The 144179-nt window shown below is 39.1% G+C and overlaps 2 protein-coding genes across 2 annotated transcripts in view; one reads left to right on the top strand and one right to left on the bottom strand.

Annotated features, from left to right (window-relative positions):
* The first annotated feature begins 30105 nt into the window (after positions 1 to 30105).
* On the top strand, positions 30106 to 87377 carry LOC135717139 (uncharacterized). Its single transcript, XM_065239089.1, has 2 exons — positions 30106 to 30143; positions 86174 to 87377. Exons 1-2 carry the CDS (start codon positions 30106 to 30108, stop codon positions 87291 to 87293), a joined length of 1158 nt encoding a protein of 385 aa, XP_065095161.1. The 3' UTR covers positions 87294 to 87377.
* Positions 87378 to 138815: 51438 nt separating this feature from the next.
* The window catches only part of LOC135717138 (uncharacterized), a 5424-nt gene continuing 60 nt past the window's right edge, over positions 138816 to 144179 (bottom strand). The window contains exon 1 of the mRNA XM_065239088.1: positions 138816 to 144179. This exon is cut by the window's right edge and continues 60 nt beyond it. Coding sequence (XP_065095160.1) covers positions 138816 to 144179 — 5364 coding nt within the window.

The raw sequence follows: 144179 nt of genomic DNA, 5'->3' as shown, positions 1-144179 counted from the left end.
CTGGCCCTGTGAAGACACCGACCGGAGGCCGCGAAACTGCACGACCCGTGCTGTGCTGTACCGGCTTTATCTAATAAAAATTCGTTCAATTAAATGAGGGTCTGCCAACGCGGCGGTGATGGTGGCTGATGGGTTGTAGCGTGAAAGATGATTTCACTTTTCATCATGGGGCTGAGCGAAAATAAGAAAACGAGATAATAAAAAAGCAACGGTGATGGTGTGATCAGCCATGAGGCACCGAGTTGTTCACGGGCGAATATTGAGGGAAAACATTGATGATAGGTTGACCTGAATCTGAAAGTACCAATTTACCTACTGCTGAGGTCAACGGCCAGAGGGTGAATCAAATGCGACGAACCAGTGCAGAAGAATTTCATAAAGATTGTTACAAATAATTATTGCCTTGGCAACATCATTCTAACACTCCATTTACTTACATACTTAACGATCCTGCGCACCTCCAGGGGTTCAAAGGGCCTTTGTGAAATATTTCCATCCTGGGCGATTACTAGCTTTGGCCTTGACCTGTGCCCAAGGCAAATTTCGGACAACGTTCTTAAATTCACTGTTTAGGCTCCACCGCCACGAGCCTCTGGGTCTGCCTCTGCTGCGATGTCCTGCTGGATTCCAGTCCAGTGCTTGCTTGCAGATTTCGTTCCCGCTCCGTCGTAGTTTGTGGCCGACCCACCTCCACTTCCGTTCACGAATTTCTGTCTCTATCGGCTTCTGATGGCACAAACGATGAAGCTCGGAATTTGAGATCCAATGGTGGGGCCACCAGGCACGAATTATGTACCGCAGGCATCGGTTGATAAACACCTGCAGCTTCTGAGTGTTCTCCGATGATACACATCATGTTTCACCTGGCGTATAACAGCACAGACTTCACGTTCGAGTTAAAAATTCAGATTTTGGTGCGTCGACTGATCTGATTCGCTCTCCATACATTTCACAAACTGGCAAAAGCAGCCCTCGCCTTCTTAATCCGTGCACCTATGTCGCTCTTGATGCCGCCGTCCGACGCTATCTGGCTGCCAAGATATTGGAAGCTTTCGACTTTCTCCACTGCCTGCCCAGCTACCGTGAAATTGGAACGGTTTTCCGTATTGACATCCAACGATTTGGTCTTGTTGACGTTGATGGTTAGACCTGCTACAGAGGAGCGTTCCACAAGGTCGTCGAGCTTACTCTGCATGTCAGAGCGCCGTTGTGCTAATAACGCAACATCATCAGCCAAATCGAAGTCGTTGAGATGCTCCATAGTAATTGGCTGCCACAGCAACCCACGGTTCGGTACACGGTCAACGGCTCCAACCATGATGTCGTTGATTACGATGAGGAACAGTAGCGTTGATAATATACATCCTTGCCTCACACCCGCGGTTACCCGCATTGGGTCAGACAAAGCTTCGTTGTGCAACACTCTGCATGAGAAAGCCTCGTACTGCGCTTCGATGAGGTTGACCATCTTATCAGGGACTCCCTTGCATCTCAAAGCACCCCACAAGTTTTCGTGGTTTAGTCGGTCGAAAGCTTTTTCTTAGTCAATGAATACCAAGTACAGGGACTCTTGGAACTCATTGACCTGCTCCAAGATGATGCGGAGCCTGACAATATGGTCCACACAGGATCTTCCAACACGGAATCCTGCCTACTGTCGATCTTCATCTGTATCCGATTGAGGATAACTTTATCCAGAACTTTGAGAGCAATACACAGTAACATGATCCCTCGCCAGTTATCGCATACAGTTGGATCCCCCTTCTTGGGGACTTTAACCAAGACGCCCTGCATCCAGTCTGCCGGAAAAGTCGCGGTGTCCCAGATATTGACGGTAGCATGGGGTCAGCTTTGAGCATCTCTGCTGATATGCGATCGACCACAGGGGCTTTGTTGGACTTCAAACTTCGGATGGCTGCTTCACTTCATTTACCCCTTTAGTTAGTTTAGTTTAGTTAATCAACTCGGAGAGCAGTTGAAATGAAATAATTTTGCATTAATTGAATGGCCTTACCTTTTTGTAACATTCTGGTCTATTAAATCAATATCACAGATTTCACTGTACTTGTGAATTTAGAAGATTCGACGCTATTTCTATATGTTCTTAATTATGACCTATGAACTTTATTATTTATTTTGAATTCGTTTCATGAAGCTATTCGCATTGACGACGACTCTTAGTAGAAAATATGGGAATTTCATAGAACTACAGCAAATTTCGTAGAAACAAGGAACTTGGAAAAGTTTTGAAAACTGCGTAGAAATGGAAAATGGAAACTTTATTTCAGTTTGAGGAGCTTCGAAGAAGTTAAGGAAACATTATTTTATTTGAGGGAAACTCTTTATTGATCGGGAACCTCTATATAATTTCAGGGAACTTTTTTGAAGCCCCATGAACTTGGATTAGTTTTGAAAATTACGTAGAAATTCAAGATATTTCGTTCGTGGAATTTCGCGGAAAATCAACGAGAAACGTAAAAGTACAGCTAACTTTGTAGAAGTTTTGTGAATTTCGTAGCATTTTGAGGAGCTGCGTAAAACTATGTAAATGTAAGGAATTTTGAAAAAAGTTCAGGGAATTTTGTAGAAGACCTAAAGATAGTTCAATAAACTTCTAGCAACTTCAGGGATCCTCATTTCAGTATAGAGAACTTCGTTCCATTTTGTCAGACATCTTAATTCGAAAAAGCTCCATGAACTTCGTCGAGGTTTTGGGAACTTCGTTAAAATTCAAGCAACTTTTCAGATGTTCAAGAATATTTGTAGATGATAGGTGCCTTCCAGAAGTGCAAAGATATTCAGAGATCTTCGTAGAATTAAGATATATTAACAAAATATGGAATTTAAATTAAATCAGCAAATTTAGTAAAACTTAAGGAAACGTTGCATAAGTTAAAGAATATTCTTTCAAACATCCTTCTTAGACAGCAGGAAATATTTAAAAGATCTCCATATAGACGAAGATATTAGTAAAGCTCTCTGGATATTTTTTCCAATACTTCAGGTTGATCAAGTTCTGATGATCTCCAACTGTTTAAAAATTAAAAATTTCTTTCAAAACTGTAGGTTTTGCAGGAAGTACTGTAATCCAATTGTAATTGATCATAATGCGTTGCACTTTCAACTGTCACGTATAACATGGTCGGTGATAGATGTAAAGAGAAATGTTAAAAGTATATCATCATGAGACTCCAATGATGTGTTTTTCTTAACAACAACAAATTTTCAATTTTATAGAGCTGACGTTAAGAAGCATATAATATCAACGTCCATAGAAACGATCATATGATTGCAACAATTAATGTCATTACCATCAAAGTAGCATTTTTTACTAAACTAAGTGTCAATGAATTCGAATTATTTAATAAATTTTAATAAACAAAATGTTTCAAATATCAAGAAATCCAGGGTTTTCTCAAACTTACAAGAGAAGTTGATTGAAATTGCCTACATTTAGGCGCAACTGAGCATTTAAGGTTCTACAAAGGGTCATTATTTTGTTTACTTCTTCTTTTTGAAATATTCTTCGATCATCATTTTCTAAATGTATTGGTAAAATTCATTGGAAGTGCATGTCCCCACGCCAAAACTGCCCATTTTTCATAAATATCAACTGGTATGGTGAGGAAAACTTAACCATCTCTTTTCTTCCTTCATTTAAATACAACAGCAAATGTGATGTCACACTATCTAGTGGATAAGAATGTAACAGACAAAACATAAGCACTGCCAGACTGCGCTGTATGCAAGTTTGTTTACACCCCTGAGCGGGAAAGTGTACAACAGGCTACGTGCACTGCTGCCATCAACCCTGTTAGTGTTGAATTCAATCTTCTGTGACTTTTTGAATTGGACCGGTAAAATGTTTAAAATGGTCATTTATGTTTTATTTAATCAGTTTTTGATATTTATCCACCATTAAATACATCCACTCATCTATGTTAATAAGGCAGACTTCGCAATTAATTGTTTTAATAAACTTAAATTCATTGCTAGAGGCAATACATCTGGCACCGCTGTTTCAATGATACTTTCACGATTGCTAGCAAAGCAGTAAAGTAGAAATGGTTTTCTTTGTGATAAATTTTGTTCACCAAGAGTTTTGTGAAGCAGTTGTTTTGAGTTTCGTGTATTCGATTGCGTTTAATTGTGCTATACTTCGAAGAACACAAGTAAGTAAATACAGTGAATGTGTTTTCCCCAGGAAATTTTCGTGTTTTACCCACGAAATACATGTTTTAAATTTTCGTATTCATAATACATCAATGTATGTGTAAACTAATGATGATGATTTTATGATATTTAAAAAAGAAGAAGAACACAAAATTACTTACCCTTTGTAGAACCTTAAGGTGTTTCATTGTAGAGCCCATTTTTCCATCACACCGCTCTTGAAAAACACACAACTCAAGATCTACGAGGTTTAAAAATCTGCAGATTTCATACATTACATGCTTCCCCGCAGAAAACAACTAGAAGTAGTTTCAGCTACGTGCATTCACAGGAACCTTATAATTTTTACATGTGAAATTGCGAAGTGTAACACGAAAAAGAACGCTACAGGGAATCACCTTAAGACATATTTTTTGGCATTTCTGCTGAAAATACTTTTCACACAAGGGTTTTAGCATGTGCATCGGATTCAGGAAACCCACATTTAATAAGAACAATGTCTAAAAATGCACTGGGAAGCCATTTGAGGGGTTTATCAATTTCACTCATATCGATATTTTCAAATTTAAGATTTCAAAAGTCCATACTTTTTGTGTTTAGTTTTTTTTTTATTAGATAAATCAAAAACACTACAAAACCTTGTAAATAATTAATTGGTTCCGAATGGGTTTAACCAAAACTAATTTCAATTAATATCTAAAAAATCCCAATGCTTTTGTTCAATAATATCAATTATTATCTAGTTAAAAACAGGGACACAATCATTCAAGTTTCGAGTTCATTCCTTTTGATTAGAATACAAGTTAAATCTTGATTGACTCCAAATGTTAGTTAGGCCGATGCATCGAATAAAAAAATGTACTGGATAAATGCTTTATTACTTTCTTTTATCTTCAAATATAATGATCACTTAACAAAAATATCACCAGATGTATCGGAGGCAGACACACTTGCCAAAGATTGTTTGAATATGGATGAAGTTGTTGCCAAATCCCTGAAACCCAGAGGACGGTCTTTGTCAGCACTGTCCTTCGTTTCATTCAAGGTTGGAGTCAATCTCGAAATGAAGACAAAAGCGATGAATCCTTCGTCTTGGCCACAAAGTATCGAATTTCGGGAGTTCGTTGAAGATGAAAGGAGAACGCAGAATTTTTGGAAACCGGTACTGCACATAGATTCTGGTCCAATGAGCAACGCCTAGAGTCAACTGAACCAAGCACCTCGCCTAACCTAGCGTCTTGTGACCCTGCCAACATTCGCACAGATTGGACCGTATATTATCAAAACGTCCGAGACTTGAGGACAAAAACTAACGCTCTACTCCATTCGCTGCTTTCTTGTGATTTCGACATGGTGGTATTCACTGAAACCTGGCTTCATACCGACATTACGAGTGCTGAACTCGCAAGCAACTACACAATCTACCGCTGTGACCGGAATTCTCGCACCAGCGCACTGCGAGGTGGCGGTGGCGTCTTAATTGCCGTGAAATCCGAGCTAAAGTGTAAGGCTGTGCATCTTGGGGGCGTTGAGAGCCTCGAACAAATTGCTGTTCAAGTCGATTTACAACATCAATCGATCTTCCTGTGCTGGATCTATATTCGACCAAACAGTCAGCCCGACATATACACCAAACACGCTGAGTCCGTACAACAACTCCTTGGTATGGCGAACCCTCACGATAGAACCATAGTTGTTGGCGATTACAATCTGCCAAATCTAGCTTGGGATTTCGATGAGGACGTCGGAGGATTTCTGCCTCTCAATGCTTCATCAGAACAGGAACTCGCTGTAGTGGAGTCCGACAGACAGTATTGAAGCAAATCAACGATCTGGTGAACACGAATGGTAAACTTCTTGACCTGGTTCTCTTCAGTGACTCCGATTGCATCGAGCTGTTTGAACCACCCTCTGCAATTATGAAAGTTGATTGTCACCACAAGCCGTTGGTTCTAAAAGTTGACTCCCGTTCGAGAGATCATCCGCTCCCGTACCCAGCAGCCCGCAGTGAGTATAATTTTGCACAATCTGATTTCGATGTTGTTAACACGAGGATTGCCGCCTTGGATTGGGTACAAATGCTTGACCAACCCACCATTGATGCCGCCGTCTCCGTATTCTACGACAACATCTATAAAGTAATCCAAGATACTGTTCTTTTGAAGACACGAAAATCTTGTTTGCAATTCCAACAACGTTGGTGGAATCCGCAATTGCATAATCTGCGTAACCGTCTGCGTAAAGCTCGAAAACGTTACCTTCGTTCCTGGACCGCAGCAAACAAGTATACGGTGCAGCTAGTAGAAGCAGAGTCTAATAGTTTGCAGGAAGCTCGCTTTCGTGAGTACGTTTCGAGGAAAATCCATCGTCGTTCTGGTCTTTTATCAACTCTCGGAAAAGATCAGCTGGTATTCCCGTGGACGTCACCTACGGTAGTAGAAGCTCCACCACCGACACCGCTTCTACTGACCTTTTCGCTGACTTTTCCGAAGTGTTTTCGAACCCGATCAAACTCCTCCACCGCAGCAATACATTGATCAGCTACCAAGATACGACGACAAGCTGATATAGAGCGATTGTCATCCTGGTGTCAGATGAATGGAATGCAAGCCAATGCTGCCAAATGGAAAGTGATTACCCTTACCCGCTCTCACTCTCCGATCATTTTTGATTACTCTATGAATCAATCGCCGCTGGAAAGGGTTAATGCCATTAAGGATCTTGGGCTCATCTTGGACAGCAAACTACGGTTTAACGAGCACATATCCATGACAGTTGCAAGGCCAACTCCATGCTAGGATTTTTGCGCCGCAATGCTGCACAATTCAACGACGTGTACGCCCTGAAAGCGCTGTACTGCTCTATGGTCCGCAGTGTTCTTGAATATTGAGTACAAATTTGGGCTCCATATCATGCAGTTCATGTACTGCGCATCGAGAGAATTCAGATACAGTTTATAAAGTTTGCATAACGACGTCTGCCATGGACAAATCCAGATAGCTTACTTCCGTACGAGCATAGATGTGCGCTTATTGGACTGCAAACACTAACAAGGGGGGGCTCCCTTAGCTCAGTCGGTAAAGGCGCAGCTACAAAGCAAGACCATGCTGGAGGTTACTGGGTTCGATTCCCGGTCCTGTCTAGGAATTTTTCGGGTTGGAAAATTTCTCGACTCCCTGGGCATAGAGTATGATTGTACTTGCCATACAATTATACTGATGCAAAAATGGTAGCAGGCATCGAAAGCTCTCAATTAATAACTAAGGAAGTGCATCTAGAACACTAAGTTGAGAGCTCGCAATAAGCTAATATGCCATAAGCAATAAGCTTGAAATGCGAAGAAGAAGAAGAAGAAGAAGAAGACACTAACAAATCGCCGAGTCTTTCTCCAGAGGATGTTCATATTTGACATGATCAGTAATCATATTGACTGCAGTTGTTTGCTCGGGAACATCAATTTCCTCACTCCAGCTCGCCGTCTCCGCAACTATTACTTTCTGTGGACTCCCAGACATCGTACTGCTTACGGTTATAACAATCCTCTCGATAGATGTCGCAGACTGTTTAATGATGTGTGTGATGTTTTTGATTTTAATATAAGTAGACCAGTTTTTAAGAATACGATTAAGTCACTTTAAACAGTCTGTATGGCTAAAATGTCAAAGATGGTGCTTAAATAAGTAACTCATGCCAAATTAAAACTTGACTTTTCATAGTTTTTGCCAGAAGTTTCAAATTCAAACTCCTAGAATTTAACTTTGCACAGCTAAAAAAAGTAGTGTAAATTTCCGTTACTATGATGCACATAAATGGAGCGTCATATATCATACAATTTTAGATTATAGATCATGTAAATTTATGAGACACGTCTTGCAATATCCCATATATTGTATGCAACTGTCCACTTTTAGATTTCTAGGACACAAATCTTGGACGGTTGTGACATCACTCATGAAATTGAAACTCCTTCCCAAGTAACACAAATTCATAGAATTATGTTGAGTAAACTGCTATACAACCAAAACCAGTCATATAAAGGTTATATAAACTGTTACAGAACATGTGTGTTGCTTGGGTTGTGTACTGGACTGCAACAAACGTGAAGTTCCAGTTTCTTTGTTATAAGTTTTGTGAGAGCTGATATCTCCACTCTTGAAATTTTTCTATGGTAATGAGGTTGATCCTCAGCGATTCAACTTCAAAACGCTAAAAATAAATGCACACACAAAAACGGAGTGCACAATTTTGCATCAATTTTATGCAACATTTCATAGTTGATCGAGATGATATAAATTAGCCATGAATCCCTCCAATAAGTTCTCGGTACATCTTTTATCTACCGATTGAACAAATAAAAAAAATACGAAGGCTGGCGTTTGGAAAATTTTCACTTAGATTTGACGCTTCGAAAATAAGTTAAGATGTTGGAAAATCCCTCTGTTGTACATCGGCCGATTTTCGAGAAAGCGTGTGTCAAATTAATTCCTTGTCTGTCAGAAATAAGTCTGCTGGAATAGCAGGTTAATTTGAAAATTTTCCATCTGTCAAATTTAAGTAAAAATTCACTAAATGGAACACAACCTTAATAACTTGAGCAGAGAATCGTTTCTTGTTGTGTTTGTCGTATTAAATGCTAGATAAAAACTTCTTTTATCGATATGTGTGCTGAAAATACCTGGGCCGAGTGGATTCCAGAAGAGAAAGTCGACGAAGAGATTCTTGTCAGTGTTACTTAGGACCTAATGCAATGTTCAGCTTGAATTGTTTCGCTTAGCTGTAGCAATGTTAACAGAAAATCGATGAAGAGAATCGAACATTACAAGTAGGCCCCTTTTGAAAGCTCACTGTCAAATTTCAGAACCTAGCACTGAAAAAAAACCCGACGGTACCTCTATTTATGCTAAGGAGATAAGCATTGCAAGTCCCTCCTAGTTGAAGAATTATGCAAAAAAAACTGGGGTTGTATAAACCGTTTTATAGCATAATTTTCCAAGTATGAGGGACTTTCATAGCTAATCTAAAAGCATAAATAGAGGTACCGTCTGATAATTTCAGTGCTTTGTACAGAAAACTGTAATCTGTGTAGGGAAATCCTTTTTATCACCATAGAAACACCCCGTTCCCGGTTTCTTATGCAAAATAATGAATGTGCGTTCACAAAACGCACGAGATCTTAAAAAAGCATATTAAGATTTTTTGACGTAGGACTACGTCTTTGATTTCTATATGGGAGTACACTTTGTGAAAACCAAAAATGGAACATGTAACAAATTAAGAAAGATTTTGAACGATAATAACTCAGCTGGCTCTGGTCCAATTTCAATAATTTTATTGCCAATCGATCAGAAATATGGCTACGCATCGATAACAATGCTTCCGAATGTTGATTTTCAACAAGAAACTATTGGAAAACTGGTAAATGTCCAGCATTGTCCAAAAGCATCGAATTAACTTACAAATTCACCAAATACCTACATGCATATGCTGCTTCCCCAGCACAGTCGTCAGAGAGTAGTAAGTAGACGAAACAAGTCGAAGTGGCATTCGCCTCCGATCCTCGGGCGCGTGCGAATAGGGAGGATGGAATTGCGCAATATTTTGCACACTCATCGCCATATTCAGAACCAAACGCAAATTCTTCGAGATAACTACCATCCGTCGTCTGGCTCGCCGTGGCGGTGTCTGACGTATCTCCGGTTTGATTTACGAGGTGCGCTGAAGGTGTTCCTGAAAAATGAGATCCGTGATGCTGTCACCTGCACTCAACACGCCAAGCGTAAGAGGCCATGGATGTCATCTTCGTTTTGAAGTGACAGAGACGCACTCTGTTTGGTTTCGGAGGTTAAATCATCACCAACTTTTCAGGGCCACCAAGCTTATTACAGTAAAGAGTACGAATAGAATTCATCTGCCTGTTTGTCCACATTCATCACAAACAACGCTCATGTAATCAAACTGGAAGCAGGGGTACAAATTATTTTGATCACCCTTGATCAACTTTGAATCGCCACGGCCGGATATTTTCGATGGAAGAAGCAACAATCTAGCATCTAATTCGACGAAGACGACAGGAAGCATTTGTGAAGCCGAGTTATTTACGAAAGAGAGTGTTGATGAAGAGAATCGATCAATGTAGATAGGACCTATTGAAAAGTGACGCGAGATTTGTTTTCCGTACTGAGCTCCAATGCTACCGACGCCAGGGAGGCAGCTCTCACACCTGGACCCTACCAATCGACCCATCAACTCAACCGGGGACCAACGGCTTTACTTCCCGAAGGAAGGCGTGATCAGAGATGTTTTGCCTTAGAACATGCGGGTGGCGCTGACTGAGATTGGACCCAGGCCTGCTGGGGTGAGAGGTAATCACGCTAACCACCGGCGCCGATATCTTTCAAGGTGATATCACGGCGAATGAGATCGACCCAAATTTGAGTTTAGTTATCTCAGAAATAAGAAATAAAGTGCAGGAACTCAGCGATGAGTAAATTTGCCTCATGTTCATGCCTCATGAAAAAATCCCGAATTTGAGAAAAGTAAAGATTTGATTCACTCCGTCTATTGGTACTACTCCGAGGCTGAATAAAATTTTCGTCAATTTCCTCATTTTCTGGCAGATTTTTTAGGTTTTCCACAGGAAACCATGAGACAAATTTACTCATCGCTGAGTTCCTGCACTTTTAGCGATTATGAGTGAACTAACCTCAAATTTGGGTCGTCATCATATGCCGTGTACGCAAAAGGAAAAGAGCCAGTGTCGCTACTTGATAGCAAACTATTCATAATGGGAGGAGTCTTTGTAGCTTTTATACCACTTGGTTGCACATCATTCTGCTTTAACCTGAAAAGGTTTAAAAGAGCGCTGCTGTATGGTATTAGCTCATTTTCGCTTCGGACGGCGTGGTGAACAGCAATAGCAGCAGTAGGAAGGTGGTGGCTAGTCCACTCCTTCACACCTAACAAGCAAAAATTGACTGGTCGTGGCAAAGGTCTGGTAAAGGAGGCGCCAAGCGTCATCGCAAAGTTCTTCGAGATAACCGCCATCGGTCGTCTTACTCGCCGTGGTGGTGTCAAACGTATCTCCGGTCTGATCTACGATGTGTGCTGAAAGTGTTCCTGGAAAATAAGGTCCGTGATGCTGTCACCTACACTAAACACGCCAAGCGTAAGTGTCCATGGATGTCCTCTTCAATAAAACGGCCCTTTTTAGGGCCATCGAGCTTACATCAGTAAAGAGTTGGAATAGAATTTATCTGTGCTTGTTTGTCCATATTCAGAACCACAAGCCCCCAACGACCACACAAAATGCTCTCCAAAGTTGTAATTTTGTAGCCAAACTTGGAAGCAGGGGTGCAAGTGATTTTTATTGATTCTCGTAATTAACTTTCTCTTTGAAAAAATTACTACAAATTTGGTACGCCTACAATTCAAAAACGGAAAGAGTTGAGATAATAGATAATTGATTAATTAAAATAACTAAATGCTCTTCACATTTATTCCGTCCACTAGCGCCTACGTCAAGCTTCCGTTCGTGCCCCTAGGCACAGACCCTTCTACTTTTTTTTTAATTTAATCAATAGATTAAAGATGTACCGAGAATTAAATGGAGGGATTCCAAGCTTAAATGTTCTGATCACGAAATATTGACTATCAATACCGAAATTTCACATAAATGTCCAACCCATTTTGTGTGGTGTGTGCTGCTGTCTTTCAGTGTTGCCCAATGATTAGGGATCTTTCATAAATAATGTAGTAGTTGATGGAGGAGAGGGGTTTCAGAAGTTGGGGCTGGCCATATATTAGATGTATTGCAAAACACGCTCCAATGGGGAAGGGGGGTTAATTGGTCAAAAATTTACGTAAATTATGGATGGCCCTAATTTTACTTCCAAAGCTGTGTCGCAATGGGCGAATTAAATACGTGGTAAAAAGTGACAGATGAGTTATCAAATAACCCTGCTATACGAGCGTGGTTATTTCGGACCGACTAGAAGTTGAATTTTGGTGACCGTGGCTGAATTCTGTTTGAAAACTGATCTATTCCCTGCATTTTCGAACAATGAAAATAACTTACGAAATGTCACGTTTAACCACTAGTTAAATTTAACTCGGCAATTGGTACACAGCCCAAGAAGTATTTCTCGATTACTTTTTCGAAGGAACGTATCGTATACGTAAACGTATTTTATGAAGAATTGAAAAAAAAAAAAGTTCATTGCAACAGCTTACGAAATGTATTTCCTATCGATTGGTGTATTCGGATTTTAATTTCCTCTATAAATGACAAGGCTTTTAGCGTTCAAAAAAATACACCTTTTCGTGACGGTCGCAATTTTAGACTTTCGATTTACCCCCAGTACCTTCCCGTAAGACGTAGTCTACGTCAAAAAATGCAACAGGCCCCCCCTAGGCCCCTCCACACAAACTTTTAGCTACGCCAAAAAAAAAATCATGTGATTATGACCAAAAGTACGTGATAACTGACAATAATACTCATAACAAGCAATGGCTGGCAAATACTGATCTTTTCGCTCATCCTCTTCAGAGGTGTTTTTGGATAAACAAAAACGATCACATACCGAGAACAAAACGTAACAATACATAATGCATCAAAAGATAAACATTTTTCCAAAAACAAAAACGATCCGAAAATCCGCTTAGAGACCATTCAGCACACAATCCTAACAGCAGCTACCTACTTAACGACTTTAATGCACTGTCATCGTTCAATGAAGTGCAATGTCTCCTGCAAAAAGATTTCAGGACAAACGAACCCAAGAAAGGATGAATCAAGTAGTGAAAGAGTTGAGCGAAAGTACCTAAGCAAAGTCCCTATAAACACTTCGAAACCGAAAGCATCGGGACAAGAAGCATAAGAAAACACAAAATTACCCAGCTGAATACACAGTTTATCTAAGGCTGCTGCGGCACCTATCGTCTTCGGGAGCGGTTCCTTCTAAGCCGTTCATCTTCGGCTGCTTCTTGCTGTTTCTTTCCGCTTCCTTCTGGTGTGCATCAGTCTCCTATTTGCGCTGCTGCAACCGGCAGCCTCAACTACTTGCAGCACATGTTCGGTGGTTGTTTGAACAGTTCCTCCGGGCCCTCGCCATTTCCCCTCCTTTCGGTGGACCTTCTCTACCGCTCACATTTTGCTGATTTCGAAATTGCTGTTAATTTCTCGTACAACAGCTCCCGTCTCCTGCTTTCCCAGGCCTTCCCACTTAAATATGTTGTGTAAACATGGTATAAAAAATGTCGAGAGGCACAGCGAAAAAAAAAAAATCCATGATAATAACACATAATTTCCCTAACCCCGCTCCCGACCCTCTGCTCCCAGCTGCCAGCATACTTCGCCGAAGAGACCTACCCAACCAGCAACCACTGCTGCTGGCTGACTCTGGGTGACTCTCGCGGCGCACTCACGTTCGGTGTGAATTATACAAATTAAATTTTATTTCGTATTTACATTTCTTATCACTCTGCCACTGAGCCGGCAGGGCAGCCGTGCCGTGCTGGTGGCTGTCTACGGTGGCAGACTACGCGCCATCAGACGACGACGACGACGGCAGAGTTCGCGGTATCAACAGGAACAAGCGGGATGACAGTGCGATGGCTTGACATGGTGTCGCCGACGGTCGGCCAGACGGTTACTATATTGGTGAGGACGAGGTGCCACATTTGGGTGATATGGTGCCGCGTACCTGCATGCCATGCTTATGGGCCCTTGCTATTGGGGGGTTCACGTGTTGGAGTTTATCCCGCAGCTGGTGGCGTGAAAGTGATAACAAAACCTCGCGGTCCAATCTTGTGAGGGGAAATCGATGGAATCTTTAATTTTTTTTATATCGTGATCGTTATGTTAACTCAATGGAAACATTCTCATATTACTTGCACAATACTTCAGTCTGCTTATATTAGAACGAAAGTTCAACAGTTGAAGTGATGTTTCACCACATTATGGCATTCCTCCCAGCCAATCATAATGCATCTTTATTGGAACAAGCACCGATCCATATCCAATAAATTGAACATTCCTGCTACAACATGCACTTACTGGTAACGCACCTTTGCCCCATCCCGCACTAGTAGTAGGATCTAGCTTGACCAGCGCAAATTTCAATCAACCTCGAAACCCGGTTTCAAAATTGCTAATAAACTTCCTATTTGCCAACTTTTTAATAAACTGCCTTTGCATTTACCCGATGAAGGTAAACCTCGGTTCGACAACGACGATGAGCCACAACTCCGTTTTCACAGCCCGACCAAACAAAGTTCAAGTTTTAGGCGATTCACTTCCTGTTCCCGACTGCCTACCTGTCTGACCGGGAATCTGACATGCCATTTTTCCAGGGCCACCAGCATCCTCACCACCAGGCACCAGCATGCAAGTTCTTCAACTGAGCAAACTTTGAATAAGTGAAACAGGGTGCAGTCCGTTCCCCTACCACCCATATTCACGATGTTGCATCAAATGCAATTTTGATGTTTGGTTCGGAAAGATTCAACGCTCCAAGGCGGAGTGAGGCCTCTTCTGCTCTGAATCTTGCGAGCTTGTCAGCTGCGCGCGATTACATGCAGCTATAACGTATTTGCAATGCGAGAGGCACAGGGACGGGGGAACGGGTGTGTACGTATACATCCGGCAGTCTAGGATACAGCGAATTAATGTTCGGACAAGAAATGGGTCGAACCGAGAATTTCGTGGGTGCAGCGGCGGTGCTCTGTTCCGGCAGAATAGCAGGCCCGTGCATTCTTCTCTCGATGCAGACAGCTAGGGCTTTGTGGTATATGTGTTCAGTTTTCCCGGATACTCATTTAAGGTTCATAAGGTAGGTGTTCCAGTTATGGCTATACGTTCCTATCGGGAATTTCCATACACAGTTCGAAAAATTAGTGTAAATTTCCGTTACTATGATGCACATAAATGGAGCGTCATATATCATACAAGTTCACATTATAGATCATGTAAATTAATGAGACATGTCATGAAATATTCGATATATTGTATGCAATTGTCCATATTTGTAAGCAACATTACTTGCAAGTCGCTAGTTTACGTGAAAATGAAATGTTTGCATGCAGATTTGTTTTTTCTGCGATACACTGAGGCAAATGGACGTAAGAATTCCATAAGATCCATATATGAATTTTAGTCACGAGAACTCATAATGGATTTCACTGATTTGCCTTATGAAAAATAATCTTTACAAAAAAATAATAAAACTAAGCAGACTGTAACCGAAACAATGGACGTTGAGATTACAAGGCTATGTGTTGACCACTCGTTTTTCAACTCTTTTGAAGATTAAATGGTTATAGGCGTATAAGAGCTACCTCATGATAGTCGAAAATCATTCACTAGTCAAGCTTTTGAAATTCATATGTGTCGTTTATAAGGCTCGTCTTATATTCTTGAAATTCTTAAGTTTATTTGCCTCAGCGAGGTCATAATTGGAATACACCATAATAGAAACGTAAAGCCTTAACTGGAACACCTACCCTACTCACACGGTAGCCAACGAGTGCATAGAACTATAATGAAGACGCTTCGGTTGGGTTTGTTATGCTTTTGGCGGTTGCCAGGAAATTCGGTTGTATGACCAAAGATGCGATCAGATGAGTTGCTGAGATAGATATTTTACAACATGAAATTCAATTTTACGCCTTGCTGTGTAGAAGGGTAAAATAACTTATACGATGATCCATTTGGCCGAACAAACTGAATTTAACAAAATTCAAAAAATGTATCACACATTGAGACTTTTACCAGTGTCAGTTACATCGCATACGTTGCTCTTTATAGCTAACCTTATTCTTCCATAAAAACAAAAAAATGTTAAAAATTTCTACAGTTCTCATCAAATGTTGATGAAACAAATTCAAATTCGATTTTGTTTCAGAGCATACACAGCGAATGAGAACGACCCAAATTTGAGTTAAGTCAACTCATAAATCACATAATGTGCAGGAGCTCAGCAATGAGTAAATTTGCCTCATGTTTTCCCAGGTTTTGCAGGATTTTCCAGGGGAAAAATCCCGAATTTGAGAACAGTAAAGATTGGATTTACTCAATGTATTGGTACTCCTCTAAGACTGAATAAAATTTTCGTCAATTTCCTCATTTTCCGGCAGATTTTTTAGGTTTTCCACAGGAAACCATGAGACAAATTTACTCATCGCTGAGTTCCTGCACTTTTGGCGATTATGAGTGAACTAAACTCAAATTTGAGTCGTTGTATTTCTATTAAAAATGCATTTAAAAACCTGAAATGCTGCATTTGAGAGTTGAGTGTATATACAATGGTTGATATGATGAGTTTTCACCGTTTGCTCTCCAGTTTTCAAAATGACGTCCAAGCAAGAGGAGCAGCGTGTCAAAATTTTGCTCGCGCAGCAAGAGACGTTCTCACACACAAATTTGGTAAAATTTCTGGATGTGGCCAAATCGACCGTGACAAATGTTTCAAAGTGTTCGGGGAGCGTCTGTCGACCGCCAGGAAGCCTGGAAGCGGCGGTAATCGTAATCCGGACGTGGCAGCGACTACGAAGAAGGTGGCGGTGAAATATAAGCAGAATCCTAACCTCTCCATCCGGGACGTCGCTGGCAAGCTACTGTGCAGCGGGCCAAGAAACGAGCCGGGTTGTCGACGTTTAAGAAGGTGAAGGTGGTGAACCGAGATTATGAACAAAACACGTCGGAAAAGCAGCGGTCCCGAAAGCTGTATACGAATCTGCTCACAAAGTTCGACAGTGTCGTCATGGACGACGAAACTTATGTGAAGGCGGATTTCAAGTAGCTTCTGGGACAGGATTTTTAAACCGGATCAGGAAAAGGGAAGGTGGCTGAAATTTTCAAAACAATCAAACTATGGAAGTTCCCGAAAAATATCTCGTCTGGCATGCCATATGCACGTGTGGTCTAAAGAGCGGCATTTTCATTACTACGGGACCCATCAATCAAGAGATCTACGTCCAGGAGAGCCTGGAAAAGCGGCTGCTACCATTCCTAACGCAACATAATAGACCTGTGCTGTTCTGACCGGACTTGGCGAGCTGCCACTATGGGAAAAAGGCAATCGAGTGGTACAATGCGAAAAACGTGGTTGTGGTACCCAAAGACCACAACCCTCCCAACAGCCCAGAACTCCGCCTTATCGAACGGTATTGGGCCTTGGTCAAACGAAATCTAAAAAAACTAATAAATCCATAGAAAACGAGCAGTAGTTTAAATCTAACTGGCGTTCGGCGGCAAATAAGGTCGATAAGATTTGGCAAACCAAAAGAAGAAACGAACATTTTTTCCTTTAAATATATGAGATGAACTACCAAAAGAAAAATAAGAAGATTTTTGTGATATGAATTATGACTGAAAGAAACGATTTTTTTTTTGTCGACCAATTTTTGCGCGTTCCAGCCTTTAAGTTTTGATTCCCATTTTTTTATATTTACATCAGCTGTTGAGTCAAGACATATTTTTAAATCATTTTGATCATACGACATTTTTGACGTTGAATAACTTATATGAGTTCTGATGAAGTGTTGAGATACGCTGTAGTGCTTGTGGTTGTGGTTGTGTTGGTGCATTATAGTACCGGTCATCGCAAGTCGATCCCATTTGCGTTTCAACCAAAACTGAGTATTTCAATGAAACTGGTAAATAATCACCTCAACTTTGTTCTGGTTTGGAAAAACAGTCAAACGGGTTGTCCCATTGCATAATAAACAATAGTACGAAGCGACCTTATAACGCGTTTTTCCCGGTTTGCTAATTTTTACTATGGGACTGACTTGCCATCATCGGCAGTACAGCTGGGTGACTCTTTGTATCGCTCCTGGTTTAAGCTTAGTAAGCTTAGCTTGAGTGCGGAAAAAATGAAGGGAACGACGTACATTTACGTTCAAACAGAAAGGAAATAACAGATGACATTGGATTGACATGAAATTCATAAAAAAAAACACACGTTTGATTCCAAAACAAATATCTCAAATAGGTCTCAATATACCTCTGAGATATTTTGAGGAACTAAAGTCTATTTGATGTAAATTTTGAATAATTTATGACATTTTTTTTCGTTCACTTGTGCATTTTTTAGCAAATACATTAAAAAAATCATGAATTTATGTCAAATTTCGTGTGATATACATACTTTTTAGTACTTTAAAAATAATAACATTGATATGGAAAAGATTTGGTTGATCAGAACCTATCGAAGAAAAATGATAAGAGCACAGACAAACAGACGTAACTCTTCATTCTGGATCTTCGATCACGCATTTAACGATTTATTTAAATATTATCTTTTCCGCGAACAACTCACCGCAGCGCTGACATCGGCTCACTTTGACGTTTCTATATATCATGATTATCTTTCATCCAATATTATTTGCGACTTAGTGAGCAAGCTTGTTTTCCACGAGAAGCCCGGGAGATGACGTAACTGAGGTCCTATGTTCAAAGCTACTGTTTTTTCAAGAAAAACTTATTCAATGAGTTACGTCTGTTTGTCTGTGATAAAAGCATTCTTTTTAACGATTTTTCAAAATGTAATACTAAAAACGTGAATGTTAGTCATATTTTATAAAACTTCATATACTTCAGTTGTTTGAAGATGATATAAAGTCTACGACAGCTTTTCATAAAATGTTACGTTCTACAGATTTCAAAAACAGCTGAGAGCAATTTGAAATCTAATTGATCTGAGATGTTATAAAATTACTGCAACGAATCAAAAGATAACAGATAAGATACTACAGATGAAAATCCCAATTCGAACCCAATCTAAGCAATTCAAAAACTTCAATGTCAATACTGATTTTGAAATTGTTGAGATTGACTACAAAAAACCTTACAAACCTGTGAATCCTTTTAATTTTTGTTTTTATGATACACTGAAACCTCCATTTACGAACCAAAACGGGGGTTCGTAAATCGAATTAGTGCGTAAAAAAAAACCTCGTTATTTGGGATTTACTTCGTAAAAAGAGGTTTTTGAAAATATTGTCAAATACCCCACAATATGGGTAATTTTGGAATCAGGGTGACGTTTAGGGACCGGAAATCGATGTCTGACGCCATTTTGAAATCCAAGATGGCGGCTTCCAGTTACAGAAAAACTTGGAAATTTTGCCAAATACCCCACAATATGGGTATTTTTGGAATCAGGGTGACATTTAGGGGCCGGAAATCGATATCTGACCCCATTTTGAAATCCAAGATGGTGGTTTCCGGTAACAGAAAAACTTCGAAATTCTGTCAAATACCCCACAATATGGGTATTTTTGGAATCGGAGTGACGTATAAGAACCGGAAATCGATGTCTGACGCCATTTTTAAATCCAATATGTTGGCTTCCGGTTACAGGAAAACAGAAAAATACCGTTAAATACACAACAGTATGGATATTTTTGGAAGCGGAGTGACCTGTGAGAACCGAGAATCCATGTCTGACGCCATTTAGAAATCCAAGATGTTGACATCCGGTTAAAGAAACACTTTGTATTTATTAAAGACATTTTACATCCATAGATGCATTCATGTCTGTTTCAGTTTAGTGTAATGATGTGTGGGTGTGAGTGTTAGTGTTTATGGTTAATTGCACTTAGCTTTGTTTCGTCTCCTTATGGTTCATAGTTGATCATAACATAGCATCCAAAATGGCGGCTTCCGGTAGCATAATAACTTCGAAATACTGCCAAATACCCCACAATATGGGTTTTTTGGAATCGGGGTGATTTATTAGGACTGAAAACCCATGTCTGACACCATTTTGAAATTCAATATGGCGACTTCCGCTTACATATAGACATAAAAATAATGTTAAATAGTCTGCAATATGGGTATCTTAAGAATCGGGGTTACGTGGTGGTATTTGCCAATTTTTCTGTAATTGGAAGGTGCCATCTTGGATTTCTAAATGGCGTCAGACATCGATATCCGGTCCCTACACGTCACTCCGATTCCAAAAATACCTATAGCGTGAGGAATTTGGCAGAATTTTGAAGTTATTATGTTACTGGAAGCCGCCATCTTGGAATTCATAATGGCGTCAGACATCGATTTCCGGTCCCTACACGTCACCCTGATTCCAAAAATACCCATATTGTGGGTTATTTAACATTATTTTTCTGTTTTAATGTAGCCGGAAGCCGCCATCTTGGATTTCAAAATGGCATCAGACATCGATTTCCGGTCCCTAAACGTCACTCCGATTCCAAAAATACTCATATTGTGGGGTATTTGGCAGAATGTCCAAGTTTTTCTGTAACCGGAAGCCGCCATCTTAGATTTCAAAATGGCGACAGACATCGATTTCCGGTCCCTACACGTCACTCCGGTTCCAACAATACCCATATTGTGGGGTATTTCACAGTATATCCCAGATTCCCAAAATCACAAAAAAAAACTCGTTATTTGGAACTTACTTCGTAAAAAGGAAACTCGTTATTTGGGATTTACTTCGTAAAAAAAACCTCGTTATTTGGGATTTACTTCGTAAAAAGAGGGACGTAAATTGAATACTGCGTTAAAAAAGACTTCGTAAACGGAGGTTTCAGTGTAAAAGAAAATAGATTTTATTTTAAGTTGGGATGGATAAGTACCGTATGCGTGATAATGTTTGCACCATCGAACAAATAACCCAACAAACATTGAAAGCGGAATAAGAGTTTATTCCGGCAAAAATATGCTTGTTCCGCTAAAAAATTGCTTATTCAGCCCTTAATCAGCACAAATTGTTTGTTGGGAAGGTTCCCGCTTCACCTGTGCATACAATGCATTGGTTTTCTTTGCATGCACGTAACCTATAGCGTGCATGCACGTAACCTATGGCGTAGTAGGCTGTGTATAAAAGAAAACGATTTACGTAGTTTGACAGTTGCACCATGACGAAGTGGCAGCGAATTCGTGATTTGAACCCACGCGCAAATTTCGCAAAAAGACATTTCAATCGCCGTGGGAGTGTCCCGGTGGACCGTCAAAAGGGTTTTAGAGCGAGAAAATAAAGGACAACTATCCGCGAAGGTGGCCACAGGGCGTCCGAGATCAGCTCGGGTTCCGAGGGTTATCGCTGCTATCAAAAAGAAGATTCGGGTGAATCCGGTGCGTTCAATAAGGACAATGGCAAAGGAACACGGGATCAGTAACTTTACGGCACGGAAGATTGCGAGGCGAAGTCGAGGGCACGGAAAAAAAACTCACATGATTACCAACCGCATCCGGGAGCTACGAGTCGAACAATGCTAGAAAATCTTGAACTTCTTTAAGCAAAAAAATCCGGTAATCCTGTTCACCGACGAGAGCATGTTTACCGTCGATCCCGTATCAAATTCCAGCACTGACCGGTATATTAGTTCTCTTCCGGTAAAAAACGTGGCACAAGAACGTGCATCTGACCAAGCATCCTGCTAGCGTTATGGTGTTTGGATTGGTGGCTTCCGATGGCAAAAAATGGACCCGGTGTTCATTCCAGAAGGCGACAAGGTCAACACGGAGGTCTACATCGGGATTTTAAGTAAGTATGTTCTTCCGTGGATCAAACAACAGTACGGTTCGAAGCCAAATGTTGTATTTTAACAAGATGAGGCTCCGTGCCACACCTCGAACCGCACTCAGAACTGGTTGCAGGAACATCTTCCGTTCTGGGCGAAGGATATGTGGCCGCCATCCAGCCCCAATCTTAATCGCGTCATGAAGGCCAAGGCCTGTTCTAAATGCCACCCGAGTACAGCAAGCCTCAGACAAACATTAACCCGTACCTGGAGAGAAATGGATCCAAACTACACTATTAGAACCTGCCATGCATTCCGGAAGCGTGTGGAGGCCGTAATTGCAGCAAGTGGAAACTCAATCGATGATTAACATAGTTTAAGACTCTGAGAAACATCTCCTTTGAATAAATAAAAAAAAACTCGAAAACGAATTTTTTGAGAATTTTTTAAATTTTGACATTGCTTAATGGTGCAAACATTATCACGCATACGGTATTCATGCCTGTCACGCTGAAAGTCACACGAAGTCAGATATCTTCCCTGAACAAGCTTCGAAATATAAAATGTATTCAGATGATTGGGTTTTAACCTATAGAGGTATCTCGCTTTTGTCTCTTGCGACCCTTTCTTTAAAAACTCTATACGGTTGTGATTCATCAATAGCTGTAATCAATATTCGTGGGTGTCGGTCGTATGAAATTTTAAATTTTGGTTGTAAAGCCAAAATGACCTTAATATCTCAAAAAAAAATTCAAATTACTAATTATGCCAGGGAATAACATAGAAAAGGCAAAACCAGTAAACATATTTGTTTACACGGTCTAAATGTTCGAAAATTATGTGAAAGTTCATCGAAAAAGAAGATTCAAAATGATTGTAAGTTGTAAAATACAGAGTAGAAAATCAGCTCAAAACGAATAGCTTTTAAATACCAAAATTACCTTAAAATCACTAAAATAGCAGACACAAATGCATCAGCAGATGTAAACTGTCGATTATAAACAACAACAACAACTAAAATAGAATTTTTTTAACGCCAAAAATTTGCTCAAAGAAAAAATGGCCCAGACTTTTCAAACCGGATTTGAAATTCCAAAATATGCCTGAAATTGAATTATATACCTTTCTTGAAATCATCAATACAATCAAAAAAAATGGTAATGAAAATCTATATAGGACAACCTGTTTCAAGGTTGTTAATGAAACTCAGTTTGGATTATCTCAGCATAATTTCAAAAATCAGATAAATTTTGTATAAAATTTTAAAATCATATAAACCGGTCGCGATCCATAAAAACTTGAGGTGTCTAAACCAAATCATTTGTTGCCTGTGCCAATGAAGACGAACTCTTAATTGACTTAAAATATTATCTTTATTCGATTCTGTGCCTCACCGCCACTCACATCACTCATCGGAGAAATGCACCGCTTCACAGTAAGCCATTCAAAGCGATTCCCTCGCGGAGAGCAGTCCTCCCAAAAAGTGAATCTACACGACTATCTGCTATAATTCAAGGCAAGAGTTGTACCGCACAAATACTTCTTCTTTCCAAACCCTCTCACACCCCCGCTCCTACGAGAGTTCACACATGAACAAGACTCGTCGAGTGGAAAAATGGCTTGAGGCTTCAAACTTCAAAATTATTTAATTAAAATTTCAAACTGTAAATGAGAAACTAGACTCCTTCCTGGTTTTCTCCCACTGGATCTTGCAACCGTGCATCCTCCTCCGCTCATACAATTACCATCACCCTCACTAATCCTTCCGCACCGGCATACATCTTGCTGCTGCTCGCTGGTTCATATCAGTTAAAAGACGGGCCACAGGCAGCGGCGAATCGTTTGCTAAATGAACTGAGCGCAAAACACGAACTCATTCGCCCGTCCCTTCGTTCGAGTGTTTCTGTTTTCCCGAGTTTTCCTAGCAAGCAAACCGTCCTCCCAACACCGGAATGAGATGAAGCACTGAAATATGTACACCCGAAAAAGCCCGCTCTGGCCGATGTTTCCCTACATGCATACGGATGCAGCAGCGCAACAACGGCGGCAGCGGTGGCAGCGGCGTCGGTCGTCTTCTCATCAGCAAGGAACAACGGCACTAGAATCGAGTCGTAGTTCGTAGCGCAGCAGCCAGCACCGGCGATGAATGAATGAACGTGGTGTTGCAGACCAAGTTTTTTAGCCATCCGGACCCTCCACCATGGCCGGAATCGACGCACGTGAAGGATCTCATTCCCATCGCAATAGTAGCAGAAGCAGCAGCATCCCGAGCCACCGACCACCGCAAACTTGTGTTTGTATGTTAAATGGATGAGAAAAACACAAGAGCAGTGTGTTTCGCAGGAAGCAACCCAAACGAAGCTCCATACCTACCTACCTAGGGTTAAGATCTGATTTCCGTCATACTCTCGTTTTCGAACGGACCTAAAGATGACTTCTAAATTTATTTGTCTTTCCATGGTTAGATTTGATAAAAAGTAAAAAATGTCACAAATTGTTAAGATATTGATAACAATCTCACACTTCTTCTTGATTTCAATTCGGTCAAACGAGTTTCAAATCCGTTCAAACACATTGAAACTTCAACATAAATGAAAAAATGGATTCACTAGGAGCGTTCGTTGTGTCATGTCGAGATCATTGATAAATTTGATGTTTCTGCTCGATATGACGGAAATGGGCGCTTATGCCGAAGTAGTGCTCTACCCTACAAGAACCCAAACATGCTGCTCTACTACTTCTAGTGGGTAGAGAGCGGAACAACAACAAAAAAACATGAAAACTTGAAGCTTTCCTGATGGCTCCGGCACCTCGCTCAAGGACTAACAACCACCTTCCCGGCTTGTCCCTGTCTGTCCTGGTGTGTGTCTCTCAGTAAATATTTTAATTAAATTAAGCAATTTTTTAATTTGTGCTTTTTCTTGCTCTCTGCCTCTCGGGCCGCACGCCACCGAGGTTGGCAGCCGTGAATTTTTGATTGAGCAGAAAAGTTCGGGGCGGTTTGCGCGATTACGGCAGATGTCCCAAATTGGAACTGTTTTTGAATTGAATACTAACTGAATGCTTTCAATGGGCTAGCAAATCATTGCTAGTATATGGAGTTGGATGATGAAAAATACCAACAGAAGCAATGTTTTATTTAAATTTGATACCAATATTTAGGGAAACCGTGATTCTTTCAAATTGTTCGAACCTCTAAGCGGTATTCCATAAACAGCATTTGTAGTGCAGTGGAGTTGTTTAAATTTATGTTAATTCTTCAGTACCAAGTAAGCGCTGTTTGACTACTTGGCCCTGAAGAAGTCTACAAGTAGTGAACTAAATTCGCACATCTGACAGAGAAAAGCAATTATAACGAACTGAAATACAGGCAACTTAAAGTTTGCTTGACTAATCAAATTATTTGAATAATATCATGCTTATGAGCAGTTCCAGGCGAAATAGTAAAAATGTTAACAAAGTATTGGTTTTGCCGTTCAGAATTTCATGAATTGAATTTTGAGTTCATCATGTTTTTTTTTTCGCTCATTAATTTATTTGATAAGGCTCAATCGAATTAACTTTACAGAGCCGAGAATTATTGTTCACTATACAAAACATCTTATAACTATAGTCAAAATGTACAACACAATAAACACTTTATCTTCTGCTATCCAAAAAGCCTCCTTTATCAGAACTGGAAACGTTTGCAGTGGTTTCATTGTATCCCGAGCAAAGGATTATACCAAATTGATAACAAGTTCTGATACCCGGTTATCAAGATTTGATAACTGAACATTAGAGTGATGCAAAATTTGAAAATTTCGCTCCACAATACTTAAACGATTCCAAATCGAATCCTGACTAACCTCTTAAAATTTGAACCCATTTGGTGCGCTGATGTCTTATGTTAATGCTCATTCAACTGCTCAGCAGGCAACATTGGTGTTTCTGGGGCGTTGAATAGGACACAAAAATCATGGCTACTATGTCACACTGCAAAATACAGTATGGCCTACAGAGCAGCTGCTTGATCATGTCATAAGTTTACCAATCTCTTAAATAATTAATAACTTTTTCCTGTCTCGTTTTACATAGAAACGATCTTGAGCACAGTTGTAGCTGAGAAAATTTTCTATAAGAATGGCTATCGAACTGTTTCGCAGCTCAATATGGAAAAATACTAGGAGGCAAAGAACAAAAATTTGCGATTTCCCATAGTAATTTACATGTAAACTTCAAATAGCTTGTGTTTCTAACCAAATGAGTTGTAGCTTTGGGAGGCTAATCAGAACCCGATTTGAAACCATTTAAGCACTGTGGAGCGAAAAAGTCAAATTTTGCATCAGTCTACTGAACATGTTATTGATGTGGTTGAATAAACAGCCAACATAACACAAATTATAACAAAAGAATACTCCTTGGGTATCACAAATAAACAGATTTAGTTATCATTGGAAACATCTTGATAACAAATTCTGTGATCCATGCAAATTTTGTCAACAAATTTCAAATAATTTTATCGATGTTGGCTGGCGATGATGGCTGGCGATGTTTTTTATTTCCTACCATGCGGATAATATTGGAAGTTTTAAACTAACCTTGCATCATTTCATATGCTTTCATGATAACAACTGATAAAAAATTAGACGAGGTTAAAAACTAAATTAGTTATGCGATAACAGCTGAAAACAAAATGATATCTGGAATAACAAGATCTCTAGATAAACATTTCAAAAGGTCCTATCTGCATTGATCGATTCTCTTCATCGACTTTCCCTTTCGTCAATAACTCAGCTGCAAAAACTTTCCCTGTTGTATTTAACGTTTTGGACGCTAGATAAGAACATCCTTTATCAAACTATGTGGTAGAATTAGCGTGAAATCTGTTTGCATAGCAGTGGTTATGAAAAGAGAAAGTCGATGAAGAGAATCGATCAAAGTAGATAGGACCATTTGAAATGTTCATGGAGTTTTGTTTTCAAGATGATATCAGGTTGTTATTTTACTTTGCTCGGGATGGCAGTATCGTCAACGGGAGGCAGAGCGCTACCATTGGAGCAATGGACGCTATAGTCAGCACTCACACACTCATCCAGCGTTGCCAAATATACCGATTGATGTATTTATACCGATTTCCGAACTAGATACCGATATACAGATAAGGTTCCTCAGAGTACCGATTTTTGAGTTTCGAAACCAATTTATACCGATTATTTAAAATAATCAACATGATTATTGCCTGCCGCGCTCGAATTTCGGAGAAAATTATTATGAGAGACTTGTATCTTTTTGAATATCTCAAATTTTTTGAACCTTTAAAATTAAAAAAAAAAAAACATCTTTAAAAAATGTCTTATGGATACTTTTTCGATTAATGTTTCAATGTCCTGACCGTTTTAGGCTACCCATGAATCGATAAACAGTCGATGGCTCTTTCTGGTAATTCCGGGGGAATCGGAAAATACTTTTTAAACATTATTAAAGCTCCTGAATTTTCTTCCAACTTTCCCCTGGAATTTTGTTCCACCTTGCATCGTAAATTATTTTTCAATTCCTCAGGGATTTTTTATTTCGACTTCCCTTGGAAGCTTCTTCAGCCTTCGCTCGAATGTTTCTTTCTTCTTCTTCCGCCAATTTTTTTTTCAACTTCCCTGGAACTTCAGAGATGCTTCCAGATTTTGATTGCAGATCCACACTAGCTGCAGGAACTTTTAAGAAGTTTTGAAACTTCAGAAAAGTCCAGACTTTTGAGTAAGTTTCGATTAATTAAAAAATGTTTCAATAACTTTTGTTAAAATTCCAAAACCTGGAAATTTTAGGAAAGTCCAGCGAACTCCAGTGAACTTAAGGAAACATCATAAATATATTGGATACTTCACAAGTCCAAAAAACTTCTGGAAATTTTAATGGTTTTCAGGACATTTTCCATTAGTTTCAGGAGAATTGAGAGAACTTTAGGAAGCTCCGAGACAGATATATAAATTTCAAGGACCTCGCTGAAATTTTAAAGGAGTTCCAAGAAACTCAGGCAATTTCCGAAAACTTCAGCAATGTTCCGAGGGGCTCATGCAAATTTAAGAAACGTAAGGGAAGTTACACGAACATTAGCACATTGTGAGAACATTTTATGGGAAGTTCCGTGCTTATTAATGGCAGTGTCGATAACTTTTAAAATTTAGAAAAATCGGGAAGATCAGAGAACCTCAATGCTGATGTAACAATAAATTTAAGAAAATCGTGCGCTTTAGAAATTTCGCAATTTTCCTAGTTACTTAATCAGCGCTATTAACTTTAGGAAAATTACAAGAACTTTTAAGGAATTCCGAGCAAATATGGAATATTCCTAAGTACATTTCAGGAATGTTCCAAAAACTTCAGGGGCATTGCGGGGTCGTTAGGGACCATTTAGAAAATTTTCTGGATCATTAGAACATCCCCCAAGAGCTCTTTCTTCTGGAATTATGTCCTAGTTTCTTTCGACGGTTCCGTTAGCGCTCTGGCTTCCGACTTTCTCCAGAATTTTTATTTTCCTAATCTACCTGCCTGCGTCTCCAGAAAATTCAATTAAACTTCTCGCAGAAATTTCTTTAGTCTAGTTCTGGAATTTTTCCCAGTTGTTTTTTTACTTCTATTGGAAGGTTTTTCCGAGCTTCTTCTGGCTTCCTCTGGAAATGGCTACCTATGGAATTTACTTCCGATTTCCGAAACTTTTCTGCCTTCCTTTAAATGTGAAATCCGATTTTTTTCTGAAAGTTTCTTTAATTTCTTTTCTCAATTTATGTCTTGGAAGTTCCGCGGATGTTTTTCCGACTTCTCTCAGAACTTTCCTCAAATTTCCTCCAGGAGAGCTTCTTTCTCTGTATGTTGTTTTCAGCTTCCTCCAGAAGCTAATTCAAACATTCCCCGGAGTTTTCTTCTGGAATTTTCCGATCATAGTCCAAATGTTAAAATTTTCGCTTTCAAAAACGGTAAAATATAGAATTAATTAAAATAGTAAATACCGATAAATACCGATTTTTTAAAACCTTTGATAGCGATAAGCTTTAAAAAATTCTGGCACTCATCACTAAACGGTTGCTTTCCAAAGTCGACGACGCATAGACCGTAAGAACTGCTGATGAAGAACAATGAAAAGGGCCACACAATGGTTTCTACCGAGTTAACAGACGATCGTGGGACACACATCGAAAGTGGTCTGCTTCTGTCGACAGCCGAGTGAACACTCTAGTTCATCATGTGTCTTCCAAATATAGAAGATCCAGCCGCCTTCTTCAGAAAACTCAACTCAAAATGAGCCTGCAACATCACGAGAACCTGACAAAGATGCAATCCAATCTGAAGATTGACTCTTCTGTTATCTTCAATGTTTGCCTTGAGATGAAGGTCACCAGTTCAAAGCTCAACCCCGGACAAGTCATGAAAGATCAGCAAAGTGTTAAAGTGACAATAATAAAACAAAACGAAAATATGGAATTTCCACAAAAAATTACCATCGAGTAATGCAAAAGACGTCACTATTCAACTTGTTAATTTCGTCAATGAAACAGATTTCCTCTGCACAGCATTCACCTTCACTTAGACTACTACTTCGGAAACTCCACTGTTGACATTCTCTCTGTTACCAAAAATCTACCTTAACGTTTCTAACAGATTAAAGGCTCGCTTCCGAAATTGGCACACGTTAACTAAACTTACGGACTCTATCGTAGACAAACAATTACGCAGTATGAACATCCAGGTGCTAATCCCCAGAGCAAATAAATTCCACCAATTGAAATCCATTTTGGCACATTCTTCCAGTCAGGTATCTCCAAGACGACGACTCATTACACACTCTCCGCTGTCAAGCAACAAACAGAACCCCTAGCAAAAAAAAAAAAGACAACCGAACACCGAGTACAAGGGGTACGTGGAATGTGTTTGACAGTTTTTCCCAATTAGGCGTATCAGCAGTGATTAAATTTCTCCGCAATCCGTTCTCTATACGGTCGTCCTAGCATCCCAGCATCCCAGCAGCAGTAGCAGCTTACATCAACAAATCTCCCGACTGCGTCCCAACCCACCACCCACTCGACTCACAAGCGAAAGAGAGCCCTCCGGGATCGATTTAATAAGGAAACAGAAATTTTCCACACCCGACCACCATCTGGAATCGGCTGTCTGCCTGCCTTGCTCCCCCTTTCCTTTCAGTCAACCCTTGTTTTTCTTTATCCCACACGACGAACGGGTGGCCGACATGACCAGTGGAAAAAAGAGCAAAAGGGTTCAAACCAATTTTTCACGTGAGTTATTGATTTTACTTCCACCCTTCTTCGCTTCCGTGTTCCTCGTTCTCGCACATAGATCCTGTCCTTGTCAATAGCGCGGTCGGTCGGTCGGTCGGTCCGGTTGGCCAAGCGAGAGAGTTACGACCAGTCAAAGGTGGCAGCAGTAGTGGTAGTAGTAGTAGCAGCGTCTAACCGAATGGCGATGGTGCAGGCAGAGCCCACAGATGAGCTTAGGTGAGTAGAGAAATGAGACCATCCCAGGTATGCTCCTCCGACAAACAACGTTCCAAGGGTGATCCACCGGACCCGACTCAGACCAGCCCGGATTCAACCAATAAAGCGCGTCTGGACTGAAGTACCGGGTCAAAGCGAGGAAAGTAATGAAAAAATACCTTTCTATCAAATATTTATCCCCTCTTTTTTATTTTATTTTATGATGATTTATTTAATAGATATTAATGCTCCCTTTTCCCCTGCTGCTGGAAAATCCCTCCAATTCCAGCGAAATTTCGCGCAAATCTCTAAACAGCGGACAGAGCGGCGATGACTCGCCAGAGTTGGTCCACAGCAAGGAGGGTGCAATTTCATCAAGCCAGGCCAGACAAACAGACTACCGAAAATAAAAATAAAAATAGCGCCAGCAATACTCAGTCAATTGACGATGACACAGTAAAACGAGATTGGGCCACGTACCAACGCAGGACCGAACCGAACCGGAGGTGTCCGGTGATGGAATGCGATAGAACCCATTTAGCAAAACAGGGGCACGTTATGGTCCCGTCCCGTCGTCGTCGCACATGTACGGTCTATGTGCGATGCTCAGCTGTTGCCAGGGGTTGCGCAGTTTGAGGTTAGGTTATGAACGGCGAGGAGGTGTAAAAAGGGAAAAAATGGGGGTCGGAGAGGAAATGAGTTCAGGGTGAATGGTACACTAGAAAAGAGGGAATTGAATTCTATCGTCATTTTAGTGCACAAACTACTGCCGTGTAATAGGGTGGAATTTTTGTAAATTTTGGATTGATATTAGGGAGTTTTACGTCTTCGTCAACCCCATAACCTATTTTTGTCAGGAGAGTAATTAAATCCAGCAGGCTTAACTTTGAATTATACAAAAAAAAAAATATGCTCTCAAACCCTTAAAGCTCGATTCAAAGTAAATCTGGACGCACGCTTTAATACATCACTGCGCCCCTGGTGGTTGGAACAAAAAACGTTTGACAGGCATTTGTTGATGTTTCATTGACGAAGAATTTGGTGAAAAGATTTTCTCGATTGATCGACGCATCCCGAAATTACGGATCATGGAATTTGAGAAAAGAAAATTAATTTTGAGCAAACATCTAGAGAACGTGGTCTGCCTCAAATATAGCAAAAGTGTTGAAATTCCCAAAGTCAACGGTGAGTCTTGTACTCAAACGTTACAAGGATACTCTGAGTTTGGATAAAGAACAGCGCATCTATCATAAAAGTGGCACTAGGGACAAAGTGCTGAGGAGAAAGGTGTTGAGGATCGTGAAAAGCAACCCAGGTGTCTCCATACATGATTTGGCAAAGAAATGCGATTCCAACTTTTCCACCATGCATAACATGGTTTCAAGAGAAGGATATAAGTCTTTTTGTGCCAGTAAACATCTGAATCGCTCCCCGAAACAAAATTTAGTGTCCAAAAAGCGAGCACGATTCCTATACGAACGAGTTTTGACGAAATTTGATGGCTGTATTTTAATTGATGACGAATATGTCAAAATGGCTTATTAACAAATCCCCGGACGCAAATTTTACCTGGCAACTGGTCGAGGGGATATCCCTTCCAGGTATAAATTTGTTTTTGCTGATAAGTTTGCTCGGAAACTAATTGTTTGGCAAGGAATCTGCAGTTGAAGCCTTAAAACCAAGATTTTCATCACATCTCACACAATGACGTCGAAGTGTCTGAAAAAGCGGATTTTACCCTTCATTCGGCAACACAAGACCAACGTTATGTTTTGGCCGGATCTAGCCAGCTGCCACTACTCTAAGGAGGCACTAGAATGGTATGCTGCAAACAATGTTAATTTCGTCGCCGAAGAGATTAATCCTCCGAATTGCCCTGAGTTCAGACCGATCGAAAAATATTGGGCAATTGTCAAGCGAAAACTTCGAGGATGCGGTAAAGAAGTGACAAATGCACAACAAATGCGTTTAAAGTGGAATAAGTTCGCCGGTACAGTGTCACCAGCGACTGTGTAGATCATTATGGCATCGATCACAAGTAAAGTGCGACAGTTCGTTCTAAACGGTGAAATGTAATAACTTGTTACATATCGTTTGAAAGCTGAATAAATACCCTTTTGTTTGACGTTTTGATCAACCGTGTATATTGTTTAATTCTTGAGTTATGATCACTTGAATGCGTCCAAATTTACTTTGAATCGGGCTTTAGTTCATCCTCCAGTATTACCGAAGCCGTTATTTCCCCTATTAAGATTCAATCATTTGAACAGTATCAGACAGTGAACTTGACTTCAAACCAACAGCTAGGTTTGTCTGTTCAACCAGTTTGTACGGTTAGTTGTTAATAATAATTTATTTATTGTTCGTCTCGAATTTGTCACAGGCTGGATACACAGTGATACAAATTAAAAAAGGACTTTTAAAGTAACCTATTGTAGGTTGTTAGTAAAGTTGAGTACATCATGATTGTTCGAACACCCCCAAAATTTAAAGTTATTGTTTAAAACACAATGTTGGGATAGTGATCGCATACTGTCAAGAGTTATTTAATAATTAATCAACCAATTGTTGAGTTTTAAACGGTTTTGGAAAGCAAAATTTGATTTTTACAAAATTGAGACATCGCATTTTTCTAACTTTAGACGCTATTAATGTGACTAAAACATAATCCTCCCCCTCGCTTTAATATCACGTATTTTCTATGTAATCTTGAGGCTCTGTTCAAAATTTGAGATAAATCGGTCAACATTTAACGATTTGAAGCTATTTTTTTTCCAAGTTGAAGCTTAAAATGTATAAACAAATACCATTTTCAAAGTGTTGTCACTAGATGGCGTTTCAAACGGCGCAAACATCACAAATCATACCTATTATCATAATAGAAAATTATATGCTTAACAACTTTGACTGGAAGACGATCCCAGTTGATCCTGAAAAACTATAAGCTTTGTATTGAAGCATCGTCTGACTGATTTTAACTTTTATTCTATCTATTCCTTTTATTTTTTTTTTCGTTTACATTTTTTTTAAAACCAGCCAAAAATTTACAGCACTCAAATATCGATAAGTCTGTGGCACACAAACTGCGACAGAAAAGCTGGCTATTCTGATCGTAGCTTAAGTTGAAAGCCCGCGATAAGCTAATATGCTATAAGCTACAGTGTTGGGAAAATATCAAAAAATCAAATCTCATTAAATAACAAGATCACATTTGATTTCCGTAGACGAAACAAACAACTGTGGTTGATACTGCAAGCTGTGATATCGCAACTCGAAATATCAATCTAACAAAACTCACCAACTGCAAATCTCACCAAACTGTGGTGAGATTCAATTTCATGATTTTTGCTTTACACCCGAACGCAACCGAAACTGCCATTACGGCTAGCAGCGGTCACTTCGTGTCTGCCATCGATGAAAAGTAAAAAGAGATAGCAAACTATACTTTCTCTTTCTAGGAAAACGATGTGGAACGGAATCATTTGTGTGTCGAGTCAACTCTCTGCTTGATTTTTGCACGTTGTGCGTAGTCTCGCAATATCAAAGGAGCTTCCCAACAAACAATTTTAGCTGCAGATTAGCTTATACAGCCAAAATTTGCCTTATGCAGCTAATTTTTGCCTGTATAAGCTAAGCTGCAGCTAAAATTGTTTATTGGGTTGTAAACTCAATATCAAGCATGATATTTTGTTTCAATATCACGCGTTATATTGAGAGCGTATGAGGGCGGAAAAATATCAATTCAAGAGCAAATTGTCATTATGTCGTAAGTAACATTCACACCGATCCGAGAAAAATAAAGTTTTGTTTTGATGACCGAAAAGTTATTCCTATTTCCAATTAAACACATATAATCTCATAGTGATAATATATTTAGCAGGGTTTTAGTCCTACAAATGCAAATTGCTAGCTTTCATGCTAAAAATACTGGTTTTTGAGTCAAAAGTTATTATACATCGTTTGGTGGTCACTATTGTTACTTAAGTCAAAGTGTATTTACCAGGATATTCGGGAGAATTATCAATTACGTCTCCTTACATGCAGCCCATTCATCATTTTAGGACCACCGAAATCATCTTCGCAACAAACAGTTCGATTTATTCACTTTAATAATGAGAAAGCTAAACGACGAACGTACACTTTCCACGGGTTTCTCAGCGCTGTTACTTAAGGCAAACGGCATATCCATAGAAATCGGTCGACTTAAGTAACACCGAAAACTATTTTGATCGCAAGGTGAACAGTTTGAAAAAGTAGTGTAAATTTCTGTTAAGTATGATGCACATAAATGGAGCGTCACATATCATATAAGTTTACATTGTATATCATGTAAAGTTCTGATACATTCCATTCAATGTAGCAAATATTGTATACAAAAGCCCATTGTTGTAAACAACATTGTTCACAAGTTTATCGGTTGCATGAAATGAAACACAAGTTTACGTGAATGAATGTTTACATCACTATTAAAATTCAGAATTTTTATCTGTGTGGTTACGTCAGAAAGCAATTTGACTGGTAAATAAATTTAAAAATGAGATGTGATCCTATATTCAGACAGTATATAATGTAATAGCTGGAGCAATGATTGACACTGATAGCTCGACTTTGTTTACCTTTGTTACTTTCGACGTAATGAAAATTTGCTCTTGAATTGATTGATGATTTTGCCAACACTGATAAGCAATAAGCTTGAAATGCAACGATGAAGAACAATAAGTAACCACCAAGCCAGATATAGCACGCTTATCGCCCTTTATGCAATATAAAGTTAATATGAGAGCGTTTATGATTAAAGGCTCTCAATAAATGATTAATTTTCAATGAATAATATTCGACAGTCTATGATTAACGAATAAGACTAATGAATAAATCTCTATTAGAATGATTAATGATTGTGATTATTGAATGAATCTAAATTAATGATTATGATTAATAATTAAAAACTATTTTACAATGTTTGGGTTTATTGTAAGTCGAAAAGGCAAAAGGCCAAAATGACAAATGGTTGAAATGACAAAAGAAGAAAAGGAATAAAATCCCCACAGAGAAATGGTTGAAAGAAGAAACGATCAAAAGGACAAAAGGTCGAAAGGACGAAAGGTCGGATTACAAAAGATTGACAAGTAAAAGGTAGAAAGAACAAATTGTTGATACATCAAAAGTTTAAAGAGACATAAGGTCGAAAGGGACAAAAGTTTGAATGGCGATAAGATCGAAACGATGAATGTTTGAAAAGCCAAAATCGGATGTATATGTATATTCTTTAATATTTGGCTTTCAGATAACTTTTGTTCACTAACTAAGTAGACAGGTTTGAGGGGGGATGTTTGGCAACTATTCACGGTCCATACAAATTTTTAAAACTGTGCATTTACAATCGTCTACGTAGGGGGATGGGGCGAGAATTAAAAAAAAATTGTCTACGTAGTTAACGAACAGCCTCTAAGGCTCAGTTGACTTAACTTTACAGAGCCGAGGATTCTTTTTCACGATACAAAATATCGTTAACTATAGTCAATATAAACACTTTATTTTGTGCTATCCAATAAGCCCCCTCCATTAGAACGGGATCCACTTTCAGTGGTTTCATTGCATGGCAGTATCGTCGACGGGGGCAGACCACCTCCATTACAGCAATGGACGCAAAACGTGGTCATCACTTTCACACTTGTCACGAAACGGTTGCTTTCCAAATTCGACAACGCATCTACCGACAGAACTGTCGATGAAAAACAATGAGGAAGACCCCACAATGGTTGCTGCCTAGTAAACAGAGTGGTCTGCTTATGTTGACAGCCGAGTGAACACTGTCGGAATATTAAGTTTACTTATTATTGAATAAAATAATACGAGCTACTATCTATTCAATATTAAATTCTTAGAAAAAGATGTCCATTCTAACAAATGGATGAAGTTTTGGATTTAGACTTTTAACCATTGTCCCTTTTAAGCTTTCGTCTTGTTGTCTGTTCTGTTAATGGATTCCATAATAAACTTGAAAAAATATGTTACAAGCAGAACTGGTAAATATCAAGTTTGACATGTGACAATGAGAAAACAGGTCCTCTCACTATCACGAGACGAAACTACCTATCAGCTTTCTTGTCATGTTCCAATGATCAAGCACTCATTGGCGTAGCAAATGGGGGTGCCAAGGGGGCCAAGTCCTCTCCAGAATGATCTAGCCCCCCCCCCTCCCCCAGGAATTTTGGGTATTATTTTTAAACACTGGTAAGCAGTATTGAGGTTGCTTTTTATTTGTATTGATTTTTATGAATGTCTACTTATTTTGCAAAAGTTCAGAAAATTGAGTAGAAGTGGGAACTCTAATTTCGATTTGGAATCTTCTTAGAAGCTCTTATCCGTATAAGCTACGAGTGAATAATAAATTGGTACCGAATGGGTTCAACCAAAACTAGCTCCATTTCAAATTAAAAATTAAAAATAACCCAATAAGCTTTTGTAGAATGAATTTAAAATAGTATCTTGTCAGCAACAAGGGCACAATCATAGAAGTTTGGAGTTCAGTTCTCAGAATAGAATTAAAGATAGATTTGGGACTTAAATCTTGATTTTTTTTTTTTGAACTCCGTGATCAGGAAAGTTAGTTAGTCCGATGTATCGAAAACAATTTTGGATAAATGCTTTATAATTTTATTTTTTTTTTCTTCAAACATTGGAATCTGGACATTCGAAAACCAGTAGGTATATTTAAAGTCTGAAGAAAATTAAATTATAACCTGATTTTCATGATTTTTCTATGACTGAGATTCGAAATAACAAAATCCAAATGTTGTTTTCGATTCTTATCTCGAAGAATTTTCCTCTTGAAATTAACCTAGGTAAATTTTCCAAGGTCCTTGATTACGATTTTATTTCGAAGTCCAAAAGATTAAAAGCTGGTCCGAGCTCGAAACTCTCCCTTAGGGCCTCCCTTAGCTCCGTCGATAAAGGCGCAGCTACAAAGCAAGACCATGCTGGGGGTGGCTGGGTTCAATTCCCGGTCCGGTCTAGGAATATTTCGGGTTGGAAAATTTCTCGACTTCCCTGGGCATAGAAGTATGATTGGACTTGCCACACAATTATACTAATGCAAAAATGGTACAGGCATCGAAAGCTCTCAATTAATAACTGTGGAAGTGCATCTAGAACACTAAGTTGAGAGCACGCAATAAGCTTATATGCGACATGCAATAAGCTTGAAATGTGAAATGCGAAGAAGAAGAAGAGCTCGAAACTTTTGGTTATTTGGTATTTTTCTATATTGAATAACATTTGGTCGATTTTTTCTGGAGTTTTTTATGAAACTTTAATGTTCGATTAGGTGGAACATACGAAATTATTAAAATTCTCAATTCATTTTTTTTATATTCATATAGGTACTAGAATTTTTAAGATGTTACAATCTTGGGAGGAGCTTGCAATTTCACATTAGTCTTTAATTTATGATGAAAATGATAATAAATTATGATTATTATGATCTTATTGCACGAACTTTTATTAACATTTGAATCCGAAGAAATCAAACTAAATCTGTATCAGAGATATTTATTTTGTAATTACAAAATATTTAAAACATATGGGATCGAGATCACAAACAATTTTCGTTTAAACTTTCAGAATTTTAAGAATTGTTCATTGACATATATTTTGAACAATAGCCAGATATTTTTAAAATTATAAATTCGAAGATCTTGAAATTAATGTTGGTGTTTATGTCTGTGATTTAATTAATGATTGAATATGGAAGATCTTTAAAAAAATTACAAAATTTATGGAATTATGTAACTATTAGAATTATCTAATATGAGAATTTTCATAAGTTTGAGATCCTTAAAATCCTTATGAGTTTGTTTTGAAATAAATATAATTAAATGTAATGTTTCACCATTAAAATGATAGCAAGCCTCGCCATAATAGGTCATATTATTTGACGAAATGGAAATGTATCCAACAGGAAAATCAAATAACAAATAGCTTTGACGACTTTTGATTGAATAGCAGTTCAAGAATGTCTATTTAACCGTAGTTTAACAGAACAAAAAAACGCCACAGGCCCCCCTAGGCCTCCTCTAGTAAAATTTTCTAGCTATGCCAATGCAAGCGCTCATGAGAATAATTCTTATGCGGTTTTGACATCCACATTTCCAACTGATATAGATTGATGTAACAAGCAACCGTATGTAATCGGTTGATTGAATAAATTATTAAGATTTCTTCGGTACAAGTAAGTTTAATAGCAATAAATGAGCATGTAAATACGATGATCACAACACTGTCACGTTCTGCCATGACAAAGAAGAACATCTCTATCATCGTTTCTCATCCGATGATAGTGACAGAAGTAGGGGAAATGGCTCTAATGTTGGCCTATGGATCTAAGATTGGGCCCATCGCAAAAAATCTACTATTTATCAATTTTATCTTGATTAACGCGTCATTGGCACGGTACTAATGGATATTTTTGGCCGCTATTGGAAAGTTAGTCGATTGCAGCATTTATGTATGGGCCCATATTAGGGACATTTAGGCCGACATTACGTTCATTTCCCCTATCTCTGTAACTATCGCGTGAGATATTTCATTGAAAATGACATTTGCCTGACCTGGTTTCAAATACTCAGGATATCTCATATTTAAGATGAACATACTTAATAAAAAATCTTCGACTTTATAAAAATATATATTACCTGAAAACCCGTTAATTTCGATGTCTCATAGGTGTAAAATATTCTTCGCCGTCTTTCTGAAAACAAATCTGGACCTTAGAATTATCCAAGAAATTTGGACTGCAATGGATTTTAAAGTTTCAGTCATTTTGATTAAGATTCAGTCACTAATTTTAAGAATAATTTGATGAACATTTCATATGAATTTTTTGAAAAATTTAAAAGGAATCTATAAAAAAATTTAAATAGAATTAATGAATTTCAGGGAACTATTCCAATGTAGCAGGTGTTCACTAAACAATGAGAATGATTTCAATACTATTCTAACAGAACAAAACATTCGCAGATAAATATCACTTTAGGTGAATGAATCCCCACATCCTCTATGTGAAATAAATTAATAAAAAAAAAAACAAAAAAACAATCAGCATGTTTGTAGTTCTGTGTCAAAATTTCAGCTCAATTGATCATAACAAAACATAGTTGCAACATGCCAAAGTTGGCTAGTTTGTATGAAAATCGGCCAACTCTAGATAGAGCTGGAACAAGGGCGATCATTTGTCGAAACTCAAGACTCGCAAAAGCAAATCAATATCACCATCAGGTAGGGGAAGTCTTCCCCTAACCGATGGTTATGTTGGTTTGCGTGGGCGTGGCTTGAATTCTTAGAAATAATCGAGAGAAATCATTGTTTACAAAAAGCTGTTAGGCCGTAATTCCAGCTCTATCTAGAATTGTCCTATTTTAATGGCCACCACTGTAGCTGAGCGGTCTTTAAAAAATCCGTGCTGCTTTTTTTAATTTTTTTTTTTTACTTGCTGATTTTTTTTGTCGTTTACGATCGATTCTAAATGTCTTGGGATGCAAGAGATAATGACAAATCCACGATAATTACGGATGTCAGATTTCTTGCCTGATTTGAAAATAGGCACCAAATGCGAAAATTTCTAATTTTCTGGGGATTTTCCAGAACAATGTGTTAATCTTTATCAAATCTTACGATACGTTTGGAAATTTTAATAAATTTGGAAGAAATATAAAAACATTCCATATTGTGAAAAAAAAAATCCGTTCCTTCCTTCAAGAATACAGGTGAGTTGAAGAGCAATGAAGCTTCAGATTTTATGGAAATCAACGTATGAACTACAGGAATACGGTGTATATTCAGATTGACTCAAAAAAGTTTGAATAGACTAATTTTAAATAGTGAAGTTTTACAAGTAAGTAGCTTTATTCAAATGACACTGTTTTCAAACTAAATACGTTTTAGTTGATCCCATCAAAAGCACCACTGTCCACCTCCATGATCGAAATCTTTAGTTAGAGGTCCACACTAGTGACACATGACATTGGCACAGATGCGGTCGGATACACTAATACACATAACTGTGATCCTCTCTTGTATCCCACCGACTGTCACCCCTTTCTCATTCCTTATCACCGGTCCGGAGAAGCCATCCGAAATATCGAAAACGCATTGGAACGCACTTCCCTCTTCCGACACCCGGAACTAAAAGCAGGACACCACGTGGCTGCTCCCCGGATGTCGGTTATGTCGGGTGTTATTGGGTATGGCAACCGACGAGAGCAACAAGGCTGAGGAGTAAAAACCCACATCCAAGCTCTACCGAAACTATTTCGACTCACGGGATGGGTGGCTCCTGCAACACATCACATCGCATCGCCTTCACTCGTGTATGCATGCTTGTGTTTAGGAGCTATATGTGTGTGTTGGTGCGTTCGACAAAACTGTAATTGAACACGTTCGTATCAATGTGCAGATAAATTAAATTTCTTCTTCTCGAATTTATTAAACGCCAGACTTGGCCAGACGGACACACTGCATTCAGGAGATGTCGACCCCTTCTTGCTTTTTTTTTTTTTGGCAGGTGACTACACGTGCTGTATCAATGCACGTTTGTTGGGGGCAAGGAAGACGAACATTCTCAATCTTCTGGTGAAAGTGTGAAATGTTTTCCGGTCTGTGGCGTCGTCCTCCTGTCCGGAGGAAATTGGAAAAGAAAAACGAAATCCAAGTCGAAACTAGAACATGGTTTCCATTCGAAAGAATATTGCTTCCGATGCACATTGATGATACATACAATTCCCAGATGTCAGCGAGAGGTACGAGAGGGGAAAGGGAACCGGTTGGTTTGGTACATCAAGATCTGGATCGCCACCGGACAACCCCTCCGTGTGACAGCTCATCGTTTCTTCTCCCGTGTATGTTTTGTGTTACGTCAGATTCTTAATTGGAAATCAATTAAGGTAGAGGGGCAGCAAACTGTTTTCTTCTTAACGATCCACGTTCCCATCAGGGTCTTATCATGCAAATCGCACAGCTCCGGTTTTGTGTTTTGTAGGTATGTTTTCGTTAACGAAGCCCACCACGAGCACATGTCTCTGGGCCAGCAGCGCTACCCACTGAGAGTCGTCTTCTTCGGTCCAAAAAAGGACTTAGATAAAGACGGTCTTTGGCTGCTGCTATTTGCTTGACGCGGTAGGAACTCACACACAGTGAGGAACCGGTATGGATGAGAATTCATCTCCCACTAATGAGATATTAATAATTCCCTATCGTGGTTATCTTGATCGATCTATGATGTGCGTTGTTCTACGTCGCAAGGGGAAGTTGTTTCAACTTGGTTCAGGGGCCACCATTTTCCAATTCAGTTAAGTTTGCGTGGGAAATGAAGGCAACAAGAAAACAAATTCAAGTCTACGTGGCCAAACATTGTCACTAAACGGTCGAAACAAAAAATATTACAATGTTGACAGCATCATGAAATTTGCTTAAAACTTCACCTCACCCCCGTTCCGATTGAGACTTCATTCAGGCGGGCACAATCGTTTGACTGTAAAAATCCATCATGCAATAAATTAACTAATTACGTCCATTCTGACATCCCATAATCATTCGAAGTGATCCGAGAGACAACGACAGGGGAAAAAAAATGTATCAACCTCAACCTCGACAAGCCAGCAAACCAGCTGAAACAGCCGCGGCAAGCCGGGAACCGAGTGGCAAAGCATTAACCGTGTCAAACATTGCATTTAGCCGGGGCATTAGCGAACGTGACAGCAACAGCAACAGCGAGCATCATCTCTATGAGGAGCGTCGCATGCCGAAAAAAAAAATGAAAATTAAAGTAACAACTTTTTTCTCAACCTACCTACATTTCCAGAAGGGAAAATACCAACCGCCGCACCGATGTATTTTCCCTCTGCCACCGTACTGCGCTGACTTTTCAGGAAGAACTGTCCCTATGTTAGGTAGGGTAAAAAGTTCCGACCGCTGCTGCTGCTGCTGCCACCGACCGAATCGAGGGAATTAAAACAGCTGCTTCTAATTTTCCCCCATGCCTCGTTGTTGTTCTTGTTGCGCCGGGTTCCTCCGTGGTGCGATGTGATGCGTTTTGGGTTCAACCCTCCATTCCATTAAAACGATATAGCGACCCAAACTCGTCAGCGTCCGCAGTCAGCTGACAGAAGCAGATACAGGCCGTGTGGTGCGGATGCCGGTCGCCGGGGACGACACTTACCAAATTAAGGTCGGTGCTTTTCTCTATCGCTTTTTTTTTTCTTCTGGTTCCTAATCGATTTCTTACTCTAAACACCAATGCAGTGAAATGATTTGATGCTTGGAAGCTAGGTTGTAAACTTTTGGTGGTAAAGTCTAATGATGAGAGAGATTTTTCCGAAAACAAAAGTTGTAGGAAGAAGCAATGCATGATTATTTCAAATACGGGGCTGTTCATAAACTTGATTTTTTTTCCGTCGATCTTGTTTTCCGTGCTGAGCACCAATGCTACCGACGCCAGGGAGGCAGCTCCCACACCTAGACCCTGCCTATCTCAGGCTGTTCATAAACTACGAAGACACTTTAGGGAAGAAAGGCGGGAGGGGTGGTAGGTTTGGCAAGTTTCTATGCACAGCCAAAAATATGTCACAGTGCAATCGCAATACGCCACAACACACCAAAAAACATATGCAATAACGCAACAGACGTAAATCTTGCACGTATGATAGGTGAGTTTACATCGATGTGCTCGATTCCATCTAATTTCAGTACAATTTTTTTCTTTCGTAACAATTAAAATTGCATCATATTTACTACGTGCATCCAATTTGATGTGATATTGATTTTTATTTTTCAATGTGTGGTCCATACAGATTTCCCAAAAAAAGTACACGGCGGTTTTTTTTTTGTGAAAAACCTAAACAATCTGCCGGAACATTTTATTCAGTCTCGGAGTAGTACCAATAGACTGAGTGAATCCAATCTTTATTTTTCTCAAATTCGGGAATTTTTCCCTGGAAAATCCTGGCTAACCTGAGAAAACATGAAGCAAATTTACTCATCGCTGAGTTCCTGCACTTTTGGCGATTATGAGTGAACTAAACTCAAATTTGGGTCGTTCTCATTCGCCGTGTAGAAGCGTCTGTGCCTAGGGGCACGAACGGAAGTTTGACGTAGGACCGTAGCATTTAGTTATTTTAATTGATCTATTATCTTAACTCTTTCTGTTTTTGAATTGGTGGCCCTGAAAAGGGCCGGTTTTTTTTTCGAATGGTGGCCCTGAGGAGGGCCGTTATTTGTTTTTTTTTCTGGTATTCTTTTGATCTTTGTGATTATTGATACCTGAAATTTTAAAAGTTTATTTGTGATATTAAATTCTGAATGATGATATTGCTACTTACCTGTATCAATAAGTATGGGCCGATGGTAAGAGAAATAGGTGATGAATACTTGACATCTAAGATCTGGAATATGTAGCGCAAAGGCCGTGGCCTTCTGAATTTGAATTGGTGACCCTGCAAAGGGCCTTTTGTTTTTCAAATGGTGACCCTCAAAAGGACCGTTTGTTGTTTTTTTTTCCTGGTGTCTACCGAAAGGGTTGTTGGAGTTGGAGGGTACGGAACGAATAGTTGTTGCCTTTTGGCGGTTTTTGATCTAATTTCCGTCCTTCTAAGCACAACCCGCGTTTTACCTCTCTTTTCTGAACGAGTTTAAACAAAAAATGTAATATTTCTGTCAAAGATGACTTGCAAATTTATTCACCTTTCCATACGTACCGTTGAATTTGATATAAAGTCACAAATTGTTGAGATATTGTTTTAAATCTAATACTGCTTATTGATTCTTAATTCGTTCTACGAGTTTCAATTCCGTCCTAACGCATTGAAACGCCATTAGATTTTCTTTATCCTACGGATAAACGTAGAAGCAGGGTATTCGCTAGGAGCGCTTCTTTTGTTTTGAGAACAATGCGCGTAAAGATTCATAAAAAGCGCTCTAATAGGATTTATGTTGTAGCTAATGAACTAACGCATCGGAACAGACCTATTATTGATTTGTGCACGGTGAAATCATTGATATTATTGATCTTTTCTGATCGATAGAACGGAAATGGGCGATTACGACGAAGTAGCGCTTTACCCTATTTGTTGATATTGTTGTTATATTTTGGATGGAGAACTATCACGAAATGCATAAACGTGCTACCAATTGACGACTGCGGGAAGGTTTAGAGTTGGATGATTTACGCAAGTTTATTCTCTCACGGAGAATCAATGACCCAAAGCTGATAGTGATTTTCCAAACACTGCTTTTGGCACAGATTGATGATTCTTTGCTGTTATTTCTCTGCATGGTTAAAAATATTTCAATTTTGTGAACCTGTTTTACCCACCATCTAGAGATCTGAAAAGAAATTCTATAGCGTAGAAATATAGTGGCCCTGAAAAAGGCCATTTGGGATCCAAGAGATTTACATGCTGTTACTTTCGGGATGGCGTGCTTTAGCCTAACGAAACGACTGCAGTGGAACGTCCGAAAGAAGGTGAAGCTACTCAGAGAGCCTCCAATGTCCGCGTCCTTCAGGGTCCTACCAAATTTGTGGTAACCATCTCCGTCGCTAATGAAACTGCCATTTTGGATGGGTGGACAGCATGCTCAGTTGGCTTTCCTGGCAGCCGCATTACGCAGGTGATGGATCTTTCTAGTCAAACTCAGCGGTGTAACGTTCGAAGGATGTCGCTGCCGTTAGTAATGCTTCTCATTCTGATGTCCGCGTCCACTTTCTGGTTCTTTCAAATTAGTTGTGACGACTGTCCTCACAGCTAATGGAATTGCAACTGATCACGTTCACTGAATTACAGTCTGCATAAAACTTGCAGAATAGTTAATTAGGCCCCTTCCTTTTGGAGTAATTTTCGTCAGAGTCTTCCTAATTACAAACCAAGTATATGGCAGCATTCACACCAGACCAAGACGTGCTCCAACCAGCATTGAATTGGATTGTTGTGAAAGACCCCCTAACGCTACTTGACTTTTTCACACCAGTGCAAGTCGATGCCGACCGGATGACGGCGGTCCAGTCATGCTGCCTATTGAGGGAAGCCTCTCCTCCGGTCGATATAGGTGCATTCGTCGTCGTCTTCGTATTGGTGCGATGCGTGCTGTTTCACTCATACGTCGTGTCCGTTGCTCGAAAGTAAATGACGAAGAAAACCATTTGGCATGTGCTTCTGTTATCGCTGCTTTTCTCCTCCCTTCCATTCATTAGTGAAATGGTGAGCGGTGTGCGCAATGTATCGTGTGTTCGATTTGCGCTTTATTGTTATGTCCGTGTTTGGGATTTTTCGTTACATATTTGAATTTTGATTTTTTGAATGTGACCCCCAGTAAATTAAAGACGTAGTCCTACGTCAAAATATGTGCGATTGCCTGCGCGGGAGAGTAGGGGGTGCAGGTCTAAAACCTCCCTTAAACATTCTACGTAGTTTATAAATAGTCCCTACCAGGGTTGCTTCCACTCACTTGCTGTAAAAAAATAGTTTTCGGAATTATGCAATCATTAGATGTTATAATGCTATGTTTTACTTGTAAGTAACAAGAAGAGGGTGTAAAGTATGTGTTTGACTTATAAAACATGTCAATTTCGTTTTGAAAGCGTCACAATCACCGATCTTATGATTCGTGAGCGTTCACTCAGAGTGAGCGCTTACGAGTCGTAAAACCACTAATTGTGATGCACTGAAAGCAATATTTACAGATTTTATGTGTCAAACATTTACTTAATGACCTCTTCTTGTAACTTAAAAGCACTAATTAGCATTATACTATATCATGATTTCATAAAACCGAAAAACATTTTTTTATAGCAAGTGAGTGGAAGTAACCCTGGTCCCTACTTAAGCGTCTGGCTTCCGATGGACGGCTTACACCCATCGTACGGGGAAATATTTACAGTGCGATTCCATTTCGATCTCTGGTCAACGTAAGGAACAATTAGGTATTATCACCACCTCCAGTGGTGCTTAAGGCCAATGTTACTGACTTTGTCATCGTCACTCACTGGGAGAAATGACTGTCACGCGAACTATTGTCAGAATCTCATTCAATTGTATGTTAATGGCAAAAATTCACTGTTAATATGTTACTATGTTCGTATGACCGCTATTATGATGGTCCCCCCTTTTACCCCTACAAAGGTTTGAGCTGGACGATTTATCTTAAAGATAATTAAATATGACACTTTAACCAGGTAAGCAAACAAAATTGAACTGGTTTCAGTTACAGATATAAATTCCCTCTAGATTTTACAGTTGCTTCACAGCGATACAAATGTGGAAAAGCTCAGGCGTCCACCGCTTAGTTCACCTTTTTGTCCACCTAAAATATTCATAAGTATTACAAGCAATCAAGAGTTCATGAACAAACAACAAAGCATCCTATTACTCCGCAATCTGATGCTGTCATAATTTTCAGCAATGAATGCTCACGAACCCCCAACATTTTCCAGAAAACTTATTACTAACTCAAGGTATCTTCCAAATAAGCTTCAAAATTGTATTTTTTTTATCAAATTTTAAATTCACTCCTCTATATCCGTAATACGCGCGCGAGGCTCAAACCTTTGTAGACTACTTTTTTTTTTTTTGAATAATCCTCTACTATTAAATCAAATATTAAGAATCCATCATCACCATCGTGGTGAACAGAAATAGTTTTTGCAGTGCTACAATAATTATTAAAAAGTCGTTATGACAGCTATCCATATAAAATAATCCGTTAGAGATAACTTCGTCAAGATACATAATTTGTCAATTCCTAAAAAAAATCACTGGATAACTGTTTGAAAGATAGTTGTAAGTGTTGCTGAACGTTTTACATGTCTAGGCATCGAATTGAAAACAGTTATTCCTTTATAATATAATGCATTTTGTGAAGCACAAGTCAAGCAATGTGGTGTTCTTATTTCAACCATTGTAAGGCGTCTAGCATCAAAGTTGAGGAAGTGAATCTATTACATCTCAAAATCAAACGCATTATTTTATTTTGCAAGCGCTGTAATCTCGATATTTGTGTTGCATTGGCCAGAAATAAAATGAAAGGGCAAAAGTCTAGATGAGGAGATATGATTGATTTTTATAGCTGTTTTTTAATGGAAATAGTTAAATCGTTTTTCAGTCGGCATAGATTTCCATACTTCTTGGCAATTTTCTTGATGACATCTTGGGGCAGAGGTACAACCGCGTCATCTGCCGCTCAAAGGTAAATGCTTCGAACGAATTTTGATAGCAAAGATTACATCCTCAGAAGAAAGGTTCGTGTATTTGCTCATTTTTTCTATGCGTTGCTTCCACCTTCGCTCAAGTGCAGCGCTACTGTATCTGTCGCTTGGATTCTGGCAAAGTGGCCAGTCTTCTTGATATGATGTCTTCGATGATAACCAAAACTGCACATGTTCGTCATTGACTACATTGTCACTGAAAATAGGCATGGTACCTCTTGAAGATCATGTTCCGCTCGAGTGAGTGACACGGTATTACCAAGCTGAAGGTGGCGGGTTCAATTCCCGTTTCGGTCGAGGAAATCTTTCGGGTTGGAAAATTTCTTGACTTCCCTGGACATAGAGTATCATTGTGCTTGCCACACAATATACAAGTTCATGGAATGGTATGCATATAAATCGCTCAATTAATAACTGTGGAAGTGCATCTAGAACACAAAATTTAGAACCAGCAAAACGCTCGCAAAAGAAGCATAAAAGCCTCGGATAAGGATAAGAAGGAGAGTGAAGAAAGCTATTTTGTCAATATTGCCATGGTCGAGATTTTGCAGTACAAGGCAAGGGAAACCATTTCAGGATATTTTCTAAATATTTGATGGGGGAAGTTGAAAAAACGTTCAGGAGTCAGCAGATTAAAGAAACGTTTAAGGAGATTCCTTGTAGAATCCACAAATGGCCGCCACGTAGGCTATTAATGCACTTTCACCTCATATTTTCAATTACGTAAATCTCGGAAATTAGAGCCCCATTTCATCTGAAATTGCTACTGGATGTATGCTGCACTGCAAAAAACGTGGAGTAACAGTTTCATTACAGTACGTGTCATGGAAGTTGATATGTGTGCACTTAAAGTTTTGAAGTGGTAGCAAGAATAAAGATCTCACAGCGAATCATCTTAATAGAAGGTGAAAAAAATTCAGGGACAGTCCGAAGAAAGTTCTAGGCGAAATCAGAAAAATCTTCCTGGAGAGATCAAATAAAAAAAATCAAGAACCATTTTTAAGGAAAAAAAATCCTAGTTTGAAGTAGTCAGGACTAGGAATCGGTGGTAGATCTTACATCCCGTAACGTACCAGAAAAAGGTGATCTACCCACGTAACGGGGCTACTTTTCCTTGGATGCGTTTTGAGTTTAACTTCCGCTTTCATCCGTACCCTCAACTCCCTTGGTTCTGCCAATTGTTTTTCCTTAGCAGCATTATGCAAAGTATCATGGAAGTCAGAGTGGAAAAAACCAAATGGATTCGTCAGTTGGCGTTAGCAATGGGCGATCTTGGATCGAAACACAAAAGATCGATTCTTTTGGTGCGATTAAACGATTTTTTGAATCGATCTCAAACACGACAAAAATCGACTGGATCGATCCTTTTCATTCGATTTTTGTTTCGATCCAACAAAAAAAATCAATGTATTTGCATTTGCAATTTAATATTAGATTTGTACCTGGAATCTTCAGCTCACGCTCGAGCAGTTAAAATTGTGTCTGGGCCGATCTATAGAGTATACGATGATTGCACACATCTGTCCCCCACCAAAACCAACCGGAGGCCTGTGGGATATTCATGTCTAAATGGTAAAGAAAGTTATTAATCTACATTTGTACATATGTACAAACATTCACTTCTTATGACATATTTCAGGTTCATGAGTCCTCTGCTATGTCAGAACTGGATCGCCATGGGGGCATATCGGCAGAATTACAAAATTTCTTGCATCAGCCTATTTTCCCACGTTCTGTTGATCTTTTTCGATTTAATGTATATCACCATGTAAACCTCATTTCTCGCACTTACCTGCTTTTACACTCCGACCATCTAATCGTTTTGTTTCATGTGTTAATATTCCGTTTTTTAAATCGTTTATTAAATACAAATAAATCGAATATTATAACCTGTTAAATCATTTACCTAATCAAGAATCCTGAGCAAAAACTTCCACATGTCAAGTGGAATCAAAATAGTAATTTACTATATTCTCACGTAGACCATCCGTTAAAGAGTTCGATCGGCGGTACACGGTAAAGACCGTAAATCATGGAGGAGGTTATGCTCCCTTATGCAGAAGAGAACATGCCTCTTATATGGCATTTTCAGCAAGACAACGATCCGAAACACACTTCTAAGTATGTAAAGGAATGGTTTCGTGCAAACAAAGTGTCGGTTATTTCATGGCCTAGCCAATCTCCTGACATCGACCCCATCGAAAATTTATGGAACGAGCTTAAAAGAAAGTTATCTGGTCAAGCATTTTCAAATAAGGAACAACTATGGACCGAGGGGGCGACACATCTAAATCTCAATTATAGATGCTCAAAAAATCTCACACTAGCGAATAAATCTTCGAAAAATCTTACCATTTCTCGCATCTTCTTGCATCGCGCATCATATTTTTGCAGGAAATCTTCAAAATCATGATAAATCTTCTTTCTATCTACTCAGCGTACGCGCAGCTAGCCACAGCAAAACACAATATTTCCTGCATAGATAGAGTCGTCCCCTTCGCTATGGATAACAGTTCAAAAAGAGTGGTATGCTATACCAAAGGAAACTTGTCAGTGCTTGGTTGAGGGCACAATAAAACTTATACGATTATTTTTAAGCTGTCTGTACTATAGTTTTATGCAACACCTATTTCACTGACCAGGCATATTTTAATTATGATTTGAGTTTTCTCGTGCAATTATTCAATTTTTATTACACAATCAAATGCTTAACTTTAAAGTCGAATTAAATGAAATTGAATGAACATAACCTAAAATTTCGCATTTATTTTGCCTACACCTATTTTAATGACCAGCAGTAATGCATGTTACACTCACAACATTCACTGCGTACGTACTACACGATTTATTTCTAAATGATATCAAGCATCACACTAAATTAATATTATAGATGAAATGTCATAACAAGATAGCTTATGTAACGTAATATCAACTCTAGACTGAACTTGGCTTAATGTGTACCAACTTTCCTATGATCCGTTATATTTGAAAAATTCTTGTGCCATTTTGAAAAATGAATCGATTCAAAAGATCGATTCAAAATGATTGATTACATCGGTGAATCGATTATTTTCAAAAAAATGAATCGATTCACTAAGATCGATTCTTGCCTCAAGATCGCCCAAAGCTCATCAGGTTAACTTTCTTACCGTCAAAACAACAATCACTGCCTCTGACTTGCAGCAATTTGCAACCAAAACACTTGCTTCCTTACATGTTTCCCAAACCTTTAGGTATTAAGCTAGTCAAATCTATCAGAAAAAAAGCATAGCTCGAACGAACATTTCCAAACAATCCTCTTCTTGCAACTTGCTATGCTCCTCTTTCTGAATGCTAAAAAAAATATTCAGACCACCTCTTCGGAGAAAGTAGTCCCTAATTAGCTGACCGCACGTCATGAGTCATTGCCATCCATGCGGTCGGTCGTCCGGTCGTATGCGTTATCCAAAGCACCGTTGGGTTGTTGGGTGCAAATGAGTTCAAGCGTGAACGAAAAATCACCTCCAGCAGCAATCCTCCCACCCACGCAAGCTCGGGCACGTTCTTCTCAACCGCCGCCATCGCCCGGTCGAAGAGGTTTTGGTGTGGTCGTATGAACGAACATTCAAGAAATCAACCAAATGAGCCAGGTCATTACAACGCCAAACTCCTGTACACTTCGATTCTTTCGAGACCGCTGAATCTGGGGCCATGTAAAATGAGTGCATTAGCCCAGTGTCGGCTCTACGCTACCATAAGATTGGCTCTTCTTTCCTGGCGGAGACACACGGGTCGAAATGAAAGGTAAATAAGCTAATTAGAGTTGATATTCAGGCCTTTCTTTTGGGGATTTGTTCGGAGACATGGGTGGTGGAGCGCATGGCGACAACCGGTGTGGTCACGCAAGTGAGCGAGGAGAACCTTTCCAGTTTAAGTGGTTTCACCAGATGACTAAAAAAGGGCATCTGTGTGTGAGTTAGACAACGGAACAATGCTGTTCAAAATCTTGATGTTCTTTTAATGAGATTGGTATTTAATTGAGATAGGGATCTTAGATAGGGTTGAACAAATTTATCGATGGAGTAATACAATTCATAACAACCATGTGCGGGAAACTGTTTTGTTCTTCGCCGGTACAAGAACACTAATCAGTCTTAATTGAAGAAAATTGTCCAACAACCCGTCGGATTCCCATCAATTTTAATGGCGATTACCCCTCATCATTGCCATTGATAATTTAACGAGATCTGATCGATCGGAACTGCTGCTGCTGCTGCTGCTCCTGTAAGCTCGGATTGAGCGAAGCTAATTCACTTCCGCAAATGCGAGCTTCTTCGAGTTCTCTTCTGTGATTGACTGTGCAAATCTTCCACAGCCACTCAGCCAAATGTTGGTTTTTGCCTTTTGCGGGAGGCGTTAATTATGATCAGCATATAATAAATGAATCAATGATCCAATTTTGTATCATTAGAAATGGATGATTATTGAATTATCCGGCTCCCGCACTCTAATAAGCCACTTGGCGGATTGGCAATCAAGTTCGATAGGTGAGAAGAAGGAAGAAGGCTAATTTGTTCGATATCCGAGAACTGAAAGAAATCCGATGCTTCCTCTCACAGTCTACTCTGCAATGTTTTCGTGGAACTGAATGTGCTCTTAGAGACCGATTTAGTTCTGAATGCATCGAAAATGGGTTTGGTATCACGAGAACGATGCATGATTACTACCGCTAGCTATCGAGAATTAAATATTTGAGAATGATATCTCTGTCATGTATCAGTGTCGTTGATTGTGTGAGTATGGTTGTGGTTTCTTCGAATTGATATATTCCCAGTAAGATAAGACTGCTGGCTCTGTGAAATGTGATATCGAATGATGGGAAGGAATACTCCATTTGAAATTAGAACTTCTCATAAGTATAGTAGGTATTCTCACTGGAAGCATCTCTTCACTGCACAATGGGGGAGAAATTCATCTCGAAGCAAACGAGCCCGGCGACCTGAACTGAACTGAAGGAATAATCCTCTAATTAATTACGCGAAGGAATTCAATAAAACTTGCTCCTTCCACAAGCTAACCTCCGGCGGAGGAAGCAATGTGCATGTAATAATGGCACCGGATGAAAGAGAATACCCAAGCAAGGAAGCCGCTCCCGTATCTCAATCCACTATCTTGAGACATTCACGTTCATGGACGAGGACAACGACAACGCGGGCGTCCCAAGTGCAGCTTCGGTTTATCGAACATCATCGCACCACACCGTTCCGCACCGCACCGAGCTTCTAAACTGTGGCGGCGGCAACGTTATCCAGTGACAATCGATTTAATTAAATGTTTAATAAATTGATAATCCGTCTTCATTAGTTCTTCCTTCCGGGTGCAGAGTGCTGCCCTTTATATTTGATAACGAAGGCATGTGTGGCGTCATGATCCGTTCGTACTCTTATCGATGAGATTATGACTGAAATATATGTAGTGGTTTAGTCAATAATATCTTCCTCAGAATAGATGTAATGTCGTAGTGGGTTAGACATTAGTATAAATAAAATTAAATCAGGGTTGCTGTCGTTCATTTGCGATCGCACATGTTTTTCAGATTTAATAAATCATTAGATTTTTTTTTTCTTTGGTTTGTTTTCCGTCGATCTTGTTTTCCGTGCTGAGCACCAATGCTACCGACGCGCCAGGAAGGCAGCTCCCACACCTGGACCCTACCTATCGATTCATCAACTCATGAACCGGGGACCAACGGCTTTACTTCCCTTCTGAAGGAAGGCGTGATCAGAGATGTTATGCCTCAGAACATCCCGGCGGCGCCGACTGGGATTGAACCCAGGCCTGTTGGGGTGAGAGGTAATCACGCTTACCACTACACCACCGGCAACGTTAATTAGATTTTATGATAATATTTTGCACTTATAAGTTACAAGATGAGCTGGTAAGGGATGTGTTAGACATGTGAATTTAACATTTAGAGGGTCACAATTTTATGATCAGTGGATATTCCCTGCTTATGAACATTTTTAAATGGGTCTCTGAATGTGATAATGGCAGGTTTTATGTGTCAAACATATACTTACATGTTAAAAACACCATTATACCATCTAATGATTTCATAATTCCTGAAAACATTGTTTTGAAAGCAAATGAATGGAAGCAACCTAGAATGAAGTTATTTAATTGTTTTGTTTGGGCACTATGCTATTGGTTATATTGAAATTCATATAGGAGAAATGGCTCTAATGTTGGCCATCGCTAAAAATCTGCTATTTATCAATGTTATCTAAATGAACGCGTCATTGGGACGGTACTTAAGAATAGCTTTGGTCGCTATTGAAAATTTAGTCGATTGCTCAATTTATTTTGGGCTCAAAATAGGGGCATTTAGGTTGACATTACATCCATTTCCCCTACCTTGCCAAACAAAACCCTCAATGGAGTGTATTTTTGGGAAGTTATTAAAAATTCCACTAATCAGGTAACAAGTAATATTGCCGTTTGAAGTTATCTACTTTTTGCTGGAAATGGGTCTGGAGTCGTCAACCATATGAAACTTAAATGCTTGTACATTGAGTTATTCATATAGCAACTTCGGGAACACCTGACCAACAAATCAGAAAACCAAATCGATAACATTCTAATCGATGGCATATTCTTCTCCGATATTATCAACGCTCGTACGAACCGCAGTTCGAACATGGATTCGGACCACTACCTAGTTGAACTATGCATACGCTCAAGACTCTCAAAGGTGTATAACATCCGGCGAAGTCGAAGGCCGCGATCTGTGACAAATTCACTAGTGGAGGTGAAATATGCACCGAAAGCAAATTTTATGTTCCTATCCTGCGTAAGGATCATGCCGAAATTAATTAACATCACTCAAAAGTAGAGTTTGGTGAAATCCTACATGCTTTTTCTTAGCTGGTATTGTCTATAATAAATATTTTAATCACCAGTTTTTACACATTGAAGGTGATAGCTGGGAGGTGGACCTCCCTTAGCTCAGTCGGTAAAGGCGCAGCTACAAAGCAAGACCATGCTGGAGGTGGCTGGGTTCGATTCCCGGTCCGGTCTAGGAATTTTTCGGGTTGGAAAATTTCTCGACTTCCCTGGGCATAGAAGTATGATTGGACTTGCCACACAATTATACCAATGCAAAAATGGTACAGGCATCGAATGTTCTCAATTAATAACTGTGGAAGTGCATCTAGAACACTAAGTTGAGAGCACGCAATAAGCTAATATGCGATATGCAATAAGCTTGAATTGCGAAGAATTCTTCTCTTTTTCTGATAGCTAGTCCCAAGTATCGTCTGTTGGTTATCTACATAATTAAAGCATGGACCATCTAGAAATTGAACAACAACAATTACGTGTATTTCGGATATGGATAAACATATGTATTGTCCTAATTTATCGGGGGAAAACAAACTTACAGTCGTAAGAAACATATCTCGAGCCATGACGGAGTTAAATTTTTGTTTTTGCCGGTCTGACGATTTATGGTTCAAAAAAATCATCCGTTGAATTCGACCATGAAGCATTCGAGCATGAATTCTAGACACATAGTCCTACCTAAGGGTCGGATTCATTTTTTAACTTTTATTTGTTCCAATTTTTTTTATATGAATTGATTTATTTGTACAGGCTCAATCGAATAAACTTTGCAGAGCCAAGTTTTCATTTTCGTTAATTTGTTCCAAATTGAAATTAAATTACATTAAATTTTAATCTAAGTGCTTCAGTTACTACAGTAACTTACCAGCCTTAATTTTTATGATATGTATCTAAGTGTGTGTATATTATTTTTGCTTTGGTAATTCAGTATTTTAAATTGATTCTGCATGTCAGTATAATAATTGTTATTTTGAAACTTAAAACTAAAAATTAATTTGCAACGATTTTTGCCTAAAATTAATAATTATTTCGTTGGACATTTGTTTAAAACTGCTAATATGCAAAAAATGATATGAAGCATCATTCTATTCAAAATAATCTTTTCAAAAAGTTTACAAAAAGTTACACACTAAGATTTGTATACAGGAGTCAGTATTTTTTTACTGGGTTTTTGAATTGCTGAAAAATCTGGTAAAAATTCAAATGATCGTTATCCGTTAGTAATCAGTGAAATCCACCAATTTTATTTCTATCATTAAATGGGGTTAACAGAACTAAGTATGTACAAGTTCAGAACAAATTTTCTCATTAATAAATTTTCCACAGATGTTTAAACTTTTACCAAACTGTTCCGTAATTCAAAAACTCAGTAAAACCGTACTGACTCGATTAGCGTGTAGAAAGCAAGCATATTGGACGGTAGCTAGAAGCTTCAGCTAGATTTTTATGCGGCTTCAAAATTGGAACAACTTTTGCATTTTTCCATTTATCAGTAAAGTATGCTAAATGGAAACATCTGTTAAAAAGTGTTACCAGGAAAGGGGTTTTTTTAGAGGATATAGATAATTCCATCAACACCTGGAGCTTTCATATTATGAAACTTTTTGTTATAGATCTTACTTTGTCTTACTTTTATCCAGGACTTGACGACTTCTCTACATCAAGGAGAGGCACTCGTGTTTTCTACAAAACTGACATGCTCCATAGAGGAAGAAAATAACGAAGATCACGACACTTTGCAGAACGAAACAAATTCTGAACATGAATTTGATAATAGTTTTATGAATGACAGGTTACCATTAACTTCTACACCTAATCTTCAGACCACTACAGAAATGTTGGCATATTGCCAAAATCTTAATGAGAAGCGCCGGTAAAATGAATGAAATTAACAAAAATGTATTAACTTCTACTTTCTCTGTCACAATGGCTAATGAAACAAGTTGGGATGATAGTGTGAGAAGTGAAGAAGTTTTTGGTTATAATTAAAACGTTTATAGAGACGACTGCAATTTTCAATGGTGTGGAAAAAAAATCGGGAGGTGGAGTATTAATAGCGATTTTGACCCAATTGAATTCAGAAATCATTATGGCTACTAAATTTAAAGAATTCGAACATGTATGGGTAAAAGTTCAAGTAGCAGACGAAACACATGTCTTTACTTCGGTATACTTTCCTCCGAAAAATGCTCATAAGGACACTTATGATAAGTTTTTTGGAAAAGCGGAAGAAATTTTGTCTAGTTTACCCCCTGAAGTAAAAGTACATATATATGGGGACTTTAACCAACGCAATGTTTACTTTATTTCTTATATGGACAATGAAAACATCTTACTTCCGGTCGTTGGGGAAATGAAACACTCCATTTCATTTTTGACAAAATTGCAAATTTAGGACTTAATCAAATTAACCATGTGAAAAATCAACAAAATTGTTATTTAGACCTTTTATTAAAAAAATACTTATGAAGATTCCTGTGTGACTCAATCGTTAAGAATATATGTATAAATGAAATGTTTCAAACAGCAATAGAATATTCTATATTCGTTCACATTAATGAAAGAAGCAACGACTGCGAATTTCATGAAATCTTTGATTACAGTTCAGCAAATTATGATAGCATTAGAAATAGATTGACCATTGTCGATTGGCAAGCAATATTAAGAACTGCAGGAAGCGTTGAATGTGCAGTTGACGTATTCTACAATGTGTTGCTTGAAATAATACTTGAAGCATTTCCAACTAAAAGAAGAAGACGTCAGAGTCATGCCAAACCTTTCGGTTTGGTACAACAGAGAACTGAAAGGCATAGGCTAACTGATGCGTAATCCTGTTAAAAAGGACAAAAAATTTCTGGTAAAGTCCTACATCTTCAAAAACAAAAATAAAATGTTGAAAATTTCTAACAAAACGTATCTAATTCCGCTTAATTTGTCTTGTTACACGCCATGGAGGTTTATCAAGGGCCACGACACTTTCAGAACCATTTACATCGTTCTAATATATACATGCAGAGGAGAAAACCGGAATTTTTACTTGGCTGGATCATCAGAATCTGGGTCACTTCTAATATCGTTTAAACATTTTCCAGACCTTCCACAAATGTAGTATGATTGAGAGTTCGTTCCGGTTATATCATTTAAGACTTTTGTATCCACCATTGTGATCATCATTTGGGGTTTTACACAAACAGATCGGTTCTCCAACATTACTTCCACATTCATCAAATTTTGTATTTGCGTTTTGTCAACTCGGACTCTTTTGTGAATATCAAAGAAAGGAAATAATGAGAACGCGAATATATGGGAATCGCTGTATTCCTGTAACTCTTCATTCTCGTCCTCCTCGAAAAAAAACATTGTTTATATGTAGCGTGGTTGTTGCTCCCATCACAACCCCATTTGTAGATAAGTGTATACCCGTCGTATGGTACCACATTTCGATACATCGCTCTGCTAATCACGCTTTCAAAATGGCGTTTCGTGGTGTGATCCACAAATTCCTGTAAAGGCACTTCAGCAACAGATGAATGAATAGAGACCTAATGTATCGTTATATAGGTTATTCAATATTATTGACTCTATGTTTAAAATACCTGTAGGATAGCATAGCTTCTTAGATTCAACCAATTTGTTATAAGCTGGGTACATGTCCACGCTAGGTACATGTCCACGCCCTAGCCTTTGAAAACTCATTTTTGCATAAGAATGCAAGAGCTTCCTCAGCTGTAAGAGTTTCAAAACCGTGTTTTGATCGATCTGCTGAACGATTTAGCTCGATTGCCGTCTCGGTGTTTTGAGTTATTTTTCCTATAAATTTGCCGGCTTTACAAAACCCTGTGAAGGCTACAGATGTTGCTGCAGCTAACGAGATTTCTTCTGCCCAAAATTGATTGAGAAGAGATTGGACCCTGTTTTTCTTTGATTTCCTGTGCGCATTTTTGAACGGCTTAAAAGACTGGCCAACGTATGATTTTGAGGGCGAAAGAACATCGACAATAAATTCTCCTCGAATCCAAAAATCGTTCAGATTTCCTTCCAGCTGCCCGCCAAAGTTTCTGAAACTTCAGTAAGCTTCCTTTGCACCAAACTTACGTCCAGCTCTGCTCCAGAAAACTTTTTTTTTGCAAATTCCAATAAATTTGTTACCTTATCTCCGTTCATGCGAAGAAAAGTAAGATCGGCCAAACGAATCACTGATAAAATCAAATATGAGTTAATATAATGAAAGCACTTGAAAAAATATTTCCTTTTCTCATTTTGCGACGTTTTAAAATGAACAATTCAGCGTCTCAACAATCAATCATGTAGCACATGGAACAGAGAAAAATGAAATGAACCGTTGGGAAACGGAATGCAGAATTAAAAAAACTCCAACTACGGCTACCAGAAACTCGCTTTCTGATGGTCGTAGGGTTACTAGAAGTTCAAATTTAAAATAAACCCCGTAAACATTCACGCAGTGTCGTCCAGGTTAACGGGGGTTTACGGTATAATTATACGGTATGTTTATGTTAAAAACATTAACAGTCTTGCTAGTGTTTCATATTTTATGCTATTGAGAAGATTTTTATCGATCTGATTCTTTAATACTCGAAAGAAATCCGAACAATGTAGATTTATGGAAAAAAAAAAACCCCTATTTTCAAAGTGGATTTATTTAAAAATAACAAAATTACCTTCACATAAAGTTGCTAAAATGTACTTCTTGATATGCTTCTTAAATTGAAATGAAACACACCCGAAATGTTATGCTTGAAAGTTGGGCCTAAAAGACTACAAAACTGACGATAACTTTTGACAGAAGACTTTTACTGGTATAGAAGCAAAAAGCGCACAAATTTTATAAAAAATTTAATAATGAATAATCTTTGGCATACTATTTAGAAATTTGCGATCAGTTAAATTTGGCCGTGAATGTGGGATTTGAGGAGTATAATTTTAAAACTGAACTTGAAATAAAATCTTGTCCTAGGAACTTCATCAACTATGTGAAAACCTGATAATTTTACATCAAAGATGCATTTGGACGATAGGGTAGGTGAGAACTCGGATTACATAGGCAATTTGTTTGCAAATTTCTTCCAAGAAATCTATACTACGTTTTCAGAAGAGAACCGTGACCGTGAATATTTTGAATCTTATCCAAAATTTTCAAGTGACATCAGCGTAAGTCAAATCAAGGTTCATGATATCTTAAAGGGTTTAAACAATTTAAATGCATCTAAAGGTCCTGGCCCTGACGGTGTTCCGCCAGTTTTTATGAAAACTGCTGACTGAACTTACTTCTCCATTATTTTGGATTTTCAATATGTCACTGGAATCCAAAACTTCCCTAAAATATGGAAAAAAAAACTCGTTTTTAGTGCCTATCTTTAAATCGGGCGAAAAATCCGACATACGTAATGATCGTATTGCATTCCGAAACTTTTCGAGGCGATTGTAAATGAAAAAGTCTTTCTTCAAATTAAAACTACTATGCAACATGGCTTCTTTAAAGGCCGTTCAACAACTACGAATTTGCTCGAATTAATTAATAATTCCTTGAATGCAATGGATAACGGAAACCATGTAGAAGTGTTGTATACAGATTTCAGCAAAGCGATTGATCGAATTGACATACCCATGTTTATTTTTAAACTTCAAAAATGGGAATACGCAAATAGTAAAATACAAAGGAAAGACATCAAATACCGTTGATGTCCCTTCAGAAGTTCCTCAAGGCTCCCATTTAGGACCACTTTTATTTATTCTCTTCATCAATGACATATCTTTAATTATTAAGAAATTGAAAGTTTTAATCTAAGCTGACGACATAAAACTTTTTTTGTAAATAAACTATGCCAAAGACACCAACACATTCAAAGAGGAAATACAGATATTCCATTGTTGGTGTCATTAACGCCTGCTCAGGCATGGAAAATCATTTGCATTCATTTAGTGCATTCATTTACATTCATTTGTCCCTAACTTTTTTCATCAACAGAATTCCACAAAATGATTTGTGGAGTTATTATAGGCTTTGTTATTAGCTACAGCTTTTGTTAACAACTCAAATCCGTATCTCTTATGCATGACGAACCAGAGCGAACAGAAGCCACTGCTGTTTTTCAGTGAATGTATTTTACATTCACTGAAAAACAGTATCAAGTTCTGCCTGCTCTAGTTCGTGATGCATAAGAGATACAGATTTAAGTTATGGGCAAAAGTTGTAGCTAATAACAAAACCTACAAAAGCTCTGTACATCATTTTGCAGACTGCTGTTGATGAAAAAAGTTAGAGGCAAATGAATGTAAATGAATGCATGAAATGAATGTAAATGATTTTCCATGCCTGCGCCTGCTACAATTAAATATAAAAAAAAATGTAACTCAATTACCATTAGCAGAAAACGAATTCAACCAGATATAACAATCACTTTAGGAAACCAGATCGTAGAAAAGTGTGATAGAGTCAGGGATCTAGGTGTTATTTTGGACTCAAAACTTACTTTCACCGACACAATTATTAACAGAGCTAACAACATGCTTGGTTTCATAAAACGTTTCTGCTGTAACTTTCACGATCCGTATACGATAAAAGCATTGTACATTGCTTATGTAAGGTCGATATTAGAATATTGCAGCATAGCTTGGTCTCCTTTTTCAATCACACATGAAGAAAGAATAGAGTCCGTTCAAAAACAGTTTCTATTGTATGCACTCCGCAATTAGGTTGGACTGTATTTCCTCTGCCATCTTACACACCTAACGGCGCCGGTGGTGTAGTGGTAAGCGTGATTACCTCTCACCCCAGCAGGCCTGGGTTCAATACCGCTCGGCGCCACCGGGATGTTCTGAGGCATAACATCGCTGATCACGCCTTCCTTCGGATGGGAAGTAAAGCCGTTGGTCCTCGGTTCATGAGTTTATGGGTCGATAAGTAGGGTCCAGGTGTGGGAACTGTCTTCCTGGCACGTCGGTAGCATTGGTGCTCAGCACGGAAAAGAAGATCGACGGAAAAAACAATCCAAAGGAAAAAAAAAATCTTACACACCTCAGTGATGCTCATAAATATCCAAACATTAAAAGAGCGTCGTGAATTTGCTATGATTTCTTTCGTAAGCGATATCGTATCACATCGCATTGATTCAATAGAACTATTGTCATCCTTAAATGTGTATACACCATCTAGGCATTTACGAAATAGAAATATATTTGCTACAAATCGTCATCGTACGAATTATGTCAAATGTTGACCCTACAAGGGACAGCCCTATGGGGTTGTACGCAATGGTGACGTAGAACTACGTGGTCTTGTATAATAAATGCTCGCATAAATTTTATTTGTTAACTGCAGCAGGAGCTTGTGTTTTATGTAGGAATAGGAATTTGAGCGGGGTTTTCTTTGCTTATATATTTTAGTATGACGCGATTGACATAGATGGCCCACAGCAACTCACGAAGAGATACTGATTCCGATCAACAGTGGTGCGGCTTCATCCTCCTTCTATTGATGCTCATGTGGGCTGCAGCTCGCTGCTTGCAGGCAGCCTTTCGTTGTGTATTGGAGAACACCACCACTCACCACACGGTGATTGAATAAACACCGTTTGGTGAGACCGGATGGAATTCAACTTTGAAATCTGTGTTAGGGAAATCGTCTTTCGCAGGCAATCGATGATAATTTTAAGTGTCAAAGCAACAGTTGCACAATCGTGCAATTTTTAATAGTGACATATTTTAAATAATGATAAAGTTTTAAATTTAACAGATGCGTAGAAATATATCTGATCGGTTGGTGTAAAATTATTGAAATTTGTCCAGGGGCAGCTGAGTTATTAACGTTCAAAATCTTTCATTATTTTGTTACATGTTCCATTTTCGGTATTCACAAATTGTACACCCCCCCCCCCCCTTATAGAAATCACAGACGTAGTCCTACGTCAAAACATAAACAACGGCAAAATTGTAAAAATAGCACTTAAGACAAGAATTGTAAAACGGTCTACACTGATTGACGACAAATAAATAAATAAACTTTGTCTAAATCAGGCCCCCAGGAGTCATCAATAATATTTTCCCGAGAGAGAATATTCAGAAAATCCCGAACAACCTGATTCTCAATAGGACTAGTAAGACCCAAATTAAAATTATGGGAAATCTCGAATTGCTTAGCAAGTTTCTGAGTATGAAGAGCTTTGAATGTGTTGGTTTACTTCCTTTCAATTCCGTTATAATTGCTTATCTTTTGACAGATTCCTGTATTTCGCCTACACTTGCAGACTTCATCCAAGTACTCAATACCACCAAGTTTCTGACCTTTTTCCGAATTTGTGATCACAATGGTACTACCTTTTTTAAGCGCTGAAATAGGCTTTTGAGGTTTTTTCAAAATTTGTGTAAATAGGGTTTGGAGCTTGGGTCTAATTTCGAAAAGTTATTTTCAAAATATTTATCACTCAGGGCAGAGTTTTTTTGCAAATTCCACCAGATAACTTTCATGGCAGGATCACGTGTTCTTTGATATTGCCACGGACATTTTGCAGACGGATCAAGAACTGAAGATCGTCATCTATTATAATTGAATCGAATTTAACCTTGCATTTTCGAACTGAGGCATCTCTTGCTTCAACTATAGAAGTAGTCAGAGATTCAAGAGCATAATAAACATCATATTTGATGTTAATGTTACATTCCATAAATGTTCGATATTGCTCCCAACCAGCTCTATGGTAATTGAAAGAAGAGCTGTTAGGATTAGAAATTATTTCTTAGAATATTTCAAAAGTTACTCGAAGTTGATATTCACCACAATTTGATCATTTAAATTTTCTAGGATCTTCTTAGGAACCCGAATTCATGAAGCACAACTGGGAAGCGACATTTTTAAATTTATGGTTTCAAAAATGTCATAAAATTAAACAAATCATCCTATAAAGGGTGATACGGTCAAAATTTGGTCAAGGGAAAACGCGTGTAAATCGGTGAAATCGTTTATTTAAAAAATCAAATTAAATTTCTTTTTCAAGTTCAATTAGTATAAAATTCAGGAAAAATATTCAGTTAGGCTTCCGCTTTTCCAAATCCGAATTGCCGGGCCTTACGCTTGACCCCTGCCATCAGATTTTGTACAGCCACCTTGTCCACCTTCTTCGCCGCAGAAAGCCAGTTTGCCTTGAACTGCTGCTCGCCCTTAGCAGTTTTTTTGGTCTTCTTTAGGTTCCGCTTGACAATAGCCCAGTATTTCTCAATTGGGCGGAGCTCTGGCGTGTTGGGAGGGTTCTTGTCCTTGGGAACCACCTGCACGTTGTTGGCGGCGTACCACTCCATGGCCTTTTTACCGTAATGGCAAGATGCCAAATCCGGCCAAAACAGTACGGAACAACCGTGTTTCTTCAGGAAAGGCAGCAGACGTTTATTCTTTCACGTAAATTTCTTGGTTGACAGTCCCGGAAGCTATGAAAATGCTGCTTTTCAAGCTACAGGTACAGATGGCTTGCCAAACCAGATATTTCTTTGCAAACTTTGACAGTTTCATGTGCTTGAAAACATCTGCTACCTTTCCCCTTCCTTTTGCCGTATAAAACTGCTGTCCCGGAAGCTGCTTGTAGTCGGCTTTGACGTAGGTTTCGTCGTCCATTACCACGCAGTCAAACTTCGTCAGCATCGTCGTGTACAGCCTCCGGGATCGCGCTTTGGCCGTCGTATTTTGTTTATCATCGCGATTTGGAGTCACTACCTTCTTGTAAGTCGATAGTCCGGCTCGTTTTTTGGCTCGATGCACGGTTGTAGACGATACACCCAGCTTATTTGCGGCATCTCGGAGAGAGAGGTTAGGGTTTCGCTTGAAACTACCGGCAACTCTCTTTGTCGTCTCAGCGGCTTCCGGTTTTCGATTTCCCCCCGATCCAGACTTCCTGGCTGTCGACAAACGTTCCCCAAACACTTTAATTACATTTGTAACGGTTGATTTGGCAACTTTTAGCGATTTTGCCAACTTTACGTGCGAGTAGCTCGGATTTTCGCGATGCGCGAGCAAAATTTTGATACGCTGCTCTTCTTGCTTGGACGGCATTTTGACAACTGAAGAGTGAATTCCAAAATCAAAATAGGAGCAACATTCTACACACACACACCTTCAAAATGAGGGGTGTTCAGGTTTTTTAAATGCAAAATTGAAAGAAATACGTCAAGTTGATATTGACCAAATTTTGACCGTATCACCCTTTATGATAAGAAATCATGTCATTAGTTGGTCAATGTCTTTTCATGAAGACATTTATTTTGATATTCACGTTAATCTGTGATGAATTCACCCCCGTTTTACGGTATTTACTTCTCAAATGTGAAGTGATTTAACAAATTTGTAAGAGTTCAATGGTCACGATTAATCTACAATCCCGTGATATAAGGTGTTATCGTGACACGATCAACTGTGAAGTTCATTTTACAATCTAATCTAATCTAATCTTAACAAATACATCGAAGGTTATATTAAGGTGATTCCTTGTAGAGTTCACAAATGGCCGCCACGTAGGCTATACATGTAGTTTTACTTTAAATTTTCAATTACGCAAATCTCGGAAATGTGTGCCGTATTTCACCTGAAGCTGCAGTTTCATGTATGCTGCAGTGCATCAAACGTGGAGTAACAGTTTCATTGCGGTTCGTGTCGTGGAAGCTGATATTTGTTCACTTAAATTTTCGATGTGGTAACGAGAGTAACAATCCCACAGCGAACCACCTTAACTTACTCTCGAAAGGTTGCTTCCAATTGTGAATCCAAACGTTTTATTGCCCTATAAAATATGTCTAAATAAATCAGAACTAATACTACCAGCAACCGCATGTCTTACTTTTCCCACTTAATCACAACACATCTCAGCTACTAACCTCAAAACCTGGCTACGCAACACTCAATCCTATATAGTTCATAATACACTTAAAACCCCTCAGAAATTACCATGACATGTCACGCCGCCTCGGACATGCATGTCCCTTGCATAAGAAATTCATCCTCTACATCTCAATTCACCCGAGCAGTCTGTCTGTCATGTATCAGCGGAGAACGGTGGACGTGTATACAACCAATCCCGACCCAATTCAACACGACAGCTCACCAGCCGCAGTCAGCGCATTTATAATTTCGATTCCGTGTTCTCCTACGCATTCCGCTAAACACCATCAGGAAAATGCTTTCAAAAGCATTTCTAATCTCCTCGTATTTTTTTTTTTATATTTGCGCCAATCCACTCACCTAAAATCGTCGGAGGCGAAAACCTCTCGAATGAGGGTTAGTGGAACTCTCCTCCTGCCCCCACAATTTCTCTTGAGCAGTAGTGATTGTGTCAAACTTGAAGTGGGGAAGATCTGTTTATTTTTAAGGCCGACTTCAAGAGAGAGAGATAGACCGATTATTTATGTATGATTTATGTTTTCGTCTTTATCATTCGGTGCTCTTGGCTCGCTAGAGAAGTTGCTAAAAGCTACTACTGCGTTTCGAAATTGATTTATTCCTAGCGGTGTCAGTTATTTTGCCTTCGTCTCGTGTGGATGGACGGTCGGGAGAACGCCTTCGGTGGGACACCCACAGGAGGAAGGCCACATACACTACTTCTCTATCTGTTGAAAAGTAGCGAAAACTTCCTAGACAGACTAAAAGCAGGGATGAATTCTTGACGATTGATTTCTTATTAGTAACGGACGAGTTTTGAATTGAATACATTTGAAAATTTACCGAAGTTCATTAGGAAGGAATTTTCCAAACATCTAGTCCCAAATGAATTCACCCTCGCACTCCTCCCGGCCGGCATACTGTATCGAAAAGTATCATTTTTAAGCAAGGCTTGATTTATGCCGTTGAGACATCACAGGCTATTAATTTAATTTTAGAGCGTTTTACCAAAATAACACGCCGTCGCGCGTTCGGCAGTGGCCACTTTGTGCTCCCGCCCGGCCCACCGAACGACGAACGACGCAACAAACGGATTGGAATAGATGCCGGGACGTCTGTAATTTCAAACGGTCACGATAGAGCGCGTGCATTAGCCAGAGCTGTGATGCGCCGTCGACGTCGTCGTCGTCCGGAAGATGATTAATGAACGCAGCTGACTTTGGCCAATATCTATTATTATCGTTCTGCATGATCATTAATTAAATCGGGCTCACCGAGAAGCAGAAACGAAACCCGACGCTGGCAATTTTCCCAAATGACCACTCCCTAGAGCTGGCCGCCAACTGGTGTTGACCTCCTTCGGTCACTTCTGGCCATATCTCGGAAACGCTGCTCTTCTCAGTCGCTCAACGTCGACGCAGAAATTTGATTAGCTTCACGACTAATCAACGTCAGAATCGATTTTGATTAATTACTGTCAATGCCAGGTGAAGCGAACAAATTAAGCTTAAACTTAATTTTTGGACCCCGTTCGGATGTCGGTTTCGAGCCTGCCGCTTTGGGAGGAAGGTGTTTTGTATGGAATGGGAATGAGGGGAAAAATAACTGCGTGGTACGTTGTTGGAGCCTCTTTGTCTTGATGAAGGGTTTTTGTGTTTTATTTGGCGATGTGGTTTAATGAAAAGACCCGAAAACTCCAAGTCCGTCCCATAGCAAGAACCTGTTTTGCTGTTTTTCCAAACTGTTCCAGAACAAAATTGTTGAGTTCATTCAGTATTATAAAAATGAAGATGATTTCCATTGCAAAACTCAGCTTTAACAAAAACGCAAATGGGACTGACTTGCGATGAGTGGCAAATTAGGAACCGGTGCTTAGGGCATCGAGAAATCAAGCGGAAAGACGGTCGGAACATAAATTTAATGTTGAAAACATTGAGAGCATACTCTGAATGTATTACTAACATACTTAGACCCTGTGTAGTATGGTGCACAGGACCGTCGTTCAAGACTTCCCTTCTTGGTGATTGTTTGCTTTTCTTGACTTAGTTTACCATCTTTCGTAGTGTGTAGCCGACTCAGCTCCACTTGCTTTGTCAAATTTCTATTTATATCGGCTACTAATGACATCGACGATGGACCTCGGAATGCACGATTCTGTTGTCAAACCGCCGAATTTGAATTACACATCACAGAATAATATATGATGAAGTCCTAAAAGCTTTTAATATACGCTGATCCGCATCACTTTTCAGGGACGTTTACATTTGGTTGAAAATTTGTTTTCATTTTTAGCAAAACAAACAAAACAGTTTGTATGTATTCATTTTTTTTTTTTAAATATATGGGAGGTCATGACCGATCGATTGAGAAACACTGATTTGATGTGTCATATGATGGGCTCCCGCTCTCGTCAGATTCTTGCTAATTCCTATGAAGAACTTGGATCATCTTCAGGTGTGAACAGTGTGGTAATCAATTTGACTGCCAATGATAGTGATACTAACGGAACTTGTAATTGATCATGATCTAGATTTTGAATGTTCATGTAATATGAATAAAAAACTAACTTCTGCTAGAAATTTGACCAAGAAACTGAGAACATCGAAGAGTAACGTCCAACGTGCCAAGACAAGAAACGCGCTGAAAACGTTCAAGAAGCAGAAGAACCCGAAACGGAGTTAGACACAAGCCGAATCCGTCAAACCGAGGGCTCAGAAGCTATATGATAGCCTGCTGTGATGGAAAATAGGCGTGTGTTATCATGGATGATGAAAAATACGTCAAATTTGACTACAAGACGTTTCCGGGAGACTAATTCTACACAGTCCATGATGGTCAGGAAGTTGACAATGCCGATAATTCAATTTTTACCGAAAAATTGCGTAGAAGTCCATGGTTGGGCAAGCGATATGCGAGTGTGGCAAGATCTTCTTCTTCTTCTTCTTCTCATTTCAAACTTATTGCATATAGCATATCCCAAGCAACAATTTTTGTTTTATTTAAGTTTTATAGCAGTTGATATAACCACATTATAAAACCTTCACTGACGACCACATTGCTTTAACAATCTCCTGAGAACCGCAATACAGCCATGTCATGGCCAATTGGCCCAGTTTTAATGCAGTCATTAAAACTTGATATGCGAACTACTTTAGGAGCATAGGATTTATGTCAGTTTTATCACACTCTAGACGTGATTGTTAAAAATGAAAACATAAAACCTCCTCCAGGTCAGAAAGTTTTAACAGCCTTCTAATGACTACCATAAAACTATATTACAACCGCATAAATCGCTCCTGAAGAAGTTGATAAAACATGATACGCAAAACATTTTGACAACTTTGAAGGTTTTAAGTTGGGGTTTTTGGATGATAGTTAATATTGAGAAATATTTTATTGTGGTTTTATTCTTTCGATGCTTGATGTGAAATCATGATCCTTGTCAGTTGGTAATAATAGCTGATATTATTGTATATTGAAAATAAGACGACTTTATTATAATTTTAAACCAATCTGTATATGCTTCACAGCATGCCGTGCAATATTTATGGTGATTATTATACCAAATAGGAGCATAAATTTAGTGCGCCATATGAATACTAAAATATAGGGATATTTTTAATTTGTCTGCATTAACACCATGCATTAAAGAGTCATTCAAAGATTATCTATTTAGTACAAAACTGTTACTACTGTTGAGCAATAACCAGTCACATATTATTTAATGATACATAGATGCATGAAAGTGTTTTATTGCCTATCAATTAAAGCGTAATTATTCATACTGTGTGAAATTTGTTTATACGGCGACATTTTTTTTTCGTTATAACTTGCTACTCCTTAAAAATACCTCAATATAACATATTCTCCTAGATTGGAATTCTATAGCATAACATAAACCTAATGGTTGTATCTTAGCATTTCGTAGTCCAAATTGAGAGCGTTAAGTTATATTTAAGCTATATAACTAGCTTGCTGGTTTTATTCGGTACAGTGAATCAAAACAAAACAAAAACCATGACCACCTGTCAAAAAGTCAACATTCCAAGCGATCCTCCTATTTTCGCTTGTAATCAAGATGTAAGAAATGCTTATTGGATCCACTAAAAGCTTTTTCAATACAAGGTTTAAAGCCGTGATGTCAATACTGGCCATCTCCAAACGGATTTAGTGAAACTGTCGGCGTTGCTTTAAGAAGGGTTCGTGGATCTTTCGGAAGTGTATCGGAAAGCCGCTTGTTCAATATTTTTAAGAGCTCCTTCACCGCACTGTGCCTTATGTAGGGATCGTATAACTGTAGTTCCTCCAGGAGTTTCATATTGTCGATCGTCTCATCTTCATCGTGTTCAGAAGCACTGAAGGGGTTTTCATTTCATATATCTGAATAGATTTGTTTTTTATAATGACAAAAAATTTCAGAGTATTTTTTGTTGTAGCAGTATATTTCTTATCTGTGAATCTTAGGCCTCTGATAAAGATGATAGTTGTAATGAAGCTTTAATGAAGCTCTAAGACTGCTTCAAGTTTTATATCGGTCATAAAAAGTGTACCATAAAACATAATTGTATGTTTTGTTTTGGTTTAATTCTTCAGTTACAAGTAGTGATGCAGAACCACCTTACAGCTACCGTTAAAACTATGAAGTCTGAATTTTAATTTAGTAGTCATAAAACAGTTTTATAGACGACTTGACGGCCTGATTTTATGACAAGCACATAAAACCGTAATACAACCACAGGCTGGAAGGGATGCTATGATAAAACAATGATAAAATAAGAATAAATCTTCCAAGCATTTAGATTGTTACTTGGGATTAGCTTATTGCGTGCTCTCAACTCTCAACTGTTCTAGATGCACTTCCACAGTTATTAATTGAGAGCTTTCGATGCCTGTACCATTTTTGCATTGGTATAATTGTGTGGCAAGTCCAATCATACTTCTAAGCCCAGGGAAGTCGAGAAATTTTCCAACCTGAAAAATTCCTAGACCGGACCGGGAATTGAATCCAGCCACCTCCAGCATGGTCTTGCTTTGTAGCTGCGCCTTTACCGACTGAACTAAGGGAGGCCTCGAGTGTGGCAAGTTGTTCAAGCCATTTATGACGAAGGAGACGATGAATACTGAAATTTACGTTGATCCGTCAACATGATGGCCCAGTACTATTTTGGGCCAATTTGACGTCAATTCACTACTCGAAAGACACGGTAGCTTAATACAAAGCAAACAATGTGCAATACAGAATCCTCCTAATTGTCCGGAGGTCCGGTTAATTGAAACTTGGTGGGCCTTTTTCAAGGAACATCTACGGAAACACATTAAAGCAAGCAAATTAAAGCGGAGAATTTGCAAAATACTGGACAAAAATGGTCAAAATTTTCGCCAAAAAATCTGTGTTGAAGCTCATAGGCAGCTTCAGATCAAAATCTCCCTCCTTGGCATACGATTAAAGGAACTGCGAATTATTTTCATCCTATTGAAAGAGAATACTATAGAGAACATATATACGAAATAAAAATTTGAGTTCTTAACATAATGTTGTTCTGTTCCAATAATAAACTGTGATTATACTTTTTGAGACACCCTATAATGGAAAATTATTACAACACCGTTGTTACACCGACTTAAACTTGCTTCCATCTCAGCAGTACCCGCATCCAGCCTCTTGATGAAATTGGTAATTTTTCCCAAGGACTGTTTCGCACTTCCACTTTTGGTAGTCAAAGCAAACGGTTTATCGATCTCAATTCCATGAGCCATCAAATATAATTTGCTTCATCGACTGACCTGACAGCAGGCAATGGACCATAAAGGCCATAAAGGGTGTCCCACATCAAATTGCATCGCGGAAAAAAACGCTGTGGAAAATTACCTAGTTGACCGATCCTTTTCAAACTTTCAGACAGTTAAATATAACCCATTGGTAAGCTTTTGGCATATTTATTTCATTCAACTTCAATACCATAATCGTACGCACGCACCTTACGCTTAACTCCACTCATTAGGTTCTGTACAACATCTGGCTGCAGCTTCTTCTGTACGGTTCTTCATGTCTTCCTAAGATTTGACCTCCTTGGGATGCTTCCATAGTGCCTTCTTCATAATATACCAGTATTTTTCGATGGGCCTTAGTTCCGGTGCGTTGGGGGGGGGGGGGAGGAGGTTCATGTCCTTGGGTACGAAAGTGACCCCGTTGGCTTCATACCACTCCAGAACAACATTTGAACAGTGTCACGAAGTTAGATTCGGCCAGAAGATCGTAGGGCCCTCTTGTTGCTTCAACATACTGCTACACAAGTTATCTCGTCTTGGAGTTTCTATGCAATTGGTTTTTTGGTTGGAGTCCTACCTTACAGAGCGTGTACGTTGAGTGAAGGTTGAGGGTTATGTATCTTCGCCGTTTTCAAACAAGTCTTGAGTTCCACAAGGTAGTAATCTCGGACCGTTGCTGTTTATTCTGTTCATCAACGATGCTGCTTTGGTTCTGGGTGAAGGCGCACACAAGAAGATTGTTGGCTTCTGCAAAACTCGCTGACTTTGTTTGTCGATTGGTGCCAGAGAAACAAACTGACTATTAGCGTGGAAAAATGTCAGAATCACGTTTCACCGCATGGTACATCCAATTTTGTTTGACTATCATATCGACGGCAATATTCTTACCAGACTTTCCAGTGTGACTGATCTAGGGGTTCAACTAGACACAAAAATGACTTTTGATTTACACCGTTCAGCGATCATATCGAAAGCAACGCGGCAGTTGGGCTTTATTTCCAAAGTTGCGAAGGATTTTTCGGATCCACATTGTTGGAAGTCATTGTACTGTGCACTTGTCCGTCCAATTTTGGAAAATGTGTCCGTCGTTTAGCATCCTCACCATGTCACGTGGTGCCTAAGGATCGAACGGATTCAGAAACGGTTCATTCGTCTGGCACTGAGAAACTTGCCGTGGAGTGATCCTGACAATTTGCCGCCGTATCCTATCAGATGCCGACTGTTGGGCTTAGACACACTGGAACAACGACGGAAAGTACAGCAATCGTTGCTTATTGCTAAGCTGTTGAATGGTGAAACTGATGCCCCCGACCTGCTTGCGATGTTGAACTTTCGTGTGCCGAGCAGATCTCTTCGGAATACAACGCTACTGCAACCAAGTTTTCACCGAACCATGTTTGGGAACAACGAACCAATCTCAGCGTGTATTCGTACGTTTACGGCTGTCGAAGTGTTTTTCGAGTTCAATTAACCAACCGAACGTTTTGCAAATCGGATTAGGTCTGTGTTAAATTAGCTCTAATTTTATTCATTAAGACATGTATTGTCAGATGAATTATTTTAAATACAAATACAAATACAAAACAGATGAAGCAGATGCTTCTGTGGACACTCCTTGCGGTAGATCTCCCCGTTTACAGTCCCGGTAGTTACGAACGGCGCACACCGTTTGCCACATGAGCAGATCGCTTGCCAAATCGTGTATTTCTTGGCAAAATTTGAAAGTTTCTGCTTCCTTACTTCTTCCGGAACATCAAACCTGTGCTGGGCGGTGAATAACAGTACCCCAGAAGCTGCCGGAAGTCCGGTTTGACGTTAGTCTCATCATCGATGATGAGACAATGAGGCTTCGTCAGCATCTGGGTGTACAGTTTCCGGTCCCGCGACTTTCCCACCGTATTTTTCCGTTCGTCACGATTTGGAGCCTTCTGCACTTTGGACGTATGCAGTCCCGGTCCTTGGCTCTCTGAACGAAAGACTTGGACAGATTCAACTTTTTGGTCACATCCCTGACCGAAGCATTGGGATTCCGCTTAAACGCTTTCACGACACGCTTGTGATCTTGATCACTAATAGAACCAAGGTTGCAAAGACTCATTTCAGCTAAAATAATGTTTTTCGGAATAATAAAACCAAAAGATGGTATGATGGCATGTTTTACTTGTAACTTACAAGAAGAGGTTACAAAGTATGCGTTGGAAACATAAAACCTGTAAATTTTGCTTTCTATGAGTCACAACCAGCGATTTGCTGATCGCTGAGTGAGTGAGTGAGTGAGTGACTGAGTTTGTGAAAAATCACTGATTGTGACTCTCATGAAGTGAAATAAACAGGTTTAATATGTCAAACACATTCTTTGCAACCTCTTCTTGTATCCTACCAATTCAAAATTTGATCATGGCATCTAATTATTTCATAATTTAGAAAAACATTGTTTTAGCTGAAATGAGTCTTTGCAACCTTGAATAGAACATCCATTCTGACCGCACTTCTCCTTCCGTTCGATGCTCAGAGTTTTGTAGTAACGTTTGATCACATGAATCACCGTTGACTGCACGATTCCGAGTTGTTTTCCGATGTCACGATGAGAGAGTTGAGGATTTTTCAGGTGCTTGCGCAAAATCAATTCACGACTTTGCTTTTCGGGTGACGCCATTTTTTCCAACTTTCGAAAAACTGACAGCGATAAAAATACAGTGTAAACAATACACTCTAAACTACTTCTGCCCAAATCTTCAAGAAAAAATACCCAATGGGTAATTTACTACAGCGGTTTTTTTTTCCATGATGCAATTTGAAGACACCCTTTATGAATCCGTGATACACACCGAGAGAACTGCTACGGCAAGGGGTGGGACAGGTTTAATCTGATTTGCTTTTTTGCAGCGAGTAACTCGCGAGTAACTCAATGTACCTCAATATTTTCTCTGCCTACTCCGTTTACTCTTATTAAGCATATACCTCTCATCCCAAGTAATAATTTCGGTTTTATAGGGGTTCTGTAGACCATGATTTAGACTTGTAGCATGCTTTAAAACCTCTATAAAACTTGAAATGTTACTTGGGATATTAGACGTCAGTTTTGTTAGTAAATAAAGTAATCCCAATTGGAGGCGAACCAGCCTAAGGCTGAAAGCCTCCTTAATAAAGCTAAATAATAATAAGTAATCCCAAGTGTATTCTGAGCCTTTCTAATAACTGGAATATTATGGAAGAACCTGTGCCGGTGCCTGGTTACTACCAATAACAACCTACACTTCCAACCAGCTTTAAGGGTTGTGCTTCCTCCTCAGCAACCAGTCCCAGTCGTCACTTCGAAAGGATCATCTCTGATTAAAAAAGCTCTCCAATATTCTTCTAAACATCTGAAATTCCACCTATAATGCAGCGATCCCATCATCTTAGATTTCTCCAGTCGTAACAGCAGTGCTATTGGAAAAGGCATCACCAGTCAATGTGGTAATAACTAACTCCGATCCCCTTTCAACTAACATTCCCGTTGGCACCATGGCAAACATAGAGTAGTGAGTAATATTTCAACCATGGCCCCTCCAACGGCACCCGCCGCCACATTTTCCGGTATAGAAAATATCTCCCGGTGGGGCAACAACCGATTAACACCCAATTCCAGCTCGGAAGGCAACGCTACAAACCATTACCCCGTGGAATGTTCAGCCAGAGCCACTGCTACTGCCGAATCCGAAGAGAAGGATGACGATTAAGTAGCTGCTGTTTCCGGTGAGTGAGATCCTCGTTTGAGCATGAGCATGAGCATGAGCATGATTGACCGCCCACGGTTGCTACTCTGTTATTGCCAGACCAGCTATAATTACACAGAGAACCAATAGACGATGCTTGGGACTAGCAATCATCCTCAATGTGTAAAAACTGGTGATCTCAAACTAGGCAATACCAGCGCCGGCCGCGCCCGAACACAGATCAAGAAAGGAAGGGGTAGGAATGTGTTGACATGACACTCGCTTTGATGGAAGCCGAGAATACCTCTGCACTTCCACGAGGAATCACTGGGATATTGGGTAATAGGGTTGGGTTTTGCAGCAGGGTTCGTTTTGGTAAACGATAAACTGAATTGATGTCCTAACAATCATATAACGCGAAGGAACTTGGGATTGAACCCACGGTTTTCTGCTGTTATTACCATGTAGTCATGTTAACAAATAAAACGATTGATCTTGAATGAGGATAGGCTTGAGATTAGACTCATGATGTACTGCTCAGTAAGCAAAACCGGTTGCTCTAAGGCCACCAAGCCCCTCATATCACATTATAGCGTTACTCAAGTTTTTATAACTATTCAAACCCGGCACCGACGACAACGAAAAGTTTTACAAAATACACGATAAACAAGCGTTCTTACCATACATTTTTAATGTTAAAGGACCTGGGACCGCGTTTTTCTGCTCGGTAAGCAAGCCACTGCAACCGACGACTTTTGAAATCCTAAAACTAAAAGCTACGAAAGAGTACTTAGGCCTGTGGATCTTAACACTTTCACGCGACGTTCAATGTTTCAATTTTCTCTTTACGCATGGTTCAGGCAATCATAACAAGCTATAACCGACGTGACGATTGTTTAAGACCTGGTTAAACAAGCTATTCAAATGACATTACGTTCTCGAATTTCACTTGACATGTAATGAACAACAGAAATACGCGATAATTCATATTTTCAGCGGTTGATGGTTAATTTGAAATATACTAATGGTACTGCCTACGGCGACTACGACGGCGATTACGACAGCGACTACGACGGCGCCTACGACAACGACAACAGCGAATTTGTAGCTTACCATTTGTCTAGGATAAACACCTTTGCCCGGCACCTCCACTGGTTCTTCATGTCCGCTATCTGTCACTGTTTGCAAACATATATAATTGCAAGTACCTTTGTTGTAATACTTACTGCATTGTCATGGTCATCTGGGAGGACGGTCGCATCTAGTGCTTTCCCTAGGAACCGTTCACGGCCACCTGCTACCGCCCGTCCAGTCTTGGGCGTATCCAGCGAGGCATCCTTCAGCTTGCTCACAATCTCCGACACTCAATGCAAATCGCAGGCGCACTTACGCTAGTTACAAAAAACACCCGTGCAAAGAAACGGATCCAATAAACGTCACTCTCGCGAAAGTACAGCCGTCGTCGTCGAACGGCAAAAAAAGGAACCGGTGGGCAATTTTGTAATACGGATTTCCACAATCAAATCTAATTTTTTTTTTTTCAAAAATAGTTTTGAGTGGTCCGGGAGAAATGGTCAAACAACGCAGATATCCGGTGAGTGCGATCCTCGTTTGAACTTCAAACCCATTAACGATGTACCGGACGAAACCGAAGTGAAAACCCGTCAGGAAGACGAAGCACAAATCAAGCTGACAGATTATCTTCGTCGACTTTCTCCTTGAAGTGGACCCTACACGATTGTTTTTATTGACAATAATCGTATTGTCAATACATTCTATATTGACGTCAATACATCGGTATTGATTCAATATATTGATACGTGTGGGGTTCGCTTGAGACTGGTCGACGGCCGCAGCAAAATCACGCCGCATCAAAACGGGACCGAATCACGAACATCCGGAAGGCCCAGCAAAAGCACCAAAAGCGAGGATTGATGTCCCCCGTCAGTAGAACGGCACCATGCTAATTCAGAGCTTGGTTCGCAGTTCATTCAACGGCAGTTTGTTAAGCGATGGGACGGGATTGCTTTGACGAGTATCGATTTTGAGTATTTGGTCAGGCAGATCGGATTTTTCTACCACATCAACCTGATAAGCATTCGAACGTCGTAAGTTTAAAGTTGCAACAGGTTTCTTTCACGTTCATGGTTGGTAAGGGTCGAAAGAAGTGTGTCTGCGAGTTCCGCTTTTATTTTTAGGTGCACCTTCAAATATTGCTGTGATGCAAAAAGTGAGAAAGCAAATGACAGCGATCTTGCTCACTGAGCAATGTGAGTTACTCGAGGTGCCTCAAAAGCAACTCTGAAATTTCTCATGATTAGGAGCTGTCTTGCCCCTTGGCTACTGGTGCCTGTTGTATCGTCAACAGTTGAAAAGGCACTGATTTCAGTCATCAAACTATTAGTTTGCACTTTCAAGTTTGAAGGGCGTATTCAAACAAAAATAAACATTTTCAATGTTGCGATAATAGATAATAAATAAGGTTAATCCAATAATCGAATGTAAATCGTAGATAACAAAGATTCACTAGTGGTGAAACGAAAAAAACAAATTCAGCTAACAAAGATCATAAACATATTTAGTAAGGGATATCGTGGATGTCTTTCTTCTAAATACCAAATCTAAATAGAAAAAGCATCTGAAAAAGCTCATTTATTCTACTACTGTTTCAACGTGCTCAATTTGTGACGCCACCTCACTATATAAGAAAACATTTGTACACCTTAGTCCTTGATCCCTCACTGAGAAACGAGCTTGGATCAAGCGAAATTAGCACTCCTCCACCACCACCACCAGCTGCAAGGCTATTGTGACAGGTTTTCCGTCGACTACAGCTTTCAAATGATCCCCCACCAGATTTCCAGCTTTCGCACAAAGTAATAAATTCCTAACATCCAATTCAATTAAGCTGATATCAAATTAATTAATGCTTGAGTAATGAACGAAATAAAAGTGGGTTTCCTCCCGCTTCCCCCCGGTTAGGCGAGTGCTGTACGGCGGAGGAAGGACTAAATGGAATCCGAGAACGGTGCGAATATTACTTCTCCGCAGCTTCATCGGTGTACACATAAATATATAGAAGATGTGAAACCGGAGAAAGTGTCAGGTTGATGATGGCAAACTTTGTAGGTTGCAAGGAACTTTACTGCTGCCACTCTTGGTTCAGATGGGGGAGGGCGGAGAACTGAGATTGGAGCGAGCAACGAGAATCCTCTATTGCCTTTATATTGAGCTCATTACTCAACAGGGAGCACGCCTGCCACAGTGAGTCAAGAGGGGGAATCTCCAGGACAGAATTGACAATTAAAATCTATCGAAAGGATTCAACTGGAATTTCGGTTGTAAATGAGGATTAACAACATTTAGAATTGATGAAGTTGAAAGAATTAACAGGCTTTGCTTATAAAGACGGTAACTTCTGCCCATTATCCACTCGGGACGAGGATGAATCAACTCAAAGCAGTTCCTCTGGAAAAACCATCAACTCCTTCAACTAACTACCGTAGTTTCTCGCTTTGCCGAGCAGAAAGGATTTGAGAGCGTGCTGCTGCTGTTCCTTCAGGAGCAGTGTTACTTTTACTACCAGATCAAGGAGGAGGAGGACGCTACGCTCGCCAAACTACTATATCCCCTCGGCTCGGTGTGGCAAAGCAAAGCGAGCCAGCATCCCAGCCCAGCAGCCAAGCAGGGGCAATAACGATAATGAAAAGCCATAAGCAAAGAGCTGAAATTTTTTAATTAATTTTCTGCGATAAATTATTTTAATTAATTTTGATAAGAATTATAATAAATTACAAATGATCCTGAGACGGTGGTCTTCTGACGGCAGCAGCAGCAGCGTTCGGACAGAAGCTTCTGCGGTGGTGGGGAAACTCTGATAACACGGCGAGCAGCGTCTGGCAGGAAAAGGGTTTCGTATTTCGATATCTTGCGAGTGAGCTCTGCTATGCTTATATACGTTTCGCATCTTACCTCTCACCGTAGGATAACGCACGAAACGACATACTGCTGCGGTCTAGAACCTAGATAACAAAGTGTTCCTGGTAATTGGAAAAAGATATCCAATGAACGGCCATAATCAACGCTTTCTCAGTATTTAGTTTGTCGTTATAAGCTTCCTGCATTGAGCACTGAGGGAAGCACCATCGTCTCATTACCGTTTCCAGGAAGCTTTTCAAAAAGTCAATCGCTACAAGCATTATTATCTGCTCTGGCTTGCATTCACAACCTTCCGGTGCCAACCTACAGGGGTGGAGAGTTGGAGGCGTGGGGGGGGGGATAACTTTCCATTTTCTCGTTCACTTCCTTTGTTGTTGAAATCCTTTTCCCCTCGACCGGCACCTTGCCTTGGTGTGCTATTTTTGTTTTTCTTCACCCTTGCAACGCGTCGTCGTCGTCGTCGCTCGCTCGCTGCCTAGATAACGCTAATTAATTTGATTGAATTAATTATATTTTCATGCTGTCTTAAAAGGCCACAAAATCGGAGCAGCGTGAATTTTAATCACTTCGCTATGCGCCTTTTCCTGCTTCCGTGTGTTTTGTCATGGCAATGTTTTCGCTTTTTGTTCGCTAACTCTGTTACTCAATTGTTATTAGCCAATGCGTTTAACGTGCTACTTGATGTAACCGATGGTATTTTTTAACGCTGTCTGGATAACCCAGATATTAATCACATTTCAATTAAAAAATTATGGATAATCGATGTCGGGGGAAAAAAAATGGGTGAAATGGTATAATAACCAGTGCTGAGTTGTGTCATTATCACTGACAGATTTCTCGCGATATTGGCATAATTATGTTAATAAAGTTCATGCAGCACCAGTGGTGTAGTGGCAAGCGTGATTGCCTCTCACCCCAGCAGGCCTGGGTTCAATCCCAGTCGGCACCGCCGGGATGTTCTGAGGCATAACATCTCTGATCACGCCTTCCTTCGAAAGTAAAGCCGTTGGTTCTCGGTTCATGAGTTGATGGGTCGATAGGTAGAGTTCAGGTGTGGGAGCTGCCTCCCTGGCGTCAGTAGCATTGGTGCTCAGCACGGAAAACAAGATGGACGTAGAAAAATCACCAAAAATTTCTTCAAAATCTCATTCATTCTTTGTCAGTGACAAAGTTCCAACTGGTAAAAAAAAAGTTTAATTTTGTAAATTCTCGTTCCCATTATTGTTATAAATACAGCTGAGGACGTAGGTGCGTGTTTACTGTCGCGACTCTATGGGTTTATTTTACATAATTAATTTGATTTTGTTAGACATTTAGTTGAAAACGAAACATGCACATATTTGTCACTGATTGCATTGTCACTGAAAAATTACAGATAATTTTCATTTCGTGAAAGCGCTGAAAGCTGTTTTGTCAATACCGTCATGATTTAGTAACTGATAGTATCTCCCTGTTATGTCTAGGCACTTATGACAATATTAAGTTGGGAGCGTAATCGTCTTAAATTTGAAGGAATGAGGAATCCATATATAAAGATTTCGATGAATAAATATGACTAGGGAGGGCCTCTAGTCCATTAGATTGATACAAAATTGGAAATTTTCAATCCACAGTGCTCAAACTGTTTCAAATTGGGATCCAAATAAGCCTCCCAAAATGTAAACTCCTTTGGATATTCCTAACTGTTCACAAATCTTTTGACGTTTGTATGGAAATGTATGTGTAAAATACATTTTTTTTACGTCATTTATAGCTTTACTAATAAATACGTACAGCAGTACTAATAATTTTCATTTCAACTTAATTTTGAAAATTTAAGTTTTACATTTCTCAAAATTCTAACAATCCCCACCCAATTAACAAATGTACATAATAGATAAAAATGTTTAAAATATTTGCAGCGCGTAAATTTTCAAATAAAAAATAGCTATTATTTTGAACAGTTTTACCTGGCGTCTCACTTTCCGGCAGGTACTTCCAAAAATTTAATATTTTGTAATCGTAAAATTGAACATATTTGTAGTTCTTTGGCGAAAGTTTCAGCTCAATTGATCATAAGTTAACAAAGTTACATCATGTCAAAGTTGACCGTTTTGTATGAAAATCGGCATGCGCTGCTATTTTATTGAACACAGCTGTACATTTCTGATAGACTTTTATCTTATTGAATATCTCAATTTCTTAGTCAATATACAAAACATTCCTTTTTATCAATGTTTTATGCTTGATAATCCAACGACTAATGTTCCCAATTCCTCTGCCGTTTTTGGCTACCTATGAATCGAGAAATTGCTAATGGCTTATACCGGTAGTCAGAATGTTCTTTCATTAACTTTCTTATATTTGTTTAATTTTCCTCCGAAGTTTTTGTCAGCTTTTACTTAAAATTTTCAACCACCAACTCATTTTCTGATTGCTCCCACACAGTTAATTTGATTCCAAAAACTCTGTTGGAGCTCATAAAAAGCTCTGAAATTCTTAGGTTTTTGGGTAAGTTGTAAGATCCTTTAAGGTAATTACAGAAGCATCTGTTGAAATTAGAGAACTCCAGTGAATTTGAGCGAACATCAGAAGATTTTTTAAAGCTTCACTAGATCAAAGAAATTTTAAAAAATACGTTTTTCTAGACACATCCATTTAAGTAGCAAGAAAATTGTTAAAAATTTTAAAGGAGTTCCGAAAATATCAGAAATCAATTGCAAAATCGTGCAAAAAACAGCAAAAGTCCCACTACAATGCCAACATTTTATCATTTGAGTAAGGTGTTTTCGTGTTAACGTGTTTTCAAATTATTTTTGTTCAAATTGTTCGAAAATCGAATTAGTGCGTTAAAAAAAACCTCGTTATTTGGGTTTTACTTCGTAAAAAGAAAACTCGTTATTTGGGATTTACTTCGTAAAAAGAGGTTTTTGAAAATATTGTCAAATACAATATGGGTATTTTTGGAATCAGGGTGACGTGTATGGACCAGAAATCGATGTCTGACACCATTTTGAAATCCAAAATGGCGGCTTCCGGTTACAGAAAAACTTGGAAATTCTGTCAAATACCCCACTATATGCGTATTTTTTGAATCGGAGTGACGTGTAAGGACCGGAAATCGATGTGTGACGCCATTTTTAAATCCAAGATGGTGGCTTCCGGTAACAGAAAAACTTCGAAATTCTGTCAAATACCCCACAATATGGGTAGTTTTGGAATCAGGGTGACGTGTATGAACCGAAAATCGATGTCTGACACCATTTTGAAATCCAAGATGGCGGCTTCCGGTAACAGGAAAACATAAAAATACCGTTAAATACACAACAATATGGATATATTTGGAATCGGGGTGACCTGTGTGAACCGCGAATCCATGTCTGACGCCATTTCGAAATCCAAGATGGTAACATCCGGTGAAACACTGGGAAATACTGTCAAATCCTAAACAATATGAGTTGTTTGGAATCGGGGTGACTTATTAGAACTGAAAACCCATGTCTAACGCCATTTTGAAATTCAATATCGCGACTTCCGGTTACATAAAAACATAAAAGTAATGTTAAATAACCTACAATATGGGTATCTTAAGAATCGGGATGACGTTGTGGTATTTGCCAATTTTTCTGTAACCGGAAGCTGCCATCTTGGATTTCGAAATGACTTCCGACATAAATTTCCGGTTCTTACTCGTCACTCCATTTCCAAAAATACCCATATTGTGGGGTGTATGACAGAATTTCCAAGTTTTTCTGTAACCGGAAGTCGCCATCTTGGATTTAAAAATGGCGTCAGCCATCGATTTCCGGTCCCTAAACGTAGCTCCGATTTCAGAAATACCCATATTCTGGGGTATTTGGTAGAATTTCCATATTTTTATGTAACGGGAAGTTGCCATCTAGGATTTCAAAATGGCGTCAGACATTGATTTCCGGTCCCTTTACGTCACTCCGATTCCAAAAATACCCATATTGTGTGGGGCCTCATAGCCTAGTCAGTAAAGGCACGGTATTACCAAGCCGGAGGCGGCGGGTTCGATTCCCGGTCCGGTCGAGGGAATCTTTCGGGTTGGAAATTTTCTCGACTTCCATGGGCATAGGCATAGAGTATCATTGTGCTTGCCACACAATATACAAATCCATGCTTTGGTATTGGCATCGAAAGCTCTCAATTAATAACTGTGGAAGTGCATTTAGAACACTAAGTTGAGAGCACGCAATAAGCTAATATGCACTAAGCAATAAGCTTGAAATGCGAATAAGAAGAAAGCCATATTGTGGGGGTTTTTGGCAGATTTCCAAGTTTTTCTGTAACCGGAAGTCACCATCTTGGATTTCAAAATGGCGTCAGACATTGATTTCCGGTCCCTACACGTCACTCCGATTAAAAAAAATATCCAATCTGTGGGGTATTTGGTAGAATGTCCAAGTTTTTCTGTAACCGGAAGCCGCCATCTTGGATTTTAAAATGGCGTCAAACATCGATTTCCGGTCCCTACACATCACTCCGATTCCAACAATACCCATATTGTGAGGTATTTCACAGTATATCCCAGTTTCCCAAAATCACAAAAAAACTCGTTATTTGAGATTTACTTCGTAAAAAACCTCTAAATTTGGGATTTACTTCGTAAAAAGAGGGACGTAAATTGAATACTGCGTAAAAAAAGACTTCGTAAACGAAGGTTTCAGTGTATTAGCTTTACCGAAAGATCAGTTGTTGAGAAAAATAAAAACGAGCACGACAAACATTTCTAATATTCGTATTATCCGGAAAAACACGAACTCCTCTAATTTTACGTTAATTCCCAAGAAATATTGCAAGTTTTCTCGAGAGTTTAAAGCATTCTACAAGTCTAATTCAAAGTCTCAGAGCCCTCATAAAACCAAAAAATTTTAAAGGAAGAGAGAAGCATTAGTAATTTCCATTTAATTCCTCTACCATCATTGATCATCCTTGACAGATACGCGTATTTCGTGTACTATGTGCAAAACTTCTTCAGTATCTTGTATTATTACTCATTAGAAGAAGCCATCACAACTAACCGAATATATATTGACCTAAGCACATTTTCACTAAGAAGCTGAAATTGTTCTTTGGGTTATGCTGTGTTAACCCTTCGTCTGTGCCAAAAAAAATATTATGTTGACTCTAAATTCAAACAGCCATATCTTAACGAAATTTCAATGTATTTCTGAAATGAAAAATTATTTTCAAATCATATTTAGTGAGCTCTACCTCGAGAAGACCGCGAATAATCGGTAAAGTCCTTTAATTTCAGATTTAAGACATTTAAATGTATAAAGAAAATGATAACTTTATCTCTGTAAAGGTTATTCGATTGAGCCTGTACAAATAAAGTAATTAACAAAAAAAATGAAGTGGCTAAAAGTTAAAATTATCAGATTTTTTCGAGGGACGTTTCTCTGGAGTGGTTATTGTAAAATTATACCCATAGAGTGGCATCCCAAGTAACATTGCAAGCTTTAAAGAGATTTTATAGCACTCTACAGGTCTAAATCATGGTCTACAGAACCCGCATAAAACCAAAATTGTTACTTGGGATATATTGATGTTAAAGTTGCTTATATCACGGCATCCCAACTATATAGGATGTTGCTTTCTTCTGCAAAGATGTTCAAGAATACAAAGTCTTAAAAACTGTCCATAGTGTATGAAAGAATTTACTCACTAAATGGCACATTATACAACGATGCTACAGTTCCTGCTCATATGGATGGTTCCCGTCTTCAGTAAAGTTGTTCAGATGGACAAGATCTATCTTAAGGAAAATAGTTTATTTCAGAATTTACTCACCAGGTGGCGCTAGTGAACGCTCTTTGAATCGTTTGCCCTAACTTAACATCTCGACTAGATAGAAGGTGAAAGAACTATTTTATGGTAAAGAATACAGATCAGAATTAACTCACCAGGGGGCGCCAGTGTGACATTATTTTGTCATTGTTCAACACGTAAGAACAGACACTGATCATTTCTGACCAACTGCGAAGTATTTTTAATGTAATATTTGCCTTTAAAATTGGGTAAGCTCCGTGAGCCCCTAGCAACCGTGTCGTTCGAATTTCCATGCATAACCGTAGATTTCAAAAAAGACTAAAGAATATTCACTGCGAATTTGAAGTCATTTTCAAGCATTGTTAAAAAGTTACAGCTTTTTATACGCTTGCAATTTATATCGTTGACAATTTTTAAATATAAAATTGACAAATTTTGATTGAAGATTAAATTAATAAACTTGGGGCAAATAAACAAAAACAATATCAATAAAAGTACTTGTATATCATAATAGGACCATGGATTGTGTTGTTGCAATAGTCATGGGACTGTAATGAACTACTTTAAAGTAACTTACGATGTTATTCATGTTTGAAAAACCATTCCACTATTTCATTGGTAGAACATATACCAAAAACTATGTTTAACTTTCTGCTAGTAAAAACTAAAGAAATCAGGGACGACTTATCAGTGATTGGAATCGCTGGTGGAGGATGTGCGCGGAATGATGGTCATGCATGTCGGTTTTTCGGTGAATATCGTGGAGAAGGATTCGGGCCCGTCTGCCATGTCCAGAATGTATACATCTAGTATATGCTGGACGAGTTCCGGGTCGTTTTCTGCCATTTTTGAATCAAGTACAATTTGAATACATAATGTATGAATCCGCACCATTGGACAACGATCATTGTTGGATTTAGGGAGTTTGTTCAAGTTGAAGAACGTCCTTTATGCATTTGTTATCAGTGTCCTTGATTTCTTGATTTTGTGAGTTTTTGTGATTGGCCTTTGGCTGATCGGAGTGTCTGATTGGCATTTAAGGTTCTTGCGTGTATGTTTTTTTTTTATAAAGAAATAACGACGCGATAAACTTTCTTTTGAAACGTAGGGTTACGGGATGTAATGTCAGCCTAGCCCCTCACTTCGGCCTATCAAGCAAATAACTCATTCATTCAGCAATAACACACAATAATTATGAAAAAACTAATACCACATGTGCTGCAAAATCCAAACCCGTAAATCAATTACCTACATTTGAGACACATTTTGAACATTTATTGCTCTTTTTCAAATAAAAAGTTTAGTAAAATTGTCTTAATTTTTAAATTTCTAGGCGCCATGATTTTGCTGTATTATTGCACTAACGAAAATCTGCGCTTCGGAGGTCATCAAAAAATCTGATCATTGCATGAAGCTTTCCATTCTTATTATTGTGGTTCCCGAGAAATTCTAGCAAAAGCTTGATTTGCTCAGCTGTCACTCTTTTGTGCGCAAGGGTATTTGACTGATAGTTGACTCGAACGAAATCTTATATTGCTTCAAAAATTGTCTTTAAATATTGACGTTACCCTTCTTAAAGCTTCAACTCGTTATTACCTATATGTATTTCGGGCCAGTGAATCATAATTTCACATAAAACAGTTGCAAATCAACAAATTAAAAAAATTACTTGCAATCGTACATAGTCAACAACCCATCAGTTACCCTTCACCAAACAAAACAAAACAAACTGGCAACTCATTTTTCCTAGCGGCTTCATTTGATTTCTGCTGTGCCCGTTCGACGTCGGCTTTGAATCGCAGGTAAAATATTTTTCGTATCAATTCAAATGAAATGCATTTCATAATAAGTGTTTCTTTTTCAGATGTGCCATCATGCATATGTCTCCAACTTTTGTAGGACTGGAGGGACGGGAGGTTGACTACGAGGTAGAATTTCTGGAGGAGGAAGCAGAAGCAGGACCATCAAATGTGCAGCAGGCAAAACTATCGTTCCAGGATACACTGGATTCTGCTTCGCCCGGAAGCCCTGGAAGTGAAAGTGAACAAGCGGAGCCAAAACAAATATTTCGATTCCCAGCAACTGTATTCATCAGAAACTTCAAGGGCCACAAAAAAGGTCCTTCTGTGGGAAAAGTGCAAGTGAACTGTGAATCAGCTGAGGAGGTAATGCAAACTGTATGGGATTACTGTGAAAAGTTCATTCGCAGAGAGGCCGTGTTTGAATCACTCGCTGTTGGAGATGCTGATCAATTTACCGTGCACTGGAATGATGATTTGAACCCAGAAGTCGGCGATATGGATAAGTTCATCTCCTTCCAAGATAAAGCCTCGAAACGCACGTTTAAACCATTACAGTTGCTAGAAAAGCCAGACAAAATGCAGAAATTTCTGAACAGAGATATTAACGTGTTTGTGCACATTTATTCGGAGTCGGTGACCTCAACCGCTATGTACGAAACACTGCGAGTGCAGCTGATAAAACCGGAGGAGCGTGACCGAGCAGGAGCAGCATCCAACCAGGCAAACAGTAATTTGTCCACTGAGTTGAAGGAACTCTACAAGCTATCCTACATTTCATCGGACATCAACTGGTCTGTATGGGCTTCGTACTTACTGACCAAAGATGCGCTTGAACGAGAGGAATTGAAGTTGCGAGGACCTCCCCAACATCTGATACATTTGTTCCAGACGGTTCCCTCATGCTTTCAAAACGTGCTGAATCACACTTGTCAGGATGTATGCATTGCCCAAAATGTTAATTCAGGGTATAAACAATTGTTGGATGGCCTGCAAGCAGATTTGGATAAGCTTATGACATATGCTAAGGCGATGCAATTGCGCTTGACCGCATTGCAAACGATGCAGGCAACTAACACTTCATTGCTAGCAGATGTGTCTGGCAGTATTGCTGTATCTGAAGATAGCTTTGGGCAGAAACTCGCCGAGGAAGTGACCGACTGCTTGGATGTCGACCATCAATAACGATTTGCTGATCCTGATTCCGAACGATTCCATACGCATTCGGGACGACCAACTGATTGAAGCTGTTGCTTATTGAACATCTCTTTGTTTTGAGTTTATGAAATAAAAAAAGGTGAACAACATTTGATTTTTTGATTTATTGTTTATTAATCCTTATTACGTACATTCTCAAATCCCAATGATTCGATATTTTGACTTAGTCCGTTTGCCGGATTGAATTTCCCACCTGGCTGATATCCGCATTTGCGGAATACACGAGTGCAGTTAAAGTTCGTGAATGCATTTAACGTCGCAGAAATGGTTGTTGTGAGATCCGAAGAGCTATTTTCTACGTAGACACGTTGTAGTTTTTTCTTGCAGTATCCAAAAATATACTCGATTGGATTGAAAAACGGTGTATACGGAGGCAAAAAGATAACATGGATTCCCAATGACCGGAGGTACTCAACTATTCGTCGATGGCAGTGAATTCTAGCCCCATCCAAGATCCAGACCGAATTATGGTCCAGGGTGTCGATAAACTTCTCCACTGTTGGCAAAGCTACGACAACATTCAAAGAACTTTGCCCTCGTGAAAGTTCCTTCCGTCAAGTACGTGTTCTTCATTCCTGTCTGGCCCAAGAAGCAGAGTAAGGATACTCTGGCTTTGCGGTTGAATTCCAATCTACTTTCGCGATAACGTTTTATCCAGCTGCTAATTGTAGTGTGATGCTTCCCGTACATTTTTGCCAATTGCGATTTGGACAAGCCCAGGAAATAGAACTCGTACAGCACGTGATACTTCGTATTGGTTGATGCATGTCGGCCAAGTACCTCTTCTTTAATTCGATACATTTTGTCAATGTTATGGAAAGTATGGATTTGGAAACTGTTATGAATAGAACAAACTCGGAAAATTTGCTGTTCGATACGGATTTTTTTTTTGACGTTTGTTTGTTTACATATTCATCAAGATAGCTGACGCACAACCCGGCGCGCAACTGATCGGCGTATAAGTTGTTGGGCATTATGTGGATTTTTCTTAAGAATCACAATACCAATTCAGAAGATTTCACGCTTTCAACGCTTTATAACTATGGACCAAACATAAGGGACATAATTTTGAGACGTGTTCCTAATTATGGCCTACAAACTTTATTTGATAACTTTATTTTGGTATTGGTGAAACCATTCGCGTTGACAATGACTCTGCAGCTGTTCACACCTATAGGAAAATGTCATAAGCAAATGTCGAATCTCGTGAAACATACCGGATTGTTTTTTTATCCTTTCACTCCACTGAAAAATTCCGTAGGCAAAATGTTAATCTTTGTGTGATAGGAGGGGTCGACACGGTGCACACGCTATTTCTAAGCAACCCAAATTTGAGAAGGATCTACTCATATTCGTCAAAAGTAGGGTACCCCAAATTAGGTAAACAAAGTTTAGACTAACAAGATGACGAATGGAAAACATCGACCTGAATCCGAACGAAGTTGTTGATTTGTCATTTTGTCAGTTCCAACTTTGTTTGTTCAATTTAGAGTAGAGCCTACTCAAATTTGGGTTGTTTATGTTATAATTTATGTTTCAATTTTAAATGTTATCTAAGGTTGCGGAACTATTCAAAGCTATCATGAAGCAGTTGGACAGAGAGTTTCCGGATGCTAGACAAATACCACCGTGCATCCATAAATATAAACACCTGAGTGAAATGGTGAAGCGACTAGTAAGTGATCTGTTAAAAAATATTATCAAAATATTCATCCATTCTTCTTGATTACAGCCATATACAATGAATTTCGTGGATGAACAAGCTGGTGAGAGATGCCATAAACGGTATAAATTCACTCGGCCGCATTTGGCCAGAAAGACGTCTCCAGAAGACAGTATCAATGACATGATGAAAACCGCTCTGGCATGGTCCGACGTGAAATTTGCACACCTAGATGCAAAGAACACCAGGAAGTTACGTGTAGATGATGAAGATTTTAACCAAAAACTGGCCTCGTTTTATGCATCCAATGAATATGATGGAGATTACGAAGAAATTCCGGTGATTTCAGCGTCAGATGATGACATGTCGTCCGATTATGAAGATAATGTTTCAACTGACAGCGACGATGAGGAGTAGCATATTCTTATATTCTTTAAAATATACTTTTTGATCAGAGGCCCACAAGGGCCTAAATCTGTATTTTAATTTATAATACCGAGAACTTTGTAGCATTTCATAAGTTATAGGGGACAGTAGTCAACAGTGAGCAGGTACAGTGAGTCAACGAGAATATCTTGATCATAAAAGTGTTCAAAATTCATGATATTTTCCTAGAAAGTGAAGTTTGGCAAGCTACATCACTTGAAATAATTTGAGAACAATAGGTATATTCACTTTTTAATATATAAATTTACAAAAATCGTTTTAGGCGGGGTCCGACTTAATTTTGTTGCAATCGATTTCAAGCCAATTTAACAACAAAACGCATATTCAATCTAAATTCAATTGACTATTACTATCGCGTAGTAATGCGGTTTTATAATCATAAGTGATGAACATGAAATTGTTTGTTTAATACCATTATTTTACTATTTGTTCATAAAACATGCCTGTGGGGAACAGTGAGGCAGATATGTGATATGTACACAGATAGAGGGCGCATTATGATTTTACATTTTTCCTTAAAAATTAAGACCTTTCTACACAACATATAAAAAATCAGCATTGTGCTTTTTTTCGTTTTTGAGTTATATTTTTTTGAAGTTATCAAGTTTTGGGTTTTCGCTCAATACTTCTATGCGACTAGACTATCATGCGTCTCCATTGATTTATAGCGACTGTAACATGGTCAAATTATCCATACAATTTCTGATCCTAGACTACCATGACATTCATGGAGACTTGAATCAAATTTCAAAACCCAAAACATGATAACTTCAAAAATATATAACTCAAAAACAAAACAAAAAACACATTTTTGAAAAACATGATTTTTTTATATGTTAAGTTAAAAGGTCTAATTTTTTATGGAACAATATATAAAATCATAATGTCCCCTCTATCTACAAACAATGGAAATCATTAAAAATAAATACAATCAATGTTTTTTAATACAAAATCCATTTTTTTTAATATCATAATATTTTTTTCTGAAAAACACTTTTAACTAACTTTTATTTGGTAATTTGAGTTCCGTCATCGGCCAAACAGTTCAAAAGTTATAAATTTTAGAAAAAAATCGAAAAAAAAATTTTTTTTTTTTACCGCCCTAATATATAAATAGTCACCCTAATGACAAAATAAAAAAATACAGGTCTAATATATTGCGATAAGGAACAAAACTACCAATTTAAACACAATTCTGAGAACCACTATATCGTTTTGCTGTATACAGACAAAAAAAAGTGAAAACTCTTTTAAAACAGATAACAGTAAATTAAAACTTATTTAACCCCAATTAACCTTAAAATTTCGAAAAAAAAAATCTTATTATTGCAGGCAACCTTTGGGGTCATTCAAACAATCGCATCGTTCAACATTTTTATGAATTAAAATAAATTTAGCGAGGGTTCACTTTTACCCCTTACTCCCCTATAAAGTGTACCCCGTATTCCCTTAATATCTTATGAACTGTTGTTTAAAGACATAGTATTCTAAAACCATGCATAAAGTGCTTATGTTTTACGAAAAATAGAGCTGGGAAAAAACATTTCCTTCAAAAAGTAGGGGAAAATGGGGTAAAATGGTCCAAAACACATACCTACAAGGCTCTCCGGTCTATGGGACCACGTGCAATCGATTTCCCGGATGATTTCCCTTCGGAAAAGTTGTTTTACATGACCGGAATTCAGCGGGCTGTTGAGATATTGAATTTTGGGTAATTTTGGACCCATTTTTGCCCATAGTGCGCTGGTGGAGGATGTGCGGGGAATGATGGTCATGCATGTCGATTTTTCGGTGAATATCGTGGAGAAGGATTCGGGCCCCTCTGCCATGTCCAGAATCTATAAATTTTGTATATGTTGGACGAGTTCCGCGTCGTTTTCTGCCATTTTTGAATCAAATACAATGACAACGACCATCGTTGGATTTGGTGAGTTTGTTCCAGTTGAAGAACGTCTTTTATGCATTTGTTATCGGTGTCCTTGATTTCTTGTTTATGTGAATTTTTTTGATTGACCTTTGACTGATCGGAGTGTGTGATTGGGATTTATGATGAAGGTTCTGCCTAGGACATAGTGAACACTATATGGAAGTATCGTTATAATTATCAGATTATCGTGCAGCTTTAGAATTAACAGCAAAACATTTGTGACACAGATGTTATAAAACTGCCATTGGATCTATTGATTTAAATTATTTTCGTCTAGTTTTTCGGTGTACTTTTCCGACATCTTTCTTCAGTATTATTTATACAAAAATAATGACGCGATAAAGCTAACTTTCTTTTGAAATGTATATAATTTTTTAAGCGATGAACTTCGAAGAACGATGCATTTGAAGCTTATGAAACATTAGGAGACCAGCTGATTACAAATCATTCGGATGAGATTCTTTCCAGTTATTTGTTTAAATTTAATTCAATCTTTACCAAATATCGTCTCAAACAATTAATTGAGGACCTATGGTGCTTGATGGCTGCCACTTTATGTTTAAGACGTGTTGATCGGAAATTCATATCAAATCCTTCTCAAGAGCACTTGTTATGGTCGTCTGTGAGGTCGCCGCTGATATAAAAGGAGCTCGGTGGCCTAGCGACGACCGGTTTTGGTTACCGAGCAGAACATTATGGGTTCAATCTCAAGCTCTTTCAGATAGAGCTTTAGTATGAATATAAGATACAGCGTATTCAAATTCGGTTGAAGTAACGAGTACGTAAAAAACATAATATTCGAGTTTTATGAAAGATGCGTTGATTGAAAATCTATAGCAAATCCTTCTCAAGAGTAGCTGTTTTCGTAGTAATAGCAAGTTGAACAGGAACTTGGTCGTAATTGTTTTGTGAAATAAGGAGCTCGGTGGCCGGCGTGAAGATTGCAAATCCAATATTTGAGATTAACCATCAACCTCGGAGATTATTTACATTAACGCGTATTTCAGTCGTTCGTTACATACCAAGTGAAAACCCAATCATATTTTGTCACGGAGCGTTATGGTTCTGAGGTGCTCGATGACCCTAGAAGGATCGTTTTTGCTTACTGAGCAGAAAATCATGGGTTTAATCCCAACCTCTCCGTCAGGACTCTTAAAATATATTATCACTAAACAAAATGAATATTTCCTTTTGATAGTCAGCTATCGAGAGATAAAATGAGCAACACATAAACAATATATACTTTTTATTGAATTCGCCAACTTGGGGCGATTCCTAACCGAATACCCTACCCGAACCTCCAACTCCGTAGCACTTATGAGGGTGTCGCTAAGTCGGTGGCCTCTCGTTAAGTAAGTAATACATCAAAATTTCCTTCCCATCCCTAGTTATGGTAAAGATGGCCGTGGCCAGGAATAGCGACAGTCATGCTTCTGGAATTCTTGTTCAGATTGGAATCAATGTTTACTCCCCAGCATTATTCCTGAAATTAGTCTGACAGAGAATTTCATAAGAGTCGTGAGTGTCGCTAATATCCAATCGCTAACGCTAAAACTACAAAAATCAGACACCTCATCGCGGAAGTCGAAACGAAGCGTTTTTTTGTATGAACGCTTGTATGGAAAAGCCGTTTCGTTGTGGTTGCATAATTTGGCCCCAGGACTGAGCCTCTTGATTTCATTTAATTTACAACAATGGAGACCCCTGAGATGCTGTCGTCAGACCCTTTCATAAAAAAACCCCTCTTCAAAAGATAGCATTGTTTACCGAACCGTGTCTTCCCGGTTCCCGGCAAGTACCCATAACTTATCTAAACGACGTGTGAAACAGAGGAAAATTTACTCTTGAAAGCACCCATCAAATGACGTAGAACTATCGCGCATTAAACTGCGGTTGTCGTTGTTGTTGTTGTTGTTCCCCGTACGCAAGTTCCTCCCGCGGGCAGCAAAATAATGCAAACCCATTAACCGAGAGCTGCATTTCCGGAGATAACATCTTCTCGCACTCCCCCAAGCCTCGACCAGGTACGCGTTTCAGTGACGACGCAGCACAAGTCGTTTGCATATTTCTGGTATAAATAACCGGCCCCAGCTCAGCAAACGGATCTTCCTCCTCGCAACTTAAAGCATGCCTCGGAAAAGCCCTTGTATCTACGGACTATTAACCACCGCCCATCTCTCACGGACGAATTGGGGCTAAGCCTACGATTCTTGCGTCAACCCCCAGCTCTCCCGCAGAGCTCTTTCAGTCCGGTGGTGGTGCCATTGCTCTTCACGCATTCGAGATTTAAGTGCGCGGGATTTGTTTCTTTGATAAATATGTAATTAACTTAATTAATATATATGCATTCTTCGCGGCTGTTTAGCGTAGTAATTAGCTGCTTATGCATACATGGTAATGGGGCGTCCGCCAAGTGTGATCTGAGCCAACGTCCGTCGTGTCTTTGTCTTTGTCTGAGCTGAAGTACCCAACTGGCCAACAGCATGATGAGCTGGGTCAGGAACGTTGCTTTGTTTTACTGCCAATTAATAGTTTTGGGTATGTGAGTTTTTAACTGAACAATAAAAGGAAAGCGGGAGGTGTAATTTAAACATGTTATACTTCTTGTGTACCGAACCAGAGAATGCAGGATTCTCTTACAGTGTTGTTAATAAGATATGCTGAAACTGTGATAAATAACCGTATATACCGATTCTGCAATGTAGTTGGACAGTCTAATCTTTGTTTATTTTATGTATATAGTGCATTCCCACTAATTAATTGGACCTGATGAAATTTTGTTCAAAAATGTAGATTCAAGCAAAAGTTGCTTGTGTGACTGTTGTAAATACTACCATACCTTTTCTAGTAAGAAACATTACAGAGGATGTATGAAACACTTTGGGCCTCAGTCGGTAAATGCGCAGCTACAAAACGAGACCATGCTGGAGGTGACTGGGTTCAATTCGTGGTCCGGTTTAGCATTTTTCTGGTTGGAAAATTTCTCAACTTCTCTGGGCATAGTGTCATTGTACTTGCCACACAATTATACTAATACAGAAATGGTACAGACATCGAAAGTTCTCAATTAATAACTGTGGAAGTGCATCTAGAACACAATAAGCAATAAGCTTGAAATGCGAGGAAGAAGAAGAAGATGAAACATTGAATGACTTTGTCATTTATTTTGTGAATACTAAACTGAATTGTCCACAAATCCGCTATACCAATTTTACAAAATTATATAAATTGTACCCGTACAAAAAAAAATATCGATCAAATTCCGTCCGAACCTAACATAATGATAAGCCTTCCGAAACGATGATAAACGACTATTTAATTGCTGTTGCCCTGCTGACAGCTTCAAATCAAATTTGTGTCATGTCCTATCGATATCTATGTCATCAGCAACAATGAAATCCGTCAGCAGCTAGGTACCTACTGACAACTGGCAGCTTCCGTGTGTTCGTCGCGCCCGTGCGTTGTCGATTGTTGTTATCAGTTGCCACCACCACACTACCGTCGTTCCGTTAGTACTCAATGCACCGCCCTAGTCAAATCACGGAAGCCACTACATCCAACCAGCAATGTGCGGTGGATGTGAACGATAATTGGCTAGATATCAATCGCAAACAGTGAAAACTTTGTTAGAGCCCGACGACACGCGTCGTAATGACCTAGCGACGATGTCTTATCAGTTTTGGAGTGGCCGCCGCACCTGGAAGCGAGCTGTGATGGATGGAAGGGTGAATCCGTGATTTCAAATGTGTGCCCCGAGCAGAACGATGATCGATTTCAATCAACCCGTCGATCAAAGGGTTCTTTAGGGTCGGGATGTGGTTGAATTTCTGGCCACGAAACTATCGACCACCACTAGAAGTGGTTCACTACGAAAATATACATGTGTTTATGATTGTCACTCTCGAGGCACGCTGGTCAACAAACAGCTAACAGTGTCAGTTCTGAAAGGGATCTCACCATCAAAACGCGAACGAGGCAACAGGCAGCACCATGCGAGACAGAGACAGAGTGAGGGAAAAATATTTTTTTTATTTTAATGACAGTAATTATGGGAATCTCCGGCACCCGGCACTGGGTGGTTCCCACTTGTCGCCCGGTGTGTCATGACTAAGGACGGCGAAAAAAATGCATATGATGGGAAAAATCCCACTGGACGTTGCCGGTGACCTTATCCATTGCTGCTGTTAGTGGCGGTGGTGGTCATGATGGTGTCAGCAGACTGAATGCCACCAGTGTGTGTGCTCATTGGCGATGACGTGTTGAAGTCATTATCATAAAGATAAAAGCAAATGCGGTGACGCTTTTTTTTTTGGCGTGTAGTACCCTCGTGGTTATATTGATGCTAATTTTCCAATCAACTGATTTAAAGTCCCACGGCGTTTGATAGAATCGCAAATATTTAGGGATTTTTATTTATTTTCAATGAAATTCAGTCTGTTGAACAGTATAGCAAAGCGTTTAAAGGCTTTATGTAATTTCGATGGGAGAGTACATTCGATTTCATGTGACGTTAAAAATTACCGTTTAACATCTTATTCTGGATAAGTTGTAGATGATCTAGATGTGTAAGTGCATATAAGGGGTTATTCCTAGTCAGCATTCGTTTTCCCAGGTTATTCATTTCGGTAAAGTAGTAACATATTCTCGAGTAAACTGTACATTTTCCCTCCAATCGGGCTCCCAGCAAAATAATGTTGTCTCACCAAAAACTGTTCACTCAGGTTTCGGTTTACATTAGTTGATATCGGTGCTACAGTTTTCAGTAGCAGACTCACAATTCGGAATCGGGTACTGTATAACCGGTTTGTTTACATGCTATTTCTTTGGAGATTAAACGATTTAATGATAAAAATTAACATTAGCCGATTTTGTTGATTTCTTAAGCGTATTGAACGTTACGCTTAAGAAATCAACAAAATCGGCTAATGTTAAATTGACTTCGGTGATCTGAATTCAGTGTGTATGTTTTTCATGTCGGTTGCCAAAATATATCAGGAACGGTTGGACCGATCAGGCTCAAATTTTCGCACAAGATTTTAAACTTTATTTTTTAGTTTCTAATCTTAGGATCAATGATTACCATTTATCATATAATACTTCGTCAACAATAAGGTTTCGCTTTGAGAAGCCGCCATTTTATTCCAAATTGATATTCCGATATCAAAAAAATCTTGTTGAGGTTCTCTCGGAAATCGGCCGTAGAAGAATGAAAAATTAATATTTTTTGCAAATTTACTTTAATATTGACTTATAAAAATGCAAAAAATACTCATTTAGTAAATGTAGACACAATTTGAAAAAAATAACGTGAAGGATCGCTTTTGTTGATCTCCTGACTGGGTATAACGCCTTAATCAAACAGAGCAAACAAATAATTTTAATATCACATCAAAGTAGATGCAGTTCAATCATGTCAAAAATATGGTGTAAAATTACTTGCCAAAAAGGACAAAATTATCATCAATACAATGCATGAACAGACATTACGCTGCTTTTACTGCATTTGTTTATTTTTGAGGCCATATAAATTACGTGAGATTTTCGACATGCATCCTCTTGGATGTAATATTAAAATTTATTTTTTGCTGTGTACATTAAAAGACTGTTGTTGGCAAACTACACCCAACTGGGAAATGCAAGATTCTATTATAAATTTGCATCGATCGTTGACAATGGATCTCGAAAACGACTGGAGCTAGGCAAAGACCAGGTGAATGGCAATCAGCGAAACATCCGTATAACAATCAATTAACCGAGTGCAAGAGAGTAAGGGAGGTACTCATTTAGGATATGTTCAATTACTCCAAAAGACTTGGAAATTTCCATCGTACTTCATCGAAACATGCAGAGAAGTTCATGAAAAACCGGACATAACATTGTGGTAGCTTTTAACCAAGAAATTTTCCAAATTTTGATAATAAGTAGCGTATCGAAACTATACTTCAAACATTCATGTTGATGTTTCGCGACAATTATGGTGTAATTTTGAAGTGTATAAGGACAATCTACTTTGTTCACGTATCAAAACCTTAAGTACAGTTTATTCCATTGCATTTTGTGTGTTGCCCGCAATATATTGCGAATAGAATTTTAAACTGTAAGGTCTGTATCAACAATAATTAGGACACATTAAAACTTAGGTAAAACACAAATTTCGCATTATATTTCAATTCAATTGGTACCGGAGACGAACCAGCGTTCGGATGAAGGCTCCTTAATAAAAATAACTAACTAACTAACTAACTATATTTCAACTGTAGTTGTTTATTTCAGATTCATGGAAAATTCACGAAGTCAAAACATAGTTATTCGGTATTTGCACAAAATGTTCGAACTCTGCGCTTAGCTCCATTCATTTGGGTTTGTACAGACTCCTTAAATACTGTGGTGGCCATCTTTGTCCAAATCTGTTGGAAGTGTTTGAAATCTTTGATTCCTTGTTTCTTTCTAGAAAGCTTTTGCTTCATCAGAGCCCAATATGTGAAACCGCGTTGAATTGTGAAACTGCATTGAATTTGGTATTATCGAAGTGGAAAAATAACTTGGAGTGTAAAGATTCGATTGTTGCTGTTTTTTGGATCTTAAACGTGCTTTTGAAACAATTTCTAGGCCCTTATTGTTAAGATCAATCAATCGCTTTGGAATTACGAGAATAGCATATAAATGGTTTGGAAGCTATTTGTCTGACAGAACTCAACGGACTGTTTTTAATGATTCTGTTTTCAGTCCCGTGGGGAATAACCTTGGAGTGCCCAGGGTAATACCCCTGTTATTTATTATGTATATTAATGACTTGCGACATGTTTTACGATTTTGCGACATTCATTTCAGCTAAGGATTTAGATGATGCCATTTTACACTTGAATGAAGATTTGCGTTCTCTAAGTAGATGGTTGAAGTATAAGCAGTTGAAATTGAATACAAGTAAAACTAAATTTATGGTAATTTCACGGAATCGATTAAATGAGAACTTCTCTGTTGTAATTGATGATGAGACTATTGATCGCGTTTGGAAGCTTAAATATCTTGGCGTGATTATTGATTACAAACTTAGGTTCAACTCTCACACTGACAATGTCATCAAGAAAATTGCCAAGAAGTATAGAATTCTATGTCGACTAAAAAACGATTTAACTTTTGCCAGTAAAATACAGCTTTACAAATCAATCTCTCCTCATCTACACTTTGCCCTTCTATTTTATTTCTGTCCAATGCAACACAAATATCGAGATAACAGCGCTTGTAGAATAAAATAATGCGTTTGGTTTTGAGATGTAATGGTTTCACTTCCTCAACTTTGATGCTAGACGTCTTACAATGGTTGTCGTTGAAGCAAAGAATTGTGTATTTGACTATGGTGTTCATTTTTAAAGTAGTTAACGGTTTGCTGCCTTGATATTTGTGTGATCGAATTGAAAGAGGAAGTGGCTTTCATAGATATAATACTAGAAACGCGGCTGAAATAAGAACACCACATTTCTTGACTAGCGCTTCACAAAATTCATTATATTTTAAAGGAATAAATGTTTTCAATTAGATGCCTAGACATATCAAACGTTCGGTAACACTTAAATAATTTAAAAGACACTGCATTTAACACGTTAAAACTTTCGTTTGAACAGTTATCCAGTGATTTTTTATGAAATAACAAATTACGTATCTTAACTAAAAACTATTTTTGTTCACCACGATGATGATGAGGGATTCTTAATATTTGATTTAATAGCAGAGGACTAATAGCCTCGCGCACGTATTATGGATATAGAGGACTAAATTCGACATTTGATAAAAAAATGCAATTTTGAAATAAGCTTGAATATACCATGAGTTAGTAGTAAGTTTTCTGGCAAATGTTGGGGATTCGTGAGCATTCCTGACATTGCCGAAAATTATGATAGCATCAGATTGCGGGGTTGCTTGTGTAATAGGATGCTTTGTTGATTGTTCATTAACTCTTGATTGCTTGTAATACTTATGAATATTTTAGGGGACAAAAAGGCAAACTAAGAGGTTGACGCCTGAAATTTTCCACATTTATACCGCTGTGCAGCAGCTGTAAACTCTAGAGGGAATTTATATCTGTAACTGAAACCAGTTCGATTTTGTTTGCTAACCCGGTTAAAATGTCATATTTAATTATCTTAAAGATAAATCGCCCTGCTCAAACCACTGTAGGGGTAAGAGGTGGGACCATCATTATCATATCTCTCGATTGGACGTAATTCGGGGCAATCTTGGTTGTTTTTGATGAAAGGTAACAATTGCTTCTGCAGGCACTGTTTCTTGTAAATCTCTTTGTTGATTGTGCCTGCAGTGACGACAGATTCACTCTTTCGTACAGACGTGCAAATTGCTTGCCAAAAATGGTATTTTTTGGATAATTTCGATGCCTTATTCGTCCTGAAATACTCAGCTGTAGCATTTTTAGCCATAGCAGAATAGCCAGCCCTGGAAGCTGCTTGCAGTGCTGCAAAATCTCGACAGTACACGGTGATATTGACAATTCTGCTTTGGTCACTCATTGGAGCCAGCAGTCATAGTCAAGGCAAACCATGTCAATTGTCAATGACAATGCTGTCAGTGGCGAACATGTGCAGATTTATTTATTAGCTAAATTTGTAACGAAATTAAATGACTTGAGCAAAACAATAACATGGATTCAATTAAGTGAATAAGTATCTACGTCCTGAGCTACTTGGATAACAATAATGTGACACAGAATGTACAAAATTACACTTTTTGTTACCAGGTGAATCTTCCCAGACAACCAGTAGTCGTATACAGGGTTACTTCCGCTCCCTTTGCCTTAAAGAATGTTTTTTGAATTTATGGAATCATTGGATGCTATAATGATATTTTGTACTTGTCAGATACAAGAAGAGGTTGGAAAGTGTGTATTTGACACAAAGAACCTGTCAATTTTACTTTCAGTGCGTCACAATCAGTGAATTTATGACCCGTGAGCGTTCACTCAGAGTGAGCGCTCACGAATCGTCACATCGCTGATTGTGACGCACTGAAAGTAATAATGACAGGTTTTATGTATCAAACACGTTGTTTTCAAACTTTTCTTGTAACTTACTAGTACTAGTTACCATTCTCGGTTCAAATGATTTCATAATCCCGGAAAACAATTTTTTAAAGCTAGTGAGTGGAAGCAACCCTGGTCGTATAACAATGTACAGACAGTATCGTAAATTGCTACAGTTTAAGTCAAAATCGCATATAAGAATGGCATACCTCGGATTATGTTTAAGTTAAATCGTATAGAATGCAAATTTCCGACTTATATGCGATGACTCATTTTTCCGTCGTACTGTATCACAAATTAAATCGGATTACATCGTAAGACTTTTCAAAATGAATTTGTTATTACAGATTCAATCGTATATGATGTTAAATCAACTCGTTTAAAATTAAACGAAAATATGCACCTATATGGCCTCCACTTTTGTACGTATAAGCCATTTTTTTTGTATTTTATGCGACTTATTCGTTTGTATATATGTTTGTATATCACGAAAACGACTTTGAATATACGTGCACTCTGGTTGTCTGGGTTTGTCATTGACGAAAAAATGAATGAGATTTTGACGAAGGTTTTTTTGAGGATCAAGTCTGTCAGTGACTATGTGACGAACAATTTAGTCAATATCGCGCGAAAGTCTGTCAGTGACAATGACAAATCTCAGCACTGGCTGCTTGAAATGCCTCCAGGACATAAGTTTCATCGTCCTTAAACAACGCATGAAATCTTCGCCAAATATTCGCAGTACAAACGTCGAGCCAGTGATTTTGCTGTCAAATTCTGTTTGTCGTTGTTTTTACTTTATACGACTTCAGCTCCAAACGCTGTTTTGATTTTTGGACAAAACCTGGTTACATTCCTATTTTAGATCCACCGTTCGAACAGAGAGATTCGGGTTTTCCGCTCCATGACAGGATCAGCACGTCCAATGTTTTTATCATTTCTCGGTTTCCTCTCGACCGTCAAACGTTCCGAAGATGATTTGAGCACACCGTGAACAGTGGATTTAGGTTAATCCAATTTTTTGCAACTTCTCGTATTGACAAGTCAGGATTTGCATTACGTCCGTACAAAATCCGCTCGCGCACGTGTTTTTCATTCGTCGCCATCTTGAACACTAAACATGAAATGGACCAACCATGGTCTTAGCCGTCATCAGACAACAGCAAACAAAAAAAACATGAAATGTAAACACCAATCGTAGTCTTTTTAATCAATGACACCCAGCTATACTTCAGCGAAATGTTTCACTCCTACGTGCATATTGCAAAGTGCATAAAGTTACAGTGATTTTAAGGTGTCCGGATTAATGTGGATACAGACCATAAATAAAATCTGCATAGTTGGCGCTCTTTTCGAGGTAGGGTTTTTGATCTAATTTCCGTCCTAAATACTAAGCACACCCCGCGCTTCACCTCACTCTTCTGAACGAGTTTAAACAAAAAATGGAATATTTCTCTCAAAAATGACTTCTAAATTTATTCACCTTTCCATACGTACCGTTGGATTTGATAAAGAGTCACCAATTGTTGAGATATTGATTAAAATCTAACACTGCTTCTTGATTCTAAATTCGTTCTACGAGTTTCAATTCCGTCCTAACGCATTGAAACGCCATTAGATTTTCTTCGTCCTATGGATAAACGTAGAAAAAGGGGATTCGCTAGGAGCGCTTCTTTTGTTTTGAGAACAATGAGCGTAAATATTCATACAATGCGCTCTAACAGGATTTATGTTGTAGCTAATGAACTAACGCATCGGAACAAACCTATTATTGATTTGTGCACGGTGAAATAATTGCTATTATTGATCTTTTCTGATCGATAGAACGGAAATGGGCAATTACGACGAAGTAGCGCTCTACCCTATCATCTTAAAACAAAACAAAAAAAAAACCTTACAAAAACATTAAAAATAATTACAATTTTACATCAAGCTGAAGTAGGGCTACCATATGGTATCCTAAAGGAGGACATGTCCTCCTTTTTCAATATTTTTTCTACATCCTCTTTTGCCCGAAAATGTCTTCCTTTTTAAACCTTACATTTTTTTCCAGTAACATATTCATAAAATTGTCTTCAAAGAGCGTTGTTTACAGAGCTTATTTGTTTAATTATGTTGCAACCTCATCTTATCTGGTAAATGCCAACCGATAGTGGGACTAGGACTATACTACAACTGTCAACCCCCCTACATTTAGGCTGCGGTTCATTTGGTGAATTTTAACTTATATTTGACCAGACTTATTTCAAGCAAACCAGGAATTAATTCTGACAAACAATTTCTGGAAAATCGGACAATAACAGAGGGATTTTCAAACACTATAATTTATTTTACTAGAATTTGACATTTCGAAAATAAATTATAATGTTCGAAAATCGTATGATTTTCGAGAAGGTGTTTGTCAAAATTGATTCCTGATCCGCCAGAAATAATTTTTGTACAATAGCAGGTTTATTTGAAAATTTCCTATCTGTCAAATTTAAGTTAAAAATCACCAAATGGAACATAGCAACACAGATTGAATCTAAGATGTGTTCGATTTTGACGTTCTGGTTCTATGGGATTTTCAGTGTTTTGTTTAGGCCGCTGCCATATTGAGACGAAAGAGGCACGCGAAGCGTAAAATCGAATGTAAGGAATAATATCAAAAATAGTTTTTTTTTATGTATAGAACGCTAAGCGAGTCTCTTCGCTCCCACTATGGCAGAGTCCTTTGCTGAATCAATGGTAAAATTAGTTGAAACCAAGTAGTAGTCACATAGTCACTATGAACGGAGTTCCAATTTCCTGGTCAAACCAAGTGAAATATCTTGGATTAATACTTGACCAAAAATTAACTTTTAAAGATCACATTGAGGGCAGTCAAGCCAAATATAACAAATTTATAAAATGTTTGTATCCTCTTATAAACAGGAAATCCAAACTTTGCCTGACGAATAAACTTCTAATATTTAAATAAGTTTTCAGACCGGCCATGCTTTACGCTGTGCCATGGTCTTGTTGTTGCAGTACCAGCAAAAAAGCACTTCAAAGGATTCAGAACAAAGTTCACAGTGTTCAAACGGTTTCTAATCGGGTCTTGATTAGCCTCCGAAAGTTTAAACTCATTTGATAAGAAACTGACTTGGCACAAACCATTTGAATTTTATTTGGAAATTACTATGGGAAAGTCATACTTTTTGTTCATTGTCTTCTAGCCTTTTTAAATATGGTACTGTTAATAAATTCTATAACTATTCTTATGGGATTTTTTTTCAGCTACAACTTTTCAGAAAACCGTTTTTCAGCCAAACGTCAAATTAAATAGTTATTAATTGTTTAAGAGATTGATAATCTTCTGGCAAGATTAAGCAACTGTATTATAGACAACACTGTATTCTGCAGTGTGACATAGTAGCCATGATTTTTGTCCTCTATTCTACGTGACAGAATCACCAATGTTGCCTGCTTAACAGTTGATTGTGCATAATCATTAATAATTTTCGTTCCTTACATTTAATCGAAAGGCGGTCTTTAACAAAGTTATAGCTGAGCTGAACTGGTGAATTTTGAGATAGATATGAACCGAAATTATGGTTTTTCCATAGTAATTCCCATATAAATTTCAAATAGTTTGTGCCAAGTCAGTTTCTCACTAAATAAGTTCAAATTTTGGAAGGCTAATCAGGGCCCAATTTGGAACCGTTTGAGAACTGTGGAGCGAAAATTTCTATTTTGCATCAGTCTAATGTATAGCCTAAAGGGTGTCCACGATGAAATTGCCACCCACAAAATTGATTCGCAAAATTCGAGTTTTCATCCGATTGCCATCAATTTTTCAGGGATTGAGAAATAACTATTAAACTTCATTTTACCATTTTACTCGTATTTTATTTACAGTCCATACGCAAATGCCCGCACCTTGGCCTTAACCCCGGCCATAAGATTTTGCACAACCTGTGAATCAACCGTTTTTTGCATGTAAACCCATACTTTCTTCAGTTCCTCGACTGTCTTCACTACCTTAGGTCGGTTAAAAAGGTGCTGCTTCATAATCGCCCAGTACTTCTCGATGGGGCGGAGCTCCGGAGTGTTGGGAGGGTTGAACATTTTCGGCACGAAATTGACCTTATTGTCCGCATACCACTTCAGCACGTCCTTGGAGTAGTGGCATGAGGCCAAATCCGGCCAGAAGATTGTTGGGACGTTGTGGGCCTTCAGGAGAGGAAGCAGCCGCTTCTGGAGGCACTCTTTTATGTACACCTGTCCGTTCATCGTGTCCTGGGTCACGAAAGGTGCACTCCGCTTCCCGCACGTGCAGATGGCTTGCCAAACCAGGAATTTCTTCGCAAATTTGGACATCTTCTGAGTGCGGACATGCTCCGGAACGCTGAACTTATCCTTGGCCGTGAAAAACAGGTTGCCGGGGATCTGTTTGAAGTCGGCCTTCACATATGTTTCGTCGTCCATGATGCAGCATTCAAATTTCGTCAGCATGTTGAGGTACAACTTCCTGGCACGGGTTTTGGCGGACTTGTTCTGCTTCTCGTTTCGATTAGGGGCCTTTTGTACCTTGAACGTTCGAAGCCCAGCCTTAGTTTTGGCCTTCTGGACAAAACTTCGGCTTAGGTGCAGCTTCTTAGCCACATCCCTAACGGAGGCGTTCGGATTTCGGTTGAAGGCCCCAACTACGCGGTTGTGATTTTTGGTGTTGTACGGAATACTTTTTCCTTCACTTCTGGGCTTCCGATCGGTGGTCAACCGTTCCTCGAACCGCTTAATCACTCGCGACACCGTGGAATTCGCGATTCCCAACATTTTAGCGATGGAACGATGCGAGAGATCCTTGTTCTCGTGATAAATGCGCAAGATTTTATCACGCACGAGCTGTTCTTTCGACTCCATTTCCGCGAGTTTTGATCACAGGACTTTAAAACTTGCAGGATGTAAATAATGCACTATGAACTAAATCCACCCAAATTTTCATTAAATTCTACCCAACGGTTAAAAAGTTAGAGCAATTTCATAGTGTGGCAATTTCATCGTGGACACCCTTTACATGGTGGCCATTTGTGGACTCTACAAGGAATCACCTCAAGGTTGTAAAGCTGTAGTTTTCATGCAAATCAGCTAGACTAGATCATTTCCAAGTATCAAAAATGAATTTTGAAGGCTAGTTTGATGCATTTTTCAAAAGTATAACGAGACGATGAATTGAATTGGTAACGACTAAAAGTTATGAACTATCTCAATTGAACCTTTCCAATTCATGAATTTTATGATTTTTTTTTTTTTTTTTTTTTTTTCTTTTTTTTTTTTTTTTTTTTTTTCCTCTGTTCGGGACATAAAACCACTGCGACCAGTAATTTGATCTATTGTAGTATATCCCGTGTCCTTAGTTTAGTGCATGTCGTATTACTCCATCACTATTGAGAAATGATGAAGTATTCGGTTTTGATACAGTTGTCATTCTTGCCTTTATCGCAAGGAATCGATTCTAATTGAAAGGTCCCGCTATTTATACCCTTCGGAATGTTGAAACACCCTCCAAAGGCGCGCCCCTTTGTCAGTCAAAATTGGATTCCTTAGCAAAAAAAACAAGACATGACACCGATAATGACCATGCATCATCAAATTTTATGATAGTACACATATTATTAAAACGTTTAATAAAAGCTCATTGTCCTCAATGTAAAGAAAAGCAATCAGTGTCCTCCTTAGTCTCCAAACCTCAAATGAAATGTCCTCCTTTTCATGTTTTTGATATGGTAACCCTAAGCTGAAGAGAGTAAGTGGTTCATGGACAACTGTTGAGATGGAAAAAAAGTGGTTAAAGAAAATGCCCGGCAAGCCAGTGCTGATAAAAATCATTCCTTCTATACACAAATTAGCTGAAAATCAAGGCAGCCCTAAAAGATTAACTAAATACCTGCATCAATTTGAATTTTGACAAGGCAACATTATCTTCATCAAGGCACAGGGTTTCGAAGTCAACATTTGTTTTTGTTCTCTCTTGGATGCATATTCATTGTCGCTTGTGTTATTGTCATATCAATAATCATAATCGTTTTGGTGGCGGCCTCCCTTAGCTAAGACGGTAAAGGCGCAGCTACAAAAAAAGACCATGCAATTTCCGGTTCGGTTTAGGATTTTTTTAGATGCAAAATAGAGTATAATTGTACTTGCCACACAATTATACTAATGCAAACATGGTACAGGCATCGAAAGCTGTAAATTAATAATTATGGAAGTGCATCTAGAACACTAAGTTGAGAGCACGCAATAAGCTAATATGCGATAAGCAATAAGCTTGAAATGAGAAGAAGATGAAGAAGAAGACAAATAAGAAGGGGTGATTATGAGAGTCAAATTCAATTGATTTTTTTGACGTAGGATTACGTCTTTCGGCAACATATTGGGGGTGCAATTAAAAAAAAAACAAAATCGAGTGCTTTACGAAAAGTGGTCCGGTTTTGACCACATATAGCTCTGTCAATAGCGAATGGATTTTAATAACAAGCCAATCGATTGGAATTTTTTCTACAAATCGGTTAAGATGAATATATTATTAATTTTCAATAGGTCACTATTGAAAATCACACAAATGTCCAACTGCTGCAATGGTGAACAAAATTATCACCGATTGCCTGCAAAAAGTGGTTTCCCTAACACAGATTTCAAAATTGAATTCCATCCAGTCTCACTGAACGGTGCTCATTCAATCATCGTGTGTGGTGGTGTCTGGTCGGTCGTCATCATCATCATCACCAGCAGCAGCAGGGCTTTCAGCGCGTGGCGTTGAACATTGTTCCCCAGTACACAACAAAAGGCTGTCTGCAAGCAGCAAGCTGCAGCCCATGTGAGCGTTCATTCACCGAAGGAGGAAGAAACCGTACCGCTACTGATCGGAATCAGTAGCTATTCGTGAGTTTCTGTGGACCATCTATGCCAAGCGCTTAACCCATTTCCAAACAACATACATCTCACCAGGCTCATCTGTGTTGAACATTCTAATAGCTCAGCATTACTCAACAATCACGACAAAACGGTTCTTTTCAGGACCACCATAAATTATTTTTGTTTAAGAGTTCATTTTCATTGAACGTTCTCTTGCCTTGCTGCCGCCAGCCACATGACCACCAAAACTCTTTGATAATGTACCCAGCAACCAAACGTTTGTGGTCGAATGCGTGACAGTATTGGAATAGTGGTATTTAAAATTTATCGACCGAATACCACATGACCTTGTCAATTTACCAGAAACACTTCGAATTAAGGTAAGGTTTTCTCCAGGACGCTACAAAAAAAAAACAAAACAATTTTCAATTTATATGATTCATCACGAATGGAAAACTTTAGCAAGAAATTCCTCCAATCAACTTTTGCTTTTTTTTTATTTATTTAATAAACCCAAAATTCCGTGTGATTTGTGCACCATAATGCGTAATTTTGTCATCAGAGGTGTTTCTGTGATGGGAAAAATCGATTTCCCTAACACAGTCGCCAAATATTGATACCGTGATACACGTAATCCTACGTCAAATCTACGGTCGTGTCTTGGATACAACCTTTTACTTTTTTATTTGACACAAATATAACGTTATGGAACGTGTTACTTTGGTTTTCACAATCGAATCGATAGAAGATTATTGCCTTCTGCCGAATTGATGATAATATCGAGCTTTTAGACTCTGTGATCAATAGGATTCGACATAATAATTTTGCCAAAATGAATTTGATGTACCACCACCTGTGGCGCGCATAGTCAATTCCCTTGCGTTTGACGTTTACACACTACCGCCATCTGTTCAGCGTAGTGCCCACCACAGTGTACTCAACAGATGGCGGTAATGTTTAAGCAACGATGTTTTACAGTGAGAAATATTCAATGTGTTATGTCTGTTTGTCTGTGCTCAAGAGTTGATGAATATCAACAATCATTTGGTTATTTCAAGAGCCACATGTGAAAAGGGCATACAAGCTTTTTGTAAACAAACCTTTGTAAGCCATTTTATCGCCAACCGAGGGTCGCCCACGCAAACCAACAATATCATCAAGAAGGGAAAACTTTCCTCTACCGGGTGATGTTGATGGTTTGCGTGAGTGTCATGCAGGTAGCGAAAAAAAGGCATAAGAAAGTTTGTTTACAAAAAGCTTATATGCCCTTTTCACATGTTGTTCTTGATTTCACTCGTATGTGATAGCGAAGATTTTCAAAAGAAACGCAATTCACCTACACTGGATTGAAGTGCTAGGCATTGCATTTGATGGTAAATGATAAAAACAGTCAGTACATGTAGCTATTGGGCTTGTATTTGTTTTGAAAATAGGTGAACAAATTAATCAAAAATTGCACAGTGGTCCAGGGCCACTCAAAAAAATAATTTGAAATTCAAAAAGATATATATTTTTTTTTAATTTTTGAAAATAAAGATATATTATGATTAGCAAAATTGTAGCAGAGATAATTTCAAGCAACTTTGTGCAAAACAAATGTAAAGGGTGATACGGTCAAAATTTGGCCAAGGGAAAACGCGTGTAAATCGGTGAAATCGTTTATTTAAAAAATCAAATTAAATTTCTTTTTCAAGTTCAATTAGTATAAAATTCAGGAAAAATATTCAATTAGGCTTCCGCTTTTCCAAATCCGAATTGCCGGGCCTTACGCTTGACCCCTGCCATCAGATTTTGTACAGCCACCTTGTCCACCTTCTTCGCCGCAGAAAGCCAGTTTGCCTTGAACTGCTGCTCGCCCTTAGCAGTTTTTTTGGTCTTCTTTAGGTTCCGCTTGACAATAGCCCAGTATTTCTCAATTGGGCGGAGCTCTGGCGTGTTGGGAGGGTTCTTGTCCTTGGGAACCACCTGCACGTTGTTGGCGGCGTACCACTCCATGGCCTTTTTACCGTAATGGCAAGATGCCAAATCCGGCCAAAACAGTACGGAACAACCGTGTTTCTTCAGGAAAGGCAGCAGACGTTTATTGAAACACTCGTTCACGTAAAATTCTTGGTTGACAGTCCCGGAAGCTATGAAAATGCTGCTTTTCAAGCCACAGGTACAGATGGCTTGCCAAACCAGATATTTCTTTGCGAACTTTGACAGTTTCATGTGCTTGAAAACATCTGCTACCTTTCCCCTTCCTTTTGCCGTATAAAACTCCTGTCCCGGAAGCTGCTTGTAGTCGGCTTTGACGTAGGTTTCGTCGTCCATTACCACGCAGTCAAACTTCGTCAGCATCGTCGTGTACAGCCTCCGGGATCGCGCTTTGGCCGTCGTATTTTGTTTATCATCGCGATTTGGAGTCACTACCTTCTTGTAAGTCGATAGTCCGGCTCGTTTTTTGGCTCGATGCACGGTTGTAGACGATACACCCAGCTTATTTGCGGCATCTCGGAGAGAGAGGTTAGGGTTTCGCTTGAAACTACCGGCAACTCTCTTTGTCGTCTCAGCGGCTTCCGGTTTTCGATTTCCCCCCGATCCAGACTTCCTGGCTGTCGACAAACGTTCCCCAAACACTTTGATTACATTTGTAACGGTTGATTTGGCAACTTTTAGCGATTTTGCCAACTTTGCGTGCGAGTAGCTCGGATTTTCGCGATGCGCGAGCAAAATTTTGATACGCTGCTCTTCTTGCTTGGACGGCATTTTGACAACTGAAGAGTGAATTCCAAAATCAAAATAGGAGCAACATTCTACACACACACACCTTCAAAATGAAGGGTGTTCAGGTTTTTTAAATGCAAAATTGAAAGAAATACGTCAAGTTGATATTGACCAAATTTTGACCGTATCACCCTTTATATCTCATATTGTTATTATTTAAGAGCATTTTTTTCAGAATTGAATTAGGATGTACCTGAAAAACATAGGTTTTTAGCTATAAACCTTAGCGGTGCCGGTGGTGTAGTGGTAAGCGTGATTACCTCACACCCCAGCAGGCCTGGGTTCAATCCCAGTCGGCACCGCCGGGATGTTCTGAGGCATAACATCTCTGATCACGCCTTCCTTCGGAAGGGAAGCGTTGCACAGTGGTTCTCCTTAGAACAAAAGTTGGCCAAAGCCTCAAAATGGTTGCAAATAGGCAAAAATCAGTTGAAATAGATGTTTTTTAGCTGAACGAAGAAAACTTGACAATCAAGACGTCACAAAAAGGAGTATAGTAAAACCAAAATCAATGTACAATGGTCCCAAAGACGTATTTAGGAAAACAAAAATGTTTGCGCCCAAACCGTCAGTTTTAGATATATGGTTTTTTGGGAAAGTTGCTTCATATTTTTTGTTCAATCTTTGTAGGTTCGTAAAATTAGGGTGGTCCATACAATTGGTGAATTAAATATACAAACTTTTTTATTATTTGAGATAGACCAAATCAGTGTTCTAAACAGTTGAATAACAATCAATTCAAAGCAACTTTGTTGAAGACACAACGTTTCTATCTCTTATGGTTCATGAGTTATGATTTTTTTTTAACAAGCAGGTTAGGGTGGCCACTAAAATCGGTTATCTTTGAATATCTTTTCATGCGTTAATTTCTCGCAAAAACATTGCTATGATTACATTTAGAACTTTTGATGACGGATATTTTTGCTCAAGCAACTAGGTTACTATCTTTTTTGATCAGAAAGTTAAAGGCTATTTTCTTCGAAAAAATTGCTTTTTTAAATTGTCAATATCTCAAAATGGAGAAAAGCGATATTCAAACATTTATTTTCATTGGAAACATCGTTTTTTCTTCATTTTTGGTAAACAAAACTGGAAGAGCTTTTTCTGTTTAAATCATTTAATTTAATAAAAAAAGTAATATTTTTCAGTAATAACTAGCCATAAATTTTCAAATAAAAGAGATAACAACTTAGCAAAAATATGCATCAGAAAAAATTCTTAAAGTTTTTTTAAATAATGCATTTATTTTTCCAGGCTCATTTGCTGTAGCTTTGCGGAGCCGATATTCATTGTTTAAATAACAAAATTACTCAAAACTAACGTAAGTAAAGCGGGGGCCGATTACTCGCGGCTATCTTGAGGTTAGGAGTAACAAATTGTAACAAATGGATGGCAGTGTAGGGATTGAGAACACAAGGTTTGGAGTAGTTCTTAAAGTGACTAGTATAAAAATTTCACGAGAAATGATCGCATAAAAAGATATTTAAAGAATGCCGATTGTCTAGGGGCCACCCTAACCTGCTTGTTTAGAAAAATCATACCTCATGAACCGTAAGAGATAGATATATGGAGGGTGTGTGTATGTGTTTGCGTGTTGATGAGCTTTAAAAATGGCATTGTGCAGCTTGCTACAGTATACACCGCAGATTATAAAACTAAGAAACGGATATTTTCCAAAAAACACTTTACTTAATATTCCTAATTTCAACAGATTTCGCAAAAAATCGCAAAACACATTAACGCCTATCTGAAACCTAACTTTTCTAGATATCTTTTAATTACTAAAATATAGTGGGCGGATGTGTCCGTCATATGTTTTGCTAAGTCAAAGTGTGAAAAAAGTATATTTTTGCTAATTTTGTAATAGAAACTGTCACTTAAAATAGTGCAGACACTCTTTTTTACCAATCATTTGACGAGGAATAAGCCGAGGAACATTTTTTCTCAAGCAACCAAGTTGATAAACACATTATTTTTTGCTATATTTGAACAAAACAGTAACAAGAAACATTACGATTTAAAAAAATGTGATATCGCTACACTATAACAACCATAAAAAAAATTTGTAATTAACAAAACTGCACAAATCATTCAATTTAAGATACTCTTAATGTGTTAAAATAGTAAAAAAAAATATTGAAATAAAAAAATAACAACTATATTTTTTGAGGTTTTGGCCAGCCAGGAACCACTGTGCGTTGGTCCCCGGTTCATGAGTTGATACGTCAATAGGTAGGGTCCAGGTGTGGGAGCTGCCTTCCTGGCGTCGGTAGCATTGGTGCTCAGCACGGAAAACAAGATGGACGGAAAACAAATCGAGGAAAAAAAAGAAGCTATAAACCTTTTGCTCCAAATTTCCCGTGAAAGTCGGTTTGAAAAAACTTTTAGAACATTTTAAAATACGGGTCAATCCTTCTCAAGTGACTGAGCAAATGAATTGAGCCTCTCCGATTCAAACCAAAATTGATGAAGAGTATGAAAATAAAATATGGACCCAAACTAATAACTCCCAAGTTTTGTGCCAATCTGTCTCTGGAGACTGCCTTTTTCCCGATTTTTAATAAACCAATAAAGATTCCAACGACACTGGGTACCCTTTTTGAAGCATTTTAAACGTACGATCAAATCTCGTCATCATATTTTTGCTACAGTGTTACAATCTTGGCGATTTTTCATTTGAAAACTTTGTTTGTTGACGCTTAATTTAATATGTGTTGATTATAAGATATTTATTTTAAAAAATTACAAGTTTTTTAATAATGATCCGTTACAACAAAACGCTTCTATATGGAATGTAGTTATATTCTTGAAAGTTGTTCAAAACTTTCAAATCTGTAAGTATGCTGAAAATCTGATCCTTCTATCTTTAAGTACAACCAAATTCTCAGATTTTTTTTGACGTAGGACTACGTCTTTCGTTACTATATATTTCATTAAGAAATCGATAATGAGGCATGTAACGAAAAAAGGAGGGGAAACGGGGGTTTCAAATGTATATTTCTCCAAAGCATTAATGTGAAATATATCATGCAATATGCCATTCGAAGGGGAATTTATCCAGCAATTTTTAAGCAAATAGTACAAATTTTGAAAATAGTTAAACAACTAAGAACTTTACCGAAAATAGGAAGCATACAAAATTTGCCATACATTTGCTTAGAACACAAGGTGTCCTCCCTAACAGAGACATCACATAGTTGGTGCCAAACGAAATCAGTTGAAGCCGCATAACCATTCGAACGACGGACGTGTTCAGAACCACTTGTAACCATTCTAGGGTGGTGCATTGTCTTGTCCCGTGGGTGTGGAGAATGACAATAACGGGATCAGAATGCGTTTAGTATGCATTTTTGGGGTTCAACCGAAGTGAAAAAAAATGCATTTTTGGCGATTTTTGTAGCATCAAAATGGCACCCTTAACGAGTTCAGAACCACTTGTAACCATTCTAGGATGGTGCATTGTCTTGTCCCGTGGGTGTGGAGAATGACAATGTCGGGAGCAGAATGCGTTTATTATGCATTTTTGGGGTTCAACCGAAGTGAAAAAATGCATTTTTGGCGATTTTTGTAGCATCAAAATGGCACCCTTAACGAGTTCAGAGCCACTTGTAACCATTCTAGGATGGTGCATTGTCTTGTCTCGTGGGTTTGGAGAATGACAATAACGGGATCAGAATGCGTTTAGTATGCATTTTTGGCGATTTTTGTAGCATCAAAATGGCACCCTTAACGAGTTCAGAACCACTTGTAACCATTCTAGGATGGTGCATTGTTTTGTCCCGTGGGTGTGAAGAATGACAATAACGGGATCAGAATGCGTTTAGTATGCATTTTTGGGGTTCAACCGTTCATCATGAAACAGCTCAACCTGTTATGCCTCCCAGAAAAATCCCATCGACCTCGGCTGGGGTTGAAACCAGACCCATTGGGGTGAGAAAGCAGTCACGGTTACCACTACACCATCGGCGCCACGCTGGCTTCCCGTCCCTCTCGAAAAATTTGGATATCGAGAGACAAAATTACAAATTTAAATTTATTCCAGCCTAATGCTTTGTTCAGACTACAGAGTTATAATATGTTAGAGCGCTATTTTGATGGTGGTGTCTGTCTTGAAATTATTTGTCAACCATTATAACACATGTTATAATTGCTTAGTCTGACCAATGTTTAAGCAATCTATTTGGTCAAAAACCTTTTTGGATGCTTCTTTGCTGCATAGACAATTAAAACGAATGCTGAATAATTATTCATTATTTATTAAAATGGTGTCTAGCATAGTTATATTGGATACATTTGGATACACCAAGCAAACTAAAAACCAGTTTGCCAAATTCAGACGCACAATGTGATTTCTAAATGTTTATATAATTTCAAAGGTAATTCACTAGATTGATTGATGCAAAAGTAAAATTACATGCTGAGAAACAAATCAACCGGAAGTGCAACCACGCAAAACCCAAAAATCGCATACACATCTGTGACTGTATAAACATTTTTCAATTCGTCACCCGCAACGACGAGGAGCGCTTAGTTGCAGCAGCAGCCAGCAGCACATGTAAAATTATATTGCTTTTGAACCGAAAACCGTCGTCATCATCGCCATCATATCGTTTTGCGCCGTCGCATTTCTTCTTCCTTCCATCTCTCTCTCTCTCTCTCTGTCTCTATATACGGACGCCGTCTTTATTTGCCGTTGATCGACCTTCTGTGCACTGCAGCCAGTGTTTACAGCAGGAAAGCGAGCGTGCTGAATAGTGAAGTGAAGTAAAAGTTGATAAGAAGTTCGTGGGAAGAAGTTGTCGCCTTTTGAATCCAACCAGAGAGGGAATGAAAAGAAGAACAAGAGGTTCAGTCACAGCCGAAGAGCAACAAGAAGTAAAACTGAAAGGGAGAAATAATAAAACTAATAAAGTTAACAAGAAGACCACAGTGATAAAGCGTAGAGTTTGAAAAATAACCGAATGACGACAACAACCGAAACGGGACAACACGAGGGTTGAAGGTGAGCAGAGAGGTAAAGAAAAAAGATCGAAATCAAAAGAAAAGAATCAGGTAAATTTTTTGGTGTCTTCTCAAATTTCAATGAAAACAAACAAGCGGTGGGGACCGAAGCAACAAGTATGTTTTGAGGAGGATTAGAAGGAAAGAAGACAATGAGAAGAGCTCAAAGAGCGACTGATACTCACCTTGGTAACACACTTCTTGGTCACAAATCCTATTGAAAGCATGGCCGGCAAGGGAGGGTCGGGGCTTCTTTCGCTTTCAGGTCTCGTCTCGCGGCATGTCATCTTTGGTGAGATGCCAAGCTGACCAGCCAGCCAGCAGCGGGGGTACTCCCGAAAGAGGATATTCAAGGTCCCTGGGGACGATCGGTTGATACTTGTACAAAATATTGCTCTTCAAAGTCGGTTTCGATGCGTGCAAACATTACGCTCACGAACTGTTTCAACGATGTGTTCTGTGATCGATGCCCAAGCTTAGATGCTGCTGCATCCGAACTGGCAAACAAGTATTTGGCGGCCGCTACGGTGGCGATCGACGTCACGGTAGCTGGTTTGGAAGTCGTAACACGCAAGCAACGCTACATGCTGCTGCTGCTGCTCCCCGCAGGGCTCCACCTCATGTTCAGCTGTGCTACCTTTCGATTTTCGATCGGTTTCTGATTTCAGATCTTGCTGTCAAAATTTGAAATGCAACCGTCGACGTGGTTCTAATTATCATGTTATACCATTTGGAGTCCAATGCATATCAATAGCTTGGGATTTAAAAGAAATGCATCAGTTTCATCTTCCCATCCTAGCGATAGCAATAGCCATTCAAGTGATTCTTCTCTCGATGCAACCCGTCACGGACGTAAACCGCCTTGGCATTGAAGAATAGAAGCAAGCTTCCAAACCAATAGCGTTCGCGAGTCGACCAGTACTGACCGATAATTATCGCGTAATTATAGCTTGTGTTGTGTTTGGCAATGGGACTGATGGTGATGATGATGATGATGATGGTGATGTTCAATGACGACAACCACTGCACTGGTCCCCTTGCGGGGTTGCTCGCGTCATCGCCATCATAAACACAAAACCCAGGCACACAGTACCGACGACTACCGAGCACAGAACACAGGAAGGTACAGTTTGGCACACGTACACTATTAACAAATGTGTTTGTCTATTTTGTGATTTGGTTGGTTATTATATTCTGGCCACTCGGGTCGATTGAGTCGATCGTTCGCGCGTTGCCAAATGCGGTGGGAGTTTTGGTGGGTGGAGCATAGAATACTTAGTGGGAAGCGGTCCAGCAGGTTTTTTGATTATTTGCTCGTAATTGGTGGTAAACTTTTTAAAATTCACGATGGTTTGGAGCTGACTTATTATGTGCCAAACTAATAATATAACTTACATTTATTATCCATGAAATTAACACCTACAGAGATGGGTCATATGTTCAGTAATATGGCCTTGGAGCTGGATTGATTTCTTATTCTCTTAACTACTGGGAATTATTTTTTAGCTATCGAACAAAATGGGCCGAAAGGTCTCAGAATTTTATGAAATTTTGCCTACAGGTAGAGTTTATGGTTATATGATCGAAAAATAATTTAGAAAAAAAATCAGATTTGTCATAAACTATCCATAATTTTGAATTCCTGAACATCTTTGCAGAAGGAAACAACATTCTATAGATGTTGGGATCTCGTGATATAAACATCTCTAAAATTAAAATATTTCTCTGCATGGGTATATGTTTACAATGACCCCTCCCCGCGAGTGATTCACCCGTTCGAAATAAGTCTGATAATTTTAACTGAAAATATATTAAATTTCCTTTACATTACATTTCAGAAATCCGTTTAGCATTCCCTCCTTCTTCTTCTTTTTCTTCTTTATTCCTTTATTAAACGTCGGGCTCTGTTCCAAAATTTAGTGCCAATCACCGACGGACATCGATTACCATCCATTCACGGCAATCGAATGTGCAGGAAGGCAGCTTCCACACCTGCGTAGGATATCCCATCCATTTCAACACACATGAACCGAGACCAACGGTTTTACTTCCCTTCTGAAGGAAGACGTGACCAGAGATTTTTATACCTCAGCTGTGATTGTACCTCGGCTGGGATTGAACCCAGGCCCATTGGGGTGAGAAAGCAATGACGCTTATCACTACACCAATTTAGGGTCAAATTGACCTCAAGGTACAGACAACGTAAGCTTTTTTTGGCACAGACGAAGGGTTAAGGGTTAACTGATTGTGTGTTTATCAAATTATTGAACCAACAGTTTTGTTTTTACAAACTGTTAATCGAGAGTTTCGTAGTTTAAATGACTGATGATTTGATTACTGGGTGTACCGCAATTCAAAAACCCAGTAAAATTTTACCTATTCCAGTAATCTAAAATGAGTCATCACAGAAAATCGCGCCCTGGGATTATCAGGGCTGATAGTATTTTATATTGGTTGTATGCAGAAGACATTTAGAGATCGGAACTCTTTGGAGCTGTTAATCAGTGAACAATTTTTTGAAATAGAATTTCTTTTTTGAGCTGATGTAATTTTTGTATACAGTCAACTCTCCCTGAATCGATCTCAATCTATCTCGATATTTTACCTAACGTAATGGAAATCCAGGGTACTTTGATCACGTTTCCAACACAAATTTAAAAACTGTACCTCCAAAACTCGATGTTCTCGCTAACTCGATGATCCCTTCAATATCGAGGTAAGGAGAGTTGACTGTGCAACCTTTGCATACCCAAGCTGTTTCACCTGAGAAATAAGATATATTTCGCCATTTCTTAACCCATTTTGAATAAACAGCTTTCAATTGATCAGAAATTCTAGTTTTTGATTTTTCGAAGGGTAATTGAAATAACTTGGAAATCTTTTGGGTCATACTTTTTTTTCCAAAATTCAGCAACACTGGATACCGAGCGTAAGTGTTAACAATGATTTCGCTAATCTCATTAATCTGATATGCCGAGATTTCGTTTCAGCATCGTTTGTTTACCGAGATTCGACATTTCAGCTTTCATCCACATGCGCTAGTAAATATTTGAGAGTTCGGAAGCCTCGTGAAAAGCTGTACAGTGTCTGTTGTGTACAGTGCAAGTGGAACTATGGAACCGATCCTTGGAGTACTGCTGTACGAAAACTTCCGCAAGTATAATTGAAAACATATTTGCATATTTCGTTTGTAAGCCAGCTCAATTAATTGATTTTAATTTTTGATGCCAAATATGTTAAATAAGCAAAATAAATGTTGGTTGATTGAAATGCATGAAATTTGCTGAAATCTCTGTAGAATTCTTGTGAGATTGTTAAATTTTTGCCGAGATTTAAGTTTTACAGTGCCGAGGAATCAGTTTGCTTCAACCGAGACTATCGGAAAACCGAAGATGCTGTCATTTTTTCCAAACCGAGATCAACTCCAACAATTGGTTTGCCGAGCACTCGGCTGTGTGAATCTCGGCAAAAAATCCGTGATTTGGAAACAAAATCTAAGTGTGTAGAAATCTGTTACTTCAAATGAAAAGAGCACTGACTGGTTCAAATACAAGGAATGGTTAATTAATTTAATCAAAGTTTTAAAAAAATGCTATACTCATAATGGATTATCATGTTTTACTAATTGTTGCGCTAGCCTCAGCTAGTTTGAAGTGGAAAACCGATTCTCTGAAAAAGTACTTAACCCTACAGTCTTACTTCATTTTCCAATGTAATCTCCAAGGGGGAAGCCAATCACCAAACTATGTTCATAACAACCATTCACCAATTGCTTTGAACTCAACGGTACAGCCAAAAAATGACTCGAACGGGAATTCAAACAGACAAAGCAAAGCAGTTCACGCGCGCCACAAGAAAAAAAAAATCGGTTTCCCGGTATTCTCGTTTGCAGACGACTGCTGCCAACCTCATCGACTTAACCCTCATCATCCTATCGTTCGTTCGCCGGTTAGGAAATTAAACTTATTCAATAGACAAATTAAAACTTTGATTAAATTTCAAACGAAAAACAACTCAAATCGAAGATTCCGTTTTTCCTGCGCAAAGTTTCCGTCCTACCTAAATTCTTCCACTTCCTTCATGGCAGCAGATGAATAGGATTCGGTTGGGAATCAAATTGCACACATTTTTTGGCCCTGGTAGAGGTAAACACTTCTCTCACACGTAAACAAGCACCACCAGCAACACTAGGATACAACAGAACGGGAACTTAATCGGAAAACTTTTCCAATCGAAGACCAAAATCGGACACCGGGTTAAAATTCTGATCATTCAACTGCCACCATCACCAACCAGCACCTTCACTTTTCGGTTTTTTTCCAATCATTCAACATCCAGTGATGGACCAGACTTGCTGTGGCAGGATATCATTCGAACGCGAGACGGTCGTCGGTTGGTTCCGTTGTCCCTGCCGGACAAGGACTCACACTCACCCGGACTTGCGATATGTGGCTCATAGAACGCAACAGAACATACTGGACCTTAGCAGCACCTAGTTGCATCCATGCTGTTTTGGTGCACGATTCCGACGATAGTGTCGTGCAGGAAGGCCACCCGAAGTGTCCCGCAAATTTGGTGGCTTCAGCCACCGGTTGCCGTCGTAGTCGTATCCGTCGTCATGCTCCAGTCCGTTGCTACGAGCACACATGTGCTCGAACCGATCGGCATGATGCGAATGAATAGTAATCGGACCGAGTGCACTGCGCCGAAATGCACGTGTGATGTGAGTGAGGAGACGAGGTTCGATTCGTTGAGGTGAGAGGAGAAAAAACTGATGAGCGAAGAGCGTAGTGAGAGAGAGAGAAATGTGATATTTTGAGAGTAAATCTCTCAGTTCACTATCTGAGAATCGAGACGGAGGTGAGATGAGAGCATCTCACTAGTGAGAAGAGCGAATCCCGCACTCACACCGCTTTGGTCATGCTGGTGTTGGTGAGCATAGCAACCCACACAAGCTCACAAGTTTGGCGCGCTCGTTCCCTCGCATCAATAGCCGTGAACCGAGCCACCTTGTTTTCCGAGTGGTGGACCCCCTGCTAACGACCACGTCGCTAGAGAGCACTGGGAGGCAAGCGAACGCTAAACCAAACTAATTTCTCACACCCTCCCACGGTACAGAGTTTGACTGGCAGCAGACCCCCCACCACTCTTTCTGCTCCTTCCGCTGGTCCACAACCGGTGCTACCAATTCCGGCAGTCAGGATCCAATCAACACCACTCTCTCTCTCCCGACCCGACATACCGACCGACCGACCGAACGACCGTGTGTGGGTGGGTGGGTATTCCAATCGTTTCTGCCTGCACTGACGTGGATATGTACGTGTGTGCCATTAGTTGCATAGGTTTCCAATTTAGGTTCGTTCGTTCGTTCGTCCTGCCTTCATCCGAAGGGTAGACTTTCTCCTGGCCTGCCTTTCTGCTCTACGGTCGGCGGCAGGTCGGTCGGTACCTCTACATGTGGAGCTTATTAGAGGAAAAAGTGCTCCCTCTATCGCTTGATCGGGTGATAATCGGTGCCGTATTAAGGACAGGGACTTTTTATTTTCATGCAAGTCTTGGGGCGATGAGGGTCAATGAAAGACAGTACGGAATGCATCGTGGGCCCATTCGTAATTTACATAACGCAAAAATTAGCACTTTTGGCACTAGGGGATTTTGTTTTTAATTCTCAGGTGGTCTCAGCATTCTAAGAAATTCTTCCTGCAGGTAGAATCGGGGTCTTTAATTTTCTCGAAAAATTTTAGTTGAAGTTTTCGGACGTTCCCGGTGGTTGGCTCAGTAGGTTCTTATGTGCACATATGCACTGCGGTCTGGTTGTGCAGTCGCTGTGGAGCCGTAGCGGTTGCGCAGCCGGATTGAAGTATGTCTTTCACGCGTAAGAAATCACTAGATTAATCCAACTACCGAGGTCCTGCCATAATCTTAAGCATAAATGATTGATCAGCACTCGTCGGAAAACGTGGGAATTGTAAGGGAATTTAAAATAAAACGAGTCAAGGACACAAGTATCCGGCGGTCTGATCGAGCCAAGTAATGTAGGAAGTAATAGTTGTATGGCCTATTCAGTACAGGTTTTAAGGCTGGAGAGATGTAGAACGCGGATGGACCGCTTAGGGAAAACATAATATGGTTTATTGATTCCTATCTTGCAATGTTTCAGAAAATGTTATACAAGGGGGCCTAAAAGGGGCCTATGGCATGGTGGCATTTTTTGTTTTGTTACACTATGGTTAATTAGAAACTCTGAAACTGCCATCAAATCAAAAGGCGTCAAGACTGGTTGTTATTTAATTTTTCTCTTGGATATATTTCCACTTCGTCCAATAGTACGACCTATTATGGTGAAGTTTACAAATATTTTAATGGTGAAACATTAAATTTTATTGTATTTATTTCAAAACAACGCTTAGAGGGAGCCTTAAAAGCATACTGATTTTCAACCAGCAATGATCGTTTGTTCAAACTTTTTGTAATTAAATTTACTTATTGTCCGAATCTCATAAGGATTTTAAGGATCTCAAACTTATAAAAATTATCATGTTAGATAATTCTCAGGGTTAAATTATTCCATTAATTTTGTAACTTAAGTCCTTTAGATCGTTTATATTTAATCATCAATTAGATCTCATACATAGGTACCATAATTAAATGCTAGAACTTTTAATTTATAATTTCAAAAATGTCTAACTTTGAATTGTCTTTTTCTTCTTATTCGCATTTCAAGCTTATTGCTCTCAACTTAGAACACTTAGTTGAGAGCAATAAGCTTGAAATGCAAATAATGCACTTCCACAATTATTAATTGAGACTTTTCGATGTCAATACCAATGCATGGATTTGTACATTGTGTGGCAAGCACAAAGATCTATGCCCAGGGAAGTCGAGAAAACTTCCAACCCGAAAGACTTCCTCGGCTGGATCGGGAATCGAACCCGCTGCCTCCGGCTTGGTAACATTGCGCCTTTACTGACTAGGCTATGAGGCCCAATATAACAATGTGCACATAGAATAAATTCATTTATGATATATGTTCCAAATATTTGTCAATGAACAATTCTAAAAAATCTGAACTTTAAAACAAAAATAGTTTTGAGATCCCAAACCCATAGGTTTTGAATACTTTGTAACTTAAAAAAATAGATATCTCTGATACAGATTGTAAGCATCAATTCAAATTTAATGAAATTCAAATGTAAATAAAAGAGCAAAATTTGATCAATTATCATAATTTAAGACTAAGATAGCATTGCAGATCCTTCCTAATTCATAAATGTTCTAGTACATGAATATTATGAAAATAATAAAGTATTTTAATAATTATACGCATGAAAAATATTCGTCCAAATTTATATATGAAAATATCAACCAAAAGTTTCGAGATCATGAACCAACTTTGAATCACCCGGATCATGGGAAAGTTGCCTAGATTCTGATACTTGCATCATTTTTCGATAGGAAAATTCTTCTAGATAAGAATAACAACAAAATTAAGATTTTAAAATTTCTTAAAATATTGAATCTCAATTGTAGAAGAATCATGAAAATCAGAGTTTAATTTAATTTTCTTCAGATTTTTAAGATACCTACCGTATTTCGAATGTTCAGATTGTGTTTGATGAATAATTTATTTATTCTTTATAGTTTATTATAATTTTTTGATGCCTCGGGCTAACTAACTTTTAAGATCACGGAGTTGAGCATGAGCATGAGCATTAGACTGATGCAAAATTTGACTTTTTCGCTCCACAGTGCTTAAATGGTTTCAAATCGGGTCCTGATTAGCCTCCAAAGTTACAACTTATTTGGTTGGAAAGAAACTTCGCACAAGCGAAAGTTTAAAATTTTGCATCACTCTAATGAGCATTTTTTTTTTTTTCCTTTGGTTTGTTTTTTCCGTCGATCTTGTTTTCCGTGCTGAGCACCAATGCTACCGACGTGCCAGGAAGGCAGCTCCCACACCTGGACCCTACCTATCGACCCATCAACTCATGAACCGGGGACCAACGGCTTTACTTCCCATCCGAAGGAAGGCGTGATCAGAGATGTTATGCCTCAGAACATCCCGGCGGTGCCGACTGGGATTGAACCCAGGCCTGCTGGGGTGAGAGGTAATCACGCTTACCACTACACCACCGGCGCCGTTTCTAATGAGCATTGACGACCATACATTTAAGTAGTTGCTATTCCGTGATTGACCAGATTTAGCGAAATTTGCACAAAGAACCATATGAGTGGGGTCTGGGACTAGCAATCCATTCTCAGTGTACAAAATCCGGAGAATCCTTATTTTTCAGGTCATTAACGGCGCCGACCACGTCCTTACGGTCATCGGGCAGGGAAAATATTGTTATTTCAACAACCGTTGTTACTAGAGACCGAGTAAACCTCTGCATCTCCACGGTTGTCATGGGAAGGACGTTTTTGTTAGAGGGAAGGGTAAGTTAGATCTGGATTCACATTGGGAAGTGATGCGATCTTTTAAAACCTGTTAAGCAAATGACGCGACCCTATCAACTCAGTAATGTAAAGGAGCTTGGGTTCTAACCCACGATTTTCTACTCAGCAAGCAAAAACGGTCGCTCTACATCACAACAATCTACGACCGACGATCGTTCATTATCGGTTACAAGAAGCTATTACAATGAAATGAAATCCTCCAAAGTAGATAATAATGTCTTCCAAAACCGGATCAGGCGTACGTCACATTGGTTTAAATATATTTATTACTTTTCTGAATCGTTTCTCCAATTTCAACTAACTTTTAAGATCACGGAGTTAGATATAAAATTAAGATTAAAGTCGAATCGAAAGGAATGAACTCCAAACTTGTTTGATTGTGCCCCTGCACAGTGGTCCAGAATGCAGATTTAGCTAGAATGATATGTTTTGAGCCTGAAATTGAAACTTTAGACTAAAAGTCTCTTCTACAAAGTTGTTCCTTATAGTTAGGCCCTCATTTTTATGACAATGAATTCTAGGGTGGTTCCTATTATCATTAAAATCAAAAATCTAACTTTTTTGTTTGAATAAATTAAGGTATACAATCTCCGGCAAAGTTATAGCTGAGCTAATTTTAAGCAACTTTGTTGAAAATGACTTTTTTGTATCTCTTAAATTGGCCGATTTAGAGCTATTTTCTTGAATTGAGTTATGGTGGCTCTTAAAAAAACAGTTTTTTTGCTCTATTTTTCTTATTTCGAATTTTTCAGCAAAGATGTCTCGAGATAACTTTTAGATCTTAAGAAGGCGCAAATTTTTGCTGCACAAAGCTTGTCAATATCTTTCGCCGATCAAGAGTTATTGACGTTTTTATACTAAAAATATGCACTTTTCAAATGTTAATATCTCTGGTTGGGGCAAACAAAAAAAAATTTTTTTTGCGGCATTTGAAAGGGCGTATGTTATTCTCAATAATATGAAAAAAAATGGAGGTATGTTATTTTTTAAACTCGTATAAAATCAATTTGAATTTATTCATATTTTTTACTATATTTGAGTATATATTTTTTATTAGAAGAGATACAGGCAACAAATTCAGCTATAAAACATTCGTCTTAAAGAGTTTTAAAAGTCTGTAGAAGATGGCTTTCATGATAAATTTCAAATAAAAAAGTTATTGGCAAAAGATGGATTTCACAGGACCACTCTAATGACAAATTTATATAAAATGTGCTAGTACATTTGTTTCAATATCTGGACATTTAGTGTCTCCGAAGATGTTTTTGTTCTTAAAAATTCCCTTCTTTTGGTGTTTGCAGACGTCAGGGTGGTCCTCAAATTAGGGAATTTTTAAAACTAACTTTTTTGTTTTACAAAATATAAACATGTGTTGTTCAAAAAAGTTGTAGTTAAGTTACTTGCAAGCAACTTTGTCGAAGAAAAATTTTTTCTATCTCTTAACGTTCTCATTTTAGAGTAATTTTTCGGAGTTGACTTAGGGTGTTCCTGGAAAAAATAGTTTTTTAGCAATAACTTTTTTATTTGAAAATTCTTATGAAAGTTATCTTCTAGAGACTTTTAAAACTCTTTAAGACGAATGTTTTACAGCTGGATTTGTTGCCTGTATCTCTTCTAATAAAAAAGATAAACTCAAATATAGTAAAAAATATGAATAAATTCAAATTGATTTTATACGAGTTTAAAAAATAACATACCTACAATTTTTTCATGTTATTGAGAATAACATACGCCCTTTTAAATGCTGCCAAAAAACATTTTTTTTGTTTGCCCCAACCAGAGATATTACCATTTGAAAAGTGCATATTTTTAGTATACCAACGTCAATAACTCTTGATCGGCGAAAGATATTGACAAGTTTTGTGCAGCAAAAATTTGCGCCTTCTCAAGATCTAAAAGTTATCTCAAGACACTGTTGCTGAGAAATTCGAAATAAGAAAAACAGAGCAAAAAAACTGTTTTTTTAAGAGTCACCCTAACTCAATTCAAGAAAATAGCTCTAAATCGGCCAATTTAAGAGATACAAAAAAGTCATTTTCAACAAAGTTGCTTAAAATTAGCTCAGCTATAACTTTGCCGAAGATTGTATACCTTAATTTATTCAAACAAAAAAGTTAGATTTTTGATTTTAATGATAATAGGAACCACCCTAAAATTCATTGTCATAAAAATGAGGGCCTATTTATAAGGAACAACTTTGTAGAAGAGACTTTTAGTCTAAAGTTTCAATTTCAGGCTCAAAACATATCATTCCAGCTAAATCTGCATTCTGTACCACTGTGCCCTGTTTGAAACTAAATACTATTTTAATGTCTTTCTTCAAAAGCTTAATGAGTTACATTATTTTTTTTATTTGAAAGGAAGTTAGTTTTGATTGAACCCATTTGGTACCAATTTATAATTTACTCGTACTTTATAAGGATAAGATTGTTTTCAGCGTTTTTTAGTTTTACCAAAAACACGTGCATAAAAAAAGGACATTTTATTCAATGTTCTAAACCATCCACACTATCCTGGAGTGTTAATTTTTAACAAAATAACTAAATCACCAGTCTTCTCTATAGAAATTGTACAAACATGTCTTTAAAATCAAGATTCATCATTCAAGTTTCCATCAGTTTCTACTAGCTGGAGTACTTTTGAATGCTTTCTGATCAACATGCAGTATTGAAAGAATATGTGAGAGACTTCATTTGTATTTTCTAACAGTTGGAGATCTACAGAAATTTATCAACCAGTCTTGAAAAAATATACAAAAAACTTTACTAATAACTTCGCCTATCTGGAGATCTTTTGAATATTACCTGCTGTTAAGGAAGGATTTTTGAAAGAATATCGTGTAACCTATGAAACGTTCCCTCAACATCTACAAAACTCCCCTAAGTTTTACAAAATTTGCTCATCTTCTACGAATTTATTCCAAATTCCTTATTGTTTTCATCTTTATTCTACGATTACGTCAGGAAATACCCCTATCATCTACATTTATTCTTGAACATCTGGAAAGTTCCTTGAAATTTAACGAAGTTCCCAAAGATTCCAAGAATTTCATTGTGCTTTTTTGAAGTAAGATCTCAGACAAACTGTAAAAAAGTTCCCTTAACTGAATCGAGGATCCCTGAACATCTTAGAAGTTTGCACTTATATGAAATTTGATGCAGCTGCTCAAAATGCCCAAATTCCCAAAACTCCTAAAAAGTTTGCTGCATTTCTACGATTCTCATTGATATGTTGCGAAGTTCCACGTATAGAATTATTTGAAGATCTCAAAACTTAAATAAAGTTCCCACTTTTACGCAGTTTTCTGCACTTTTCCAAAACTCCCTGCACGCAAAAAACTGTTCCGTTATTCGTAAACAAAAAATCATGATAATCTGATTTTCTAGTTTATTTGAATTCATAACATAGGGGAAATAGATGTAATGTAGGCCTAAATGCTCCTAATTTGGGCCCATACATAAATTCAGTAATCGAATAAATTTTCAATAGCGACCAAAATATCCATTAGTACCGTCGCAATGACGCGTTCATCTAGATAAATTTGATAAATAGCAGATTTTTAGCAATGGGCCCAATCATAGATCCATAGGCCACCATTAGAGCCATTTCCCTTAGTTCCCGTAAACGTGATCGCTACAGAAAACACAAAATAAAATCATGATTTCGTGATCCTTGAACTCAAAGTGTGATTTTCGATCCAGAAATCGTGGACTTGGATTGCATGCAAAGCTTCAGCTGTCATTTTCAGTTTGGTATTATACTTTGGTATTTTACCTCTTATGTCAGGCTAATCCATACCAATTTATTATCGAGATATTTGTTCCTGGTCGGGTAATATTTGCTTACAATTATGTGGGATTCATCATCAGAGGATATAAGTAGAGACCGCATGAACCGAGGATGCGATATATCTAGCTGGCGGCGGACTCGAACCACGAACGTCGCGATTATCAGACTTGTGCTTACTCCAGTGCTCTCCATACTTTAGGATATGGATAGGCTAAAAACAAACAAGAGGGCTCATTTCCTCGCATACTCGACTTCGTTTGCTTTTCTGCTGGAGAGAATCGAGGCAAGTGTGTGCGTCGTTCTACCATGTTATACATAACAATCAAGGCAAATGCTTGCTTATATAGGTGAATGCATATACAGAACACGGAATAAAAATAGATTAAAAATCATTAAATCCTCTGCAAGGTCAACTTCTAACATTCGCTGCCATGTTCATGAACAGAGGATGATAGGAAATGGAACTAACATTCATTGTAATAAACTTTTGGCTTGCGTGTAGATAAATATGGTGAATTTTTATAAAGCTATGAACAAGAAGTTTGCTTTTCTCCATATGAAGTTTATATGAGAATTACTATGTAGTAATTCCCATATAAACTTCATATGGCCCCCAGCAACTTTTTAACTAAATCTGGTAAAATTTCGAGAGGATAATCAGGGCCCGATTTGGAACCGTTTGAGCACTGTTAAGGGAAAATTTCAAATTTAGCATCACCCTAATACCCTATTAGGCGTTTTATAATTCATCAATGGGCCCCATAAGTATTGAAATCAAACGATTCAATGCACCTCTCCATGGTGTGTGCTTTTCTCGCATGGTCGTCAGATTTCAACGATATAATCCAAAATATAGCAAACATATAAAATGGATATCTAATCATGGCTTCGAGGTAGCACAATAAAAGATGATCGGCAAAAAAACCACCGCACGCCACTGAGCTTTGCACGTACATGTGAAGAACGCAGATGTGTTGCACATACGTATCCCTAGCCGTTACTCTACCACCTCAAAGAGAAAGGATGGTTTGGTCCTTCAGAGCAGCAAGAGATATTGTTAGTCAATTAAAAATATTCCCCATGAATGCACCGTAAAGTGGTGTAATCGGTGATTAATTAATTACTGATTTCTCTTAGGCAACGAGCGATCGAGAAAAGTGGACGAGCAACATGTGTATGTGAGAGCACTAGTTCTCCATGTCGGGGGCAATTAAGCGCTGCGAATATTCTTTCCTTCCACTTACCATACACAATTCTCTTTCGATGGTTACTGATGACGCTTCGGTTCCATGCTAAATGAGCTAAAGCAGGATTACCTGTGTACGATATGGGAACTAGAAGGGGTGGAATTCAATGACCGGATTAAAAGCAATTAAGCAAAAAAGTTCCTCTGGAGGGAAATTTCCACCGAGGCAGTGTTGCCAGATTGTTGGTCAGTATTATGGAAAATTTCAAAGCATCAACTTTTATTTCCAATACTTTACCTACCAGCAACACGTGATAAATCTCAAATATCAATTCTAGAAACACTGCCCACCGTTAACCGGTCACACTTGTTTACATCCAGAGCTTGATTAAACCTCAAATCGCTTTATCTCCTTCCTTTCTTCTATTAAGCCGAGGCGATAGCTCTCCTCCGTTCGACCCCCGCTCAAGAACGCTCTAGGAAACCATCAAATGTTTATTCAATTTCTTATCAGCTTTTCTCCATTCTCCTCAACCGCTTTGCTTATTTCGCTTCAGACGCCGACGGTAATGTTGGAAGACGGGTGGAGTTTTTTTTCACTTTTCCAAGCTTGTAAATAGCAAAATAAAAAAAATCCTTCGACGTCTTACACCGAGCAAGCATCCTGCTAAGGGAGCTGTGCGAGACTTGTTGTAGATGAGAAGAAAAAAAAGTGAACTACAAGCCAAAGAGTACGACCTTCCACCGTAAAGCCCCAAGTACACACAAACAACAATTAAATCAAAGGATAAACAGCCGTTTGCTTCTTCGTTCGAGCAACCGGCTGTTCAGGGGATCAGTGAAAGTTGGTTTAGCTAAGAGGAAGACTGAGAATGCTTGTAAAGTATACCATGGTGGCGGTGGTTGGTTCAATTATCAGTAGGTTCAAAATTTGATTAGGTTTAGAAAACATTTGAATTTGATTGCAAAAGTACATTAAAGACGTGCATTACATTCGATTGGTCGGTGAACATAGAGAGCTCTCAATCAATCAAAATGTAAATGCTCTACAGTTGACTTGATTCAGAGTAGAAATTACTCCTTGTGATAATTGAGTGCCCAGGATCATATAAGTCCCGCCATGACATGATATGGGTACTCCCGGAGTTATGGACCGATCTTAATTGATTGGATTAGATTTTTTTAAATAGCTGGTTCATCTCTGAAAACCCCAGAAAGAAGGTTTTCCTAGTTAGAGCAAAACCCCATTTTTCGATTAAATCTCAAGATCATTGGCAGATTTTTTAAATGCCCTGAACCACATTGGTCGCAATCGTATATGATTTGGGCAGGTATGTTCATGAGTAACCAGCTCCAAAACAATTTTTTGTTACCAAAAATTATTGACCGCAGATATTTTGATCTAAGGTAAGTCTCGCTGTTCCGGAGATGTACTGTAATTCCTTAACCTATTCCGTTTCACTGAGTGAAGAGTCTGCATCGGATGAATCATGTGAACATTATAGAGTGGCAGAATCCATCTCAAATTTGAAATCTATTAACTCAAATTTGATATTTCTCAAATATCTGCGTGAACATGAGTTCATTGTACAAAAATTACTCAGTCGACGAGTAAAAATGTCTTCATACTCAAGCAGATTGTTGAGGAAAATCGAGGACATTTACTCGGTCTATGAATAATCTGCGATTTTTTATAATTTAAGTCAGATTCAACAGACGAATGCATAGACGCGATATTTTGAGTGCAGCGAAAATTATTAGGGACGTTAGTTAAAAAAGTTAGCTAATCTACCAATACGGAATGGATTGAAGAGTACCGAACTCTACATACTTATCCAGTCAGTAAGGTTTTACTGGGGTTTTGAATTACGGAACAAATCGGTAAAAGTTTAAAAATTTGTATTTTTTGTACGGATAACAATCATTTGAATGTTTACCGATTTTTTCAGCTAGTAAAACCCCAGTAAATAAATACTGATTCCTGTAAAATAATCTAAGTGTGTATGGTGAAAATTGCGTAACGTGGGTAGATCACCTTTTCGTGGTACGTTACGGGATGTAAATTCTACCACCGATTCCTAATCTTGACTACTTCAAACTTGGGGAACAGGATTTTTCAGTAATCAAAGAAACACATCTTAGTCCTTGTTACTTGTTATGCCTTGTTGATAGTGATAAGTCCTCGGGTTCCTGGACCGAGGATGATCTTGAAACAAGGAAAAATTAGTTAGTTAGTCTTCATCTATGTGATTCCTAATCTTCTATTCGTTCTTCTAGTTTGAAGTGGTTAAGAATAGGGTTTTGATGCATGGTCACTATCGGTGTCATTCTTTAATTTTGTTGCTAAGGAATCCAATTTTGACTGACAAAGGGGTGCGCCTTTGAAGGGTGTTCCAACACTCCGAAGGGTATAAATAGCGGGACCTTTCAATTAGAATCGATTCCTTGCAATCAAGGCAAGAATGACAACTGTATCAAAACCGAATACTTCATCATTTCTCAATAGTGATGAAGTAATACGGCATGTACTAAACTAAGAACACGGGATATACTACAATAGATCAAAATACAGGTCACAGAAGTTTTATGTCCCGAACAGAGGAGAAAAAAATGGTGGTATCGGTAGCAATGTGTCAGTTTGCCGCCAATTGATGTAGAGGGTGTTTTCCGAGTCCAGTCTCTTCTAGCTACCCTGGCAAGGAGGTCACTGATCCAGTGACTATTGTTATGCTGTCATCTAAAACAGGGAATCAACGGATCAAGACATCGATACTTTTGTTCAACTTTGAGCGATAACTGGTGTAATTGAAGTCAAGTGTGAAATCAATGGTCCTTATAAGCTCATAAAAACCGAACTCCAACACCAATTTCTTCACAATAAGCAAGATATTGTCGTATTAGCAAGTTGTTGTCATGGGAACCACACATCAAATTTTGAAAGCATTCTGACTACTTCAACCAAAAATAGAGCGATACTAGTTAAAATTCAAAATATCTCCAAGGAATTCTTCATAGTCTTCATACAATCTTTAAGCTATTTACGCAACCTCTAAAACTTCTACAAATCTACAATCATAACCATTTGTTGCCTACACTCATATGTTGAGAGAATGACTGAAACTGGAGGGTGGTCTTAATGATTTTGAATAGATTGTTTTGACGTAGGACAACGTCTGTGATTTCTATACAGGGGTACACTTTGTGAAAACAAAAATGGAACATGTAACAAAATTATGAAGATTTTGAACGTTATTAACTCAGCTGCCCCTGGACCAATTTCAATAATTTTATCACCAATCGATCAGAAATATTTCAACGCATCTGCTAAATTCAAGACTTTGTCATTTTTCAAAATGACACTATTGAAATTGCATAAATGTGCAACTGTTGCTATGATAATTAAAATTATCACCGATTGCCTGCGAAAAGCGATTTCCCTAACACAGACTTCAAAGTTGAATTCCATCACCGAGTGGTGAGTGGTGGTGTACTCCAGTACACAACAAAAAGCTGCCTGCAAGCAGCGAGCTGCAGCCCACATGAGCATCCATAGAAGGAGGAATAAGCCGCACCGCTATTGATCGGAATCAGTAGCTCTTCGTCAGTCGCTGTGGGCCATCTATGCCAAGCGTGTCATACTAAAGAGTATAAACAGAGAGAACTCAAATTTCTATTCCTACACAAAACACAAGCTATATGTATTACATAAGACCACGTAGTCCTACGTCAACATTGCGTACAGCCCCATAGGGCTGCCCCTTGTAGTTTTTCTAAATGAAGCATCCTAATGGGACAACAATGGAGGTACTTTCAATATGGGACGCACTTGATTTGATATTTTTTCACGTTTTCTCCATACAAATTGTCATGTTCAATGTGATTTATAAAAGTACGATAAAAATAAACCAATTCCTGAGGTTAACTCAAAAGTGATGAAAAATTTATATATATTTATGAAGTAAAAGTCCCGGGAATTGGGATTTTCATGATCAAGGTAAATACCGGGATTTCCTAGGAAGAATCTATTTATCCATACGTACACACTGTAGCCAAATACCTTGAAATTCTTCAGAGCCGGCTTTCTCACAAACCAGATCTCGTACGGCTTTATTCCAACTGCAGTTTATAGAAACCTGTTTTGGATATAAACCGCGGTGTCCTGGCTTTCGCCCAAATCCGACGTGTTAAATCAGCATCCAACATACATAAACATACATAAACATTTTGTTAATTTTTCTGATTCAGTCCTTTGTGCCACGCCCATCTCTTGAGGTGCGAACCATTGGTGAATTCGGTCTTGATTTTCTCATCTACGAACTTACGGAACTCCCATTTAAATTGCGTCATCACTTATACTCATACGGATGTTGCCTTTGACATCAGGCTTCTCCATAACATTTTTCTTCTCAGAAGGTTTTTCGCTGTTTTGAGACGCAAAAATTTGTTTTTCATAAAAGTGCAAGATCAAAATATGATCAATACAGTCAAGAATTATCGAATCCATGAAAAAAAGTTTTGTTTAAAATCAATAGTTTTTTAATTATTTTACACTAGTTGCTCAGTGAAATTATCAAGAATACATATGGGCCAGAATAATGAACACACGTAGATGCTTAAATAAGTATGGGAGACTGGGTGGACTTGATTCCCTTTTCTATGTTTCGGTCTATTTCCGTGAAATATAAAAGGAATCATGAAATTTGTGTAGGTTTTTTAATGATTACATCAATGACTAATTATCATAAAAAAATAACGTGACGGTTGCTCTTACCAGAAATTATGCGCACTTCTGAAAGGCTATAAAAATGCAAAATGCTCAAACTAGTGGAGACTTGATGTTTCATTTGGAGACATTTGATCCCTTTTTGAAATATGTTTAATACTCATGCTTTTAATATTTTAGGAATATATTTGGCTGATGCAAACATTAATTCCATTTTATATTCAGCATCCTTTAAAATTGTTGGGTTGTAAAAAAATAATAAAGGGCTAAATTTAAATTAAGTGTTTATTAAAGGTATAATAACTTTAAAAATACAAATCATATTCAAAATGTTATCAAAAGTTGTAATAATGCAGGCAAAAGTAAATTGATTAAAACTAATTAAATCTTATTAAAACAATAGTGTAAACATAGCTAAGAAAAAAAAACCGCAGATAAATTGATTTTTTCGTCTCTCGAAGATTTATTTTTTTTAGTTAAGAGAGGGAGTATGTAGTGACATACAATATGAATTGAATTGGCGTTGGCCTAAGTAGAAAAAAAAAAGATTTTTTTTTTATAAATTTAGAATCGTTTATTGAAATTACTTTTAATGTCCGATATTTACCAATCCAATTGATGAAAGTTTCAGCATGGTGAGAATAAATCAAGATTAATACAAATAAAAGTCGATTTTCGGAAAAAGGTGCAAGAATTAGAGTTTAGGGTGAGCTGTTCGCTTCTTTATCCTTTTCTCATTCTGTTGCTTCTGTTCCTCCTGCTTGATTCTGAATTCTTGATCGATTTTTTATCTAACTGGAGAATCCGTCAGGATTTGTGCCTCCCTACGCTTCCGACTCTTTCTGGTGTTTTTACGCGGTGAAGCTTTGGGGAATGGTCTGATTTCCTCTGGAGATTTTATTTTACTCTGACCAGCTGAGAGAACTGGAATTTGCTGAAAAACTTGAGAATTTTGACGAGAAGTTGTTTTCTTCTGAAGCTTAGGAGTTTCCTTCTCAGATATAAATCTAGTCGGCTTGGGTCGCTGTCTGCATACCGTTTTTTGAGTGCCAATGGAATTAACAGTTGAGGCGACTGTTGTTGAAGCTTCCGGAATCACGGCTGAGTCATTTTCCTGTTGTTCGACATCCGCGCTTTGCACCTTCATTTCGATAGATTTATGGTGAGTTGAAGAATCGTTAGCTTAAGTTGATTCGCCAGCTTGTTCAGGTATATTTATTTATTTGTTTATTTATGACTAAACATCAACCGGCGTTATTGGCCCCAATGATGTAACCTTAACTAAACATGAAAAGTACTCAAACTAAACATCAATAAGTCCATAGTCATCTCGTAAACAAAGGAACTAAACCTCTGGCGAAGCAGCTGGCGAGTCAGGTAAAAGTCAAATAGTGCGGAGACCCGAAGAGCCTCTGTAAACCACCGATTGCGCTGAACATGCTTTAATTAGTTCGCTGTATGGGCAGGCGCAGCATTGAATTATTTCGTAGGGTTCTGGCTTGAACATTGATGTGAATTTGCTCAAGGAGAACAGGGCAATCCGTACGTCCTAGCAAAATATCTGCAAATATCGGACCGACAGGGGCTCCAGATGGATCAGTTGCAAACGACTTTCGTAGCTAGGCAATCGGAATGGGATTCGTCCACGGCAGTTTACCTAGCGCATATCTCAGGAACCGTCGCTGAACAGACTCAACTCTTTGGACACCGTTGTTGTAAGACAACCGAGCAGTATTCTAATATGGAGCGGGACAAGGAGCAGTAAAACGATTTAAGGCAGTGAAGTCTTTTTCTATCCTGAAGATAAACCTTAGAATTCTGGAAGCTTTATCGACGGCATACGAGATGTGCTGCTTGAAAGAGAGTTGTCTATCCAGAATAACACCTAGGTCCTTAATTTGGCTGACGAGCTCAATTTCAGTGCATAACAAAAGCTACTTGAACATAATATAGTAACCGAGCATTTGGGCGGGTTAAACTCCATATCAGTCACGTATTAAGAAAGAAAGTCATCCTCGGTAAATACATCCAAATTTAAAGGGTAAATCCCAGTTGTTCCAAGTCCACTTACGATGTTTCTCGCTGTGAATGCTACAGCAAATGCTAAAGCATTCTGTCACTTTGTATATAAGACTGATGCCAAATTTGAATTTTTCACTCCACAGTGCTTAAACGGTTCCAAATTGTGTCCTGCTTAGCCTCCCAAAATTTGAACTACTTTAGTAAGAAACTGACTTGGCACAAGCCATTTCAAAATTTATATGTTCATATCTATCTAACAATTCACCACATTACTATGCTTTTAAAAATGATAGCAGTGATTGTAGCAAATTTTCTCACTTCAATCACTTTTCAATCAAATGTAAGGAACAAAAGTTATTAATGATTCAAGTCACTGATGTCTTATGATTATGCTCATTCAACTGTTCAGCAGGCAACATTGGTGTTTTTGGTGCGAAGAATAGAGCACAAATATCATGGCTACTATGTCACACTGCAGAATACAGTGTTGCTCACAGAACAACTGCTTGATCATGCCATAAGATTATCAATCTCTTAAACAATTAATAACAATTTAATTTGACATTTGGCTGAAAAACGATATCCCGCAAAGTTGTAGTTTAGAAAATTTTCCGTAAGATTAGTTATTGAAATTTTCGAAAAAGCAATATGGAAAATGGGTAGAAGACAATGAACAAAAAGTTTGGTTTTCCCATAGTAATTTCCACATAAACTTCGAATAGTTTGTGCCAAGTCAGTTTCTTACCAAATGAGTTTAAATTTTGGGAGGCTAATCAGGACCTGATTTGAAACCGTTTGAGCACTGTGGAGCGAAAATTTCAAATTTTGCATCAGTCTATTGAATATAGTCATTTTCTTTTCTATGCTGTGTCATCCAATCATCACACACATCATGATGTAATATGATTTCAGCGGACCATAGACAGTCCTATCCAATGGCTGCAACTTGTGTGATGTATGTGGTGGGATGGTCATCAAATTAATTCCGTTAACCTTCGCGTAGGATAGACCATCGATGCTAATATGGCTGTCATGATTATCCATTATTATTAAGCATGGCATTATAATCGAGCACTTGGAGTGTTTTGCGAAATGCTCAAGAAATTTCACGAAATTACCAGCAGTCATACAACAGCTCAGATGAGTGCTACCGACGGTTCAAGGGTAGCAGTTGTTAAGCATCATATCCTGCCAGTTTTTACGGGGTAAATCACAAACGGTGGGAAAAACCCTCCAGCAGCGTTCACAGCGCAACATGCTGTTAGTAGTTCACCACGTTCATCTGATGTAGCCTTTGCATCCTTTGCCTGTTTGCATCCTAGTGACCTGTTTGCATCCTTTGCCAGTCACTACCTTTTTTGGGTTGTGGACAGTAGTGATACCAGTTGCATCCCGTATCCAGATGTATCGTTTGTCTCGCAAATTGCCGAAAAATTGTCGAAAATTGTGCTTGTTAAAGCTAGTACCACGGCTTCGACTTGTTGTCTGTGCTTCTCTTAGGGACAAGACTTTTCGGCGACGCATTTAGTACCACTCGCAAGATGCTAAATCATTAACCCATTTCTTCACGATAGGTTTAGTGCAAACTAAACCTAGGTTTAGTTAGGTTAAGTTAGGTTAGGTTGCAATAGGTTTAGTGCAAGTGCAAACTGGTATGCTAGTCGCACACCAAGAGGAGTGAGTCCGCGATTCAGCTTGCTTGCCTTCAACACGTAATCCTGCAGCAGCTTGTAAGCCTCTAGACTAACTCGGGGAAAATCTAAGGGTCGCCTACGGAACTAAATATCACACTCACATCCAACTGCCACCTCTTAACAGCAGGAACGTATATGTCGTTTAAAAGTAAGCAATAACCACAAACGATGCACCTGAAAAAGAATAACACAAAACACATGGGGAAGCTCAAAAGCCAACGAAGTTCAAATTTCTGCACTATGAACTCCCGGACGAGGCCTGAAGACCCCTTTCGGGTCCGGGGAAAACGAGGACAAACGAAAAGGTGGTGGAATAAATTTAAAGGACTGCACTCTCTAAAAAATAGCCGCCTTTTATAACATTTTAGCTTTTTTTATTTTAATCTAGGGTGACGTCACATGCACTTGCACTGGGTACTTGCGGTTTTCTGGTAGGTGGGTAGGTCGACCTTCGTAGCAGGATCATCGATGATTCGGCGGTAGCGACCAGCATGACATCGCTGACATTTCGGCGTCGTTTCTGCTGTCTCGATTGCTGGTGGATTGCCGTCGGAGCTGATGATGAGGTCGCCGTTGAGTCTACGATTATGCGGTGATCGCCGATAGAAGCACCGGTGGCAACGTGGATCGATCGGCGCAATCGACCGTTCAGAGCGCCGGTTGTGAGGCGGTGAGGCTAATGAAAACGCCGACGTCGAATCGTTGTTACGATGTGGATGATGCCACTTGCTTGATGCCAACAAGATGGCGGTCCTTCGTCTATTCTCGAGTGGCCTTTTTGATCGTCGAGAGCAATGGTGGATCTTCTGCTCCACGCTGATTCTTCCATGAATGTCTGATGAGGATAGTGGACCTGGACGCTGATGGGGTTTTCTGTCCGTGAAGAAATCGATTCCGATACGTGGAACGTGGATCGCCTGGCTGGTATCGGTGACTAAAGTGGCGACTAGTCTGAACGCTCGCCGAAAGGTCCGGTGCCACCATCCTTGGCTCCTCTTGGCTCTTTCTGCGGAAGAGAGTTTCGGAACTTGTCCGAATAGGAAAAAAGGCCCAGATAATGGACCTACCCAACCCATTAGTGCTATGACGTCACAATATAGGCTGTCCGGGGTTACATTATATAATTTAACAATTTAATTACCTTTTTCCTAATTTCTACGTTGGATAACACGAAAAACTAATAGAATGCAGTATCAGCAGTAAACCTAATGGAGATTAGAAAATATTTTCTTTTTAACTGTAGGATGCCAGTGGACTGTATGCTCATAACTTTCCTCGGATGGTGATTTTTCGGATAGGTGCCCGCTCCCCCTGTGGGATTGGGCCACGGATGGACAACGCCGATGGTTGCCTTCTCGGTGGAGGCAGGTCTGGTGACTGGCTGCCTCGGAAGCTTCACGCTTCCTCTCTGGGATGCCTCGCAAGGCTGGCGGAACGATGGATCTCCAAGGTGGCCACGGTTGGCTGGAAAATTCAAAAACATAAACTCTTATTGGCTCTGAAAAGAGCCGGTTGGTTGTGGTCGTGGCAAATGGAAAGGGAGCAAGTATCGGAGCAGAACATATAGGCACACACACTTCTTTACTTCATGTTGTTGTTATTTCACTTTTTTTCTACATTGATTTCTCTTCGTTTCTTCACACTAACACTAGTACGCCGTCCGGGAATCGGGCCCTGCCGATTGGAACCGAACGACGATGACTGCTGCTGCTATTGTTGCTATTTGCTGCGCCGCGCCAAGATGTCGCCTACCGACGGCTACTGCTCGGGTCAGGTCGATTTCGCGGCCGACTGCTGCTGCTGCTGCTGGCGATTCGTTTTCTTCTTCGGGTTGTCTCTTCGGCTTGATGTTTACTCTTTCGTGACTTGCGTAAAACTGAGTCCTGAGCGCACAGCAGCGCGTGTTTTTATATCTGCGTTGGTTCGGCTGCTGCGCTCTGATTGGTGGTCTTCGTGGCTGTCGCAAATTCCTCCTCTTCTTCAAATTTCAGCCCGCTGCCGGTGCACGGACTGAACATTCTCCCCCCGGGAAGTGTGCTCACCGTAACGTTTGGATCAGATGGAGTGAGGTTGTCAAGTATTGGTAATGGTGCTAATTTATGAATTGCTCGCTTATAGGTACCAGATTTCGTTTTAACGTCCACGACTCTAACTAAACCGTCCGCTCCAGGGTACACTGAAACTACACGGCCTAACTTCCAGTTTTGGGGAGGGATATTCTCTTCCTTCAACAAAACGACTAGACCAGGTTTAACATTTACTCGCTTTTGCGTCCACTTGCCTCGAACTTGTAGCTCTGTCAAATATTCCTTGGACCATCTGGTCCAAAATTGTTCACGCAGTTGTTGGACGTATTGCCATCGAGACAAACGGTTGGTTGGGATTTGGGTATATGACGGTTCCGGAACAGCATGGAGTGGACGTCCAATCATCAGGTGAGCAGGGGTTAATGCTTCAGGATCTTGAGGGTCGTTGGAGTGGGCGTACAAGGGCCTGGAGTTTAGGATCGCTTCAACTTGGCATAAGAGAGTGTAAAGCTCGAAAATTGTTAGAGATGCAGCTTGGTAGACCTTCTTCAGGACAGACTTTACGCTCTTCACCCCTGCCTCCCAGAGGCCACCAAAGTGGGGGGACCTAGGGGGAATGGTTCTCCAGGCAATCTCCTTCGTTTGGCACAACTCGAATAGTTTCTTCTGGGTAGCTTCGGTCTGGAACATCACGTAGAGCTCATGCAACTCTGATTTGGCCCCAATAAAATTGGTACCGTTGTCGCTGTACACTGTGTGTGGAGTACCCTTTCGCGACACAAACCGCTGGAATGCCGCCAAGAACGCCTCGGTTGAAAGATTCTCCACTGCCTCAAGGTGAATGGCTTTGGTCACCATGCACACGAAAATGCAAATGTAACTCTTAACAGGTGTAGCCTTCCGAGCCGCCTGCTTCACAAAGATAGGTCCTGCATAATCGACTCCTACTTGTGCGAAAACTGGTTCTTCGTTTACTCTGTAGGACGGAAGATCTCCCATCTGCTGATCGATCGTAGTTGGGCTGAGTCGGAAGCAATGGACGCAATTTCTAATAACTTTACGAACGGTCGACTTTGCGTTCAGCAACCAAAATTGCTGCCTCAGGATGGTAATCACGCTGGAGACACCCACGTGCATGTTCTCACGATGAGTTGCCACAAGTAGGCTCCGAATTACTGGACTCTTGTCAGGTAAAATCAGCTGGTGTTTGGTTTTATAGGGCAGTTGAGCGTGTCGAATTCTTCCACCCACTCGTAGTAAGCCGTTATCCAGAAAAGGATTCAAGCTGACAAGTCGATGATTGTTTTCACCTGCCTTGATTTTGTCTATTTCACGGGAAAATTCCTGCTCCTGGACGGCACCAACAATCTTCATCATTGCTCCTCGGAGCTCGGGAATGGTTGGATAAGGTGTAATAACTCGATCTTCCTTTTTCTTTCGACAGTTGGACAGAAACCGCAGAACATACGCCACAATCCGCTGCGTTTTACGAAAGGACTCGAACTTCGTCAGAACCGGAAACTCGTCGAACTTCATCACGATGTGGACTGACACTGTTGGCTTCATTTCTGGAATCTCGTCGTCACTCGGAAGGTCTGGAATTTCAGCTTCGTACAGCACCGAGCGAAGGAAGCTCGGCCCATTCCACCACATGTCATTCCTAGCCAGTTCAGTGGAAGATTGTCCTCGGGACACTGTATCAGCAGGGTTTGCTGACGTGCGAACATATCTCCATACAAATTGATCATGAGAAACAATCTCTGCCACTCGATTGCGTACAAACTCCGTGAGACTACTGGGTGGTTTGCGCAACCATGCTAAAACCACTTGGCTATCCGTCCATAAGTTGGTCGATGTGAACTTCATCTTCAAAGTTTCTTGGATTTTATTGATCAACCGGCAAAGAAGAAGTGCTGCTAACAATTCCAGTCTAGGAATAGTCACAGGAGAAATGGGTGCTATCTTGGACTTGCTGGAAATTAACTTCATAGTGGCGGTACCGTTGGAATAGAGGGATCGGATATATACACAAGCACCATATGCTTTTTTGGATGCGTCTGCAAATCCATGCAGCTCATACGCCACAGCTTCTGGAGAAACAACAAGCCTTGGGATTCTGATTTGCTCGGCAATTGGCAACGCCTCAATGAACGACTTGTACTCGGCACAAAGATCGCTGTCTAACTTGTCATCCCACGCAAGCTTGCTAATCCACAGACGTTGCATAAGGATCTTTGCTATTACTACTACGGGAGAAATCAATCCGAGGGGATCATACACTTTCGCAATGGTGGATAGAACTTGCCGCTTGGTAGGAATTTCAATGCTTGCAGGCGGACTGGCTAGGAAAACAAACTCATCGGTAGTGGGGTTCCATAGCAATCCTAATGTTTTTATGACGTTATTGGCACCACTGTCACCGATATCTACGAACGTGTCTCTATCTTCGGGTGGAATGGGAACAAGAAGACGCTCATCGTTGGAATACCACTTATGAAGATGCATGCCTCCGGACTGGAGCAATGCATTCAGCTGATATTGGGTTTCCTCAGCTTCCTGGAAATCGTTGGAACCAAACAGTGCGTTGTCGACGTAACAATTTTCCTCAATCACACGAGCTGCCAATGGAAATTTCTTCTTCTCATCTCGGGCCAACTGGAGGAGCGCCCTTGTGGCTAGAAATGGGGCCGTGGCGGTCCCATAGGTAACGGTGGTTAGTTCTAATACTCGAAGCTTTTGGGTAGGTGATGTTCGCCAGAAAATACGTTGCATCGGAGTGTGGATCCGGTCCACCAAAAACTGACGGTACATTTTACCAACATCTGCGCTGAAGACGTAGCAGAGCGTGCGGAATCGGAGAATTATCGTTTCTATATCAGCTTGCACAGTGGGCCCTACCATCATCACATCGTTAAGGGAATATCCATGGACCTTGGCAGAGGCATCAAATACTACGCGACATTTGGTTGTCGAGTTGGAAGGGCGAAGAACGGCGTGGTGGGGCAGGTACCATTTTCTCAAACCGGGCGGATCGTTGGACTCCTGGACCTCCTGGCAATGGTTGAGCGACTCGTACTCCTCGATGAATGCATCGTACTGGGCTTTCAGATCAGGGTTGCGAGCTAACTTTGCTTCAAGGAGATAGAACCTTCGTAATGCCAAAAAACGAGAATCAGCTAGCTGCTCAACGCTGTCCTTCAACGGTAGTTGGACCACGTAACGACCGGTTTCGTCACGACGGTGGGTTGCCAAGAAATGTTGTTCGCACTTTTCCATGTCGGTGGTCGGAACGAGCTCAGGGGCGACACTCTCTATTTCCCAGAATTTTTGCACAAGTTTGTTGACAGGATCGGTGAACACGGTGAGCGATCGAAGAACTATTTCAGACCTCAGACCTTCACAGTAATTACCCCCTACCAGCCAACCGAAGTGGGAATCATGAAGTCCGGGAAGATCGTCAGACAACTTCATGTAACCTGATTTCATAATGTCGTAGAAATGATCCATGCCAATGAGCATGTCGATGGAGTTTGCTCTGTGGAAGGTTGGATCTGCGAGTTGGATACCCTCAGGGATGTTCCAAGTGTCGATGTTGATTGTGAAGGAAGGAAGTGGGCCAGTTATTTTGGGTGATACGAGGCAAGACAGTGATAAGATAAAGTTATTGCATCTGGAGCGAACTTGGACGGTACCCATTTGTTTAACTGTGGATTTTGCACTACCAATACCAGTAATAGGAACACTCACCTCGTTCATTGACATCCTTAATGCGTTGGCCAAGGATTGCGTGATGAAACTAACCTGCGAGCCATTATCCAGGAGTGCTCTACACGTGTGTGGCAGGAGGTCTTGATCCATAACGTTGACCAATGCGGTGAGCAGGAACACTTGACTGGTTGGCTTCACTGGAACGTTGGAATGAGCGGCGTTCGTGGACGCGCCGCTGGTCGATGGCTTGCACGCTGGAACCGGTGGGTCCGGAACCTGAGCTGCTGAAGCTGACTTCGGAACTGGAACTGCTGGGCTTGGTAGTTGCTTGATTTCGCTGCTATTCTTCGGTGGCTGATCCATCTCTTCCAGATGTAGCAATGAATGGTGTCTCCGGTTGCATTTCAAGCAAGACTTCTTCGAGGAACAATCACTCACACGGTGCCCACGTCGTAGGCAGTTGAAGCAGACGTTTTTCTCCTTCACTTTGGCGATCCTTTGGCTGACCGACAACTCGTTGAATATTGGGCACTTGAACGTGAAGTGATTGTCGGCACAGAATTCACAACGCTGTTCTGCTGGGGCTGAAGTGGTAGCGGTGTTTATCTTCGATGGGAAAGGCTTGAACAGGTTTGGCTTGGTGGGTGGCCGATACTTGGACTGGCTGTTTTCACTGGATGTTTGACACCTCTCCAGGACGGATACCCGCTCCTTCAGGAACTCGATGGTTTCGTCGTATACATGCAACTCACCTTTCTTCATGGTCGCTTCCCATAACTTCTTGGTTTCGTCGTCCAAAGCACGAGTAATCAGGAACACCACCATATACTCCGCTACATCGGCGAAATCGTTTCCCAGGAACTTGAGATTCTCGACGTGCCCATTAAAGGTTTCTACCAATGATCGCAACTCACTGTAGGATTCCTTTGCTAACTTTTTCACACCTAGCATGCTTGCCAGGTGCCGATCGATTAGTCTTCGGTGGTCGGAATAACGCTCGTCGAGTAGTTTCCAGGCATGGGCGTAATTACCGTCTGTGATAGTTTTGACGTCTATCAGACCGGCGGCGTCCCCAACGAGAGCCTTCTCCAGATGATAAAGTTTGATGCGGTCTGACTCATTGCCTTTGTCAACCACATCCTTAAACATCACCTTGAATTTCTCCCACTGCTCATACCGTCCGTCAAACGTTGGTATAGCACGCGGGAGGGAAGGTTGGATGATCAATGGCTGCTGGTTTCCGGTGGGCTGTGGCTGCTGAGCTGGCGGAACGGTAAACTTTTCGAGCCAACTCTCAAGCACCACAGACACTTCTTCGTGGAGGTCCACAAACTGGAGGTAGTAGTTGTCTTGTTCTTCACGGTTTTCTTGTTGGGACAAGGCAATGATTTCATGATGAAGCCTGGTGAACTCGGCATTTGCGTTCTCAACACTTCGCTGGTACACTTTCACTTGAGCTGGAGTCAATTCGGTGTGGTCAACTTCCGCTTGCTTCAGGATGGTTTGGATCCGGGTCACGTTTCTCAACGCCATTCC

The sequence above is a fragment of the Ochlerotatus camptorhynchus genome, unplaced genomic scaffold (genome assembly GCF_037179485.1).
Source record: "Ochlerotatus camptorhynchus isolate MF236.1 unplaced genomic scaffold, CSIRO-AGI_Acam_v1.1 ptg000050l, whole genome shotgun sequence".
In the NCBI taxonomy this organism is placed as follows: Eukaryota; Metazoa; Arthropoda; class Insecta; order Diptera; family Culicidae; genus Ochlerotatus; species Ochlerotatus camptorhynchus.
This window is presented reverse-complemented; position numbering and strand designations above follow the sequence as displayed.

Excerpts from the sequence above, each read along its gene's own strand:
- LOC135717139 (XM_065239089.1), top strand. The coding sequence starts at position 30,106 with ATGGCGATGGTGCAGGCAGAGCCCACAGATGAGCTTAG. Across the intron at positions 30,144-86,173 it reads GAGCCCACAGATGAGCTTAG|ATGTGCCATCATGCATATGT; the intron begins GTGAGTAGAGAA and ends TTTCTTTTTCAG.